We start from the raw sequence: 128,894 nt of genomic DNA, 5'->3' as shown, positions 1-128,894 counted from the left end.
AAAGATTTATTCGAAAGATTTAAATCTGGTTTGACAATAGTGTAATTCTGACTTGATAAAACCATAACATTTGCCAAGGTTTTAAAAAAGTTACTGAATTGCATTGTACATGCATCCTTCATATCTGCAAACAAACTTAAAATCCAATCACGACCGTAAGTATATATGGTTTTGATCTTCTATTTCCTTGTCAATCTGATAAACGTCGACTATTAGGAGGTTCTTGATTTTGAGTCCTAAATATGACGCCATAACATAAAAAAAGAAGAGCTAACCAAACTTTTTATATATATAAACTTTCCTAGACAATAACAATAATAGTTTGGTAGCTTCGGTAATGGTCAGACCCACAAGAGGATGCCATTTTTCAGGCAGAAAAGACACCAACTAAACACTAAGTCTAAACCCATACGGGTCTTTATCGAGTTAGACCAAGTAAGAAAGCATTTTTGTTCATACGATGAAAACTAATTAGCAAAATGTAGAAATCTGAAGAAGAGTTTATTTTTTAACATTATCCCATGAAGCCAGCTCCTGGCATGTTAGACTGCCCTCCACCACTACCACCACCTTGTTGTGATCTTACAGGACCTTGTGCAAAAGCTTGACCACCCATTACTCCTGACCCAACCATCTGTTGAGGCTGCTGCGCGGCATCTGATTCAGTGGCGAAGTCTGTTGCTGCATCTGATTCAGCGGCGAAGTCTGCTGCTGCATCTGATTCAGCGGCGAAGTCTGCTGCTGCATCTGATTCAGAGGCGAAGTCTGCTGCTGCTGATGATGTTGTTGAAGCTGAGACATCTGATGCTGCTGTTGCTGATGATGTTGGAGTTGTGACAATTGATGGTGCTGCTGCTGCTGGAGTTGTGGCAGTTGTTGCTGTTGGTGGTGTTGTTGTTGCTGGATCTGTTGCTGTTGTTGCTGCTGCTGCTGATGGATTTGTTGTTGCTGCTGCTGCTGGATCTGTTGTTGGTGCTGTTGTTTTGTAATTTGCGGCTTAAACACAACCATATCCTGATAGAACCATCACAAAGGAACAAACGATTCAGTAACTACTGACTGCATTTCTTCAAATCAAACCGATATGTAGAGAAAGCAGTGGGCGCATGATGGATTAGACAGGCTCCTTTAGCAATCAGTTTGGAAGTAAAAACTCAAGAGACACTAGCTAATGGATACATGTGAAGTGAAACCATCTACAGATATCTTACTTGGTGCTTACTTACCCCTGGAAAAAGCATTCCAATCAAGCGGCAAGCCTTGTCAGAGACAGAGAGAAGCAGCGTCTGTGACGGCAACTGGATCACTGCACACTGCACTTCAGAGGTAGACTTTGTTATCATAAAAAGCAAGGCACACGATTAGGCAATCAAAACAAGGCTACAAGTTTAGTAGCCGTAACGAGTACGGTGAAAAGATTGATAGATTTCCCGTACGACTTACGTACAGATATCGATTAAACCAGTAACCAGCCATCATATTGCTATCAAGTTCGAATAAACGGGACATATATAGGAAAAGGAAATAACTGGCATAGAATATCAACAAAACTTACAAGCTTCTTATCCTGAAGTTGTCCTAAAAACCCATGCTGACTCATGGCTCGAAACACAAGGAAGTCAGCTTTGCCAACATATTGCCTGGTACAAAGGCAGATGAAAGTTAGTGATAAGAAAACAAACATCTACCAATGAAAAGCTATAGCAAGAGGATAGTACTTGTTATTCATATGATCCTGGGATATGAGACGAACAATCTGCATGGTTGGTGGCCAGTTTGCTGCCAACCTGAGGAGACGCAGAAAAAGAGAAAGCAAAAACTGCTTTAGCAGCTAACAATCATTTCTCAATACGTAGGTCGACTGCTAATGAAACTTGTCTACTCTTGACAAGGGTAAGAAAGCAATTTTCATATTTCAGTTAGTTATGAACTTACGAATCAGAGGCAGAAGCGTTTCGGTAACCCTGTCAAATATAAACAAAGACATTACAATTTGCTAGGAGCAATCCAACAAATGTTTGGAAAAGAAAGATATGATCCTACAAATTACATAAAGTGGGAAAAAGGGCACATGGGGGTGGTAGTCAGTGCCCTAAACATACCTCAAGTCTGGTGATAAGAACAGGTTGCCCTTGTCTTTGCCCAGATAAATTTCCCTACATGAATTAGAAAATGTAAGTTAAAATTATCATCAGACCACCGCTGCTATTTCAGACAAGGTGAACCGATATTACCTCCCAGACTTTTACGTATTTGGATTGCGAAGGCTGCATAGCCCCCGATGACGCCTGTGACAGCTGCATATTAGGAGCTGAACTGTTACTGCCACCAAGTTGTTGTATTCCTGGTTGCGCTTGTTGGCCAACTCCTGGAGTAGGCATCATTCCACCTGTTGCAGATGAGACATTTCCTTGACCGAGACCAGTCATCATGTTTTGGTTCATGGAAATTCCACCTTGCATCATCTGTGAACCAGAATGGCTTCCTTGGTTCATCCCTGGCATTGGTTGAGGCATTGGTTGAGAGACACCAAGGTTCGAAGTAACGTTTGACGTTGTTTGAGGACTAAAGGAATTATTAGGGCCCGGGCTTTGCCCCGCTTGTGCATTTCCCATAAGTGCACCTGAACCAGCAATTGAAGTATTTCCCTGCTGTCCAGATGAAAACCCAGTTTGTGAAGGAGGCTGAGATGTAGCCATTCCTGTCGATATCATATTTGACATATGCATTGCGACTGCACTTTGCCCAGCCGACGAGGCTGCCCCCGCCAGAGCTGCAGAGCTCATGACTTGTCGAACTTGGGAAAGGTTATTCAACAGACTTACATTTCCAGGAGGACCAGAACGCAATGGTGGCGTCATTACACTAACCACAGGCTTAACATCTGGTGCATTCTCAGCATTAGTGATCATTTCTTGAGAAACTGACGATGCTGAAGATGTTTGAACTGAAGGGATTGCCGGTGCAGCAGGTCGAGCTACGGAGGAGGGGATATGAGGAAAATTTGGAACTGCTGCCATAGAAGATACAGTGCTAGGCTCCTGAAATTTAATTCCAAAAAATCCAATTAACAAGATTTATATATTTATGTTATGTTATCTAATTAGTTGATAAGATTTCATTTCATATATACGTATGGGATATTCAAAAGAACCTAACGTTAAATCAATTTAACTAAATGTCTTATCAAGCACCACAGAATAAATTTTTACAATCCATTTGCGATTTATAGTTTCTAACAAACAAACATGAATCTATTTGCCAATTAAGCTGTCACCTCCAACCGACTAAAAAGATCAAATAGACTTACAACTTTCACAGTAGCAGTTGGAACTGGTCCAACGGAGACTGGCTGCCGACTAAGAATAGGCCCATTGGCTGAAAATCACACAAAAAAAGAGATCTTCACATAAAAGGAAGCAGGATATAATCGGAAAGACACACAAAGAGAGCAAGATATTTCAACTAAAAATAGGGCCTGCTAAGCATAAGTACCTGATGGCACAAGAGCTGGAGGTTGTCCAGCGACTGGAAGAGATGGAGCAACAGTGGCCCTGTCCATTTTCACAGGGCTCTGAGTCTGTGGCAAATTGGTAGCAGTATGACTTAAAGCAGCACGTGCCTCCACAAAATTCTCTGAGATCAGGACAAGATAGAATGTGTTCTTAACCGTGTCAATTGACAAGTCCCCACTTTGAGGATTGAGCTTTCCCTGCAATTAAAATAGAAAAAAAAAAGTTACTCACAAAACAATCTTACTTCAGCCTGTAGCACTGACGATTAAGAGATGACTGGAAAAGGAAACACATATGTAAGCTGAATATCTAATGAAATATAAAAAGATACGCAGTCTCACCGCATTGTATAGTGCTCTAACTTTCGGAAGCTGCTTTGGGCACACAACAGACAAAGAAACAGAGCACTGCAGGCAGACCGATATTGCAGGTGAGGGATTCCCAAAGAAAAAAAAAGGTAATTGTAGCAAGTCGCAAATAAAAAAAGGTACCCTAGAAAAATATGATGCCACTGTCTCGGCATCTGATAAACGGCTTTCAGGTTGCGCATCGCCATTTTCATTTCGTTCCGCATTTTGCAGTTTAGGACGATATACAGGTGTTGGCAACGAGTAGGGGTTGCTAGCTGTGATTAAAATACAGTGCCTTTTAAGATCATTACTTGGTTGAGCTTGGCCTGAAGGAGGAGGAAACATCTGCGTCATGAAAGGCAGAAAAAAAAACGTGAGGTTTACGGATCTTAATATCTCTGACAGAAGCAGCACTATTTACAATCAGCCCATGGAAAAAAAGAAAAAATTAACTGAGAAACTAAACTTAGTCAAAATGGCCCAAACACATGCATTTCTAGTTACGTCATAGAATGATTAAAGATAAAGTTTACCCACCATCAATGCTTCGGCAAGACCTTCGGCTGTGGCGGCTTCATTGAAACCACCGCCGGCAAATTGTATGGATGAAAGCCAATGCAAGAAAATATCAACATTTCTTGTCCAGCCACTCCTTTGTACCAAGCAACCTAAGAAGTAATAAGAATAAAATGGAATAGCCATGAACATGCAAAAAAAAAAAAAACGCCCAATACAATGCTTGTATTTGGATATCACAGTAATGGAGCGCAATACATACCAGAATATGAACCATGGGAATTGAAAATGACCAGCGATAGCTCAACATTCGAAACAGGGTTCCTCTGCAAGTTTATAAGATACATAAAGAAGACTCATCAACCATCGATTTAGAGATAACAAATGCTCTCTCTTTCTGTGGCATTGATTTGACAGATTACGGTTCTTTAACAACTAAAATACAGAAAGTAACTGATAATGTAAAAAGAACAAAAAGTAAAAACAATGAACAAAAACTGTTGGCTCAAGAATGAAAACTAGAGTTTTCCTCAAAAACGAGGATGAGTCAGATACAGTACCTCTCCATTTAACTCACTGCCACAGAAAGACCTGCACAAAACACACAAAGAGAGTATTAACAGACGATTGAAGTAAAATTTTAAACATTTGCAGGATGCAGATCCAACTGATCATCTAGACAACCAATGGAGGTGATATATAAATCTAACACAATAAGAGGGTGAGAACTTTTAGAGAAAAAAAAAACATCAGAAACCTAACATAAATGCATCAAATTTCAATTCCAAAACATAATAGCACTAAAACATGCTAGGGAAAATATGCACACTTCAACCAAAAATACTTCTCCCTGGCTCTTAGGGACACAGTAATGGAGGAGTTAAAGAGCTATTAGACAGGGCCGGACCTCGACCATGCTAAGTGAAACTTTTGCAACAGCCCCCAAATATTTTTTTAAAAACTACATAGACAAAGGCAAGTTTTTTTTTACACCTCCAAATCTCAGAGCCGGCCTGGTCTTAGAGATACTTCTCATACCAATTTCAACGTAATTGAGCTAATTACATTACGTTTACATTTACAAAACCACAATTGAGTTTGAGGTAAATAGATTGCTCTATACGAATCGAAGAACATCATCAACAAACAGGACAGTAATACACTCAAGGTTGTCTCTCTCTACCGATGGAAATAAATAAATAAAGGGGCCATTCAGAAACCCTAACATGGAATGGAAAGAGGGGGGTGAGAATAAAACAACAACCTGATGATTTTGTGGAGGTAGTCGGAGACGATGGTATGCCAATAAGGACCCAAGGCTGCAGTGCCTTCCGCTACGACGATCAGCTGTTTCATCTCCGACAACTGGTTTGTTGACGACATGTTCGGTCGGGAAACTCGCCGCGAAGAAGCTGCGAACGCGAATCAACGGAAGATTGAAAGACCTCTCTCTCTCTCTCTCTCTCTCTCTCTCTCTCTCTGGCCTCTAATTACTGATCTTCTTCTTCTTATATTAAGAGCGTTACGATTTTTCACCCACGGTAACTTCTCTAGGAATTTTATCTTTTTGGTAAAGTTTTTTTCTTCTTCTTCTCCTCCGGTAAAAAGGAGGAACCAAATTGAATTACAACTTTTGTTTGTGGTAGATAGTATAGGAATAAATCAATATAATTCTAAATATCTTTGAATTCAAATTTGTTACTTAGAAAATATATTTAATCTGCGTTTTCCAATTTAAGGCTGATTTTAAATTTGACCAAGAGCCAGTAGTATTTTTCATTCAGAACTAGTTATCTTCACCAAACAAAATATTTCCATTTAGAAAATGCACAGAATATACATAATTTATTTAGTAGTGAAGGTCAGGTCGAACTTGTTTCGTAAAACATTTTTTAACGCTAATACTATACCTCAGTAGACTAAAGAGGTAGAGGCCATTTTAAAGTCCATTTTAAGATTGTCCCCAACACTTGTACATGGGCCACTTGGCTATCATGCATAACTAATCGAAAAATGATTGATTCATGGATATCATGCACATCATGAGACGATTATGAATTTCGTCAAAGTAGTAAAGGATCCTTAAGCGCATCAAAAGGGTTGTGGAGTCTTTTGGGCCGCAAGTAACTAATTGTTATTGTCCACAAAGTTTTATTTCCTTGTGTTTTAGAACATGTTTTTGTTTGACTTTTAAGACTATCTTTTTAATCCTAAAAGAGGTCTGGACAATTTTCATGTGTGGTGCAATAATTAGCTATGATCTGAGCCAGAACCAGCCTCCACATACATTATGTGTAGCCTTTAAGATCTTACTAGATTTTGACCCGCCCTAAGAGGGCGGGTATATGTTTTGTTTTGTATGTTTTATTGAAATTGCATTTTTAAGTGTATGCTTTTTTTGTTATTATATATATATATATATATTTTTGTATCAGATATGTGTGTTTTGGGCAAATCTTTATTTTTATTTCTAATTTTACTTGTGTATTTTTTTTCTCAAAATGATTAGTCTTCTTATTTTGAACATTGAAATGAAATTATTATTGGACGAAAGCTTACAAAGGAATAAAAAAATCCCTAAAAAAAAATAGTAATTAAAAAAAAAGAGCATTATAAGCATCTTCAAAAGTAGGATAAGAAGGTCGATTCTAAGAGAGAGAAACAGAGAGTAGAGAGAGAAACCGTCACCGGGATTATTCTGTTCCGGCCGACGGTGTGAGCTTTCACAGTCACCGACCGTCGGCCCGGATTTCCCTTTCTGTGTTTTTTAAAAGCTCCTTTTCCTTTGGGTTTTGTGTAGTTCTAAGGTTCCCGTCGTCGCACCTTCTCTTCGGTGGGCGGTCGGTTTTAGCTGCACCGCCGTGGCTCTTTATCTTCTTAAGAGAACGGGTGGTTTTAGAGTTTCTTTTGGTGCGGAGGCTTTCTATGCTCCGGCGGTGGTTCGTTTTTTGTGGTGGTTGTTATTTCAGATCCGGTGGAGATCTCGAATCTTCGATCGAGTTCCCCCGAGGAGGAAAGTGGTGATGTTGAAACAGCGGTCTGCGATGCCTCGGGTGAGATCTCGGGTACGTCCCGATGAAGCTCTCCGATTCTCTTATTATCCTCGAAGTTGATGGCGTCGCGGGCTCAGCTTGTTCACTTGAGGGTGGTAGCTAGAAAGCTGGTGTTTGGATCCGAGGATTGCGACGGCTGGGAGGTTTCGGTCGTGCCCGCGGAGGAAAGAAGCGACGGTGGAGTTTAAAGTTTGCGATTGGAGTCTATATCTAGCCTCGATGAGAGCGCGGTAAGGTGCCGGTGAAGCTCTCCGTGGAGGAATAGGCGACGATGAGGGGTGCATGTGCTTCAGGTCCGGCGAGTTCCGGCGTAAACGGCGGTTGCCTCGGCTTTCCGGCAATCATCGACGTTTGGACTCGTGATTTGATGTTTCGGATCTCGAGGTGAAGTCTAGCGCGTGCTAGTGCTTGACGCGTGGGCGTCGTGACGAGAATGGGCTGACGTGTGGGTGGACGCGCGGCGTCGTGGGTTTAGGGGAGTTTGGGCTTCTAGGCCCATTTTGTTTGTTGTTGTTTTGGTTTGCCCTTTTAGTTGGGCTTTTGGTTGTATGTGGATTCTGGGCTTTGTCCCATTAATATAACCCATTAGACGAAAAAAAAAAGCATCTTCAAAAGTTGGATACAAAACTCCATTAACAGTTAGTAAATCTGTGTAGTTGGTCAATTTTTTGTTATGATTTAAAAGAAAATGCATATAATGCATTTCTTTTTGTTTGGAGTTTGTAAACAGGTTACTCATTCTTTTATCTTTATTCTCTCTATTAATTTCCATCCAATCTTGATATTGTGAAGTTTGATTTGCCTTCTTTGTCTCGACATTACCAAAATGATGTTCTTGATGTGAAGCTTCTTTGTCACCTTCTTTATTTTTACCATATAATAAAAATAAATCTAAAACTCTGTCGTTAACCTATGAACCAACACCGATGGATCATGCAAAATTTTAGAAAAGTTTGATTTTTAAAAAAATTAAACTTCTCATATATTTACATAAAATTGAAGAAATTATTTTATTTTTATTATATGGTAAATTCATTTTATTTTTGTTATAAATTTTAGTTTATAGGTTTTATAATGATTTTTAAGGTTATATTTGTGAGTTTTGGAACTAACATTATTAATAAATAGAATATACTTGAGTTAACTATAAATGTAAAACATATTTCTACATAAATTTTGGTTTTATATGGAAGAATAGTTTGCAATAAAAATGGATGTTGATAATTATATTAAATACAAAATTTTAAGGAAATCTCTATTTAATGATCATATATTAAATATTTTAATAAAATTATATATATTATTATTATGCTTTTGTAAAAACTATCAACTGTATTCGGATTTGCGAATGAACCGGTAAATCCGGTGACCAAGATAAATCCAGTTTGAGTTTTGTGAAAAAATCTAGTAAAACCCGTTAAAAATCACTAAACCCTAGAACTCGGTTACCGGTTAAACCAATAAATAAATTTTACTTTTAAAAAGATAATTAATTATGTATTTAAAATCTGTTTTGTATAATTTTCAATAAATAAGCTAAAGTTTTCAGTTTTGTTATCGACAATTTATTAATAATGTTTTATTTTTGATTTACTTTGGATATTAAATTTAATTTAATTATTCATATTACACATATAAATATTTATGAATTTATAATTTCTGATATTTAAAACTCAATAAAATCCACAAAAAAACCACTAAAACTCGTAACCCGGTTACCGGTTGAACCACTGGTTGAGCCAATAGATAACTTTTACTCTTTTTATTTTAGTTTTTATTTACGTTTTTTAAATCTGTTTTGTATAATTTTTAATAAAGAAGTTACGTTTTTCAATTTTGTTATCGACAATTATTAATAATGTTTTACTTTTCGTTTACTTTTTGAAAGTTAATTTTATTATTCACATTACACATATAAATATTTATGAATTTTAAGTTTTTATATTTATAAATCTAACAAAACCCGCAAAAATCACTAAAACATGGAATCCGGTTACCGGGTTAAGCCACTGGTTAAACCAATAAATAAATTTTACCCTTTTTAGTTTTTAATTTTGTTTTTAAAATCTGTTTGTGATTTTTGATAAAGTAGTTAGGTTTTTCAGTTCTGTTATCGACAATTTATTAATAATATTTTACTTTTGTTTTACTTTGGATTTGAAGTTTAATTTTATTATTTACATTAAACAAATAAATATTTATAAATTTTTGATATTTTCAATTAAATGTCATAAATCTTAACTTGTTACAAAAAAATATTTAAATAATCAAGATTATTTTTATATTTTATATGTCAAATGAAAATAAAATATAAAAACTAAATTTGTGTATTTTCTAAATATTTTATATATTTGTATATATATATCTTTACTGAGACTTGAATCAAGATATTAGTTAACGATTTAGCTAAATCAAATACACTAATGTTATATATATACATATATGTACACATGTGTTTTGTTTTGTCAACATACGTATAATAATTCATTTTAGTTCTTGGACATAATATATGGAGCAGTTATATTTAGATGGTTATCATTTCTGTCAACATACGTACATCTACATTTTGTTGCCATATTCATATCCCTTTAAAATAGGATTTTTAGTGGTTAGCAAACGTGGAGCAGTTACACTTAAGATACAGTTATACTTAGTTGAATTTATAGTTTACTTTATGTAGTTATATTTTAGACAAAATTATATTTTAAAATGGACACAACTAATATCAATTGGACATGTTGAAGAATTAATAGAATAGATTAATATTTTTTTAAAACAACTATACTTCGGGTAACAAGCAAGATCCTCTTATTAAGATGCATGAATCTTAGACAAAAGACAAGTAATTGTCAGTCGTCGAGATATACTTCTATTAATTACAAGTATGTGGTTCTAAAATCGTAGTGTTGATTCCGTGAAGGTTATTAATGAATAATGATCTGTGGTCAGTGTTTTGAACAGATCTTACTCGAAAACAGTATTTAAGAAACGTACAGAATCTTTGAACAATCGTCATTGTTCTTCTCCCTTTAAGCATCTCAAACACATTAAAAGATCTTCGTATCCTACACACGTTTTATTATTGGACATGCTGACAGTAAACTATTCTATTTGATCCCATAAGATATTTTCTCCATTTATGTAAACAAGTACTAAATGCATAAATACTAGTTTGGCCAAATACTCAAAACAAATATCTCATGTTTCAACTGAAAACATTGCAATAAAGGGATTATAAAACCAATATAAATCGATATAATATTTTTGACCAGAAAAGAGATATAAGATAAGGTCCAAACACATATTTTTCTATCACATGATGAACACATCATATTCATTAACGGTGGGAAACAAACCCAAATTTTAGATGTGAGCAAAGAAAAAAAAACTATTTCCTAGTCATCATTTTCTTGTCTTATCCTAATTTACAACTTGCCAATTAGATTTTTTCTACAAAAGGGAAAATAAATTTTTAAAATAAGATGAAAATGAAATGGGTCACAAGGCGTTGATTATGGCCTGCTTCTTGGAACATCCTAACGCAAACAAATCAACTTCTCGAGATCTCTTCTCTCCACCGCACTCATCGTTTGTTTTAGCGTTGGTCGCCGCATTGAAAATGTTGACCCCGAAAAGCCTAACCACATTCTGAACCGGGTTAATTACCTCCGTACCGGACCGGACTTTCCAGTCAATATACAATTGCCGGTCCGGTCCGGTCGATCTCTCGAAGCAAACCGCATCACCGGCTCTGAGACCCTTCTCCTTAACGAACCGGCTCCACCCCTTGGTCAACACGTAACTTTGACTGCTGTTCCAGTACGAGTAACGGAACCGCCACACTTTCCCCGTCCTGTCTTCCAGATTAATCAAAACGCCTTTCGCCGCCGTCGTCGTCGCCGGTAACGGAAAATGCTTCTCCGCGTGCTGTTTCGGTATCACCAACCGGTTAAGCTTCCCGACGTCGCTCGGCGTAACGGCTTTCTCGAAAAGTAACTCTCTCGAAACGCCGTCGTTTTCGTTAACAGCCGTCGCCGTCTTTCGCCGTTTTCCGTTGTTACCGTCGCCGTCGAGGAACTTCCTCTCGCTCTGTCGAAGCTCGTCGGCGTAGGTGTGTTTCCTCAGCATGTCGACGATCTCGGCCTTGGAATGAGCCTCGAGGAAAGCAGACTCCGAATCGTCGGCCGGAGATTTGAAGTTCGTGACGGCGGCGTCGCGGCCGCGGAACTTCCGAACGGCGACGTCGTAGGAAGCGGCGGCCTCTTCCTCCTCGTTGAACGTGCCTAGCCAGACGCGCTGGTGCTTCTCGTAAATCTGAGCTCCCCATCTCCCGTTGGGCTGAGGGACGACGCCTTTGAACTTCGACGACGGGAGCTTCTTCCGCGACTCTGTCTCGACGCCGTTGTTCTCTAGATCGAGGACCACGCTGCTTCCGCCGCTTCCCATTCTGTAGAGACGCAACGCCGGAGGAGGAGGAGATGGTGTCTTCTTAGTAGACATGGAGAGAGTTTCTGAAGTGTTGTTGTTGTTGCTAGTGTTGTCGTCTAGACAGCTGTAATCCATTTTTTGTTTGAACGTAAATAGAGAAATGGGATGTGTTGGCTTTATGAGATGAGGTTTGAGTATGTGTATATATATAGAGAGAGAGGGGAGTGCATGTATGTTCCCTTTGATATTATTTGTTAAAACATGATAGGATGTGCAAAAGATAAATGTAAAATGTGGGTAACGTATGAAGGAAAAGTTGAAATTATAATAATAATGGGGGGGAGATGCAGAAGAGTGGGGTCAAGTCTTGCAAAAATAGCAAAATGAAATAGTTAAGAGGAAGTTTCATGGGAAGAGATAAAGAGGGCCAGTCCAAAAAATATGGGTACTAGTGGCCATATATCAAATGCATTGAGAGAACATGGACATTGAAAAGGAATCTGTTGTTTCTGAAAATCTGACTACGAGACAGAGAATAATACTCTACTTAGCAATGAGTTTCTTGATGCGTTTAGAACTTAACCATGTTGTTTTTTTTAACTGAGGCTTTGAGAATAACCATGTTAATATCTCTTCTTTTGCTTGCAGATTAAACAGAGAGTAATATGCATATCCAGTTAACTGAATGGTCCATATCGAAATGGAGAATTGCAAAAAATATATGTGAGTTACTGTTTAGAGTTGACTAGTTGAGAGATATGTAGAAGAAATAATGGGCAATGTGTAGCAGAGATGAGGATATAATAGGGAGCCAAGTGGGAAGGGGGCTCACATGACATTTGGACCTTCTCATCTTTTCTTTTATTTGTTGTAAAATTGTGCATCCCCCTTTGAAGCTTTTCTTGAAACTATTATTCGCCATTCCACGTTTGGTATGTAACGTTTCTCTTTACAGTTTATGCAATTTGTTTGCTTTAGTTTGACTATCATCGTTGGTTTCTTCTATGTTTCCTATAGCTACTTCAGTTTGGTTTTATCCTCTAAGCACTTACATTTGTACGTAGAATCTTTCACTGTCTGTTCTATGCTGCTAAGTCTATACATTGCACTAAGATCATGATTATTGCAAAGGTTCTTAGCAAAAGTCTTTAATATACATATATATACATATATATACTAAAAGTCCTTAATATACATATATGTATATATATGTATATGTATATATTATATATGCGTATGTAATTATTTGCTAAGGATTTTACGAAAACCGAAACTAAAAGTTTTTTAATTAAGGAAATTTCGGTTTCGATTTCTGTAAAGTCCTTAACAAATAATTACATACGCATATATAATATATACATATACATATATACATATATGTATATTAAGAACTTTTGCTAAGAACCTTTGCAATAATCATGCTCTAAGGTTTCCTTTTAACTCGGACACGAGATCCATCAAGCTACGTTTTTAAAAACATTTATAAAGAACCTCAAATCAAACCTTGGAAGAAAGGTAATATTTAAAGAACATGCGTTAATCTGTTCACTCTCTATTGGAGAGAAGATTCATACTCTAATTGCCAACTATATTTTGGGGTTTACAGAAATATGGGATGCAATGAGGCAGTGATCCAAAGGACCGAGGACTGACGCGTAGTCAATTGTGGGTCGCGATCGGTTGAAAGTTTCTTCTTCTAACCTTTGTGATAGAAAGATATGATATTATCAATGTTGAGGAGGAACAAGATCATAGCTTATGGCTGAGTATTACATGGGACACCTCCTAATCTTATAGAGTGACTGGTCCCTTCGAAACATTGTCTGAAGCTTTGATTAATAAGAAGAACGTCTAACTTAAACAATATCCAAATATAATAGGACATCCCTTTTTAGTAGAAGAATAATTTTGATAATCAAATAAAATTAGTTTCATTATTTTGTGTGTTACAACATCACTCAATCATATTTCTTATAATTGAATATCGACAACCCACGAGAAATGAATTTAATTATCCATAAGCATAAAATCGAACCCTCAGCTTGTTTATGGTATGCCTATACTAGTTAAAAAGTGGTGATTTAGTTGATGGTTGAAATAAACGAATCATATTTCTCCTAAACCATTGAACTTAACTTCCCAACTGTTTTTTTATTGTTTGTTTTCTCAAGTTTTCTTTAGACTTATATTCCACGGCATCAGAGATCAAAACTAAACAATTGGTGTGAATGCATAACATAAAACGTCAACTTTTGTAGTTCTGAACGTTTCATAATCTATAACCAATGGTTCTACACAATTATTGATCAATTATACGAATCTTAATTAAATATACAGGATAATAAGAATGGGGACAAAGATCAAGAGAGGATGATTGTATGTGAAGGGGAGATGAATCTATCGTGTTACCCATAGCTATATTCTTGTACGGATCAGAGTACCTTATGCCCTCCCTTTTCTTGGACCTACTTTCAAATGTTTACCCATTTTTTGTTTTCCAGCTGGAAAACCTTCCAGACGACTTATTTGTAAGTCGTCCAGCTGGAAAACCTTCCAGACGACTTATATATTTACAAATCTATACAAAGACCAGACGACTTAAAGATTTGATATTAACCTCTTTGGGCAGAGGAGAAGGCTGTTTCTTTTGTGGAGAAGGCTTTTTCGTTTGAGGAGCAGGCTGTTTCGTCTGAGGAGCAGGCTGTTTAGTTTGAGGAGCAGGCTGTTTCGTTTGAGGAGCAGGCTGTTTAGTTTGAGGAGCAGGCTGTTTAGTTTGAGGAGCAGGCTGTTTCGCCTTTTGAGGAGTAGGCTTTGCCTTTTGAGGAGCAGGCTGTCTGGTGGGAGGAGTAGGATGATTGGTTTGAAGTGGAGGCTGATCCTTTTGAGGAGTAGTCTGTTTGTTACTAGCCCCGGTTTCTGGGGCTTGTGGGGTAGGGTGTTTTTTACTAACCCCGGTTTCTGGGGCTTGAGGGGTAGCCTGATTGGTGACACCAACCTTCTTCTCCACAGCTTCCAATCTATCGGAGATCTTCCTAATCTCCCTGATGCACTTCTTAAACCCCTCTTTCATCATGTCACCTAAGTCCTTGAACATGTTTTCTAACTCCTCTCTGGTCACCCAACTAGCCTCTTCTCTAGCCTCTTCTGTAGCCTCTTCTGTAGCCTCTGTAGGAGCCTCTTCTCTAGCCTCTTTAGGAGCCTCTTTAGGAGCCTCTTTACGAGCTTTCTTCCGAGGTCTCTGATTGTCTTCCTCCACCTCCTCCACAACCATCTCTTTGGCTCTTTTCGATGGAGTCACAAACTTGGGTTTTGTACCAGTGACTTCCCAGCAATCCATGGTCCACTTCCACGGTCTCCGATCATACATCACTTTAATGATGTTCTCCGCGGGCACGTCATCAACCTCAGAGTCCCATTTTGGCCACATTTCACTAATGTCCTTCTCAACAAAGTTGATCACGCGGGTCTGCAGTAAATAGAAGAAGAATCGAGTTAGATATTTGAAACAAAATACTAAATAGACGACTTAATTATAAGTCGTCAACTAAGTCGTCCAGCTGGACGACCTTCCAGACGACTTATTATAAGTCGTCTACTAAGTCGTCCAGCTGGACGACCTTCCAGACGACTTATAATAAGTCGTCTACTAAGTCGTCCAGCTGGAAGACCTTCCAGACGACTTATAATAAGTCGTCTACTAAGTCGTCCAGCTGGAAGACCTTCCAGACGACTTATAATAAGTCGTCTACTAAGTCGTCCAGCTGGAAGACCTTCCAGACGACTTATAATAAGTCGTCTACTAAGTCGTCCAGCTGGAAGACCTTCCAGACGACTTATAATAAGTCGTCTACTAAGTCGTCCAGCTGGAAGACCTTCCGGACGACTTAATTAAGTGAAGATGGAAAGGTACCTGACTCAAGATAGCAGCTTTCATGAATCTGCGGCCTCTGCTGCCGTCGTAAGCCAGAATCGGTGGAGACGGACTGTTTGCTCTGGGTAGACCAATACTAGCACCCAATCCCGAATAGCTTCGTACGCCCAGACCTGAAGAACTTGTATAAAGCCATCCACGGTGTAACAGCCAGTAATATCTTTGTTCCACAAAGAGTCCATCAGCACCTTAAACGCGACTCTCCCCCATGGATAATTCTCAAACCTTTCTAAATCCATCACTAGCCTTGCGAGAGTAGCTCGTGTAGCGCTTGAGAACTTTTTCCCTTCAATGAATCCAGTGAAGATGGAAAGGTACGCGAGTCGCTTGCGATCTTCCCTGGACCAATCCCCGCATCTCTTCAGTGCTGCTATTATCTGATCAGTACTTGGCCCAGCTTCCCGATGAACTCCCATCATCTCCCAGAAAGAAACCATCTGTGGGGTAACTTCACATTCTGGTGTCTCAAGATCCTCGATGTAGTCGCAGTTTAGACCAGTGATGTTTTCAAACTCTAACAGTGAAAACCTCGCAGGTTCTGGACCAACGAGACACCACATCTCGTACTTCTTCTTAATGTCCAGCTTTAAACCGAGCAAGTGGTGAACCAGCCTTGAAGCCCAACCAAATCCCTGCTCCTTGAACTTGATGAAAACTCCCAATCTCGACTCCTTGAGCTCTTCAAATTCAGCATCAGTGAGAGCTTCCCTAAGAGCAGTATGCAACTTCGTGTTATCCGTATGATACGAAATGCTATTGTGGGGTTCTGGCTCTTCCCCTAATGTGTATAACCTACGGGGGAGTTCTGGAATATCCATCCTTTTTGTCTGCAAAATAATCAAAGACAACAATAGAAGTCAGAACACAAGCTAAATCAATCACGCCTTAATTGTTACTCCAGACGACTTAGTAGACGACTTAAATATAAGTCGTCTAGAAAGTCGTCCAACTGGACGACTTAGTTGACGACTTATATTTAAGTCGTCTGGAAAGTCTTCCAAATGGACGTACTAAGTCGTCCAGGTTGAAGACTTTCCAGACGACTTACTTACAAGTCTTCCAGTAGAAAAATTTCAAGCGGACCTGATTAGTCGCAGAAGGAGTTCGAGTACTCGTCATTGTGGTTATAGATCTGAAAAAATAAACGTGAAACGGTGAGAATGAGTAAATTGAAAGAGACAACGTTTTATGTTCATCTTTTCCACGAGTTTGATGACTTACCGGCGTTAGGGTTTACAGAGAAACGGCGCTACGGTTTACAGAGAAGAAGCGGCGGCGCTAGGGTTTAGAAGAAGCGGCGGCGCTAGGGTTTAGAAGAAACGGCGGTGCTAGCTAGTGTTTAGAGTAAGCGGCGGTGAGAACGTTGGTGAGCACGGTGGCGAGGGCGACGGTTTGTTCGGAAATAGTGGAAGCGGGGGCGCTAGGGTTTAGAGGAATCGGCGGCGCTAGGGTTAGAAGAAGCTGCGGCGACAACGGTGAGAATGAAGTGAGATAGATAGCCGACGTTGAGAACGATGGTTGTTCGGAAATAGTGGGAATTCGAATCGCCTTTGATATCGCCGGTGAGAGAGAACTGTTAGGGTTTCTGTTCGCGGAAAATGAAAAAAAAAAAAAAAAATCACCTATATATTGGGTAAATAATCCGGTTAGCTTTAAAAGTACATTGGTAAACTTTAAGGTTTGGTCCGGTTTAGACGACTTATTCTGGCTGATAATGTACATCAGACGACCTAATATTTAGTCGTCTGGGAACAGAAGACTAAATATTAAGTCGTCCAATACCCTAAAATGAACCCCTAAACTAAAATGACTAAATTAACTTACTAACCACGTTATAAAATCAAATTATACTTCAATAGTGTTTACTATACACAGAAACGAACACGCCTAGGTAATTTTAAAAATTTTCAAAAACGGTTTTAATGCTTTCCAAAATCTAACCCTAAGAACACATACAATACTACAACATATGTTGATGAAACATAAACTAAAGAATATCATGACTCACTACTTTCACTCATCTGGGCTGAAAACAATTGAAATTTGTTATATATTAATTTATATCTCTTAAGACATATGTTAATTACATAATTCCAATTTTTCACTTATCAAAATATTTTTTACAAAATTTTTAAATTATGTTTAAGAATAACTGTCCAGACGACTTAACTTAAAGTCGTCTGGACGACTTATTTTCAAGTCGTCTGTTTACAGACGACTTGCGAGGGGTAGAAACGTAAAAAAAAATCCGTTTTTTTGTTTGTTCACAAGGAGATAGTTGTAATTTCAATAGCCTTTTAAGTTACTTTTGCCTTTGACCCAAGTTGGGGTACTCTTTTGGGTTTGACTCCAAGTTTTGAGTCACAATTGGTAATTCTCCCTATATTTTTTTTTGGTAAAATGTTAAGATTAAAAAAGCCAGATATGGCAAGAAGATCCTTTATAACGACGCCTGTTCGTCAAGCTTCAACTTACAGTTTTTATTTTGTCAGTTATTTAAATATTGATTTTAGGCTGTCCTAAGATAGAATAGTAGGTATTAGTATTTTTTTTTTCCATTAAGTTTTTAAAATTGAAAAAGGCCCAAAGACCAAACACAATACAATCACATTACAAAGCCCGAACACATCTGGACCAGTTAATAAATCGAAATGGGCCTATAGCCCAAAACCCAAACATCCAAAACCCTAGCAGCTAGGGTATCCTCGTGTCTATGGCCGCCGCGCAGATCGGACGCACCATCACACCATCACCGCTTCTCGCTGACACCGGAGATAGCAGCCCTCGTTTCACCGGAACCAAACCGGATCTCCAAAGCTCACACACCAACATCACGAACCCCTTCAACCTAGGGTAACCATAGGTGGAGAGATTCAATCGCCATAGCGAGATCTCATCCGTCCTCATTTACCGCAAGCACCCAAGGGAAGGTTTCGCATGCAACACCATCCTTACCGCCGGAGAGACTCAAACTCCTTCGACTAGAACACAAACCACGGCCAAATAAACGCAGAAATAAAAGAGATAAAAGAAACTAAAACCTAAAAAGATCTAGGGACTAAACGCCGGCGACGCAAGACTGTGGAAGTCTTCACCCCCCGGAAGCTAGAGCCGAAGACGGCGGAACTAAAGAAGCTTCCCCGTCTCGGAAACAAAAGGCCGGCGGCGACGGAGCTGTGAGAGCCTCCGTCTCCCGGAAGAGGAACCCGATCTATAGACATCTTCACCGCCATCATTCCCGTCACCGCGTCGTTACTCCACGGAAGACCCATCACGATTGGAGACTAACCAGAGATCGGACAAGGCGGAGGTCGGAGGAGATGGAGAGAAGACAAGAGGCTGATGGTTATAACTGGAAGGAAACGGACACCGGCGGTGGCACAGACGCTCGCGCGCCGACCAACCGCCGGTATCAACACTCGATCTACTTTCTCTACTTTCTCTCTCTTCTATTCTCTATTTCTCTCTCTAGCCGTTGCTAATCCAACATCTCTCTGTCTCTCTCAATAGAGTCGAATATTGAATAGTAGGTATTAGTATTAATATTGTAGAATAATGGAGAGTAATTAACATTGTGTTAAAAAATGGTGAGTACACATGTGAGAAAGGAGACTGTTTTTGTTGACCAGCAAAGGAACCTTATCATAGAGAATCGTAATAAGTATTGGTTAGTTTATTTTGGATCCCTACTGGTATATCCGTTTTCTATATTGTTTTGCTGGTTTTTATTGTTCGGAATTCTTTGCCTTGAAGGCTTAATAATACAATTCAACGACAAAAAAAAACCATTGGTTACCTGACGTGGATTCCACGTGGATTTCGGAGCCTTTCGTCATTGGTTTAAGACTTCTATTGACAAATCTTGTTTTTTCCTTTCTGAGTGGAATTTTTGTTATGTACCCGATCAGTTTTGGTACGAATGCCTTTGATATATTATGATTCTTTTTTTTGAAAGACCACCATATTATTCCATCCAAATCTATAATACTTTTTTAACTAATGATATGGATATCAAATTTTCTGTTATCTGACTATTAGATAAACGAAACATAAACCCAAATTTGTCACATAGCTGTAATATCTATCTATATAAAGAAAAGCACTCTCTTCTTTGAGAGTGCCACATCACTTATTCATATCATGAGAACGCAACACGTGTCCTACTTCCCCTAAACGCAACGCATCATTTATTTGAAATTTGATGGGCTCTTACGTGACAATATGGGCTTGGTTCTAATTGGTCTGATACAAAAGGTTAGTCAATCTCCGGTTTTCCTAAACAGTTCATCCTCTTCGTCTTCCGCCGTGACGGTCAATTTTTTTTTCTTTCTAAAAACGATCAAACTTCAGAACACGCTTCTTACTGATTTGTTGCAAGAAGCACAAGTCCTATCACTTTATGGGATCTAAACTAAATCTCAGAGGTTCCTGACTTTTTCTGTGCGACACAAACATCAGCTTATTCTCTCGATAAGATGGTGCTCGAGGTGATTTTCGAATTTCGTCTGCTTCTGATTTTGAGTAGTTTAGATTAATTAGTGGATTTTGATTTGGTGTGTAGGCGACTATGATATGCATCGACAACTCCAGTGGATGAGAAATGGAGATTACTCTCCCCTTAGGTTATAGGCTCAAACCGAAGCTGTCAATTTTTTCTGCGGTGCCAAAATCCAGGTACACTCTATTCCATTAGAGCTTTTGAATTGTCCTTTTTCTTTGTGATTTAGGGGATCTTTTCGTGTTGTGCGATTGCAGTCGAATCCGGAGAACACTGTGGGAATCTTGACAATGGCAGATAAGGAGTTAGAGTCTTGACTATACCTCTCATCTTGGCAAACTAAAGAAACATTATGGGATTCTTGAGAATGACATGATTTATGGTAAATATGTAAGTTTGACAATCTACTGATTCCATGCGTATTGTGTTTAAAATCAGAGTTCATTTTTGTTTCAGAGAAGAGAAGAGCATATATGTTTAAAAAAATAAATCAACATGTGTTGCTCAAAGCTGATTGCTTTAGACAGTCTTCTATAGTGCTTTATCTCTGTTGGCTCTTGCAGCAGTTTCTTTGTAGTTTCATCTTTCATTTATGTAGTAGTTTCTCGGACGTTATTAGTCTTCAACTGCTATAACCGCCGAATGTTACACATATAACTAACTCTAAATCTGGTTGTTCTAATTTGTAATGCTACATTTCTGCCAGTGCATGATTTCAGATTCGTTATGCAATAGTGGTACGTTTATTGCAAATTTGTAATGTTCAAGAATTGTTAACTTATTGGTGTGTGCAATCAGAAGCGAAGAAGGCGGTTTCAAGAGATGATGACACGTTACTGAACAAAAAGTAACAGTAGCCTCCAGGGATCGCCTGGTCCAGCACACTCAAAAACATATTTCTAGGAGGGCTTGCATCATCAGTGACAGAGACTGATTTCAAGAAGTACTTTCCTCTGTTTGGGATTATCATTGATCTGGTGGTGATGTATGACCCACAAAACTCAGCGTCGAAGAGGCTTTGGGTTTGTTACATACAATGAAGAGGCTACAGACGTTCCATGGTAATATGGTTGAGTTCAAAGCGGCTGTCCCTAAGGAAACGCCTCCCAACCCAAACAACAACATTGGCAGCTTAAATAACTTTGAAAGTACCAGAATGAGTATGTTTCTCAACAATTAACACCATGTGTTTAACATGCGTCCAAACTCCGGCCATGGAGAAAAATTTGACGTTAAGTACAGTCCAGCAATGAGTTGCGGCGGCAGCTTCTCTCCATGTGGCAACGTTTCGAGATGAGCTGAATTATATCGAGGGAGTGTTTGGAAGGCTGTTTAACCCCTGAAATAATACAAGTCTTAGCAGGTACGGTTGCCTAGGGAATAGTTCTGTCAATTAAAATCAACTATAGGTGAATAATGGTGGTATGAGTTACTTATCAAAATCTGAAGTAAATGGAAAGTTCAATGTGAACTATGGAGGAGGAAGCATAGGATAGAAGTCGAGAACAGTTGGTGAAAGTATTAATTATAAATAGAAGGAATGGAATGGGTCTAGATGTACAAGAGGAGGAGTTGATCATAAGAGCTGCTCGGGTTGGGGAATGTCGAGTGGAGTAGGGAAAACGCCTGGCTACATGAGCAACACAGAGGTAAGAACTAAAGACAGCCTTTGCTCTTGATGATTGAAACAACGTGTTTGAATATATATTTATTGTTGCAGGAATTCCTTCTAGCTTCGAGATTAGACATATCTTACACACAGACATTTGAGCTTCTTTGATTTTTTTTGTTTAGTCTCCAGTTTGAATTTTGTTTTCAATCCTTTTGTCTTTGATGTAAAATGACAAAATACAGAATGAAACCAAATCAAGACAGAGTTTCGTGTCTTATTTTGATGTATGCATTTTGTATTTTCAATTTGGGTTGAGAAAATAGGAATAAGACATTTGAGGGAACATTGTAGTATTTGTTCCACTTAGATCATCTCTAATATCAATCTTATTTTTAAGATTTGCCCCAAATTGTATTCTCAAGAACATTAAACCTAAACTTTTGATTGGTAGCATATGTAATAGTAGTCTTGCGTTTAACAAAATTAGTAATTTACGGAAAAACGTATAAAAATGCATTTTTTTTGCTGACAAAAGGTTTAATTGAGTTTTCAGAGAAAATGAAATGTATAATTACCAATGAAACAACATGTTTTTAAATGATATTATATTTTAATTATTTTATATTATTTTTAAATGATTTAGTTTGGAGATAAACTAATTTATTATCATGAAAAAAATAATTTGTGTAAAAGTGTTTGAAAAATTAAATATTCTTGAAATACATTTAGTATTATTTATTTAAATTCAATATTTTTATTTTGTCAAATTGAAATATAAATAATACTAATATATATATATTACATTTTATAAATTATTTTTACTAATTTTTTATTCTCTACAAAATAGAAAATAATGAAGATTATTATCATTTTATTTCAAACAAAAAATATTTATTTAAAACAACAATATAATCTCAAAATGGTTTACAAAATTAATATAAATTCATATATAAAATAGTTTTTATTATAACTTCCCGCCCGTAGGGCGGGCCGATCCTAGTTTATATTAAATGAAACTGAACCCTAGAAAAAAGTATTTTAGCATATTACTGTGTTTGCCTATCTTTAATCACACTATGCATGCGAGTGGGGTTATATATGGCTGTTGTTATTGTTTGTTTGCTAAGTAAAAAATCATGTGAAAGCCTAACAAAATAGTTGAAAATAACAAACTGAAAAGAAATGGTAATCTTTTTATAATCACATTAATATATCTTTTCAGTTGTCTGATATTTTTAAACCAGTTAAAGATAAGTCTGAACGCTAAAATTATACAGTCTCGGCCAAATTAATATAGAGATTAATTGGGCAATCTTCAGCCGACAGACATGGCACGCACAAACCATTATTTATAAGTCAATCAATCTATATTTTAAATCAATTGGCTTGCTGTTTTTTTTTTAGAAAAAACAATTGACTTGCTAGTTGCTACTATTTTGAAAGCAACAAAATGCGTACTTATATATGTTTCTTCTAAATAAACAAATGATTTTATAGTTTTCTTGGTGATCTAGTTTGTAAAGAACATTGTTTTTTTTTTCATGCTAGTTGCCCACTTAATTTACTCTATTCAGATGTTTATTCACACATTTACATAAAATGCATACACTTACGTGTCCAATATATAAATGTGTGTTCATGGTGTATATGTATAGCTATGCCTATGTCTTATGACATTATGATATCACATGATAATATGAACCGCGAGTGCTGATCATTATATCCCAGACTTGAGTATGTATTTTCGTTATGCAGCATTATTCGAATACGTAACTTTCTTACATATAGGTTGATTTTGCTGTTGTCGGTTCCGTAATATGTTGCCTACGTGCCAATGATCAATGAGTGAACCCTAATTAAGTTAGTAATCGTAAACTTACGTCTCCGTTACTAATAAATGTTATTGTAATATATATTTACCCAAAAAAAAAGTTGTTATATAAACCAAGAGCGGCATATAGTTTAAGCTTAAAACAAGCCGGTCCATCTATATTATTAAAAGAAAAGTACACATATAGAATCCTTCTTAGTTTTCAGTGTTATTTACACTTCTATGTTACTGACATTAAATAATACTTCATATTTTAAGATTTAATCTTGGGTTCACTCTCTAGGGTGAACCTTTAGGTTCACCAACCAATATGATTCAAGTATTTCTTATTTAATATATTTTTAAAAAAGAAACAAAATCTTCTTAAATTATATTATGTTTTTAAAATAAATAGCTAAAAATAAACAAAAACAGTAATAATTGAAAAAAAAAGATTTTTTTAATTTTTAAAACTATGATTCATCCAACGGTTTAGTGTTTACCCAAGGGTTTAGGGTTTAGTATTTAGGGTTTAGTATTTAGGGTTTAGTATTTTGAGTTTAGAGTTTTTATTAAAAAAAAATTTTGCAACTACAACTATTTTTATTTTTTTAGCTATTTATTTGAAAACATAATATAATTTAACAATATTTTATTTACTTTTTTAAAAAATATTAAATATAAAATACTTGAATCCTATTGGTTGGTGAATTTAAAGGTTCACCCTAGAGGGTGAACCCAAGAATAACTCATATTTTAATGCTGTCTTTTTCACTTTGATTAATGCATTTTCTAAAATTAAATTTGAATTAAATACACAATTAAATAACACTTCTTATTTTAATGCTTTATCTTTTCCACTTACATTAATGTGTTTTCTAAAATTAAATTTGAATTAAATATACTTTATTAACTTTTCAATTAAATCAATGTCAAATTAAAAAAATACATTTTTGTTAGACAAACAATTCATGAAAATTATAATATCAACTCTTCGTTTAACAAATCTGAACGAAAATAATATTATCAAATTTGAACCGAAACTAGATACTATCCAAACGGATTTACCATTTTGGTATCTAGAGAACCATAACCAAACCTTATCTGAACGAAATATTTCAGATATTCGAATGTATTTAAATCATATTTATATACTACAATATGTTAGCTATTTTTCGAGTTAATATCCAAGATATAAGTTATTTTAAGTTGTTTAAAATATTTGAAATATAAAAAATAGTCGAAAGTAAACATCTAAAGTAGATAAACAATAATCAAAACACCAAAATACTTAAAATATATATTTATTCTTCATCCAAATATTCAACCTAAACCTATTTTAAATTTTTAATTTAGGTACTTTGGCTTACATTACTCAAATAATTTAAAGATATATAAATTTAAAAAAATTAAAGATAATTTAAACGGGTTATCAAATCCTTAACAATCCGAATAAAACCGGAACCGAAGTTTATAAATACCTGAATAGAGTTAGAATCTTTAAATTCAAAATCTCAAATCCGGATATATTTTAACCGAATTCGAGTGGATATGCAAATATCCACTCCTAACTTAGTCAATATAAAACGATCAAATATTACAAATATACTATTTAGTATAAATAAATAAAAACTGAAAATTAATATCTGTACGGTCGCACGGTTCAAGATCTAGTTAAGAGTTAAATAACACCACTATAAAATGTAACCCAAAAGACCCGTAGACAATTAACTTGCATGCATCGAGGTCAACGAAGTCGATAGATTTGCCAAATATCTTCTTTTTTTTTTTGAGAAAAATATATCTTCTTTTTTGACCAAAAATTTGCCAAATATCTATGAAGTCAATACAACTGCCAAATATATCTGTCCAGATATTCATCTGTAAAATAGTTAAATAAAATAAGACTAATGGACAAATCACTGCCGGATACAGTCTTGTAAAACGCTGTTCGCTAATAACAATATTTTATCAGTTGATAAATACTTACCACGTAGTTACCTAATTTTTGTCTTCTTAATTAGTTAAGATTAATATATCGTGTGGAGAAAGGTGATAATGAGGATTTGAACCCTGGATTGTGGGATGTCAATGAATACAGAACATCCACTTCTGTTACAGATTCTTTGAATAAGCATATACACTTTATACACTTAAATAAACATATACAATTTATTTATTCCACTTATTTGTATCTCATTCGGATACCAACGCAAGAATACAGTTTTTTTTTTCTGAAAGATGCAGTTTGTAGTTTAACATATAAAATTCGAATCACGTGAAAGATTTCAAATGGAAGACCATATCGAGTTAGTTTTGGTGATTAATATAACCCTTCTTATACGGTCGATCATTAGACCATCTCCAATGGAACACAAAAACTTACTCTATAATTCACTCTAAAATAGAGTAACTCTATTATAGAGTTGGATTTGCTCCAATGGTTCACTCTATAATAGAGTTACTCTATAAATAGAGTGAATTATAGAGTAACATTACTCTATAATTCACTCTATTTATAGAGTAACTCTATTATAGAGTGAACCATTGGATCAAATCCAACTCTATAATAGAGTTACTCTATTTTAGAGTGAATTATAGAGTAAGTTTTTGTGTTCCATTGAAAATGCCCTTATGACTTTATATAGAGAAATACTTTTTTAGAAAATAAATTCAATATATATTTTTTCATTTGTACAGAAGTTTGAATTATTCAAAGAGCGTTGAAGAAATGAATACACAATATATTTGAGCTCCTCAATAACAAATATTTGGAGCTCATATATCTCATAAGTTGACAATATAATACACGAAACGATTAATGTTATTTCATGTAATGTGAAAATAATAGTGTAATATCCAGAGTTGTGATATATGAAAAATGTTTTAAAAAAAACTGATTTGACTATTTATGTTATCAAAATTGATTTATCTTTTCTGTCATACATTCATTTAGAATTCTAAAGTTAAAAATGCTTGAGTTAGATTAGTGAAATGATGAATGATATATCAGAATGTAATTTATAATACCATGTGAATGAGGAAAAATACGTGGAAAATTAATATGGTGACTGTAGATTCTGTAAACAATGATTTTAGGGTTTCGTAAATATTAACGGACCGATTGTTAGAATGGGATGGGATCCAGAGACCGAAAAAGCGGACATGAATGGTTCATTAACCGTGGGCAGTCTGGACGATACAAATAGGTGGTCTCCTAACTTAATATTATGGAAATATCATGTATACGAAGATTGAGTTAACGTCAGTAAAGAGTAACCCATTCGTAAAAGGTAAAACTAAGAATCTTTAGTATTTTTATTTAATTAGATTTTGGCTTTGAATTTACGATACAAGTAAACCGCAACAAAACCAAATGTATTTGGACGGCTCAAACTTCAAATAACTTTTGTCTGCCTTCAGCTAGAGTTCTTCTATCTAATGAAATGGATTTGATTTGTGGGTTGAAACACCTTTTCAAAATGTTTTAGCTTATTCATTTACTTTTGGATTTGGAAAATGTAAAATAAAGTAATTCTAATCAAAACACGAGTTTGATTTTCTCGGTCGAAGTCTATAAGTCCATTATTGCAGCTTTGAAAAGACTAGGTTTTTCTTATATCAAAACGCAGCTAGATATATCATGTGACTCGCTCTAGGACTTTATTACGTTTCGAGAGGAAACAAGTTGCTTAGAAAAGAGTTATCATCGTGAAAACTGAGGAGAATTATATACAGTATAACGTGTATGTTCTATTAGAATATCAACAAAACCATTCAGATGAAGTGAGTTTACAGATCTCAAGTGCGAATTCCAATGAAAAGTAGACTAAGTTTATATGTTTTGGTCTCTCATCTCAGTAGTTCAATTATGAGCAACAACAAAAGAAAAACTTATTTTTTCAAAAACCTATATCTTAAAAATAATTGACGTTGAATAAAATTTCTAAAAGCTAGCTTACACATAAACTGAAGTAGAAGTAAATACAAGTATAAGAAATAATATATCTTAGTACTAAAACCATCATTTATACTTATTCTTTACATATAAACACTATACGGCATATCGCCCTTAACAGTTAACACGCGACCTGCCTGCAATTAGGCTCCAGTGTAAACTATTCAACATTTTCCAATAGGCCACCGACCCACCGTCAAATATTCAATTTCAAGTGGGAAAATTAAAGTTAAGAAAAGAAATTTATAGAAGAAATGTGAATGGTGCTTCAGGAAGTTGTATTCTAAAATAAAGATTTAGAGTGAATTTGGTCCAATGTACTGTAATATAATTCTTTTATTTGAAAAGAAAATATAGAAGAATATTACTTTTTGTTTCTATATTTAAAAGTGAAAATAGCATATTTCTATATTTTTCTTATAAATAAAAAAGAATTCTATTATATTGTATCAAATACACTTCTATAATAGAGATGTTTTATTTTATAAAAATTATATAAAGATGAAAACAAAAGTGGATTGGAAATAGTCTTAGCCACAAGAAAAAAAAAGGTCTTAACTACAAGAGCTTGCTGTCAAAGCTTTATAACTAAGGATTGTAATCAACCTTTATAAGTCATGAGAGCCAAGGCTGTAACTTATAGTAATATTATTAAAATCTGTTAACAATCATAAACAACATCTATTGAGCTGGAGAGATGATATCGAGATAAGTATGAAGTCTCACCGGTCGTGCTAGTATACAACAGTCAGAAAGCTAACTAAAATGCAAGAGATGCAAAGAAAAAATAAAAACAAAGATTGTCACTTATCATCACCTAACGTGGTCAATTACCAGACACTGCAGCTCATCTTTGTAAGGAAATGAATAATACTTTTCGTTACAAGTATTTTCAATAAGCATTTGTTCATAAATTATTTCATGCCATGAAAAAAAAAATTTGGAGGCTGATCTTTCTTTACAGCTCTTTTCTAAATTGATTTTTACATAATGATGATAGAATATTAGCATAAAAATTATGTTCTACATTTTCAATCAACATTTGTTAAAAAAATATTTACCAAATTCTAATGCTCTCGAAATGTTTTTTGGTCAATGTTCTCATATAAAGATTTTAGTATAGTTTTTTATTTATAATGATAAAATTAAGAAAAATATATAATTAATTTCTTTATTTTATTTAATACTATCATAAAAATATTTTATATCCAGAAATTAAAACTTATATTTTTAAATAAATTTTACAAAAATAAAATTTACAGTAAAAGTATTTTTAAAGTATTATTTTTCATTTAAAATATACTATTAGTTAATTATAAATTTAATTATTTTTAATGTGAAATATTCTAATATTTATTTTTTTAAAAAATATTTTTGATATAAACATAATTTGTATTATTATTAAAATAATAATTATATATCTTTCTTAATTTTATATATTAATATATAAATACATTCAATATAAATAAATATATTATATACTAAATTTATAATAATTTGAAATAGTATATCCATACTGTTTTACCAATCGTTCTATTAAATAGTTTAATAAAAATATACAATTTCTGTAGAGTTACTAATTATTTTTTTGCATACTTATATTGTTTTATCATCTGTTTTTCCAATCAAAGTTAGCCAAGTTACTAGGTTTAACAGCCAAGTTTCTTCTGCATGTTACTAGTTTGTTAAAGAAATAGGCTCAAAGACCTTATTATTGATACCCTCTCTATTAAAAATAAGGTTTTTCTATTGTTTTATTTTTTTGTCAACTAAGGTTTTTCTATTGTTTCATTGCCACAAAAGTAATTTTCAATAAATTTCACTGAGAGATGTTTGAAAAAATAACAACCATGGTCTATCAAAGATAAGAAATCTTAGTGTGCCCGTCTTTTGGGACAACAATACATCTGCAAAATATATTTTGGTAGGGAGCTGACAGAAAAAAAAATAGGTAGGGCAACTCAAATTTATTGTCTTTACAGATATGGGCTGATCGGTGGCCCATCTAAAATGCTGCTTAGATCAAAATTATTGCTTTAAAGATATGGGCTGATCTGTGGCCCATCTTAAAATGCTGCTTAGATCCATAAACAAATGCAGGCTGTGGGGTTCGAACCCACGCGCACTTATGTGCAGAAGAACTTAAGTCTTCCCCCTTAACCACTCGGGCAAACCTGCTGATCGTATGATCTACATACTCGGTATATTTAGTATCTTAAGTTATGTTAAAGTGGAACAAAAAAAACAAGAAAATCTAGAGAAACGTATTCAATTGTATATGATCGATTCAGTCATTTGATAATATAAACAATACTTGCAATTTTCTAAGAGAGAATCCTTGTCCAAATGCTGCTACATATGTAATCACTCATCCTGGATAGTGACTGTGTAATCTTCTGCGTAAGTGAGTCTCTCATGAACTTACAATCAGCTAGTTTAGAGAGAAACAAGGTTTTAGCAAGAAAGAGTTTCCTGGTGAAAATTCTGGACGAGATTAGAGTCCATACATGATATATATGGAGGAGGTGGTCTTTGGTATCTTAATATTCTCTAAAACACCATTTACGAAAAGGACATTGCAAGTGTGATAATTTACACGTTTCAAAGCAGTTGTACTACAATATACACCCCAAAACCAAGAACAACATTGTTTGAAATCAACCACTTGAGGACACATAGTGAGTATATATCAGTGTGGTACTGTTTGGCTAACCAAAAGATATTAGTTGAGTTCGTAGTCCCATCTCGTGGTAGTTCTGTTTTGTCAGCCAGTCTTTCCAGTGCCCCAAGCGAGAAAGCTTTTCACATATTAATCAGGCTTTTTCCCATCTCGTATCCAATGAGAATGGTGATGTTTTACTGTTTTAAGCCAATAATCTATCCTATTAAAAGTGAAGTACAAATGGGTATTAACCCTCACTTCTTCACAGTATTTACGGCAGAATGCCACTCCTTTTTATTAAATAGATTTCTTTAGTTATCTACCAATATTTTCGTAAAGTTCACTGCATATAACAGCCCATTCCGTTTTTGTTTTTTGACTTTAATGGGCCACGATTTTTTTAATTTCCATTCTTATATCTATAGTTTTATTCATCTAACCATATCTAATTATCTTTAACCAGCTGTAATCTATAACCATAAAATTGGGGTCTTATAAATATTTCATATGACCATCTATAACTATCAAATTGGACAAATAACAAAATTTCAAGTGACGACAAACTTATAACAACTGTTGACTTATATTGTAACAAATGTTTTTTAAAGATATAATACTGTACCTGACTTTTTTTATTGAATAATTTTTAAAGATATAATACTGTACCTGACTTTTTTTATTGAATAATATACCTGCATCAAAAAACAGTCCGTTTAATAATTGACAATAGAGATTAGAAATCATTTGGTTACCTTATTTATTAAATAAATTAACTATCGCCTATCAATTAAGATTACAAAGATATTTTCCTACAAAGATGATAACTAACTATTTCCAAACTTAAAATCTAGATTTTCGCCATCAATTCAAACTAAATTTCGAAAATTGTAAACAAATCAACTACATATTCTTTAGATCTTTAAATATCTTATATACTTACCATAAAAATCTCCTATATCTAAGGTCTCACATTTATCATATTTATGAAAATACTTCCCAATCACGGTAATATAGGTTTGATTGCGTGTAATCTACCCTAAATATCGATACAATTAAACATGTCTAATTAAAGAAATCAATATTGTTACCATAAAAATCTTTAAAAAATCTTCTAATATTAACTATATTCCTTACCTACCGGACGTGCTCATCAAGTTTTATAATAATTAGTTTAGATTTTATTCTCTTTGGTAGATCACCTATGTAGCTATATATAACCTTTGTTATATGTTGAATAACAACATTCGAGTTCCAAGCTAAAAAAATACAAAACATGTCTAACAACGCAAGTCTCACCCCCATCAAAGACTTGAAACCATTTAAGACTAAGTGGCGATGTCAAGTAAAATTGCTACATTCGTGGATGCAAAACACTGGTTTTGGTGGTGAGACTCTTCAAATGGTTCTGACCGATGACAGTGTAAGTTTCATAATGCAATTAATCATTACTTTATTGTTGAATGATATGCATTGCTTACATTATTTTGTGCTTATTTTGTAGGGTGAAAAGATAAGTGCTACGTGCAAAAGGAATAACGTTTTGAGCGTCCAGCGAAAGCTACCTCTAGGAAAATGGCGTGTTCTCACAACGTTTAGCGTCTCACAAGCGTCAGGCCAGTATCGGCCAACAACCCATCCATACAAGATGACAATCAGTGACGAAACTGTGATAACGAATTCTGACATCGTTCAGGATAGCATCTTCCTATCTCTTGCTAGATATGCGGACATCATCGATGGAACCTTAAAGACCCACTTGCTTATTGGTAATACCTATATGTCAATGTTTCATATAACTATATTTCAGTTTCTGGTATTTAATGTTGTTCTGTATATTAATTTTTATTTTCTTATAGATGTTATGGGGAAAATTGTAAGCCTTCAACCAGTTCAAATCGTCCAGGTGAAAGGACAGGACCGGAAGAAAGTTCAATTTCGTTTGGTTGATGAAAAGTAAGTTTTGTTATTGTGTTTTAGGTTTCAGTTCACATTTTTTCCTTTTTCTTGCGCTAATAGCTATTCCTTTTTAGTGGTAAGGACCTTGCATGTTGTTTATGGGGGAAATATGCAGAGCAATTGGAGGCTTATCTTGAACGTGAGGAACCACTGATCTGTTTGATCAGGTTTGCTAAAATCAGTTTTTACAGAGGTATTATTTTAAATGCGTTTTCATATTATTATATTCTATTTTTTCCAAAATCAGTTTTTACAGAAATTTTATTTTAATAGGTGAGGTGCAAATCACAAATGCTTTTGATGCATCCATTGTTTATTTTGATCCAACTATGGAGGAAGCATTACAGTTCAAAGAGAAGTAAGATTTAATAAACATATTTATTAAATCTTATATCTATAGTTGCTTATACATTGGTTGTTTTCTACATATATGTAGTGGATGAGCGAAGTTATTCTCGAGAAACATTGCAAGAGACTCTTGACAGAGATATTCCGAAAATGACAGATGAGCAAAAGGAAATTTATGATCAGATCCTTGCTGCTGTGGACGAAAGGAACGGTGGAATGTTTTTTCTTTATGGATTTGGTGGAACTGGGAAAACTTTTCTTTGGAAGTTACTTTCTGCGGCTATTAGATGTCGAGGAGATATTGTGATAAACTGCGCATCAAGTGGCATTGCTTCTTTATTACTACCTGGTGGTAGGACTGCTCATTCAAGATTTGGTATTCCATTAAATCCAGACGAGTTTTCATCGTGTACTATAGAGCCTGGAAGTGATCAAGCTAATTTGATCAGAGAATCATCACTCATTATATGGGACGAAGCGCCGATGATGGGGAAACATTGTTTTGAAGCGTTGGATAGGACCTTTTCTGATATAGTTGGGAAGCATGCGAGACAGCCTTTTGGTGGAAAGGTAATTGTCTTTGGGGGTGACTTTAGGCAGGTTCTTCCTGTTATAAATAGAGCTGGTAGGGCTGAGATCGTCTTAGCTTCTCTGAATAAGTCATATCTTTGGGAGCACTGCAAAGTTTTGAAGCTCACCAAGAACATGCGTTTGTTATCAGATGGTTTGTCACCAGAAGATGCTGCGGATCTTAGGAATTTTTCGGATTGGATATTAAAAATTGGGGATGGTAAACTTTCAGAGCCTAATGATGGTGAAGCGGAGATAGATATTCCATCAGAATTTCTTATTTCAGACTCCAAAGATCCGATAGAAGCAATCAGCACAGCCGTTTATGGCGATACTGCTTCTCTACATGAAAAGAAAGAGGCAAAGTTTTTTCAAGAGAGAGCTATCTTATGTCCGACTAATGAAGATGTCAATATTATTAATGACTACATGCTGGATCGGCTGGATGGTAAATATTTATTTTAAGTATTATTTTTGCATTTGTTTATGTAAAATAAATAAAGTAGTAATGATTGAGTTTCAATTTCAGGTGAGGAGAAGATTTACTACAGTGCTGATAGTATAGACCCAAGAGATAAGGGTTCAGTCAACAATGAAGCATTAGGAGCTGATTTTCTTAACACTATTAAGGTCTCTGGTTTACCGAATCATAGTCTTAGACTGAAGATTGGTTGTCCAGTCATGGTTCTGCGAAACATTCAGCCACATAATGGGTTAATGAACGGCACGAGACTACAGATAACTCAACTCATGGACTTTATGATTCAAGCTAGGATCATAACTGGAGAAAAGGTTGGAAAATTAGTCTACATTCCTAGATTGTTGATCGAACCATCAGATACTCGACTTCCTTTTAAGATGCGCAGAAGGCAGTTGCCGCTGGCAGTGGCTTTTGCTATTACAATAAACAAAAGCCAAGGACAATCCCTATCAGAGGTTGGTATTTATTTACCAAGACCTGTGTTTTCACACGGACAACTCTATGTGGCTGTGTCTAGGGTCACTTCTAAAAAAGGACTTAAAATTCTGGCTCTCGACAAAGATGGTAAACCTCAAAAGAAAACTACAAATGTTGTCTTCAAAGAGGTTTTCGATAACCTGGACAAATATCAGTGACTAGGTAAATTTATCTTTTCAGTTGTCATCTATCTATTTTATGATATAAATATACATAGATTAGTAATTTTGTTTACTTATTTGCGAATGCAGGATGCAGAGCTTTGCAAACAAGACATGCATATTGTATTTTTCTCGATTCACCATCAAAACTAAACTTGCTCTTCTACTTATTTTTGTGTTTTGCAGAACAATAAACAAACAGTTTCAATTGTTTTTTTATTATTTTAAACTTCTTTAACTATAATTTAGTAGGTGATAACACAATCATCCAAACGAAAGCTCGACTATTTATGAATCGGGATATCAAGTTAAAATAAAAGAAATAACTTTGTCTATCAACCTACCACAATAAGAAAATAAGCGTCATCATCAAATTACTAACCTTGAAACTGCCTTTCAAATGATATGTTCTCCACTTCATTGCCCAGTTCAAGAATCAAATAACTGATCTCACGATTACCTGCACATCATATATTCTGTTATAGTAAATAAAAAAAATTACACCTTCCATGTATTACGTACTAATATCAATTACCCTTTGACTTAATAGCATATGTACATAACAGGTTTTTTTGTGGTGCTAGAACAGTGACAACTATACATCAACCTAAATGAGATACATGCTTTTTAACAACTGCAATCTACTAAAGGTAACAAAACAAACTTCAACAAGTCTCTCTTTTTAAAATAACAGTGAGCAATCTAACTTGATGATCAATACAAGTTTCTATAATACTTATTTCAACCAATAATTTACTCAAATGAAATTTACAAATATGATGAAAAGATGACTTATCTTTTTTATGCTGACATCTGTTTCTTCGCCCTTTTGTAGCTGGATCTCCTCTTATCTCTCTCTCGAACACAAAAACCGAACCATTCGTAGTGATGAATCTGCACTGAGAGAATGTGTCTTTCTTCAATTGATGTATCCATGTCTACTTTTTCTTCTTCTATGTCTTCATTTAATGATTCATCAACCAAACTATTAACCTGTTGTAAACAAAAAACGTATTAGTAATATCAAAACAGAATATAGAACCAGATGTTTAAACAGAATATACAGAGTTATTGGTACCTTGATTGTGTTGATTAATCCGTGCGTTCCATCTTCTACATCCAAATGATATCTCCAGAAGTCGAGTGAACTTCTCCCTCTAACTCGCCAAATCGGTCTGTAACCCCTTCGCTGGTAAGGCTGAGATCTTCTTAGCTTCTTTTTCTTTTCACGTCTGTTTCCGAGCCCTTTTGTAGCTGGATCTGCTCTTATCTCTCTCTCTCGAACATAAAAACAGAACCATCGAAAATACACATCAACTGAGACTATTGAGTGTTTCTTCAATGGATGTTTCCATGTCTACTTTTTCTTCTTTTACGTCTTCATTTCACGATTCATCAACCGAACAATTAACCTGTTCTAAATAAAACACCAATTGTTAATATCAATACAGAGTAGAGAACGAGATGTTTAAACAGAGTTCAGAGAGTAATTGTTACCTTGATTGTCTTGATTAATCTGTGCGTTTCATCTTCTAAATCCAAATGATATCTACAGAACTCGAATCAACTTCTCAGTCCCCTTTGAACTCGCCAAATTGGGAACATCGAAACCTAGACTCTTCTTTCAATGATCGACTTTTTTTTTCCATCGTATAACAGTTTTTTTTCCTGCGTAAAGTGGTTATTAGATTTATTTGGGCCTTAGTCAATTTTTGAGTGTCATTTGGGCTACAAAATTAAGTGCTTACAGATTAATAATTTCACAAACATTGCCAAAGCCCATTTATAAATAATATAAATTGATGTCAGTATATAAATGTTTTTATCTATATTAGTAAAAATTAAAATATTATAAAACCCTATAAATTCGTATTTTATAATATACATAAAGTATGTCAACTTTATTTATTTATAAATAAATATTTATAATAGTTTAATATGAACATATGCATTTATAAATATGTTTACAAAATTATCCATGCAAAACATATCAAATCATTTTTTTTATTCAATACAAAATTAACTAAAAACCGTTGACAAAATATATGATTAACAAACATATATTCAACAATTTAAATATATATAACAAACTTATATCATCATTTAAACATTTAACATCACCTTATAATAGCAGAGTAGTATCTAATATCTCAAATACATAACCTATAAAAAATCTTATGTTAAATTTTAAACCGAAACAAACACCCGCGCGGGCGCGCGGGTCATGGTCTAGTTGAATTTAAAGTGGTTACGTAAAGAAAAAATACCAGCAATATAAACTTTTAGTGATATCTTTAATCTATTTAAATAAATAAAAAGTAAATATGTGTTATGGTGTAAGTCTATGATTTATTATCCGGGATCCGGATTCGATCCGAAATTCATTCTAGATCCGATCTAAAAATAGGATGTTCAGGGTGTCCGAATTCGAATAGTAAAATCTCGGATCCATCACAACTGAGTCCGGATTCGGATACTTTGATTTTTAATCCAGATATCTGGAACTAGATATGTATTTTAAAAATATATAAAATTTTCAAATGTTATTAATAATTATATTTCATATATTAATATTTATGCATAAAATTAGTTTTATAATGTTAGATTATAGTTTTATAAATTATATATATATTTATAAATCTTGTATAAATATTTAGTTTATGTAATATTTTTAGTATTTTAAAAATATCTTTTATTTTTAGTTATTTTTATGAATTCAGATTCAGATCCAAATACCAGCGAGTAATATCTTTTTTTTTTTGTCAAACATAAACTTCATTAAATATACCAATCCTACTTACATCCAGATTACAAAGCCAACCTAGCAAGGCTGGCCTTAGCCAAAGAGTCTGCCTGAATGTTTTCTAACCGAGGTACAAAAGAGAAAGATAATGGACAGAAGAGAGTGGCAAGGTTCCTAATGTCAGTAAGGACACCTGCAATCTCATTCAAATCCCGCCCTTCACGCAGGGTAGATATAAGGACCTGTGAGTCCGAGGAAATATGGAGACTTTGAAGCTGCAGATCATTTGCTTGCTTAAGGGCATCTCTCAAAGCTAGTGCTTCTGCAACAAGTGCTGATTCCACATGTGTCCTATTTGAGGAACCACGACAGAGGACTGCATCTTCTTCATTTTTAATGATCCAACCCATGCCTCCTGCTCTTGTAGATTCCTGCCAAGCCCCATCAATCCAACAAGAGAAAGGGTGAGGGGTTGATACTCTTACTGGGTTAAGCTTCTTCCGCGCCAGCTTTTTCCCTGCATTCGCGTTCTCCCAAGCTCTAGCTTCTGCAGATGCTTTTGAGATGATATCATCCACCTGAAAAATCTTTCCTTCAAAAACAAGCTTATTTCTTGCAATCCAAAGATTCCACAAGAGCCAAGGGACAAGTGGAGAGACAGTAACTCCTAGCGGGGGAAGCGCAGTCCTTAGAGCCTGAGTAGAGTACCATCTTGAGAAATCATCCACCGGTCCCTGAGCAACGATTTGAGAGGTAAGAGGGACTTTAGTCCAGAACTGAACTGCAAAAGGACATGAGGTGAAAAGGTGTGATATGGTTTCCAACTCTCCACATCTTTTGCAGTTAAGTGCTGACTGTATTCCCCGTATTGCAAGCAGAGAGCCCACTGGAATTGCATTATGTAGTACCCTCCATAAGAAGTGCTGGATCTTTGGTGGTACCTGTAGGTTCCACACCAATTTCTTCCATTCAAACTGGTCTTGTGCTGCCTCAAGCTCCTCTTCTCTGATCTTTTTATATCCTGATTTTGCTGTGTAAATTCCTGAAGGCTCAGGTAACCAAACTTGTCTATCCTCTTGCTTCGTGGAGCATGGGATAAGAAGTCGAATTTTTTCCTCATAATGAGGCATATGAAGACGGATTTTCTCCAGGTCCCAGTCATTTGAGTTTGGGATTAACAGGTCCGCCACCCGCATATTATGATTTGCAAAGGTCGCAGGGCCTATTGGTGCTTCTGGCGTGGAGTGTGAGAGCCAAGGATCCTCCCAGACCTTTATGCTCTCTCCATTACCAATAATGTAGCCCAGTCCCTTTTCCAGGACCCTTTTACCCGCCATTACACTTGACCAGCCATGAGAAGAACCTGATTTATCACAACTCTCCAAGAAGGAGCAATCAGGAAAATATTTTCCTTTTAGAACTTTAGAGAGCAGGGACTTTGAGTCATGTAAGATCCTCCAGCCTAACTTTGCCAAAAGCGAGTCATTGTACTCTTCAAAATTCTTGAATCCCAGTCCTCCCTTGCATTTTGGTTGAGCCATTGTACTCCAAGCTACCCAAGCAATCTTGTGTACATCCGGTGAGCTATCCCACCAAAAACGAGTTAAGATGGACTGGATTCTTTTACAGAGAGAACTTGGGATTTTGAAGCTTGACATAGAGTAGGTGGGTAGGGCTGTGAGCACCGATTGTAGCATTACATGCTTTCCTGCCCCTGAAAGAAACCGAGTAGTCCATGACTGTGATCTTTGTCTTATCTTATCAACCATACCAGTGAAGACATCTTTTTTACTTCTTCCAAAAGTTTCAGGCAGGCCCAAGTACTTTCCCATGCCCCCTTCCTTGGTTATGCCCAGCGAAGCACTAACTCTGTCTTTGATGACTTCTGGTGTTTTGGAAGAGAAAGTAATGGTGGACTTATCCTGATTGATGCACTGGCCCGAGCTTCCTTCGTATCTCTTCAAAATCTCCCTCAATGCTCGGCAGTTCTTTTCATTTGTTTTGCAGAAAATCATGGTATCGTCAGCGAAGAGGAGATGGTTGATGTGAGGGCTTCGCTGCGCCACTTGGAGACCAGGGAGTCTGCCATTTACTTGTGCTATTCTGCATAAGCCTGACAGAACCTCTGTACATAGGATGAAAAGATAGGGCGAGAGTGGGTCTCCTTGCCTAAGCCCCCTTGCTGGAACCGTTCTACCTTGAGGAGCGCCGTTTATGAGGAAGGAATAAGTAACCGTTGTAACACATTCCATGATCCATCCTATGCAGATATCTCGAAACCCCATTCTGCTCAGAACCTGCTCCAAAAAGCCCCACTCGATTCTGTCGTACGCCTTGCTCATGTCGGTTTTGATGACCATAGAGCATCTTTTAACTGCCCCCGATGTCTTCAGATAGTGTAGGGTCTCGTGAGTGATCAGGACGTTATCTGAGATGGCTCTTCCAGGTACGAATGCTGTTTGATGCTTCGAGATCAGGGCTGGTAAGAACTGTTGAATTCTGCGGGTGAGCAATTTTGCAATGATCTTGTAACGCACGGTGCAGAGAGCAATTGGCCTATATTCCGCCGCTGTCTTAGGTGCCTCTGTCTTCGGGATCAAACAAACATGAGTCTCGTTTATATGAGGGAGCATTCTTCCTGTGACAAAGAATGTCCGAATGTCTCGGTAGATATCTGACCCCAACAGATTCCAGAAAGTCTGGTAAAAGCTAGCAGAAAATCCATCAACTCCCGGTGCCTTGCCTCCATCAATAGAGAATAATGCAATTCGCACTTCCTCCATTTCAGGGATGCTGCAGAGGTCGTCATTCATTTCCTCCGTTACTCCTCTTGAGATTGTTTCCTCCACTGTACTGAAGTCTGTACCTCCCTTTGAGGAAAACAATTTTTGGTAGAACCGCTCAAAGACCTTGCCTACGTCCTCTTCTTCATACACCGGTGCTCCTTCTGCATTCTCGATTGTTGTTATGGTGTTTCTGGCTTTCCTCACTTTTGTAACAGCATGGAAGAAGGCACTGTTACGGTCTCCTCCTTGTAGCCAAAGTATCCTGCTTCGCTGTCTCCAGAATAACTCTTCATCCTTGTAAGCCTTGCTCAAAGCTTCCGTTAGTGCCTGGACTTTGCTCGGGTCCGGAGCATCTGCTGATAGTTCTCTCTCCAGTTCCTTTTGATTGAAGAGCATAGCCTTTGTACAGAGTTCCTTTTGGATTTTGGACCATTTTATAATCTCCTGTCGACACCGTGAGATCTTGGTCTCAACTGCTTCTTCTGATCCTTTCCTCCACGCTTCTTCTATGATCTTCCTGGCCTCTTCATTATCGTTGAGCCTCCGATCATATCGGAATGGTCTCTTCTTTTTTATCTTCTTTGCATCAAGGTAGGTTAGCAGTGGACGGTGGTCCGATCCCTCAAAGCGGAGGTAATTGCAGGAACTGGCTGGATACATTTCCGCCCAAGCCAGATTGGCTAGAGTCCTATCCAGTCTCGATTTGATGTCATGTGTGTGACGCTTTCCGCTCCAGGAGAGTTCATCTCCCGTGTGTTTCACATCCCATAATCCATTCGATGATACAAAGCTTCTGAATGGGATAAAGGATCCTTCACAGCGTTGCGGACCTCCCTCCTTTTCAGAGTTATCCAAGATGTCATTGAAGTCCCCCGTTAGGACCCAGGCCGAGTCCCTTCCCAGGCCTAGCTTCGATATCTCTTCCCAGAAGGCGGCTCTATGCTCCTGTTGCGGTATACCATAAATGAAAGTAAGGAAGAACTCCTTCGCCTTGTGGATCACTCTTGTATCAATGTAGTTTTTTGTGGAGGACAGGACTGTGAGGTTGACTTCATTTCTCCAAAATAGAGCAAGTCCTCCGCTAAGTCCGGAGGGTGAAATTAAGAAGTGGTGCTTGTACTCAATTGTTTCAATATTAGCAAGAACAAAAGCATCTGAGTTCTTAGTTTCCATAAAGTACATTATGTCCGGAGCATGAACAGACCTCATCTCACGGACTCTTGGAACTGTCAGGTCACCTCCCAAACCTTGACAGTTCCAACTCAATACAGCTAAGGAATCTGGTCTGGTGGATCGCGAAAATCCACCCTACTCTTGCTTGTACTACCAGCGAGTAATATCTATGTATAGAAAATCAATAAGTTTTTTTTAAGACATTTACAAAAGATTTTTTTGAGAGAGCGAACGTTCGACCTCACGAATATGACAAAAAAAAAAGAAAATAAATAAGTTCCGCTGTCAATTTAATCAAACTTACTTTTACCCATTTGTCTCCTTTTGTGAAAGAAAACCTTGATGTGTGTTTTTTTTTTTTTTGATAATCAGGGAATCATTCAAACCGAGTTGTTTATAAGGAGAATTAAATATCTCTATCACCTGACGACAATATATAGATGGATAAATTTGAATTGAAACATATTTGATTCATGTTCTTTGGTGACATTTGAGACGCTATGCCACACCAGATATGGTTCATGTGTGTATTGTTGAAGGTTAATTTTGAAAATATATTACATAGACTAAAATTTGAACATTTAAACGAAAGATAATCTAACAAAAGTTTGAGATACGTGGTTGCTTTACGCTTCCATTCTTCCAGGGTGTACGACTGGTCTTGAATTTACATAACCTCTGTACGACTGGTCTTGAATTTACACAACCTCTAAAACTTGACTTTTTGAATGAGGAGCAAAAATAGCTGATATAATAACATGAACACTACACGTTATTCGTTTTGGATTAATTAAATAATACAGACAACTAACTAATACATTGAAATAAACTAACGAATCAGAAATACCTGATATAAACTGCTGTCAAAGATAAAAAAATAAACAAAATAGTGCATGTGACTCGGTTTGGATTAACCAAATAATACAGACGACCAAAGTACAGCTCGTGGAAAACTGGTTCATAAAAAAATTATGGTGATTTCTTAACAAAGGGATAATAGTCACAATATGTCTTACTACTAATTAATGGTAACAATGATTTATTCACTCTCTCTATATTTATATCTGACTGCTACATCTCTTATATCTGTCTGCTACATCTCATCTAAAGAAAAAAGATAAAAAAAATTGCGAGTAAGAGAAAAAAATAAAGCTCAAATTCAGTTTTAAGTTTTAACGTAGTTCCCAATCTCAGTTTGGCGAGAAATGTCGATACCGGAGGAAGAAGTTGCACTTCTACAAGATTTAGTTCACGACTCCGTCGACCACCGTGGAAACCCCGCCGGGAGATCTTCCACCGGAGGATGGAGATCCGCCTCTCTCATAATAGGTGAAAACAGTAAACTATGATTAACTAGTGTTTTGTTTTTCTGGTTGCTAAATCTTGATCATGGATGTTTCATCAGGTGTGGAAGTTGCAGAGAGATTTGCTTACGTTGGAATCGCATGCAATATGATCACTTACCTGACCGAACAGCTCGGACAATCGACGGCGAACGCCGCCGTGAACGTGAACACGTGGGCCGGAACAGCCTCGACGCTTCCTATTATTGGAGCTTTCGTAGCAGACGCTTATCTCGGTCGTTACCGGACAATTCTTGGATCTTCCCTCATTTACATACTGGTTGGTACCTTCGTCTTCTCCTTTCTCCACTAGTAGGTACGGTTAGTTTATCACGAGATTCCACTTTAAAATCAATTGACAATAATTGAATTAGTACTAACTTTTTACATATTAGTTCATTATTTTTCTAAAAACTAATGTTAGATTTCATTCATTCATTAACAAATTACAAAAAAATAATAATAACTAAACCGGATGAAATTATTACAGGGGCTTGGACTACTGACCTTGTCGGCTATCCTAACCCTTGTGGGATCGTCTGAGAATCATAAACCTTCTTTCTTGATGAACGTACTTTTCTTTTGCTCTCTGTATCTTGTGGCCATAGCACAAGGAGGTCACAAGCCGTGTGTTCAAGCGTTTGGTGCGGACCAGTTTGACTCGGACCATCCTAAAGAGAGAATAGCTAGAGGATCGTTTTTCAACTGGTGGTTCTTGTGTTTATCCGGGGGAATAGTCATATCGATTCTTGTGGTGGTGTATATACAAAGCAACGTTAACTGGGCGCTTGGATTTGGGGTACCTTGTTTGTTCATGGTTATGGCTCTTGCTATCTTCTTTCTCGGGAGAAAAACTTACAGATATCCAAAGGGAAATCGTGACAAGAACAACAACGGTTTTGTAAGGATCGGTAGAGTTTTCGTCGTGGCATTCAAGAACCGTAAACTGGGGAGTTTGAAGCATTCTGGTCAGCTCGAGTAAGTTGCACATATCTCAAGTTTTCTTTATATCATTTGCAGAATCAGTTCTAATATTTGGAGACAATAAACATTTAATAAGGATTTTGACAAAAAAAATTAAATGAGGGTATAATATATATTATCTCCAAAAAATAGGTTCAAAACCAAAACCAATGTTTCATTAGATTGTGCCGGTTTTGATTATTTGTCTTTTTGCTTAGTGTTCGACTTTATTTAACTTTTTTTTTTTGTGTGTGACAAGATTCCTTGGAAAAGCGATGCTCTCAGGAGAAGGTGTAGAGCCATGTAGTAATATGGACGTGGAAGACGCTAAAGGTTTGATAATGCTTATTCCGATATGGATCACATCGATGATGAGCATGATTCCTTACGCTCAATACTCTACTCTCTTCACCAAGCAAGGTGTCACCGTGGACAGAAGAATCTTGCCGAGCTTGGAGATCCCTCCAGCTTCTTTTTTGTCACTAGTGTCTATATCAGTTCTCATCTCGGTTCCGATCTACGAGCATGTGTTCTTGCCTATAGCCAGAAAGATTACAAAAAAGCCTAATGGGATCACGATGCTCCAGAGAATAGGAACAGGAATGGTGCTAACGTGCTTCAACATGGTTCTCGCAGCATTGGTGGAAGCCAAACGGTTGAGGATCGCTGAGGAGCACGGGCTCATTGACAAACCGGACGTAACCATTCCAATGTCTATATGGTGGTTCGTCCCTCAGTATATGTTGGTCGGGATGATCGAAGTGTTTGGTCTGGTAGGTGCACAAGAGTTCTTCTACGACCAGGTCCCGACAGAGCTCAGAAGTATCGGTCTTGCTTTTTCTTTGAGTTCGTTGGGTCTTTCGAACTTCTTGAGCGGTCTTTTCATCATTGTTGTTGATTGGGCTACAGGGAGATATGGTGGACACAGCTGGTTCAACAACAACTTAAACCGAGCTCATATTGATTATTTTTACTGGTTACTAGCCGCATCCACGGCCATTGCTTTCTTTGCCTTCGTGTTCATTTCCAGGTCGTATGTTTATCGTCGGGTAGACCAAGTCCAATAATTATAAAGTCAACTTGTGTTGACTTTATTATCATATTGGTGTTTTCCAACCTTGTAAGTTAATGTTTTATAATTCTATATTTTTTTCCGTGTCAAAATCACTCTTCATTGTATTAAAAAAGATCATCTCATTAACCAATTGTAAGTTAAAGATATGACGTGGAAGTGCATACAAAAACGTATCTATCAATCTCGTTGCTGCTTTAATGCTTGAAACTACAAAGGGTCCGGTCCATTTTGTTGTAAATATGTATAAATATCATTTACTACCAATATCTCTAGTTACGTGTTTTGTGCGATTCATATGCTGCCAACACACCTTATCCAGCTATAAAGATTTGCTACAAGGAACTGAAAACGTGTTACAGGCAGGGTCATATATCAAATAATGTACAAAACATAAGCACATATAAGGAAAAATAAGAAAAACGGTAAAATCTTAAAGTTATAGATTCAGATTTGAGATATTTAGGAAAAATACACGATAACTAATGACCTATATAAGTATAATTTTAGAAAGAAAAAAAAACTAATGACCTATAAGTCTACTACATAAAATAAAAATAATAAATTGTAACGCCTCGATCCGTTCACGGCTACTGGGCCATCCACGTCTGCTCTCTCGGTCCGTGGGCCCATCATATCTGACGGTCTGTCCGTTAATTTTCCAAGACTAAATCATTGTTTACTGACTCTACAATCACCACCCGACCTTTTCCCGTGCTTTGGCCTCACTTATACGGTAACGCGAATCACTTTCTGATAGGTCAACCATCCTTTCACTACTCCAGCCTAAGCACGCTTAACTCTGGAATTCTAAACGGATGTATGACGGAAAAGGTAAGTCAACTTTGATGACATAAGTAGACAAATCAATTCTCTTAAGTCTTTTCACATATCACAATTCGGGATGTTACATAAAATCGTCGTGGACTATACAACCTAGAACACGAAGCCACAACAATATCTTATAATTATACATAAAATAGAAATGTCATGAAAACGTGAAAGTCGAATTGATGTCTAAAGCATGTGGCTTTTCAAATGGCACGTTCGTTGGAGCTGTTTCGTACCACTCGATCCACCAAAATATAGACGACAAGTAAATAAATGTTGACAGCGCCAGAACTATGAGAAAAGATACAAATACAACAACAAGTTACATTTGTTGTAATCCAAACATTTACAGTGTAGAACTCAGAGACGCCTAAAGGACATGGACTCTTAGTTAAGCGTTCTTTTCGAGTTGTTTTGCATCACATGATCAACCGACAATAACAAGCTATGAGAACATGAGAAAACTGTATATTAAATGCAATTGTTTGCCGAATAAGAAACTGTATACTGTTACCGTAATGAACAACATCAAATATATCGTACTTCCACAATGGAACGAAGTATCTAATTTCTAAGTGATTCAGCCACACACAACGTATATCACACCGTACTAGCTGGTACGTGATCATATCAAAGATAATATTTTAATAGAACTTTAGTGTGTATATATGGTTAGTATCAACTAAAGCAAAAACACAACAATAGCTTAAAATATAAACAAAATTTCACTAAAGTAAATCCATTAGGGATTTGTGAGATTCCGTAATTTTATAAAGTTATGTTTTCCACGAAGATTTAACATCTTCGATCATTGCAACGGAAAAAAAGGTCGATAGCCATTAGCCAAGCGGTGCGTATTTTTTAGCAAGATCTCAAATCTTAAAAACAAAAAGTAAAAATAGACTGTGTGTGGATCTTGGATTTAAACGAAGGCATCGATAAGACGATAACCTCCAAAGTCATGATTGAACACTGCACGTTAATCTGTAATGATTACTCAAATGATTGTCGACTAAACTATAGCTCGTGAAACACTCATCCATAAAAAAAATTGCGTAAACACAATCAAATGATCTCCATGTTAGCAGATTGGATCGTAGAATTTGATTTGGTCAACATCTTGGCATCAAGTGAAATCACGTTGACTCTTTTTATAGTTATATTGTTTTGTTATATATATTTTTATAGTAGCTGGTTGTGATCTTATAATAAGTACATAGATTTTTATATATTTGAGTATATAAATACGTACAAGTTTTATGTAAAAGAAAATCACTTTTGTTATACCCCTTCATATTTTGACACACAACATGTCATTATGAAAGACTTTTTTTTTTTTTCCATCTATTTAAATTTTATTAAAAGGGCAGTCTACAAGGAAGCCCAAAACAACTTACAAGAACCCAACACATAAAACGTAAAACAAAAGCGAAACTAAAACATATGGGCCCTAAGCCCAAGAGACCACAAACCCTAATCTAGGGGACTGCACACCACGTCTGGGAAATAAGCCGCTCCGCTACACGTGTTGAAAACCTCAACACCAAGGCAGGACACGTATTGGAGAAACCAGCCGCTTCCACCACCTTGAGTCTCACCGCCGGAGAAGAACTGTCGATCACTGGACCCCGAATCACCCTAGTCCATAAAAGGAGAACTCGCATCTCCACCATCTTTGACCAATGAAAACCCACCTCCGACGACTGTATCGAAGGTATAGGGAATTCATCGGTTGCATCTCACCGGAGACAACGCCGGAATAGCACGACGCTTCACCACCACACATCTTCCAACGGAGAGCATCAATCGATCTTGATAGATCGAGATCTCATCCTGGACACGAACCTTCCCACCTCCATAAACACACCTAAAGCCGGCCGCCTTCACCGGAGAAGAAGGTGACGACGCCGGAAACAAAGCCGGACGGCCACCGAAGGACAAGCACACCGCCGGAGTCAAAACAAAGACCACCCACACCGATACTGAACAAAAAAAAAGAAAGAAAAATCAAACCCAAACAGTACCGACGGTGGCTTAAGAACACAAGGACTTTTACTCAAAATACTTTATCAACTTTAACATTTACAGAGGATTAATAATGTTATACACACTGAAAGAACGATCAAGAACTTTACAGCTGGAAAGGTTAGTATTCATCTGTAGGATGAGAGAGGGTATCAAATCTGTTTAGCAGGGGCGTTGTCGTCACCACCTTTGTCTTCTCTTTTGCTCTGCTCTTACAATAACACTGAGTTGTTGTGCGGGTTGATGACCTGTCAACTGGGCCACTTGGGCTGTAAATAACATTGTCTTGGCCCATCTACTAATCAATTGTAAATTAGTATGCCTATAGTTTTTTTTGGCTAAATTGATATGCTTTACGACTTACGACAATTATACAGTTTCCATATTTCCATCACTTTCCATCATATTATATAGTTTTTTTTTTGGTTAATGTTTTTACTGGGATATTAACATATCCTAAACCAAAATTACGATATAATGTTTCCTTATTACGGTTACTAGCTTTCCTGGTGTTGATAGACTTATGATCTTATAGATTGTATATAAAAAGACCTTGAGGTCATGAATGAACAACATACGATAATTATAAAACCTCTAAGTTTTGATTCACAGTTTCCCCATCTCATTGGAAGTAACTTCTCTTACACAGGAATTTCCCTCAGGGATCAATTAGTGAGATGGTCAAAGATTCTTCTTGTGGCATCTCATATATTTGTAATCATATTGCTGAGTATGGTGGTGAACCAAACCGGTATTAATCCTGTGGCTAACTCTTGAACATGGACGCTCTCAAGTTTTAGATTTCTTATCTTTTTGTCATGTAGAATTTATTTGATGGGTCAGTCTGCTGGTGCACGCATTGGAATGCTTATTTTGGGTTTCGCAGATAAATGCTTATTTTGGTATTTACGGAGGGTTAAGCCTTTCTTCTGATCCCAGAACAGCAATACATTGGAATCAAGACGCGTCAAGAAGCTGTTAAAAACAAGTTTCTGTTCAAATGTTTTTTTTGTAAAATGCTGGTAGGTAAAATAGTAGATTAATGAGCAAGTAGAATCATGTCTTCTATCCAACTAAAGACTAAAAAGTTTTTAAAAGGTTTTTTTTTTTTTTTTTTTTTTTTTTTTTTTTTTTAGTTTTTAAAAGGTTTGAAAATAACTGTGATCCTAATCTACAGGTATAACCTTCTGAGCCTTGTGGATCACTTCCACAGCAGGTGACTATATGGATCCACTTTTTCTGAGGTACAGTATCAATTCTTGGTATAGCTTAAGATGAGCCGTAGAGCAGCCTGAAATCTTAAGGGTTGACGTGTGACTTTTGTTGTCCACCGCATCATGGAAGGAGAGGAATCATTAAGTCAGTTTTCTCCTGAACTAGTAGTGCAAAACCTTAAATCTCAAACACATCGTTGCTCGTCTCCCACCTATTATTCTATTCCATGGTACTGCTGACTACTCCATCCCTTTAGATGCAAGGTATGGTTAAACACACACGGATCAGTGATCATGATGATGGAATTGTATTCCTGTGTGCAATACACGTTAATTCTTTTTGTCATTCTCGGTTTGTGTTATTTGTAGAGCAACAAAGATCAGTGAAGAATTACTAGTCTCGTTACACTGTCTTGATCTTCTTCTTTCTTCTCTGCCCATATCATTGGTTGCAAGTTACAAAGTGCCAAACCATTTATCACTTAAATACTCCAAAGCCATTTCAATATACAAATAAGATTATTATTAACATCAAAGGAGATGTAAACAATGCCTTAAATCAAGCAATAGAAGAAACATAACAGGACCCATATCTTTTTTTTTAAACACCAACAGGACAAAGAAAGTTGTCTGTATTATATTTGATACGGGAAGATAAGTCCTTTCCAAGAAAAGCCAAAACCAAGAAAGCAACAGAAAATTAAAAAAAATGTCTAAGCATTATGCTTCATAAAGTCAAAGACTAAACAGTGGATATGTGAAAGTGTAGCTAAGCAGAAACGCAGTCGTTTAACTACGGAACTAATCACAGGTCACAATTTAAAAGTTACTAGATTCTGAGAGGGCGGGTATATTTTTTGTTTTTAATTTTTTATTTGTGTTTTATTTATAATCATATTTACTATATTTAAAAATTATTAGTTAAATGTTTTGATAATTATATTGAATTTGTGATGTTATATAACTATACACTTGTACACAATATTTTGAAACCGATCCGGATTCGCGATTAAACCGACAAACCCGTGGATCTGGTATGTAATTCAGTTTGAGTTTTAGGAAAAACATCATTGTTTAATAATCTGGTAAAACCCACGAAACTTGGTAAAACCCACGGAAACCTGGTAAAACCAATGGAAATCCGCTAAAACTCAAAACTCGGTTACCAATTGAACCACTGGTTAAACCAATACGTAATTTTTAATTATTAACTTTTTAGATTTTTAATTATATTATTAGAATATGTTTGTATTCTAATTAGGAAATTAGATTTTTGGTTTTTATATAAAATATATATATATATATATATGATCTTGTGGATTATGAATCTATTAACAAATCTAATTGTTGTGATTTGGTATTAGTTTATTTTTGTTATCAATTATCAATTATAATTTTATGTTTTACTTTTAGATTATTTTAGATTTTAAATTTAATTTTATTATTTACAATAGACATTTAAATACTTAAAAAGTTATTAATATTTTGTAAAATTTAGTTCAAGCACATGATCCTTTCATAGAAAACCTACCCGTATACATACATATCCACTTTCTATATTTTATAAAATAGGAGTAAGGAAAAAATACATAAATACAGTATATTAGTCCATATCGTATATGTAGAAGGCGGTTATATTTTGATTCCTGAATATTTTTGGTTGTTAAATAAATACTATGATTTTGGAATTAGATATAGGATAATTAATAGGTGAAGCAAAAGAGTAAGGAAAATGAAACAAAAATATATATATTCGTACATTTATGTTGCAATATTTGTAGCCCTTAAAAATAGGACTTAGTGGTTATGGAGGTTGACTATATATTAAGTTATGCAGTTTTCTTATTATTATTATACGGTTATTTTAGTTAGTTATATTTGGATGCCACTTTTTTAAATTGGACCTAACCCATATCAATTGGACATGTTGAAGAATTAATAGTATTGATATCATAAAACCCGCTTTAAAAAAAAAACGTGATAACTGATTTTGGTAGAGAAAATTATAATGTGGTCAGTGTTTTGATATAGTTATAGATGCAGTTATCTAGATTTTGACCCGCCCTTTCAAAAGGGCGGGTATATTTTTTACTTTAATTTTTTTTGAAAATTTTAATTTTTATATTTATGTTTTCTATAATCATATTTTTCTTTAATATTAATTTAATTTTGGTAACTATATTAAATGTATCAAGTTGCATAACTATACTTCGTGCCATATGCATTTTGTAAATTATTTTTAAAGTTTATTCATTAAATTTGCAATATATTATATTTTCTTAGTAGTTATATAATATAATTAGTTAAGAATAATCAAACCCAAAACATCTGACTCGGAACCAACGAAAATCAAAGTCTCGTACACTATTATACATGACCTATATACTCGAACCATGTTATTAATGTATTATATTCGAAAACTAAAATCAAACCCAACCCGAAAACCGAAATTTTTTTTTGAAAAGTGTTTGAAAAAAAATAAAATTTAATATATTTTGTTAAGTATTTATATATGTAAATGGGTTAATATGGTCACTAACTTTAAGTAAAATCAAATTAATAAATATTTTTAATTGAATAACCTATTAGAACCCGTTAAACTAAATGAGTTCATGTAAATATTTATTTCTATTAAAAGTTATCTTTAATCCTGTTAAACTCTATTTCAACCTAATTTGTTAACTTTAAACAATTTTATTATATGCTTTGAAAACGCATGATTATTTTTGATAATTTTATTTAATAAACATTATAAATATAAACATTTATATAGTTTATGTTTTATTTTTTTATTTATTACAAATTTTACAATCGAACTTGTGTACATGATTTACGTAAGATAAAATTTTTTAGTTTTATAAAAAAAGTTCTAACCCGTACTATAGGCAAATATTTTAATTTACATTAGATGTTGATCTGTGTTACAACAAAAGGATTTGCCGATTTGGTATATACACCAAAAGAAAACAATAATATTGATTTTTTGTAACTATCAACTTGAACGACATATGGGTTCTGAATCATATGGAAGTGGAAGTTACAACGTTATTTTATTAGTACAAAAGCAGTTATGGTTAATATAATTTTCTTATAAATGAATATTGGGTTGAAAATAATAGTTGGACACAACTAAATATTAATAGGATATGTTGAAGAATTAATAGAATAGATTCACAGGAACGGGGTTAAATCTGTAAATACGCGCTAAAACGTAAGCACATCACTGATGAATGACGGAGAGGCCCCTGCACTTAAAACACACGTGGCTTTCTCCAGTTAGTCCTTATATGAAAATCAGTCGAACTACAGGAGGGTATTATAGTAATAGACTTCTGAGGGGCCTTTTTATCGAAACGGATAATCAGAAGAAGAGGCTCGATCTCATCTCATCTCCCCCAAATCAAAGTAAACCCTAATTGTCTGTACCTTTATCTCTCTCGAAGGGGATCTTTGCTTTACTTACTTTCTCGTGAATCTCTCTCTCTCTGTATCTCTGTGGATTCGTCAAAGAGAGACGACAATAGATCCGGTATGGCGAGTGATAACACGGGCGCGAAATCGAGCTCATCCTCTGCGGATTCATACGTGGGGAGCTTGATTAGTTTGACTTCGAAGAGCGAGATCAGATACGAAGGCATCCTTTACAACATCAATACCGATGAATCCAGCATCGGTCTTCAAAACGGTAAGACTCCGTTTCAGGATTGTTAGATGCGTAGCGTATGATTCTGATTGTGTGTTCTTGAGCTTGGGTACTTGAGCTTGGATATTCATGAAGAAGTAGTACTCATGTCTAAGCTTATCAGATTGTAATCAAAGTCTTTGAAACTGTTGGTGAATAAGCTTAGTAGTATATCCTGCTGATGCCGTGTAATTTGAATGGTATGTATGTATTGTAGTCCGATCATTTGGAACTGAAGGAAGGAAAAAAGATGGTCCTCAAGTTCCTCCCAGTGACAAAGTTTATGAGTACATATTGTTCCGTGGTACTGATATCAAGGTATCCAATTGTGCTTATGCTTCTCCTTGTATCATCACCTTTGTAGACACTAACTCTTCTTGTTGTTGGCAGGATTTGCAAGTCAAAGCTTCTCCTCCAGCTCAGCCTCCAGCTCCACCTACTCTTAACAATGACCCTGCTATCATTCAGGTGATTATCGTGCTACTGTTTATAGAATAATCTTGCACAGATGTGTCTTCATTCTCCGGTTGTCTTTGTTTTTGCAGTCTCACTACCCTAGCCCCATCCCAACATCGAGTAGCCTGCCTCCTACTGTGAGCAATTCACTGTCTGACACTAGTTCTCATATCGGCCAACCTGGGCAGCCTGGGATGGGATTCCAAAACTCCATGCCTTTGTATCAGCCTGGTGGAAATCTTGCTCCTTGGGGAGCCTCACCTCAACAACCACCTATGTATTGGCCAGGATACTACAACCCACCTCCCAATGGCCTTCCCCAATTGCATCAACAGTCTTTGATTCGACCTCCTCATGGGCTCCCTATGCCCGGTTCCCTGCCGCAACCTATTCCATATCCTAACTTTAATACCCCTCCACCTACTGCTGGATCATCAAATTTGCAGGGTTCAAGCTTGCCGGAACCACCTTCCTCACTGTTTCCATATAGTAGCAGTTCCCAAACTCTAGCACCCAGTTCCTTGCCTTATGCTGGTCTACCTATGACACTGTCTTCAGGCCTGCAATCAACACTGCAGTCAGCACCATCTCCTTCCCTAGCTTCAGAGATGGCACCTCCTTTGTTTTCGAACAAAGCTCCTATTGCTGTACCTCCTACCCTACCTCAGGATACTAACTTGCTTCCCTTTTCTCTACCAACTACTAGAGCCACTGATTCAAGTGCTGCTGGCTTTCCACTGTCTAACAAGTCTGGTGTAGTTACTGATCCTATTTCTGTGCCACAGACAACACCATTAGCACCTGCTCCTGATTCTGGAGTTTCTAGTTCGATTAGCCAAGATAAGCCAAAACCTTTGCTGGTTACTCCTGGCCAACTACTGCAGTCTGGATCTGCTTCTGTCTCTTTGTCCCCACCCTCTAACAACGCTGATAAAGATGCTGAGGTGGTTCAAGTATCATCGTCAGCTGCGTTGGAACAATCTGTTCCAGTCACATCAGAAGCTCAACCTCCAATACTGCCATTGCCTTCCTCTGCAAGGCCAACTCAGAAGGTTTTGTAACTTACTTAAATTTCCAAATCTTTTTATTTGCTCTTCCATCCCTTTAAACGATAATTCTACTTCACTTGTTGATATGAGAACGAGCCTTGAATTCTAGATTAAAGAAATTGAGGAGTAATAAACCTGTAGCTGTTATATTTGAACTTGTGGTAATGCTAATCCTATACCTTTTTTTCTTTGTCAAAGAGGCATGAAAAGCTCTTGTCGTCTATATTAGATTTTGTAGCTGATCTTTGTTGTTTGATGATTAGTTGAACTCATATACTGATTTTTTTTCCTCAGCCAAACGGACACTCCTACCCAACCCATAATGGTTACAGGGGACGTGGGAGAGGAAGAGGAAGAGGAGCAGGGGTAAATATTCTTCTCTCGTATTTAGAATGCGCCAAGATCTACCACTTAAGTTATAGCTCATCAATCGTAACCATGCATTCTAATAAAGTAGTAATCCTCCTTGTTGGCAGCGATCACACCAGGTAATGAAGTTCACTGAAGATTTTGATTTCACAGCAATGAATGAAAAGTTCAATAAGGATGAAGTATGGGGTCATCTTGGGAAGAGCACCAATGGTGATGGTGACGATGATTATCCAGTCGTAGATGAACCAGAGCTGCCTAAAATCGAGGTCAAAGTAAGTGCAAGTAAACTCATAATCAAGTAAAACCCCCATATTCCCTCACCCTCTCTTGTCTCATTCACCTTTTATTGTTTAATTGATGTAGCCTGTTTACAACAAAGACGACTTTTTCGATAGCCTCTCGTCAAATTCCGGTGACAGAGATTCCCAAAATCCAAGGCCTAGGTTCTCAGAGCTACGTAAACTAGATACTGAGGTACACCCTTTTATATATTTCCACATTCAAAAAGCAGGCTGGACATAATTTCCAAAATCTGAAGAGAAACTCATTGACACTTTTGACAAACGGTATTGGTATATGATTCCAGACATTTGGTGAGTTCTCAAGATTCAGAGGAGGCCGAGGAGGGCGTGGTGGTTATGGTCGAAACGGTCATTCCCGTGGTGGTTATGGTGGTCGTGGCTATGGCGGCTATAGTGGGCGTGGCTATGGCGGCTATAGTGGGCGTGGCGGTGGTGGAGGCTACGGGTATGGTGGTCGTGGCCAAGGGAGAGGCGTGTGAAATAGTACTACCCTAAAAGTTGTGCTAAAAGGATTTCTAAAAGACTCGGGAATCCGATGGAGCTCATCATACTTTGAGTGCTTTTGGTATGTTGCAATAAAACAAAACACTTGAAGAGTCTTATGTAATGCATTTTGTTGTTAGAGAAACCCCACCTGTGTGGTTTTCGAGTGTATCAATTTGATTTGCGATCTTTTGTTATAAAGACTTGGTACGACCGTCTTTCAGTATTCAATGACATTTCCTTTTGTTTCTTTATAATTCGTATTAGCCTCTTCGCCTTGTGTGGAGTTTATTATGGTGACCATTGACTTAACAACTGAAGTTTTAGAGTAGTAGCAGCCTTAGATAAAAATGGGCCATACAAGGAGATAAATAGACAGAGGTCCATATACATAGATCCATAATGTCTTCTTGTATTTGAAGAATCACTTTGTCGGCATTTCTTTAAAGAGTGAGTGTACAGTCACACTGTAGACAACTTTGAAGAGAGAGAGAGAATAGAATGGGAAGTGCTTCACTTGTCTTGTTTGCGCGGCTCTCGGGTTTAGTAATAGCGGTTTTGGTTGTGTACTGGGCTCTCTTGCTCGTCCCTCATCAAGGCCTTACATACTCTGTAATTTCTCACGCTCCTTGTTGATTTCAACTGGACCTCTCTCTTATATTGTGGTCTGTAATCAAGTTTGGTCCTTTTGTAGACTCTGCATCCTCTGCTGATGGTGATTGGCTTCATTATCGTAAGTGGAGAAGGTACTAGTGATCCATCCCTCTCTCTCTCTCTCTTCATACCCTTTTGAAGATTTCATCTCCTTTCTTGAATAATACATTTGATTAATTGGATAATGCAGCGATTCTGATACACAGATGGTTGCCTGGTTCAAGAAAAACGAAGAAAGCAGTTCATTTATGGCTACAAGGAGTGGCATTGGTCTCTGGTATGTTTGGGATATGGACAAAGTTCCATTACCAATCTGGAGTTTTCTCAAACTTCTACAGTCTCCATTCTTGGATGGGTCTACTCTCTCTTTCTCTCTTCTCTGCTCAGGTCCGTCCCTTTTTTTCTTCTCACCAACATTATTAAATTTTAATTCAATTGTAATAATCATCTGACATTTTTAATGCATTATCAAATTCATCATCCAAAAGTGCGAAAGACTAGATACTTTCTTAATGAAAATATAATTCAAAAGTTGGATTACCCGTTGTTGTCATTATTATCTGAGTATTTGCACCCCATGCACACAAAATCTACCTTATTTGCACTCCATACTCTATTTCCCCCCAATTTTTTTTCCCCATCTTTATCATTTTCCCTCTATTCTATGGTATCCCACTTATTTGAGTTTTTTTTTTAAAAATATTTTTCAATCAATAATGTAAAGAATGACCAAGGAAGAAACTGAGTGACCCACTTGGGATTAGTTTCTAATTGTTACGGAAACTGACAAGATTCCCCGCCAAAAATATTTAATTACTAATTATTAAAACACGATAGATTAGAAGTTAGAACCATTCATTATTGTCACTTCAGTTCAGTCTATACGCTATGTCCTATTTATTTCAGTGCAGTAAGTATCCCACGACACGAGGCTCTTTAATAGGGTCAATAAGTTCGTTTTAATAGATGCGGGGTTTGATTGTAATTACTTCCTTTTTTTACTGATAGAATATTTATTAACGTTGTGTTGCAGTGGGTGACTGGATTCTTGAGCTTCTGGCATAGAGGAGAAGTCCGGACAACAAGAACCACGTTTCTTCCATGGCATGTCTTCCTCGGACTTTACACCTACGGTCTAGCCATTGCCACCGCCGAGACCGGACTACTTGAGAAGCTCACTTTCCTTCAGACAAAGCGAATCGTCCCAAGACGCTGTCATGAGTCAACGATCGTCAACGGTCTCGGGCTAGGCTTGGTTCTGCTCAGTGGTGTTGTTATAACAGCCGCTGTTTTGCCAAAGTATCAGAGCCATTCTGGTAATGAGAAACTCGTTTATTCATCTCAAGATCGTCCCAAATGTTTGACTTCTTAGAGTTATTTTTTTCTTTTCAAATTTTAGTTTTGTATTGATTTTTGGAGACAACTACACACGTCTCTCTGGTTGTACAAATGAATGTATTATTACCGCATTGTGATGATGAGACTTGTGTCAACAAACTTGGCTCCTCCAACTTTTCCTTGAATCTGAGACGGTAAAGGAATCACTCTTCTTTGGTCTCCAGCTTCTATCAATAGCTCAGAGCCTCCTCTGTACTGCAGTTTCATCAAAAGCAAAGATCGTTTTTTCAGTAACCAAAGAGGAGTTCAAATGGAGATGAGATGTTCTTTTGTTACCTGGTACAGCTTGATTTCTGATTTTTCAAACCCTGGCATGAACAGAGTCACTGATTTGTTAACTGTATCAAACGTCACTGGTGGTGTCAAGCTACTTCCTTGGCTTACTGTACCAGAAAGAATCTCCCTTACACTCAAGTTCGCTTGGTCCAGTAGAATCTTGTCCCAGTCCAGACCATTACTAGTAAATGGAACTGATGCAGAAGCAAAAGGCAGCGGCACAAACTCCTCTTTTGAGGCTTTGTAAGACTCATGAGTTGTCAGGTTCGAAGAAGAAGATATAGCAAAAGCAGCAGAAGCATGAGATCCTGCTTGTATTGTACAACCCCAATAACGTAATGCGGATTTAACAGACATGGGATTGTTTGGATCCATTACAAGAAAGCTCCTGAATCTCTCTGGATCTCTCAGCGTAGAAGCACCAGTCTGTAAGTTTGCATAAAATTCACAATCAGGGCTACATTAGTAACTGAGGTATGGAAGAGATAGAGAGATACCTCCAAGAAACGTTCCAAAGTATCCCACATGGCAGGACTTGTCTGGCCATCAAAAGGAGACTTATTGCCGCTTATGTTCATTGACTCATCAACAAATCTCATAATGGAAGGACTTGTTAGCCTCCCAAGATCTGTCTTCTCGGCCAGACTCCTCAGATATTTCACATACAATCTGCCGCACAAAACCATATAATAATACTTAAATAAGGGTTGCAAGAAAAGAAAAGAAACACAGAACATTTCAAACGAGAGACCTTGTTTTACTGCTTAAACCTATCATCCGAAGAGTCTCTTCAGTGCTGATACCATCGTAAACTATAACGTCGAAAGCCTTTCCCTGGTGGTTCTTTCGGGTTGCTTGCCTGAAGAAACCAACAAGCCTCTCGAGTTCAAGCATTGAGAAGATGGAGTCCATCCCTGGAAGCACTCCTAGCTCTTCTCCAACAACCTAACTTCACAAAAGGACTTAAATAAAATCCCAACAATTCTTTCTGAGACTAAAGCAGATAATAGAAGATGTGTTGTTGACATACCTACCCCTTCAAGAACACCTTGGGTCATATTAAGTCGAGCATCTGCTTGCTTCAGCTGTTTCAGAGGTTCTAGTAGCATCTGCATTGTTTATTTTCCATAGAAAGGTTTGTTAAGTAATAATGTTCAAACTTTTATTACCAGAACTAAAAGAGGGACACACACACACACTTACTTTTGTTGTTTCCAGCCTGATAACGGATAGGTTGTCGTTGAGTAAGGTAGGAGAAGTGCCAATCTTGGTTCCAAGGAGGAAATCAGGAGAAGGGTCTTGACTCTGTACCACAAGGCATGTACTGAGCCCAGCCAATGCGTAGTGCTATGAGCATCATAGTTATTAGTTAGTAACAAACATCAAGTATTCAACTTTATACAGATGACAAATACCAGATGCAACAAAACATGTTAAAGCTTTGATCTTTCAGGTACTGAACAGTCAATGCGACACCGAAGTCTAACATTATAGATTCATCATGGTCTTGTTTTTTACCTGAGCGGCGAAAACAGAGGCGGTGGTCTTGCCGGAGCCGCCTTTGCCGAGAAAGGTGACGAATTTGGTGGGTTTCTGAGAAGATTCAGATGTTGCCACTGCCACCACCACAGAAGCTGGTCGGTGGTGTTTCCAGGAGACTGACGTCACCACAAGGGATGAGAGGATATCCAGACCAGGGCTTGAGCATGATGTAAGAGAATAAGAAGAAGCTAGCAAAGTCACCATTTTTTTTTTTTGGTATGAATTCAAGATAATGAGTAATCTGGAGGCTTTGAGCGGCTTTGTAATAAAGGAGTAACGGATCTGACACAGCGACGCACAATTGACGCTTTGAATTCGACCCGTACCGACCGAACTCTTCACATGTTCGAACTACTTTTATCCACTCGTGAATGTTTGTTTTTCTATTTGGTCATTTAGTTGCAACTAATTATTTAATTAAACCTATTCTCATAATCCTTTTTATAATGCTTCTAGCGTAATAAAATTTGGTTTGAGTTGGATTGAACCGGGTTCAACAAAATTAAACCACATCCTGAACCGACACGGAGAAAAAAAGAATCTTAGCCGCTTTGTGTAAGCAAATTCCTATATACTAAAGCGCAAATCGTCTTGCCAATAAAATTCTGACACGTGGCGTTAGCATCTATTTTATAAAAAAATGTATAAATAAAAAACCTTTTGTCAAGCTTCTAAAATTTTTCAGATTATCATCCCTTGTTCAAAGTCAGTTGTCACGATTTCAAACTGTTTAGTTAATCGAATGACTGCATTAACTTCCCAAACCACAACCGTTCGATTCAGATTTCTCTTATTTAAAAGCACTATCTCTTTCCAGTTTAACTCAATCTTCCACACAATTTCTGTGTGCTTTCATAAACTCTATATTCTTTAGGGTTCTCAATCAGTTATTTTTCTTTCTCAATCAGGTGTTCTATAAGCAATAGCACTCCAACGGCGAAAAGAAAATTTGTCGATGTCAAAATCAGAAATCAATAGGTTCTCTCTCGTAAAGTGTATTTATTGCTAAAATGCTATAAATACGTTCTTCGGCTGTTTTTTTTCTTTGAATCCATTTCTTATATACAACGTACAAACTCCATCACTGGTTTCTCTCGCAATCAATATCTGATATATATATATATAATTGTTCCATAATCTTTGTAGCAATCGAAGATGGTTTTTCATAGTAAAGTTTTGTTATCTCCCATGTGTTTTAAACTTTTAATCCTTTCACAGTTGCCATTTTTAATACAATATATAATTTTATTGATTGAGTCAATTTCTTAAATATTATTCAGATTTAGCATAACTGTCAAAATGTCAACCGAGTAGCAGTTTCTGGTGATGCCGCAGTAGTATTGGAGCGGGGGAGGCGGCCAGAATATCACAGGAGATGATGACATGTCTTTACATCGGCGGACAACTGTTTGAAGCGTTTAGCCATGTATCTTTTGGATATGGCTACATATCTATGCTGCTCCTCAAGGTAGTTAAATATCTTAAAAGTTTTCATGATGGGTTCATAAGGGACAATGTTTTCCTATTGTGTTCTCTTCTATCGATTTTGTTTGATTTAATTCGTAGTGGTCAAAGTTTAAATTTAGGAAAATGTTATATAACTCTGAATCAAATCAGAGACAAGACTGATTATGCTCAATATCATTTTTAGTTATATAATAGAAGTTAGATTTTATTTGTAAGAAAGAATATTCCCATGCAAAGCATGGGCTTAATACTAGTATGTACTAAAACGGAAACGTGTAGCTGAAGAAAAGACTGCTTCAAGAAAGCTAGGTTTGGGGATATGCGCAGGGTCAGCGTCAAACTTATCGAGTGGAGGATTCAAACCTTCATCATTGTCTAAAACCCCATCATCAAGCAAGTAAAAGGAAGCTGTAGTTTATTATCAACTATGCTTGAATCGTTGAACAAAAACTAGTTACAACCTTTGAAAGAGCAATTGCAACTAAAAAAGTCTACTACAACAGTACAACATAAACCTACTTGCCTACTTGTTGCTGTGAGAGACGACTCACTGGAAGCTCTTTCTCCACGTCGGGCGTTCCCCTCTCTAGAAACACGTTGATTCTCCACAACACCATCCTACTCTCCATCCTCAGCCCTTTGATCTCACAGAGCTTCCAAAGCAAAGCCTTGAGGAAACTGTAATCATTACCACCATACCACTCCACCTGTTTCTTCACAATGCTTTCAACATCTCTCAAGGCTCTCCTCACAACCCCAACTTCCATCCCTCTCCCCACAAGCTCCCTCGCCGAGTCAACCATCGTATCAACAATCTCCTCAGCTGATCCAGCGTAGACCTCTAACAAGTGAACAGCAACACAGAACCCACCCACAAACGCCAGCACCCAGCAACCGTTATCCACCAACAACAACTCTCCTCCCTGTGGGGGGTTCAACCTTCTCATTATCTCCGGGAGAAGAGTATTAACCGCATGAACCACGTTCTCGTTATCATCAAGCACCATCGTCGTCAAACACTGGAAGATATAAACAGCTCTCTCGAACTGCGTGCTGCATTCCGATGCGATATAGTCCCATACCTCGAACCATTTGTCCTCTTGGTAGTAGTACAACTCGACCGCGACGTGATACACCACCTTGCCTAGAATCTTGAACGTGTTCTCCGGAACTCCTACTTCAGTGAGGCAAGAGATAAGCAGTTTCTTGAGATGTCCCATCTCCACAACATCGATCTCCACTCTCTTCGACGTGTGGTCACAAAGCATATGGTGGAGCCTTCCCACCGCTATCTCCCTAGACTTGTCATCCATCTTAGTTGACGCCACCATGCGCAAGATCTCCACTGCAGATACGGTCTTTAACTTGTTGTACAAGTCTAGGTCAAACCCTTGAGACTGGTCGAGTTTGAAGGCTTGGTCATCAGAGACAATTTGATAGATCTTCCTCGCAGACTCTTTGGTGTGTGTTCCTCCGACACCTGAGATCTTGAACGCAAGCTCTGACAAAAAACCGCATTGGTTCCTACTGTATCTACACGTGTTGGAGTCTTGCGCAAGGAACTTGGCGAGATGTGCAAGCCCTCGTCGCAGAAACTCTTCCTTACCTTTCCTCACGAGCTGATTAGCTGACTTGAGAACAGTGCCAAGAATCTTCCTCGCCAAGTCGAAACCTATTTCTGAATTCGAAATCTGAATCCCAAGCTTAACGGCAGTTTCAAGAGCCAGAGTCCAGCGCTCTTCGTCTGTTTCTTGCTGATCAAGCAACACGTCATCGATCTCTTCGACAAAGTGTTTCAAGAACCGGTTGATGAATCCAATATCATCGAGTAAAGGCAAGTCTAGGAAGACGTTGAAAGCTCTAACGGGATCAGTGTTCACGAGCGTAACCATACAATCTCCAAGCTCGTCCCATCCGTGACGATCAAGCTTCACGACATTGCTTGCCACGCAAGAAACGATTCTTCTTAGGATCTTTGTATCAGGTTTCTTGGCTTCAGGCATCGTCAGGCAAGAAACAAGAAGAGGCTTTATAACACGGAGCGCGACGAGAGAGAGATCGAAGCCGCGGTTTCTCAGACCGGTGAGAGCTTCGGAGAGGAGACAGATGGATCGGAACCTGAAGAGGTCGTCGGAAGAGTGTAGGTACACCTTGAGGAGCTTTAGGGTTAAGCAGTTGGGGAAGTTGGCGACGCAGAACTTGTGCAGAGCTTGCGCGTTTTGATGCGCGTTGGTTTCTTGACGGTTGAAGAGGTGTTCGACGACGTACGCTAAGCCTTCGAGTCTTGGAGTCGCGAGAATGTCCCTGGCTGCTAACATGAGCAGTGAAGATTCCGCCATTAATGTGTCCAATGCAAACGTGTGTTCTCATGCAAGTGATGATACATATATGACTTTACTTAGGAGTAGATAGTATATATAAGGTTAATAATCTGGTTTTCGTTTTTTTTTCTTCCGGTATACAGCTTCTTTACAACTTAATACCTCATCAAATGTACGTAATTATATTTGGTTTAACAAAAAAAAAATACTTGTTTGGTTCGATTTTTTCTATTTCGTTTGATTTAGTTTGGTTTTGATAAAAAATAGCTTAAAAATGTAATAAATTTGTTTAGTTTATACTCTGATCATTTGTTTGGCTAATAGAACATTTATTTTTGTTTCCAAATTTTAAATAATTAATATGTATATATATGTATTATATTTTATAGATCATAAAAATGAATTTTTATAAATTTTACTTTGATATGTTTGTAGTCTACACACTACACTTTATGGCCGGTCCTGCCAACTATATATTATAAACACTTTGGAGTTTGTAAACGGGAAAATCGCATAAAAAACCCTCAAGGTGGCAGCCACTTACACTTTAAACCCTCAGAGTATTTCACAAGCACTTTAAACACTCAAGTTGGCAAATTTAGCATATTAAACCTCCAATCCGGCTTACTTGTACATCAAGTCAAAATCATAACCGGTACTGTTTAAAACTGATGACGTGTCGGTTTTTTTTTTTTTTTAAATATATTTTAATAATAAATAAATAGAAAATACAGAAAACAGAAAAATCATAAAAAATTCATAAAAATTCAAAATAAAATTCAAAAAATCTTAAAAAAATTACAAAAAAATCACAACAATAATTATTTTATTTTATTAATAAAATAAATAAAAAAATAAAATATATAATAATAATAAAAACTTGAAAAAATCATAAAAATCATAAAAATCCCAAAAATAAAAAAAATTCATAAAAATCAAAATAAAATAAAAAATAAATTTAAATAAAATAAATATAAATTCATGATAATGATTTTTATTTTATTAGAATCTACGAGAATCAGTAGAATCAACTACAAAAAAATCACAAAATAATTATTTTATTTTATTAATGAAATAAATATAAATAAATATATAAAAAATAATAAAAACTTGAAAGAAATCGTAAAAATCCACAAAAATCAGAAAATTCATAAAAATCAAAATAAAATAAAAAACTTAAATTTAAATAAAATAAATATAATAATAATAGATAAAATAAATATAAATTCAAGAATAAACTATATTTTGATGTTTATGGTTCGAGGTTTTCTGAATCAGAAAAAAATCATTATCTTCAAATTGATTCTCGTAAACCAAATCAAAGCAAACAAATTAAATGATACACGAGTTTTACGAGTTCATCATACTAAGTCGATATTCTAAACCGTAAACCATGAGCTAACCACCTTGCTGAACCAGATTAACCATCCTCTTCAATCTTGACTTCTCCATTGATATAACCAGTCGTGGTTTAAGTTAACCAGAATTGATTCTCATCACCAAAGCACTACACGAACAAATTAAAGTCCAAGTGTTTGCTTTTGAATAGCTTCTAAAAGATTTGGACCCTTTAATTTGTCTGCTTTGATTTGGTTCAAGAGAATCATTTGAAGATCATGATTTTTTATGATTCAGAAAATACACGACCCATAAACACCAAAATACACTGTTTTCTCAAATTTTTGTAGAAAAATATAAATTTTCATTATCTTGAATTTATATTTATTTTATTTAAATTTAACTTTTTATTTTATTTTGAATTTTATGAATTTTTTGATTTTTTTGAGATTTTTATGATTTTTTCAAGTTTTTTTGTATTATTATATTTTTATTTATTTTATTAATAAAATAATTATTGTTGTGATTTTTTGTAATTTTTTGTGATTTTTTGAATTTTTTATGAATTTTTATGAATTTTTTATGAATTTTTTATATTTTTCTGTATTTTTATATTTATTTATTATTAAAATATTTTTAAAAAAAAACCGACACGTCATCAGTTTTGAACAGTACCGGTTACGATTTTGACTTGATGTACAAGTAAGCCAGATTGAAGGTTTAATATGCTAAATTTGCCAACTTGAATGTTTAAAGTGCTTGTGAAATACTCTCAGGGTTTAAAGTGCAAGTGGCTGCCACTTTGAGGGTTTTTTATGCGATTTTTCCGTTTGTAAACCCTATCCAAGCGCATGTGATGATGTTGACAAATAAGTTTTTCTTAGGTTCATTCCTGTGATGAATCCTAGGTTCACTTATAAAATGATAACCAACGAAAATTTGCCAGAGTCATATTTGTTTATTAAAAATAGAAAATAAAAAGATTGTGGAAAGAGGAATTAAAGTTGGGCATGTGAGGAGAGCTTTAAAGAGATCTTGAAAGCATTGTGAAGAAACGGTTGGAATGGTATGATGCTAATGAGTACAGATGAATCAAAGCTCTGTGAGATCAAAGGTCTGAGAATGGAAAGTAAGATGGTGTTGTTGAGAACAAATGTGGATAAAGAGCTTCCAGTGAGTCTCACATAGCAACCTCGCTGAATAACATGAACGAACTTTTTCAGCATCACCACCTGCATTGCTCTTACAGCAACCAAGTCCAAGAGTTCAACAGTTTCTGTAGCTACAGTTACTCTTTTAAGGTTGTTGTAGCTTTACTCTTTTAGTTAATACGATGTAAGCAGATTGGTTTGAGATCCAAAATCATAGTATTTTTCTTTTCAACTCATTTTAATAATCTTTCTCAACTTATTACAATATAGTTAACAAGACCACACGTATAAAGATCATCACTGACAATAAGTTGACCTTACACTGATTTAACTTTCTCAACGATTCAAGCACAGTTGATAAACTACAGCTTCCTTACAGAAACTGTTGAGCTCTTGAACTTGCTTGATGATGATGGGGTTTTAGACAATGATGAAGGTTTGAATCCTCCACTCAATAAGCTCGACGCTGACCCTGCGCATATCTTCCTTCTCTTTGCCTCTAGCTCCAATCTTTTCTTGCTCGATGACGACATAGAGTAAGATGACTCCGGAAAGATGGAAGATGCATGGATCAGCGCTCGTTTATCCTTTCGGTTCTTATCAAACTTGGTCTTGAACTTGACGTTTGACGCAGCTGCAATATCTTCTTCGCTTTTTGGAAGAAGTCTTATCCCCAAGCCTAGCTTCCTTGAAGCAGCCTCTTCTTCAGCTACGCGTTTCCTTTGTCCCTGGAGAGCGAGCAAAAGTTAGAAAGGAGGAATCAACAAAAAAAAAAAACAGAGTGCAAGCAGAAACTTGTGACTTTACCCTAATCTGTGCACGTAGAGCTTTGTTCAGGGAGTAGTCATCTGCATGTCTTGCATCTGAGACTCGCTGGAGACGGACCAAAAGCGGTTCTGCTGCTTTCTTCTTCTGCAAATCAACTTCTTGGTGCTCTAAACGATAAAATGGGTCTGCAAGCTTTCCCTTCTCTGCCATACATATTGTTATAAAATCATAATCGAGAATGAACGAATAAGTAGTATGAAAAGCCAAAACAACTATTAGATTCTAAAAGCAAACTTGTGGAAGAAGAAGGTAGAAACCAAACCAACCTTCCTCAGCAGTGAGTTCCATGGTTTCAGCGTCTTCAACGTCATATTCCTCAACCTTCTTCTGGGCACCGCTAGTAATCACATACTCGCAGTTCTGAGGATCAGTCTGAATGACTATCTCCTGTTTGCAGCACGGTGCTTTCATCGCAAAGCTCCATATCTGACCCCACAATATAAAATATAAACCTCAGCACATCGTTCCAAAGCAATAAAGAAAAAAGCGAAAATAAAATGCAGACAGTGCACATTGCTTTTTTGTGCAGATCATAATCGTACCTTTGTAGAATAATAGTTGCCAACTTGCTTCTTTTCAGCATTGAAACGAACACCCTTGGCAATCATCGAATTGCAGCCACCACACCATATATTATATGGCATCTCGAACCTGACCAAAAAAAAGAAGAAAGTATGAAAATTTCAACCAAAGTGACAGAAGAGCCTCTGATCAGGGAGATAAGGACACATTTGCCAACAACTCAAAGGCTAATTAATACACACACTTTCTCCTACACTGTTTGATGCTGCTACATTCATCAACTGTGTAAGAAAGAATTAACTACCAAAAAAGTAGAGCATATCTCCTAAGTGATTATATATACTATTTTATTTATACCTTATGATGAGAATCCCTTCGCCTAGCTTCCTAGCCCTCTCTCTGAGAGGATGTTGTCCTTGGAACTTGTTCAAGGAACCTTGGTCGGGTGTCCATTCTGGGGGATAGTAAAAGTTGTCTGCCCTCGCAGCTGAAAGAGTCGACTGCAAATATAAAAATAAAAGGACCATATGTTAACAACATGGAAAACTAAAATCAATGGAAACACCAAGCTAAATCATAGAGGAATGATTAACACATGAAACTAAACCAATCAAAAGTCAGATTATTTCGCTGAAACATATACAAAGCAAAAAAAAAACTGATAACAAAGCTAAAAAAACATGTAAAAGCTGATATCAATACAAAAACCTCTAATTATATATAGACCATAAACGCTAAAAATCTATTGAAATAATCACGTTAGATCTACAACGAAACCTAAACCTAAATCTCCAAATAAATCCAAATTCATTGCGAAAAAAAAATCGATCTTAGGGCTTCGGGGGATCAATTTGAATCGAGAAAACAAAGAGATCAATTATTTGAAAGCTGGATTGAAGGAAAACAAACAGCAAGTACGTACCATCTTCTTCAATCGAGATTGATCGAATCCTTCTTCCTAAAATCTCTTTTGGTCTCTCTCGCCCTATGAGTTGTAAATTTGGGAAGTTTTGTTCTACTATAGAACGTTGCCGTTTTGGTGTTGCTGACAGACGCGGCTTATATGCTTTTTTTGTCAATGTCGGTTCAGGATGTGGTTTAATTTGGTTGACTCGGTGCAATCCAACTCAAACCATACTTACTATCAATCAATTTGCAATTCAGACCGAAATTTGTTAATTATAAATTAATCTCCATAAAATAATGTATATTTTTTTCTGTTTTATCTTTTAAGATTATAAAATTTTATAGGATAAGTTCTGCAATTACATGACCAAACAACAATTAGCCTGAGATTATGGACACACAAATGGAACATGATCCATATGGATGAAGTATTGTAAAAATATGAAGAGAGTTCGGTAGTATCAAATTCAAGCGTCAATTGTGTTTCAGATCCTGTCCCGAGCTCCAGCCAATCTTGAAGTCAGTCAGTCACTCACAAAAAAAGAAAAAAAAATGGTGTCTTTACTAGTTTCTTCTCTTACATCATGCTCAAGCCCTGGTCTGGATATCCTCTCATCCCTTGTGTGGACGGCATCGGCTTCAGCTTCCGGGAAACACCGATACCGATCAGCTTCTGTGGTGGTGGCAGTGGCAACATCTGAATCATCTCAGAAACCCACCAAATTCGTCACCTTTCTCGGCAAAGGCGGCTCCGGCAAGACCACCGCCTCTGTTTTCGCTGCTCAGGTAAACCCAAAAAAAAAAAAAAACTAAATCTCTTTCTTGTTGCCTTCATGGGGGAACTCTAGTAGCAATTGCATGAATCATTGAATAGTTTGTACTGAAAGACCGAAGCTTTAGCATGTTTTGTTGCATCTGAAACTAAATTGAATGCTTTGATGTTTGTTTGTTACTAACTAATTCAAAATGGCTATGATGCTCATATAGCATTACGCATTGGCTGGGCTCAGCACATGCCTTGTGGTACAGAGTCAAGACCCTTCTCCTGATTTCCTCCTTGGAACCAAGATTGGCACTTCTCCTACTTTACTCAACGACTATCTCTCTGTTATCAGGCTGGAAACAACAAAAGTAAGTGTGTCCCTCTTTTAGTTCTAGTAATAAAAGTTTGAACATTATTACTTAACAAACCTTTCTATGGAAAATAAATGCAGATGCTACTAGAACCTCTCAAACAGCTGAAGCAAGCAGATGCCCGACTTAATATGACCCAAGGTGTTCTTGAAGGGGTAGGTATGTGAACCACCACATCTTCTATTATCTGCTATAGTGTCAGAAAGAATTTTTGGGATTTTAAAGTCCTTTTGTGAAGTAGGTTGTTGGAGAAGAGCTAGGAGTGCTTCCAGGGATGGACTCCATCTTCTCAATGCTTGAACTCGAGAGGCTTGTTGGTTTCTTCAGGCAAGCAACCCGAAAGAACCACAAGGGAAAGGCTTTTGACGTTATAGTTTACGATGGTGTCAGCTCTGAAGAGACTCTTCGGATGATAGGTTTAAGCAGTAAAACAAGGTCTCCTTCGAAAGTGTTCTGTGTTTCTGTTCTTTCTTGCAACCCTTAGTTTTTAAGTATTATTATTATATGGTTTTGTGTGGCAGATTGTATGTGAAGTATCTGAGGAGTCTGGCAGAGAAGACAGATCTTGGGAGGCTAACAAGTCCTTCCATTATGAGATTTGTTGATGAGTCAATGAACATAAGCGGCAACAAGTCTCCTTTTGATGGCCAGACAAGTCCTGCCATGTGGGATACTTTGGAACGTTTCTTGGAGGTATCTCTCTATCTGTTCCATACCTCAGTTACTAATGAAGCCCTGATTGTGAATTTTATGCAAACTTACAGACTGGTGCTTCTACGTTGAGAGATGCAGACAGATTCAAGGGCTTTCTTGTAATGGATCCAAACAATCCCATGTCTGTTAAATCCGCATTACGTTATTGGGGTTGTACAATACAAGCAGGATCTCATGCTTCTGCTGCTTTTGCTATATCTTCTTCGAACCTGACAACTGAGTCTAACAAAAGCACAAAAGAAGAGTTTGTTTCGCTGCCTTTTGCCTCCGCATCAGTTCCATTTACTAGGAACGGTCTGGATTGGGACAAGATTCTACTGGACCAAGCGAATTTGAGTGTAAGGGAGCTTCTTTCTGGTACAGTAAGCCAAGGAAGTAGTAGCTTGACACCACCAGTGACGTTTGATACAGCTAACAAATCAGTGACTCTGTTCATGCCAGGGTTTGAAAAATCAGAAATCAAACTGTACCAGGTAAGAAAAGAACACCTCATCTCATCTCCATTTGAACTCTATTTGGTTACTGAAACGATCTTTGCTTTTGATGAAAGTGCAGTACAGAGGAGGCTCTGAGCTATTGATAGAAGCTGGAGACCAGAGAAGAGTGATTCCTTTACCGTCTCAGATTCAAGGAAAAGTTGGAGGAGCCAAATTTGTAGACAGAAGTCTCATCATCACAATGCGGTAAATACATTAATTTGTACAACCAGAGACGTGTGTAGTTGTTGTCACCAAAATCAATACAAAACTACCATTTGAAAAGAAAAAAAAAGAACTCAAGAAGTCAAACATTTGGGACGATCTTGAGATGAATAAACTAGTTTCTCATTACCAGAATGGCTATTCTGATACTTTGGCAAAACAGCAGCTGTTATAACAACGCCACAGAGCAGAACCAAGCCGAGACCAAGACCGTTGACGATCGTTGATTCGTGACAGCGTCTTGGGACGTTTCTCTTTGTCTGAAGGAAAGTGAGCTTCTCAAGAAGTCCGGTCTCGGCGGTGGCAATGGCTAGACCGTAGGTGTAGAGTCCGAGGAAGACATGCCATGGAAGAAACGTGGTTCTTGTTGTCCGTACTTCTCCTCTATGCCAGAAGCTCAAGAATCCAGTCACCCACTGCAACCCAACGTTTAATAAAATATTCATTCAGTAAAAGAAAAGATGTGTTTACAATCAGACCCCGCATCTATTAAAACGAACTATTGACCCTATTAAAGAGCCTCGTGTCGTGGGTTTACTGCACTGAAATAAATAGGACATAGCGTATAGACTGAAGTGACATTAGTGAATGGTTCTAATCTATCTGTTTAAATAATTGATTAAATATTTTTAGAGGGAATCTTGTCAGTTTCCGTAACAATTAGGAACTAATCCCAAGTGGGTGGGGTCACTCAGTTTCTTCCTTGGTCATTCTTTACATTATTGATTGAACATATATTTGTATAAAAAAAAGAAAAACAATAATGACAGCAACGGGTAATCCAACCTTTTTGAGTATTTTTTATTATTAAGAAAGCATCTAGTATTTCACACTTTTGTATGATGAATTTGATAATGCATTAAAAATGTCAGATGACTAGTATAATAATAATTGAATTAAAATTAATAATGTTGGTGAGAAGGAAAAAGTGACGGACCTGAGCAGCGAAGAGAGAAAGAGAGAGTAGACCCATCCAAGAATGGAGACTGTAGAAGTTTGAGAAAACTCCAGACTGGTAATGAAACTTTGTCCATATCCCAAACACACCAGAGACCAATGCTATTCCTTGCAGCCATAGATGAACTGCTTTCTTCGTTTTTCTTGAACCAGGCAACCATCTGTGTATCAGAATCGCTGCATTATCCAAATTAATCAAATGTATTATCCAAGAAAAGAGATGAAATCTTCAAAAAGGTATGAAGAGAGAGAGAGAGAGAGGGATGGATCACTAATACCTTCTCCACTTACAAGAATGAAGCCAATCACCATCAGCAGAGGATGCAGAGTCTACAAAAGGACCAAACTTGATTACAGACCACAATATAAGAGAGAGGTCCAGTTGAAATCAACAAGGAGCGTGAGAAATTACAGAGTATGTGAGGCCTTGATGAGGGACGAGCAAGAGAGCCCAGTACACAACCAAAACCGCTATTACTAAACCCGAGAGCCGCGCAAACAAGACAAGTGAAGCACTTCCCATTCTATTCTCTCTCTCTTCAAAGTTGTGACTGTACACTCACTCTTTAAAGAAGTGCCGACATTTTTATGTATAATGGACCTCTGTCTCTTTATCTCCTTGTATGGCCCATTTTTATGTAAGGCTGCTACTACTCTAAAAAATCAATTTTTAAGTCAATGGTCACCATAATAAATTTCACACAAGGCAAAGAGGCTAATACGAATTATAAAGAAACAAAAGGAAATGTCACTGAATACTGAAAGAGGGTATTACCAAGTCTTATAACAAAAGATCGCAAATCAAATTGATACACTCGAAAACCACACAGGTGGGGTTTCTCTAACAACAAAAGTAATACATAAAGACTCTTTTTAAGTGTTTGTTTTATTGCAACATACCAAAAGCACTCAAAAGTATGATGAGCTCCATCGGATTCCCGAGTCTTTTAGAAATCCTTTTAGCACAACTTTTAGGGTAGTACTATTTCACACGCCTCTCCCTTGGCCACGACCACCATACCCGTAGCCTCCACCACCGCCACGCCCATTATAGCCGCCATAGCCACGACCACCATAACCACCACGGGAATGACCGTTTCGACCATAACCACCACGCCCTCCTCGGCCTCCTCTGAATCTTGAGAACTCACCAAATGTCTGGAATCATATACCAATACCGTTTGTCAAAAGTGTCAATGAGTTTCTCTTCAGATTTTGGAAATTATGTCCACTCTGCTTTTTGAATGTGGAAATATATAAAAGAGTGTACCTCAGTATCTAGTTTACGTAGCTCTGAGAACCTAGGCCTTGCATTTTGGGAATCTCGGTCACCGGAATTTGACGAGAGGCTATCGAAAAAGTCGTCTTTGTTGTAAACAGGCTACATCAATACAACAATAAAAGGTGAATGAGACAAGAGAGGGTGAGGGAATATGGGGGTTTTACTTGATTATGAGTTTACTTCACTTACTTTGACCTCGATTTTAGGCACCTCAGGTTCATCTACGACTGGATAATCATCGTCACCATCACCATTGGTGCTCTTCCCAAGATGACCCCATACTTCATCCTTATTGAACTTTTCATTCATTGCTGTGAAATCAAAATCTTCAGTGAACTTCATTACCTGGTGTGATCGCTGCCAACAAGGAGGATTACTACTTTATTAGAATGCATGGTTACGATTGATGAGCTATAACTTAAGTGGTAGATCTTGGCGCATTCTAAATACGAGAGAAGAATATTTACCCCTGCTCCTCTTCCTCTTCCTCTCCCACGTCCCCTGTAACCATTATGGGTTGGGTAGGAGTGTCCGTTTGGCTGAGGAAAAAATCAGTAAATGAGTTCAACTAATCATCAAACAACGAAGATCAGCTACAAAATCTAATATAGACTACAAGAGCTTTTCATGCCTCTTTGACAAAGAAAAAGAGGCATAGAATTGGCATTACCACAATCAACAAGTGAAGTAGAATTATCGTTTAAAAGGATGGCAAGCAAATAAAAAGATTTGGAAATTTAAGTAAGTTACAAAACCTTCTGAGTTGGCCTTGCAGAGGAAGGCAATGGCAGTATTGGAGGTTGAGCTTCAGATGGGACTGGAACAGATTGTTCCAAGGCAGCTGATGATGATACTTGAACCACCTCAGCATCTTTATCTGCGTTGTTCGAGGGTGGGGACAAAGAGACAGAAGCAGATCCGGACTGCAGTAGTTGGCCAGGAGTAACCAGCAAAGGTTTTGGCTTATCTTGGCTAATCGAACTAGAAACTCCAGAATCAGAAGCAGATGCTAATGGTGTTGTCTGTGGCACAGAAATAGGATCAGTAACTACACCAGACTTGTTAGACAGTGGAAAGCCAGCAGCACTTGTATCAGTGGCTCTAGTACTTGGTAGAGAAAAGGGAAGCAAGTTAGTATCCTGAGGTAGGGTAGGAGGTACAGTAATAGGAGCTTTGTTCGAAAACAAAGGAGGTGCCATCTCTGAAGCTAGGGAGGGAGATGGTGCTGACTGCAGTGTTGATTGCAGGCCTGAAGACAGTGTCATAGGTAGACCAGTAAAAGGCAAGGAACTGGGTGCTAGAGTTTGAGAACTGCTACTATAAGGAAACAGTGAGGAGGGTGGTTCCGGCAAGCTTGAACCCTGCATATTTGATGAGCCAGCAGTAGGTGGAGGGGCATTAAAGTTAGGATATGGAATAGGTTGCGGCAGGGAACCGGGCATAGGGAGCCCATGAGGAGGGCGAATCAAAGACTGTTGATGCAATTGGGGAAGGCCATTGGGAGGTGGGTTGTAGTATCCTGGCCAATACATAGGTGGTTGTTGAGGTGAGGCTCCCCAAGGAGCAAGATTTCCACCAGGCTGATACAAAGGCATCGAGTTTTGGAATCCCATCCCAGGCTGCCCAGGTTGGACGTTATGAGAACTAATGTCAGACAGTGAACTGCTCACGGTAGGAGGCAGGCTACTCGATGTTGGGATGGGGCTAGGGTAGTGAGACTGCAAAACAAAGACAATCGGAGCATGAAGACACATCTGTGCAAGATTATTCTATAACAGTTGCACGATAATCACCTGAATGATAGCAGGGTCATTGTTAAGAGTAGGTGGGGCTGGAGGCTGAGCTGGAGGCGAAGCTTTGACTTGCAAATCCTGCCAACAATAAAGAATAATTAGTTTGTACAAAGGTGATGATACAAGGAGAAGCATAAGCACAATTGGATACCTTGATATCAGTACCACGGAACAATATGTACTCATAAACTTTGTCACTGGGAGGAACCTGAGGACCATCTTTTTTCCTTCCCTCAGTTCCAAACGATCGGACTACAATACATACATACGATTCAAATTACACGGATCAGCAGGATATACTAAAGCTTATTCAAGGCTCCACCAACAGTTTCAAAGACTTTGATTACAATCTGATAAGCCTAGATAGTAGACATGAGCACTACTTTTTCAAGCTCAAAAACACACAGGCTTACAAAATCAGAATCATACACTACGCATCTAACAATCGTGCGACGGAAGTGAAACGGAGTCGTACCGTTTTGAAGACCGATACTGGATTCATCGGTATTGATGTTGTAAAGGATGCCTTCGTATCTGATCTCGCTCTTCGAAGTCAAACTAATCAAGCTCCCTACGTATGAATCCGCAGAGGATGAGCTCGATTTCGCGCCCGTGTTATCACTCGCCATACCGGATCTATGTCGTCTCTCTTCCACGAATCCACAGAGATACAGAGAGAGAGAGAGAGATTCACGAGAAAGTAAGTAAAGCAAAGATCCCCTTCAAGAGAGAGAGAGAGAGAGAGAGAGAGAAAGGTACAGACAATTAGGGTTTACTCTGATTTGGGTGGGGAGATGAGATCGAGCCTCTCCTTCTGTTTATCCGTTTCGATAAAAAGCCCCCGAGAAAATACCTATATTACTGTAATAGCCTCGTGTAGTTACAGTGACTTTCATCTTCTAACAAATTGGAGAAAGCCACGTGTTTTAAGTTCGGGGGCCTCACCGTCATTCACCAACGATGTTCTCATACGAGCCACTCCAATTGCTCGGCTCGTGTTCGTAATGATTAGTCGTGTCTTTACAAATGTAACCCTGTGCCTGTCGACAATTTGCGCTCGTGACCTGTGTTATTTGGATTCCGTAATTAAACGTCTGCGTTTAAGCTTGGTGAAACCTCACAAAACGACGAAGACGCAGAGCAAAGTCACTGATTAGCCTTTTGCTTACGAAACATTTGCTTAACATTTTATAATGTTCACATAACCTTTTGTTTTCTTCTATTGTCTTTTCTTGTAAAGAGCTTATTACTGGCAACTCTTAGAAGAAAGGAGAAGATCAATACAGTTTAATGAGACTTCAGTAAATATAAACTTTTTACTTCACTGATCTTTCCTGTTCTACAATTACACAAACCGAAGAATGACACAAGAATCAACGTGTACTGCAAACTGGAAAACAATTTCATCATCATGATCAGAGTTCAAAAATCATCTGTATCTTTGAAGTACAATGGATCTGTCTCCTTGTTAAGTACTTTATACACAGATGCATTAACTTCCTCTGCTCTCTTTGGGAAATATAAAGAGAGTGAGAGTTAGAACGGACTGACCCAGTGAGCCAACTTCAACATGAACTCAGGCACAAGACGCCTTCTGTCTACGCGTTTACCAATCACTTCCGGGTCGTCTCCCAGGACCACCGATACTATATCTTCAAACATCTCGTCTGTTCCACCTCTCATTGGATCCTAACATATATAACCAACTTTCTAGATCAATATTCAGGTTCTTGTACAAGTAGACATTCAAGACCTGCCATTTTATACCTGTAGAAACAAATCCGTGTGTGTTTTCCCCTCGTAAAGTATCACTTCTGCTTTCCCTCCAAGTCTCTGGAGAGTTTCCGCAAAAGTTTTACTACAAAAAAAATAACGTACCACAAGTTCAATCACCATATCAACCACCTGAACTACACGAGACAAGACATGTACACGCTAGGCTATGGAAGTTTAACCATACCTTGCATCTGAAGGGATGGAGTAGTCAGCAGTACCATGGAATAGAATAATAGGTGGGAGACGAGCAACAATGTGTTTGAGATTTGGGTTTTGCACTACTAGTTCAGGAGAAAACTGACTTAATGATTCCTCTCCTTCCATGATGCTGAGGAAAACAAAAGTCACAAGTCACACGTTAAACCTTAGGTTGCTCTACATGTCAGGTGAGCATCGTAAGCTATACCAAGATTAGATACTGTACCTCAGAAAGATGGAACGATATAGTCCCCTGCTATGGAAGTGGTCTACAAGGCTCAAAAGGTTGTACCTGTGGATTAGGATCACAGAGATTTTTAAGGAAAGTAGAGTAGATTATTGTGAAGTCTTGAAAAGAAACTTGGTTTAACAGCTTTCTTGAGTCTTGACACATCTCAATTCAAATGTATTGTTGTTGTGGGATCAGATGAAAGACTTACCCTCCAGAGAGACCAAAATAAGCATTTATCTGTGAGCTACTCCAAGAAACACTGTCCCCTTCCCCTGACTCTTTAACAACCTGATCTACAAGGGTACAAGCAGCGATGTGTGCACCAGCAGACTGACCCATCAGATAAATTCTACACGGCAAAAAAAAAAAGATCAGAAATCAGTGAGCCAGAAATCTAAAACTTGAGAGCGTCCATGTTCAAGAATTGTGACAGGATTAATTACCGGTTTGGATCACCACCATACTCAGCAATATGATTACAAATATATGAGATGCCACAAGAAGCATCTTTGACCATGTCACTAATAGATCCCTGAGGAAAATTCCTGTGTAAAAAAAGTTGCCACCAATGAGATGGAGAAACAGTGAATCAAAACATTAACCAAAAAAAAAAAAAAAAACAAACTACATCGTGGAAAGTGATGGAATATGAGAGGAAACCATCAAAATTCAGCGTGCCAGAAAATAAACATTAAGCACACATATATCATGTACCTGTAGTCGATGCATGCCACAATAATATCTCTCTCTGATAACTGCTGTCCTAGAAGAGAACCCCACGCCTTATAACTGCATCAAAACACAACACAAAACATTCTCTAAGATGATTGCAGTTTCTTCCTCAACGAAACAATAGCATGAAAATAATGTCAATAACTCACCCAATAATCCAGGCTCCACCTGTCACAAACGCCACAACTGGTCTTGGACCATCAGAGTTCCTAGGTAGGTACAAGTCAAGCCTGATGAAGAAACCAAACCAAACCAAAACAAACAAAACATAAAGCATCTATCTACATAGTAGAAGTGATAAGCAGTAAAAGAGTATGACCTGTTTCTTGGTTGATCACCGTAAACTATACTTCTACGGACGTGAGGAGAGAAGAAGTAGTAATATCCGACTGCAAAGTAAAGTCTTTTAGCAATGAAAAGTTATATATTTATCATCTTAGTGACAGTAACAAGATCCAAACTACAACAAGAACCTTGAACAAAGCCTGGCATCAGTAAGAAAGCATAGCAACCAAGTGCCAGAAACCTTGTGATCCATCTATAGCCTACCCTGAACAACAGTTTACGATCAGCGATCAATGATCTTAAACCCAATAACAGAAAGATCATTTTTTCCGTCAAATAGATACCCAAGATAGCTCAAAAGCTTCAAGCAGAGACGAGTCAACAAAAAGGTCTCGGCGGCGGCGTGCGTAACCTCCTGAGCGATGGTTTGCTGGCCGCTATCACCGCCGCCGTCGGTTCCGTTAGCGTGATCGGGAAACGCGGAGAGACAGTTATTATCGCTGCTGGAACGTCGCCGTTTGTTGTGAAACCAAGCAGTTAAACTGCCACCGTCGTTGGCGGTGGCGACGAGAGAACCGTTGAAGCTGGAGGCCCGGGAGAGGAGAGGCTTGACGGAAGGATCGTAGATCAAAGGCTTGAACATGGTTTGCTTAGCGGGTGGTGGTGATTTGGGAGGGAGGTATGAGAATGGGAGAATCTGCGACCGCATATTCTCACTCTTTCGCCGTTTTTGGCTAATTTTAGGGTTACAGAGAAGAAGTCGGAGACAGTTTGTTGTGGAATCAAGTGGAGTGAGCGAGATGTCTGGGAAGTACTAGGAAGTTAAACCGTGATGAACCAGATGGGCTCTAAGACAAATGTATATACTTTACTTGTGCACAGATTCAATAATGCTTCCCACGTGACTTGAGTCGTTTTTTTTTTCTATTCACACTGATTGTAGAGCTGGACGACATGACTCGGTCATATACATTTGTCACAGAGCCCACACGAGTGAGGTAATGTAAGTGAAGTTCTGCTTTGAGAGCTTTGAAGCTATGCTCTCTAGTGACAAATGATACATGACTACCTCCAAGTGGAAGACTGCAAATGAGTTGAGAAAAATCTACAAAAGTACAACTTAGTCTTAGCTACCTATCTCTTCTTCTCCGTCTTTTGAGAAAGAGAATTGAGGTCTCTCTCCTTGAGCTTCTTTTATTCGTGATCAATGATAACACAAACAAGAATTTAAAGCAAACAAGATGTGTAAGAATCTCTGATTTTTTCTTTTTCACTATTTGACATCTAGGATGACAGAAGAATCTTCATGGCGCCAGAAGCTTCCAAACACCAACTCTTCATTCATAGACAGCTCTTGCAACATTCCCTCAATGTCTTCAATGCAATTAAATCTTGACGAGCCTTCTTCAAAACCAAACTCATTTCCACACCAGTGCTCATCCTCTTTGACGACGACATCCTCCTCCATCCTTGGCTGCAAGGTCTTTCCACGTCTTCTCTTCACAAACTTCTTCACCTTCTTCACAAGTTTCAGAGGGATCTTGAACAAGACAAAGCCAGTGACTTGTAACACAAGGCACTGGCAGCAGCATGACAGAACAACACAGTCCGCTACAAATGCACCACAATCTTCTTCCATCACTCTTGTGTAAATGCACAAAACTTCCAAGTGATTTACAAAAGATAATAAAATATATAGAATGTAAGTGTTATTACATTACATACACCACGTGAGGATTGAGACATATCTACCGGCATATTTAGGAATCTTGACGTCAAAAGAACTGTAGCTGTTTGAATCCTTGTTCCCTCTGAACACTATTCAACAACATGAGTGAGGTTCATCAAAAGGGCAAATAGGTCTATTTTCGTCTTATATTCTGGCAAATTTAGTCAGTTGACCAGATGTCATTATAAAGTTTGGTGACATAAAAGAAGATTGCTGACTTATTATTAGCTTAACATTGAGAGGACATGATAACAAGCAGTTACATCACCGAAGTAAATATAGATTGGCAGAAGTGACTTCTCATGTACGAAAATGAAAACTCTTTCTACGCCCCCCGACAGAGTATGTTACTACGCGTCGTCCTATCGTATTCCCATCTGTTCTTTCATAGTTTCGGACTAATACCAAACCAGATGATTGCAATTTGAGGTTCTAACCACTCTCTAATGAGTTTTGTTTCTCTGATACATCATGAGTGAAAAAAAAATATCTTAAAAGGGTTTTGATAAAAACAAACTCTGATCCACTTTCTCTCAGCAACAAGAATGTCTTAAAAGTTTGGTTACTACTTAACCAGCAACTGAAAGTGAAGTTAAAAAGAACCAGGTGTTTGTGATCGTTGCACAACAAAATTGAAAATTCCAACAGAAAGCTTGCACGTTTTGGTTTCAAGAGGCATCTGCTTTAGTTCTGGAGTTGAAGATTTCTAGTGTTGATAGATGTGGGAGATGGAATCTACTATTGCAACTGGATTACTATCTCTGTCTGTTTGTCAATTGGGATCTTCTCCTGGCGTTGATCTCAGCAGCCCAGCTCTTTCCAATTTCGGTTTGAAACTTGCCTGCATTTGAAGTAGGAGGAGCAAAGGTATTTCGATGAAGTCAGATGATTTTGACTTTACTCTAAATCTGTAAAGAGAAAGAGAGGGAATGAGATGGGTTGTCTACCTGCTGTTGATATGAAAAACTCGTCGAGCACTTTCCCGTGTTCTGCCACAATGTCAAACGTCGACTCAGATTTCTTGGGATGTATTGTAAGAGAGGGTAACAAGCACGAAAGACTAGAGAAAATAAAAGATTGAGACTTACCTGATTCATATTCTAGAGCCTGGAGAATCATCTCAACCTTTAGAGCGCCCCACGCAAAATAAGAACAAGAGTCAGTGTAAATCATGTGCTGTTAAAGTTTATACTAACTATTAACGGTTGCAAAACCATGATTTTAATTTACCTTATCAAAGTCTTTAACGAGATTTGCCTCTAGAGAAGCATTGTTCTCATACTCCAACCAAAGTTCAGTGATCTCCTCAGCTGCACGTTAAAAATATTTGACTTATTAATTACTGTTTTTGAGAACCAAAACATTATTAGTAGATGACAAAGAGCAAAGGCGTATGTATATACACACACCTCTCAGGCCTCCACCCAGAACTTTGCACATCTCCTTTAAAGCTGCTTTCTCTCTCCTACTCTTTTCTTCCTTAGGCACACCATCAGATGGGGTAATATCTCCAACAATAGCTGTTCAGAAGCCAGAGAAAAAAAAGATGAGGCTTTTTTCAATTTTGTATAGTTTTAAGTTCCGGAAGAAGATCATATAAAATGTGTATATTTACCTTCAGCAATGTCATGCACAATTGCCATTTTGATACACCTGTTGAAGACACACCAAGAAAAAAAAAAGGAACATGGAGAAAGAGACCAATAAGCTTCAGAACACTAGCTGCTTCACTTTAACTCTCAAAACCATAAGTATAGTAACAATCTAAACAGTAGCCTTCCTATGTCATCTCAAAAATAAAAGAAGGGAGGCAAAGCACGAACCTTTCTCTGTCAACACCACCAGTAAGATCAGCAGCAATGAGGGCCATAAGAGACATACGGTACATATGATCAGCAATCGATTCAGCTCCGTTGATCCCCTGATTGATCCATCCTTTTCTCTTTGTTGTCTACACATCCAACCAAATATAAAAGATTGTAACTTTGGGATTTTCGGGAATCTAATATGTTTTTTCCTTCACACAAACATTACCTTGAGCCGATGGCAAAGGGTTAGGAAATCGATGGAAGACGAAACGGAAGAGGCTTGGTTCGTGGGTTCCGTCGAGCTGTCGGAGAAAGGTTTCTGGCACCGGACGGCGACGATCGGGGGACTGGGAGCGGGGTTTCTGAGGAAGAGGAGATTCTTGGAGGCGGAAGCGAGTGTAGAGCGGTGGTTAAAAGGCCGGTGAAGCGGCGGGGCGATACGTGTAGCTGGACTGATCACCGCCATAGATGATTTGGGGAGAATCTAATGAGAAAAAGAGGAAGAATGGTTTTTTTCCAGTCTCTCTTTGCTTCACCTTTTGGTCTGTGAGCCGGTTAAGACATCCAAATAGAACAGTTGGGTGTTGTGTCGGATTTTGGTTATTGATTTTCAAATTTTTTTGGTTTTCGGTTCTTCTATTTCTTAAAATGGGTTTGGTTGACCAAAAAAAAATTGGGTTTTGTTGTTATTTTCGGTTTTACGGTTTGGTTTAGATAACAAATTTTAAATTTTAGTTTAAAACATTAAAATAATCGATTGTGTTGTATAGTCAAAGCTATGAATAATGTTTTGAGAATATTTAGTTATTTTAAAATTAAATATTACCAATAGTTAATTATTTTTAAATGTATAAACAGTATTCATATATTTGTTTTTTAGATTTAATTTCGGTTTAATTTTGGGCTTTCTGATATAAATCTGAATCGGTTTAAATTTCGGTTTTGTGGTTTGGTTTTAATTTCGGTTAAAATGCCCAATGCTACAAACAGTTTTATTATCTTCAAATAGACGGAGAAGAAGAGAGTCTTCGTGTGGAAAAATATTCTCATTCTCTCTCTTCTTCCTCCATGAATCTCCTCAAAACGATTCATCACCAGTCCACCACTACTCAATTTTACCGTTTCGCCACTACACACTCCTTTGCTTCCTCTTCCTCTTCCTCTTCTTCTCTGCTGTCACTCTCTCCACAAAGACCCAGAATCTCTCTCCTTTCCACCTCCAACCGAACCTCCTTCGCACTCTCGAGCATCTCCAGCACCAGAGCTTCGTTCTCAGGTAATCAAGAGGATGATGGGAAGAGAGAAGAATCTGGAGATGAATTGGTTTACCAGAAGACGCTGAGGCTGGTGGAGTGCGCCATGTTCGCTGCCGTCACGGGACTCGTTTACTTCCTCAGCAACTCTCTCGCCATCGAGGTTTAATTTTACCCGTTTCGTGTTTTGTTCGTTTGATCAAGAAAGGAGGCCTCTTTCAGCTTTCTAGCTCTATAAAAATGATAACTTTTGATGTTTTGGAGTTACGTTTTCTGAAACGAGCAGAACTACTTTGGGTGTTTCTTCGCATTGCCAATAGTGATCTCTTCGTTAAGATGGAACATCGCAGGCGGCAGGAAGACAATGGTAATGTAAAAGGACATTCCTTTTTTTTTGTTGGTTGGCACATGTGCTTCAAGTCTTTGTGGTGTTTGGTTTTGTTTTAATCAGGTTGCTACTGTCATGCTCTTGTTCATATTATCAGGTCCGGTCAAAGCTTTAACTTACTTTGTAAGCCCTCCCCTCCTCTTTGCTAGCTTAACAAGCAGAGTTTGTATCTTCTAATGCCTTCGCGATTGCATGACTTTGGTTTTAACTTTGGGGGGGTACCTCTTGTAGCTTATGCATGGTCTTCTGGGGCTTGCAATTGGTTCATTGTGGAGGTATGTTAACTCATATATACTCGTGTCTCTATCCTGCACTGCTTTTAGTTCTCAACCACTACAAAATGACTGAAGTTTTGGACTTAGATTACTTCAGATTAACACTATCTCAGTTACTTATGTTTCACAATGTTATTCTGTTCTCAGGATGAAGGCAAGCTGGCGTCTCTCCATTTTCTTGTGCACAATGGTGAAATTTGTGCTTCCAGCAATTGACAGATTAGTTATATAATTTTAGTCTCTACCTTGTTTACTTGTATTTACGTGTTTCTTCTCGTGCAGGTCCGAGCATTGGGTCTCATAGGATATGTTCTGACATCATCCTTCCTAATAAGAGAAAACATTCTTGCTGTGGTAAGCCTCTTTCCCTTTAAACCCATCACTCTTTTCACCCAAAGAAACAATCTTGCATAAACAAAACTCCTACTGCACTGTTCTTGCAGATCACAATCAACATCCACGCCTCTCTCTCCTATGTTTTCACTGCCATGGGCCTGAACCTAATGCCTTCCATGAGCCTCATCTATATGATATTCGGAACAGTGGTACGCAATCTAATCTCTTTATCACTCTTCTCCCCATATACACTGGAAGATAGAAGAAGCTGAGAAACTTACCTTTGATATTTGTCAACAGCTATTGCTAAACAGTGGATTCTTTGTGCTGTTGCTGCATATCCTCTACTCAATCTTCCTCACAAGACTTGGGATGAAATCTTCGTTGAGGTTACCTGCCTGGTTAGACAAAGCAATATGATGGTATTCACAGGATCCACACAGAAACAGAAAGCAGAGTTGGTGGTAGATTTTGTGTAGAGCATCTTTGGTGGAGCATATTTTTGTAAAACTTGTAGTGCTCACAAGCAAATCCAAACCCCAAACAAAAATTTGTTTATAATCTGATCAGTACTCTAATTTTCATATCACACTCAGAAACCGAACAGATCAAAGGAACACTCTGTGTGGTCCTCATCAGCCTAGGTAGATTGTCTCATTTCAACGACTCTAGCCTTTTCTTTTATGTAAACAAAGTTGCTCTTGGCATTTGATGTCAATAGCATTAGCATCCAGGTCTCGTCTTTGAGTAAGAACGAACATAAAGAAGAGTAATCTTATTAAATATAGAGCTACTCAAGAATGTATTCCAAATGTCTAACTTAGGTGAAGCGAATCAGTCTCATCGTCTACGTAGAGAAACCAAACCACGGAAGCTCTCACAAAACGCCTCCAGTGAGAAAAATAACCAAAAAAAAAAAAGAAGAGAGAAGATCCATCATGGTTATTTGATGTAATTGCCGCTAGTTAATAATGTAGCTCTTGATCACTACAACTCCTACGCTGCAAAGAGCCAAGGTTAACACGAGAGGGAGGCTACTAGATTCCACGTTGGATAAGAAGAAGCTTTTGCTTGATCTGCTGCTGCTATTGCTGCTTCCTGTTCTTGCTAGGCGTGCCAGTTCGGCCGATTGTCCTCTGACCAAACTGCTCAGATTATCCATCTGATGCATCATCTGACGCTGTCCACGTGAGAGAGTCGATATCTGCTTTGCACCAGCAAACAGCAACTCAAGTAAAATGTTAATACAAATCCAATTTTTTACAAAGCAAGAAAAATAATGTAAAGATGACTTGCCTCTTCAATTATTGGCATTAATGGCGAATCCTTGGCTAACTGGGAAGATGAAGATGAATGAGGCATTATGGAACTTGTCAAACAGCCATTGTCCAGACCAGAAATGAAATACGAAGTTGGTGCTGAGCCATTGCATACTTCTGCTTGGAGTGACATGCTCTGCTGTATTGGAGGGGTTTTATTGCAGTTCAGCTTTGAGTTTAGCTCTTCCATCAGGTTTGTGAACTCATCCATCCTCTCATTGAGAGTTGATATTTGTTCTGAAAGCTGAGTCATAAACCCCTAAAAAATACACAATTGCACTGTTAACTTCAATAACGACACTCCAAAGTTGCCAAGAGAGGAATGAAGGAAAACAAAATTTGAACCTCGTTCGCTAGTGAGTCGTGGACTCTTTCTTCGTACCTCCTATCGCTTGAAGAAAAACCAGCAAGCTTGGAGATATTCTTATCTCTTTGAGTCGAATACGACTGTGACATACCTCTGTGTATCATAAACGGCATAACTACTTAAAAGGACACATGGATTTGGAAGCAACAAAGCTTTACTCAAAACACTCTTTCAAAAGAAGTGTGTGTGTACCTTTGGAGGTTCTTATTTCTCAAGGCTACTCTATCTGCAGACGCTCGTAAGAGTGCTTCCTTGGGGCTTGAACTAGACACCAAATCCTTATCTAAACTAAGCTTGTTCTTCAGATCATCTGGCAGGGCCTGTAATAAGATGGGACTTCTAATCAGGTACCAATTGAGATGTAAAAAATCCAAAAAAAAAATGATCATAGCCTGAAACAGCAAATCATACCATCACTTCATTTATAAGCTTTTCTAGTTGGATCTGTTCAATATAGGTGCGTGGAATGAACGACCCTTCCAGTCCTAGCTGCTCTGCAGTGCTCTGTACAATTTGCCGTTCTTTACCTTGCACCTGATTACAACAAATTTACATTTCTATTTATTAGTCATATTGATAAACAAATGTTATACTTACTGGGAACAAGCATGCCATCATAAAGCCATTATATATAAATTTCTTCTACAGTTACTATGCCAAGATGCTACCAATTTTCAAGGAAATTGTGATGAATGAGTTAAGATAGACACAAACCTGCATGTAGTGACGATTCAGTTGCTCAAGCCAATCGATTTTCACAATCACTCTATCAGTAGCAAATACATGGCTGTTCCTTTTAAGTATGGTTGCTATTGTGTATCCCAGTGCCATGAGACCACCAAGTAAACGAACGCTCACTTCAAAAATAATCCTTGGGGATATGACAAAAGGAGCATCCGTAACCCATTCCTGGATATCAAAAACCATTACCATAAGTACTCACCACATCATTTTAAGCTTGTCAGAAAACATGAAAAGAAAACTCTGAAAAGGAACAAAACCTCGAACATGAGGCTGTACTTTCCATCTTTATTCCTCATCCTCAAATACGACTGGCACGACTCTGGATCTTCACCCGGAGGAAGAAGATATATATCATAAGTCTCCTCCTTAGACTCTGTATGTCCTTCAGAAAGGACCGCCTTGATCTGATCAACGGATACATCCTTTTTTGACTACCAACAAAACAAAAAAGCAAAAGAACTTCAGATTAACCAAACGCAGACAAGATTACAGGACCAAATCAAACTCATTTTCCAAACCTTCAAGATGTACGTTGGGCTCTGAAAACCAGTGAAGGGGTTGAACTTATTAATGATCTTAATTTGAGCAGTCTGAAGATCTGGCTCTATAAAAGCCTTGTACATCGGATACACCTACATGAACAGTGGATCTTGTTACTCTACTTCACCAATAACAGCCAAGAAGCAAATATATAAAAAGAAATAAAGAACAAACAGTTTCAGATATCTGATGGATGATCTCCTCCGGCTGCTGCCCTGCACGTTGTATATCACGAAGAACCCGTTTAACGAGATCAAAGTGAACTCCACCAGTAACAGACACACGAAGGTCCAACAAAGGTCTCAGTTTTTCACTCAACGCATAGATTCCTTCAATGATCACAATCCTAGAAGCTGGAACATCAAGTGTCCTAACAAAATTTTTTTAAAAATGTCTTCAGTAGAATAAACCACAAAGAACACAATGGTTGACCATGCTGGTTGTCTGTCTACCTGTATCCAACACGAGAACTGGACTTAAAATCATATATAGGAACCTCGACTTGTTTCCCTTGCTTCAAATCTTCAAGATTCTTGAGCAATGTGTCATAGTCCGTTAACCGGGGATCTACATTTCCAATTAAAAAAAAAAAGAATTTGTAATAGCTTATTCATGGGGCCAATATCAAAGATGAGACTTTTTAAGTTACCGTCAAAGTTGCCATCAACAATTCTACTAGCGTCATTATAGTTATCCATCGATATGACAGCAACACTAGGCAGGAAGTTGAGTATCTTCTCGGTGAAGACGGTCTTGCCAGCACCAGACGGACCAGCGACACCAACCAGCACAATCCCATCGTTCTTCTGAGAAAGCAGCTGGCACGCACGGATAACCGCAAGGAAGCCCTTCTCGAATGACAAGCGGTCTTGAATAGGAACTATCTCGTACCGTACCGAGTCTCCTCTTCTCTTAACCAACTGGACTTGCTCCTTCACAAGTCCGTGTCTCTGCAGATGAAACTCGATCCCATTGACGTCTTGACCCGTCATGAAACAAACTGCAAAACAAAACAAAACAAAAAAAGAGCATACTTGAAATTGAAAAAGACAGAACCTTTTGGAACACAAGGTTACACAAAAAGACAAGATTTTTACAACAGAACAGTTCACATTTTACAGTTAAAACTCATAGGAACAGTAACAATTAGGCCAAAAGCTACAAACGAATCCTTTAAACCCATTAAGAAGAAACGATCAAACAGTGAGAAACACACAAACAGAGAAACTAGATTGGGTGAAAAGGGGGTCGAACGGGAAGGACCCATTAACGGAAAAAAATGAAAACTTGGAAGGCGATTTGTGTGGAGGCACTCACAGAGAGAGAAATGGTGGATAGGCTCCTGGTTGTGTCTCACTTTCGCGGAGCAGTTTCAATTCGATTTTGACACAAAAATTTGGGGATTTGGATTTGTTGTGGAGAGCTTTTTATCGGGAGGCGAGAGATTTCTAGAGAATCTCTGGCGAAAAGATCTGGCCGACCCACGAGGTAACGTTACTCTTAGAGAGAATGAATGAGAGAGAGCCAATTTATTAAGAAACTCATTTATTATTAATACCTTTTCACTGCCTCTCTCTCTCTCTCTCCATATTTAAATATTTCAAAAATATTTAACGGACTAAATATTTTTTTTACGTTAAAAACGATTCTATTAATCAGATTAAAGTTGAAAATGCGTTTAGTTTATATATACTACTTTCTATAATTTTCACAACATGTACTATTTGACTTTTTGTTTGATATTTGTTTTTGTTGTATAAAATTATAAATTTCTTAGTTGATATATTTTCTATTTTTTACTTTTATATATTTCCCATAGCAGCTATAAACAAAATTATAAATTTAGTACGACGAGTGAATGTTTCTACCAGTTAAAGGTTATGTATATATTTGATATAAATTTATAAGTCGGATAATATATGTATATATATATATATGCAAAATATTTCACTATCACCAAAATAGAAAAATATAGATATTTGATATTTCTATCAATACAAATATTTTTGATTTAAGTGGTGGATATATTAGAGAACTTAGAATGTACGTCCAGCAAAAATTAGATATGCTTACTATAAGTGCACAAAAATAAAGTGGTGGATATATTAGAGAACTTTACTTCTTTAGGTAGTTTTGGGCACAGAAGGAACAAATACAATATTTGAATTTGTAGTTGCTTTTTACAGTAGTTTTGTTAGGTTTTTTTACTATTTTTACTAGGTGTTTTTCTGCACCATGTGCAGAAATAAAAGTTTAAAATATAATTTATTTTAAAATAAAAATTTTATTAATTTTTTATTTTGTTAATTTTTGATTTTATTATTTGCTTACAATATATAATCTTAATTTAATCATATGTAAAACTTTAAGATTAAAAAAAATATTTTTATTCAATGTATATTTAGTAATATACTCCCTCTGTTTCATTATAAGTGTCGTTTTTAGACTTGTGCACACGGATTAAGAAAGCATTTAATTTTACATATTTTCAATATAAAAACATCATTACCGATACAATTCAACCAATAGAAAAATAGAATGGAGAATAAAGTTAATAAATTTTGCATTGAAACTCTAAAACGACACTTATTTTGCAACGAAAAAAATTCTCTAAAACGACACTTAATATGAAACGGAGGGAGTATATGTATATCTTTTTCTAAAATATATTCAATCAAATTTTGTAAATGTAAGAGAAATTTTGTTAAGTGTATAATTATCAAAACATAAAACTAAATAATTTTCTAAAATTTATGGATATTAAAAATAAACTAATAGTATTGGATTAGAAAATTACATTTAAAAACTGTATAATTTTGAAGAATTGTTTTACTAATAATAATTATAAAAGATAATTAACTTTTGAAAAATCCAAAATAATATTATATTTTTATTTATAACATTATATTATTTATTGCTAAATTAATGATGATCTATGAGTTATTACCATATTTTCAAAATTTACTAAAAATACAAATCAATAATAAATGTAAATGTCTATGTCACTATTTAAAGAAAATTATATATTTTTTAAAAATATGCATAGTATTTTGAAGAATTTTTTTTAGTAATAAAAATTATATACTTATAAAATATAGCTAAATAATATTTCGAAATTTTAATTATTATTATATTTCTATTTAATTTATTATTTATTGTTATATTAATTATGATATATAAATTATTGCCATATTTTAAAAACTTACCTTAAATATAAATCAATATTAAATGTAAATATGTCATAATTATCTTTAAGTTATTACCATATTTTTAAAAAATTATCTTAAATATAGATCAACACTAAATGTAAATATCCATGTCATAATTTATTTCAAGCTATGTCATTAATGTTGGTGTGCCATGTCATAATTTTTCTTTCAAAATTAATATGGTGATGACATATGTCAAAATCACTTCTCAAATATAGACTAGGAGATTTGCTCAAAATAGAAGCCTATTTTCTATGAAAATTTTATTTTAAAGTGTTCAATAGTCATCACTTTGGTCACGCACTTATTTTTCCAACATTTATTATTCATATCGGCTCATACGGCTAAGGATCCTCCCGAGTTAGTAAGTAGACAACAAATCAAACAAAAAATAATTTGTTTTTATTTTATTTTTGTAAACTAAGTTAATTTGTTTTGTGAATCATAAATATAACCATTATTAAATTTAGTTGTATATATCTATCATTTTATATATATGCATCCTACAAAAAACATTGGTAGCATTTTGTAGTTTAGCATAATAAAAAGAGTTTTACAGATTTGAAGAGATGATCACGGTAATTCTGGTTGGAGTTTTGTACTGGTATTAATATGTATAGTAAGCATATCTAATTTTTGCTGGACGTACATTCTAAGTTCTAACATAGACAATTAAGAATATATTGTTGTATGACCTTACATGTTTTATACTATTTTGTATTTATAAACAGGGCCGTGCCTGAGCACAAACAAGTAAAGCATGTGCTTCAGGGCCAAACATGATATATAAATTTATAGGGCCAATTATTATGTAAGTTTTATATAGTTTTACTGGCAAAGACGCAAGGTTATGCAGTTATGGTCGTGAGTTCAAAGTCTGAAGCTGCATTTATAGTCTATTTTTTTTTCAACGGTAAAGGGCCAAAATAACTTTTTTGCTTCTGGATCAAAATTTCTCAGGCCCGGCTCTATTTATAAATCTGGAGAAAATTGCATGTTAATATGTACTAGTCAATCTAACTTCTGGTAATATCCCATGTATTTTGTTCTACAAAAATATCTCTTATATCTACTCTATTAAAATAGAGTCCTATTTGAAATTACCATGACATATTTTTTTTTTGCACCTATTAAACATGTTGTGACTAAAATTTACGGACCCTTACTAAATACTTCCATTAATGTGACTTATTATTATATACACTGCTTAGTATTGCACTAACCGACAAAAATATTTAAATCATACCGCTTACTAATGCATTAACTGATATCTATTCTATTAATTCTGCAATTTGCCCTATTAATAAAAGTTGTGTCCACTTTTTTATAACCCACATTACTTAATTAAAAATAAAATAAATATTTTATAACTGCATCTAAATAAATCAAAATAACCACGTTCTCTATTTATCTAACAACAACAGTTACCTCTCTTTTTCATCACAACAAATATTGATTCATTGATTTAACAGAACAAAAACCCAGAATACTCCTCGGACAATTCATGAATTTCAAGTTCAACAACCTCTATCTTCCTGACTAACAGAACAAAACCCAGATTTTGAAAAACAAATTCTACCTTATCTGAAAATTCCTAGAACTGAACAACTACTTGATTATCATGAATACTCTTCAAACTATTCATGATTATCAGTAACCCAGATTGTGAGAAACCAACTCAAACTTTTTTTTTGTAACTTAAAACCAACTCAAACTTAACTGTCAAATTACTAAAACCGAACAACCACTGGATTATCATGAATATCCTTAGACCATTAGTGAATTTCGAGTTCAACATCCTCGATTTTTTTTTGGTCAAACATCCTCTAAAAATTATTAACAGGCCATAAACCCAAATTACGAGAAACAAACTATACCTTACCTGAAAAATTCCTAAAACTAAACGATTACTTGATTTTTATGGATACTCCTCAAACCATTACTATCACGCAACTTCTAAGTTGTCCTAAAGGACTTACATGATTTTGTTTTGGGACACAGAGTCGCTCAAACTTAGATTTTGTTTTCTAGGTTTTTGTTTAAAGATTGGGCCATAAGTCACGATTTTAAAAATAAAATACAACTGGGTTTTTCACAACTAAATTGGATCTTTTTATTTTTATTGCGTCAAAATTTACAAAACCCATTTTTTAATTGTATGAAATTTTTTTATGTGTAATCTATTCTATTAATTTAGCAATATGACTAATTGATAATAGTTGAGTCTAATTTAAAAAATACATGAAACCTATAAATATAACTTTAACAATCTATATATACATGTTTATATGCCGAGATATAACTGCAACAACAACAAAGAAGTTCCATAATGATAAATTCCTATTTTCTAGGAATGTCATATTTTTTTGTATCGAACTCATTATCATGGAACTTAAATTCATATTTTAAAGGCCTATCTATATCGAACTTCTTATCATACCAATCTCAATTTTGAATTTTGTATATTTTTTGGAGCTATATTTATAGGTTGAGAGATGTGACAGATAAATCAAATATATCCTAGAAAAAAAAATATTCAGAGATATAATTGGTTACAACCTGGATTTTATAAAAAATATTTCCTAAAAAATATAAAACAAAAATATACCCATCCTTTTAAGGGCAGGTCATAAATTTGGTTCAACTATTTGAAATCAAATGTGGATGCGGGTTATGAGTATTTCATTTGGGGTGGGTGCGACTTAGTAGATTTTGGATTGCGGGTACCAGCCGACCCGAAAATTATTTAATAAACAAAAATAAAAAGTGAAGTAAACACTTTTTTAAAAATATGGTAATTAAAAAAACAATTTAAATTTAAAAATATATTTTTTATGATTAATATATTTTTATAGTAACTAAATTAAATAGTTATTTAAAAATTTATAACCCGCAGATAACCGCAAAATTAAATGAGACAGATGTCGGTACAAATTATTTGTTTGCGGATTGTGCGGGTCATATTTTTTTACCAAAACAAAATTGAAACCCCCGAGTTGGCGGGTTTGACTGGTAATCCAGCCCTAACCGAGCGTATACCGGATCCGTTTTTTAATTGTTATTATTTAATAAAATATATTTTGATTAAAATTTACACAAATATAACTAAAAAAAAATACAAATATAATCACAAAAATATATCCGACCTTTAAAGGGCGGGTCAGAATCTAGTATGTATTGAACAAAGTGACAAGAACAAAATATATGTATTGAACTATTTACAATATTGTAGAAAAAGACAAGAGATAAGAAGTCGTAAGCTTGTGATTTATGCGCGAACTGATGCCAAAATGACTAGTCCACATGTGGTGTGCAATTTAGATTCTCTGACTAACATTCACATCCACTCTTCACGACCCTCTTTAATTAGTTTACACACATTAACACCAAAAGCATATATATAAGAAACCTTGAACAAAAAGCATATTTCATTGTTTCTTTCTCAAAATTTTAAAACGATAAAATAATAATAACCTTAATTGATAAATTGAAGATAATTATCCCAATATCCCTCTCCATAAAAAGTGGGATTAAAATTGTGTATTTCTTGCTCAAAATTTTTTTTTGTGTATTTCAATCATTTTGTTTTTGTAACTGATGTATTTCAATCATTGGGTCATGATTGTTTGGTGGATAATGATTCAGTGTCAATATTGTTTTGGGGTTTCTTTTTAATCAAGTAGGGTTTAGCTTTTCAGTTTACACTTGTTTGATTTATTCTCCTTTGTCTGTTTATGTTTCAAGTTCAGGCTGATCTAGTTATGATAGGGGTGTACGTCCCAAAGCTTTGTTATTTCTCATCATTGCTTTGTTCACGCATCCTCAAAACCACTGAACTAAATACAGATATATATATATGGTTACGGGTATTCGCAAAAACTATTGTTTTTATTCGGCAAATGTATCTAACAAGTCGACATCACTGATGTTGATTGGACAAGAGTCCAGACAATTAATCTTGGTGTTCATCATCTTCACCTTCTGAGTCTGCAAAGAATATATTGAAGTGGTTAAGAAAATGCTGAATATATTATTTTGAATATCAAAAGAACATATATAAAACATTTGTTGGTTTAGATATGTATGCATTTATAAAAATCTAACCAGAACGAACGTCTCTATCGATTTTGCCTTTGGAACGGAGGCCGATGATGAGCACACGACATATCAAGACCCACCAGTAGATGTGAAGAATCTGTAAGCACCAGAGAAGTGTGTTGAAAACGTAGTACACTGTAAATGGCAGTCCAGTTTCCATCGTATGCTTCTTGTCCCACTCCAGTTTCACGTTTATAGATTCATAGCTGCGTAGGTCAAATATCATACATGGAGAGCAACCAAAAGACATAAAACATCAGTGTCTAAGGTTTAATATAGTATAAACCTGGTACTCCATAGGATCCATAAAGGGTAATACACGAGTCGCAGAAGCGTCCACGACAGGAAAAACAGGATGAACGAGACACTAGTCATGGATTCTAAGCCGCTGTATTTGGACATCTTGCCTATCTCTAGAAACACGTCGCTGATTTCGTGAAGAGCCAATATTACAGAACCTATACGAGCAAATCTTGTATAGAAAATATAACAAGAGGAAGTGAAATTTAAAAGTCTCTTTAAAAGTTAAAAAAAAATGTTAAACGTTAATATCTTTTAACTATTATAGGAGTACCTGAAAACGTAAGACAAAATGATGAGGAATAAAGTTACAATGTGATGAACTATCATGACTTTGAAATCAGATCGTCTTGTTTCCCAAAAGAACAAAGCAAAGAAAGAATATACATTCAACCCGCCTACAAACATGTACAATCCCTTCATTTTCATCCTGTAAAATTAATGTATTATTACTCAAAGAGGAAATTAGGGTTTGAGGGATACTTGACCGGTTTCTTGCGTCTAACGTAACACATTAAGTCAAGCTCGTTCGTGAATCTTACTTTATCTTTTGTTCAGGCCATATCTGGTCTCCTGGTCCTAACCAGAAGCATCTCGTGTCTTTAAACCATGGCTCCTTATAAGTGACGTGGAGAGCAAGTGCTTCGATAGAGATGGAGCAGAGACATTTACAAGCTGATTCTTTGAACTTCACTATCCTCTTTCTTCTACCGTTTGAATCAACACAGTTTCCTCTAGGAAACACCATACTGTTAGCGACTCTCTGTAAATGTGATGGTTACTCATGAGAGATTACTTGCTTCTCAAGTCATGGTGAATACTAAGAGATAGAACTCAAGCAGATAGCGGTGGATCACTTACCTCGAATACGGATCCGTCGAGTATGATTCGGAGAAAAAGGAAGAAGGGAGCGAAGAAGATGAGGACCCAGAAATCAGAAGAAGCTGGGTAAGATTCTTGATCCCAGTCCCAATTCAAGATTTTGAGATCCATTTTAGTCAAGATCCTACAAGAACGGAAGTGTTTGGCTTAACATTATTCTGTTTGTGTTCACTTCTTGTTCTTAGTCTTTGTCTAAAAGTCAACCCCAGAGGAGAAAGAGAAGAGGAAAGTATCCCACTTGACTTTACTTTTGCAAAAAGAATACATCAGAAAAGAAGAACTAACCGTTCAAGCCATCACGAACCAAAAGCAAACTGTTGGACCGACATCGGTTTAAACATCAGTACAATGATATTTGACTACCGATGTCTCGGAAAGTTTATTATTATTCTATATAAAAGTTTGTAGATAAAAAGATTGGTTGATAATAATATAAAGTTGGTGAAATTTGTTTTGTATATTGGATAATGGAAGTAAGTAGAAATAAACCACATTTTAAAAAGAAGAAAAGAAAGATTGAGTTGGTTGGTGAAAATGGGTACAGCTGTGAGAAGGAGTACAAATACGTAAACAATGAATGTCGGCTTGTGATTATTACCACTAAACAAATTTACATACATGATTTCGTCAGGAGGGAGCCGACAACTTCTATTTTTATCAAATATTGATTTACGTGAAACCAGCATCGAGGTTGTAACTTATGGACATCAAATTAGAGAGCCAATCTAACCAAGCTTTCATATTGGGTTAACAAATAACAACCAGTATAAGTTAACTCAAACTCATTTGTAATTTACAAATTCTATTTCACCACTCAAGAAAATAGCCGTCTGCGATGATTCCATGTTTTAGACTTGTTTCACAAACTGATAATAAGTTTGCTATTGATATGGATGAAGATAAATGTCATATTAGTCAGAATCTTAAGAAACCAAGCGAGCATTTTTTTTGGCTCAAACAACAGCTTTATTATTACTTTTTTTGCTAAACTTTATTATTACTCAAACTCGGTTTCCTACATTTGTGGTTAATTTCTTGTGTAGAAGCGAGCATTTTTTTTTAATTTCTCTATTCAAGTATTAACAAGGACATAAAAGAAAAAAAAAACTTTTTTCCAATTTTTGTGTAAAAATGTTATTACAAAACGTAAATGCGAACATTAAACACATTTAAATAGCGTTGACAAAAACACACATTTAAATAGCGTTGACAAATAAACACATTTAAATAGCGTTGACAAATAAACACATTTAAATAGAAAATATTATATTGGATCATTGGATGTTTACGTTTTAACATTTTTAAGATGGTAAAATATTGTGGACCATTTGTCAAAAAAAAAAAAAATACACTTCACTTATAAAAGCCAAAGTAAAGAAGCAAACAACAACCAAGTTATGAGTGAGAGGGGCATGCATCGAAAGTAAAAACAGTGAATTTGTTAGAGACGTGCGTTAATGATGTGGCTGACGATAAATAATATGTTAAAGATTCATAAAAACAATCACGAGAAAGTTTAAGTTCTACCTTCTTAATCAAGTATTACACTTCTAAAAACCATATATAAATGGTTAGGAACAAGTTGGACAAAGAAATCTAGTGGAGTTGACCAATCGGTGTGGTTATGCTATATGTAACTATCCAAAACCATAAGTGCATGGATATATATCAAAGGTATAGTAAACAAACAACCAAAGTATAGGAAAACAATAGATGAGGCAAACAACACAAAGTCCCGTCCCTTTTCTCACTGACTTGCCAACCAAAGTTATCAATTACTTCAAGCCAGTGAATCTCTGATGATGATGCTTTCAATATCTGTGACTTTTCCATATTTAAACCTACAAATAAATGAATCAGTGACAATAATAAATGACGTACAATGACATTACACAGTCTCACATGAAAAGAAAAAAAATCCAATGAGTCCAACTCCATTGTCTCCAGACATTAACGATGTGTACAAACTCGAATAAATCTTCACACACACATCTCTCCAAGTTCACGAGGCCCACTGTAGTACCACCCCCTTTCAGAATTGTTTTTTTTTTAACTACAATGAAATGAAAATGTCTTTAGTTTAAACCCCAAAGCTAAATATGTTTTAACTCAAATATGAGTTAAACAAAGTCAAAACAAAATATAAACTTTTGTAATATGGACTCTCACACACACTTGAATGTGCTAGCTGTCACCAAGAAGGACTCCATTGAAGAACATGGTAAGGTGACGCCAGAGAAACAGGAAACATTGAAGACAAGTATTATGGACTTGATTAGTTTTTTTATTGTGACAGTTGTTATACTCCTTTTTTCTTGTCTTTCTCTTTAAGAAAAACAAAATAATACAGCGAAGGGGGAAAGAAAAGGCTGCAACAGTTTTAAAGACACTGAGAGGATTGGAGGAGGAAGAAGAGAGTATTAAAGGAATGAGGAAGAGGAACAGCTCTTAACCTAATTAAGTAAATGCTTCTTTTATTCCTTCTTGTTTGTTGAGGTGGGTCTCTTCTGGTTTCCACCTCAAAAAAGCTGATCTTTAATATTTAAGATACATAAAGAGAGAGAGAGTGCAGAGAGAAGTTAAAACTTGCAGTAACATTTGGTTGTCACCAATCAAAAGAGCACAGAAAGGACAAGTAAAACTTATGAACTTTGCTTACACATCACTAATTGTTTTGTGTATTGATGTGTTCTGACTGTAGATAAGATTACAGTTTGTTAGGAACCAAAAAAAAATTTAAAGGAAAGTTTAGATTTATATATGTTTAGTTATGTTTGACAAAAAAAATATATATGTTTAGTTATATTATAGAAAAAGAAGAAGAGCATAGGCTTACAATTTTCATAGAGTAATTTTATAATGAAGATGCACTAACCTTCCTTGAAATATATATATCTGCAGTTGGCTTTGTCTGGTAGTGCTTCAAGGGAGTGAAAACAATGGTGCTAAGGGTTGCCATGTGGTGAAACTTACTCCTTCTCTTCAATTATATGAGGCTTCTTATAGGCTCCTGCTTTTCCTGATATTTGACAAACAAATAAAAAAGAAACTTAATATTTATTGATGTTGGAAGAGCAGAGCCAAAGAGAGAAAGAGACACAGAGCCTATATCAGGGAGTAAATTGCTGAAGTGGATTCAAACAAGCAAGGTAGGTAACTTATTTAAAAAGCAAGTGTATCTTTTTTGCATATGTGCTAAACTCAAAACCTTGCTTTTGTGTTCTTCTTTGCGTTGCTCAAAGCCATGGAGTCTCCAAGGAACCATGGAGTCTCTGAGGAGGAGGAGGAATACAACAGTTGTGAGTCAGGGTGGACTATGTACATAGAAGACGCCTTCCATGGAAATGACCATTCCTATATTGTTGCTGATGATGAAGACGATGATGATGGTGTTGACATTGATGATGATTCAAAGGTAAAAGAGGCTGATGATGGTGGTGGTGATGAGGAGAGTGATGATTCAATGGCTTCTGATGCATCCTCAGGGCCTAGCAATCAGCTCCCAAAGAACATCAACAAAAATGCAGCGAGGAAGAATGTTTCTAAACAAGTCTGCATTCAAAAAAGCCAACACGCAGAGAAAACATTAAGCAACGAAGGAGAAAAGTCAGAGCTCAAAGCTAGAACAAGAACAAGTGCAGCTAGTCGTGTCCAGAGTAAAGGCAAGGTGAGCAAAACCAAATAAATACTCATGAAGAAAAAGAGAAGAAGATATGATGATGGTTCACTTAGAATCCAAATCATGTAATGCAAAGAGAGGTTTCAATATCTCTCACCCAAGCCCTGTTGTTTGCCCTTAATAAGCCATGTGTGTAGGTAGTTGCATTGTTTTTCTTTTTTTTTTTTCCAGCATATGTTCTTTTGTTTTTTGGTAGATGCTGTCACGAATAAGTTATCTGCACGGTTCTCCGTTAGAACATCTTGTTATATCATATGAACCCTGTTCTTCGTATACTTCTTTCTTAACACACAAAAAACAAAGCATATCTTGATCTGCATGTTCAACACAAGAGCCACCAAGAAGATGATTCTTGGAAGAAAAAATCCTGATTAATTTACGGTAGTAATCAATTGATAACTACTCTTTAGCATTGAAAAGAACACATCATTCAAGAAATACTAATCATCTTTTTTTTCCAAGAAAAAGAAACGCTCATTCATGGTAGAGGACAAAGCGGTTAATGACAAAAACAGGAGTTTTCTTAGGTTACCAATATTGTTTCTACGATGTGTGGCCCAAGTAGCTAACAGCAGATCTTTGATTGTTTAACAAAATGTCAAGCTACTTTCAAGAGCTTCACATGATTTGTTTACAACACAACAAACTGTAATCATTCACAACCTGTCATTTCCAATTACTATAAACACTTCTTAAGAAACTATTTGCATATCAGGAAATGAGTTATTAGAAAAGATAAAAAAAACTGGTAGATATAGCAACTTAGCTCTAGATAATCATTGCACAGTAATAAGCTTTAGTGAGGCAACAATTAATGGGAACAGAAGAGAACAAAGAGACTTTATAGCTGGCAACTTTCCAGAAGAGGAAGACCCTCACGTTGATGTTATTCTTAGGTCGCTTTCGACTTTGTATAGCCCTCTAAATCCCATCATAATGCTTGTAGGAGCAGTAAACAGAAGGATGAAAACGAAAGATGGGCCGTCACAACCTAATTACGTGACCCACAAAACGTGAAGATACATGAGAGAATATTGCTTGGTGAAAGCATAGATTAAAGATTGAAGGACCAGACTAGTTCAACGATTAAAGGCCAAGAACTAAGCATTTGTGTCAACAATAGCATGTGCATGTTCCATTCCTAGTTGACAATGACTGCCGAGAAAGATTAGTAAAAGCATTTAGACAACCTAAGAAAGCACAACAGTGTCTTGGTACACCAAACAACCACCAATCATTATTGATTTTCGAAACAGTACCTAGGCCTAACAGTACTAATACAAAACAAAACTAGGTTTAAAATCTTTCTTGTCAAAAAAGTCATGTCTTCAAGAAACTATATGAAATCCAATCAGCACATCGAACTAAGAGAATGTCACGTTTGAATTTCCAGATTTGATTTTGATTGTAGTGGGCTAGTGCCAAGATCAAGTCCTTAGAAAATGATAAGACAAGATCAAGTCCTTGGAAATGTCAAGAAAGTTTTGAGAAAGCATGAGACCTGGAAGGACAAGAAAATGATAAGACTTTATTAACCGCTCATTTGCTCCCTCTCATTGTGCCTACCACCTTCAACCTACCGTATCTCTCTTAACACTTAAGGATGATATAGTCTGCGCATTTTTCCTGGGGGTCTACCAACAGCCTTAGTGAATACAGAGAAGGTGCAGGTCTTTCATGTACACTGTTGGATTAATCAAAAGCAGAACATAAACATTAAACATTACCAGCGGGTTTACAAGCTGTAGAGCTGGAAAGAAACAATAGTAACAATGGTACTGAAGATATGCACGATCGGGTTGCAGTGCATCAGCGTCTGATACTCCAATATATACTCCAAAAACAGATAGTTATTTTAGAATTTTCACAAATATTAAGAAAACTTATTAAATTTTGATTGTAAGTGCATTGTGAAAACAATTTTTCATAACTTTTAGTCGATATAAATTCAATAAACACTATTATTTTTTTTGAAACTTACAATTTTTCACTAAACCAAATATTGAAAATGTAAAAAAACTATCTTTTTGAAACAATTTTTTTCTAGAACATCCATCATTTAAAAACGGATGGAGTATTTAACAATGGTACTGAAGATATGCACGATCGAGTTGCAATGCATCAGCGTCTGACTAGCGAATACTCCAATATATATTTCTAGTTTTGGTTACTGTATAAACGAGGACAAGAGCATAAGAATATGCAAAATATCTTAGTATAGTTTCAAACAAGAAGCAACCCCGCCATGGAAGCAAAACCATTGTCCAAACTACCATATAAAAACAATCTTTTGAATAGGCCAGATAGATACGAGAAATGTGAGCTTCTATATTATAAGAATATCCTCATCAACTCCAGGACATATACTTGGAGAAGGAATCTAGAAGTCTTTGATGAGCAAAGAAAGAAGACGTGCCAGAGATCTTAAAACTTTCTTACACACAAAACAGGCACAGAACAATCAAATCACTAACAGCTACTTGTTTGCATTAGACAATGAGGCTGTGATAAGAATCTACAGATTTAACCATAAGAATGATACAAACTAACAAGGAGGGATCACTGAAGCAAAACTCAAAGTATTGTTATATATACATTTGTTCTCTTCTTTCCAAGTAACTAACAACTCATTTGACTCTCCAGTCTTGACTACCAAACGACAACGGTCTCTCACAACCACGAGTTTCTTTAGTCATCCACAGCCACACACAGAGTTTATCCACTCTTTATCCCCAATTCAGTGAAAGAAACAAAACAAAAAAAAAGTTTCAATCTTTCAACATTTCGTTTGCCAAAGTTCTAAACTTTAACAAGAAACAGAGTACTACCGCCATGCTTCTCAGAGGCCCAATCTCCACTCCTCCTCAACCTTCTCTCCGGTTAAGAGCCACCTCAAACGCAGCACAGCCATCATCACAAGCTGTGTTTCCGTCGGCGAGCTACTCGATTACCGACGAGGATCTCCACTCCAAAGGCTTCCTCCTCCGCCGCACCGCCGAAGGCCTGAACCTAGACCATCTCAACTCCGTCTTCGTCGCCGTGGGGTTCCCGCGGCGAGACCCCGCGAAGATCGAGGTCGCCCTGCGGCACACCGACGCGATGCTGTGGGTGGAGAGCGAGAAGACGCGGCGGCCGGTGGCGTTCGCGAGGGCGACGGGGGACGGAGTGTTCAACGCGATCATATGGGACGTGGTGGTGGATCCTTCGTACCAGGGCTCGGGGCTCGGGAAGGCGGTGATGGAGCGGCTAGTGGAGGATCTGCGGAGGAAAGGGATCTGCAACATCGCTCTGTATTCGGAGCCCCGGGTTCTCGGGTTTTACCGCCCGCTCGGGTTCGTTTCCGACCCGGATGGGATCCGAGGGATGGTGTATGTACGCAAACAGAGAAAATGAATAAACTTTTTTCTTCGATTTAACATTACAATGTGTCTCTGTAGTCACTACACTCTGTTTTTGGAAACAGAGAGCTAAGATAAAGTTTGAATCTTTGCGATACAATTGTGATAAAAGTTTGAATCTTTGTGTGATACAATTGTTTTAAGAAGTGGATTTGGCGTGGTGGAAGAAGGCGACGGAGCAGAGGATGGTGGTGATGAGAGCGAAGAAACCTAATCCGATCGTTAGTGAGATTCCGGCGACGATTAGATCCATTGCTGTCTGCACGCTTATTCCGATCATTCTCTTGCAGAATGTTTCTCTTGATTTTCTCTGCTACGGTTAAGATGTGGTCGAAGAAAGAAGAAGAAAAGCCTTTTGTTTGGACACGTATCACAACACGACCAGAGCTTATAGCGCAGTTTCAGACAGAACCCCTCGTGTGAATATACAACACGGACAATACTTTTTCTAGTCATATAGATAAATAGATAATACACGTGTACTATAGTTTTGAGATTACTAAACGAGACGTTCGTGTTATCTGGTCGTTTATTTTTATTGAAGTAGACTATGGTTGATTCCTACTTCGTTGGAAAGTTGCTTCGAGTTATAGGCATGATTTGAGGAAATTTTGGCAAGTTTCCGTCAGGGAAACGTAAGAGGATGTAACTACAGAAGTAGGCAATGGTGAAGTAATGATTAGTTTCTGTTTGATTTATTTTATCTCAATAACAACAACTGGTGCAGTGTGATACAATGAGAAGCTGAAAAAATACACCGAAAGAGGGAGTTTTATTGCTGGCTGACGCCTTGAGGTTACCCTTTTGTTATTTTCTTATCGACAAGAGCAGCATCTACGACAAAAAACGGAGGCAGATATACTCATTAGACATGGAATCTGTTGGAAATCATCGTCAAACTGCTGCAACATCAACTCATGATCCTCAAATCTGCAAACATGTGCTTCACTATTTGATCTATAAAAGACTGACTAACTAACTAACTAACTCTTTTTTCATGAATACTTTTGAATTCTTTCAAATCTCTAGACATTTGAGAGGAGCTCTAAAACAAGAGCTTATGCAGTTTCTTCAGTACCACGAACGAAATGGATTAGATTTGTTCCGGCAGAAACCACAATCAGAAAAGACATGTGAAATGGGTTCATAAGCACAAGCACATGTAATCAAGTATTTATCCAATTGTCGCACCATGTAATTTTTGTACTCGATAGATGTAGTAGAAACAACACCGACAAGGTCATTAGTCTTAGCACCAGACTGACTCACAAGTTTTCATCTTTTGTTAACTACTCTTGCGTCTCAATTGATTTTATGCATTTCAATTTCCCAAAGGCTAACCAATTCAAATAGATTCATATGAGAAAACAAAAACACGATTCTTTGTTCCTAAAAGATAATTAAGATAAAAGAAAATGTTCTTTTAAAGCCAAGCCATGTCAACATTAAATAATCAACATGGCAATGAACAAAAACTCATTGAAGAAATTTCATATAGCACCATGCTCGTGTAGTCTGAAGCATTAAACCAGCTTAAACAGACTATGATTTTCTTAGGTGCGATGCCAAAGGTACTTCACAGCACAAACTAGTTATAATTGACCCAAATTAAAAAACAAATCTCAGACTCTCCTCCAATGAACTCAAAAAGCTACAATAGTAGAGAAAAAAACTGATTTCAAAGAGAGAGAAAGCAGAGCAACTCAGAGAACTTTGAAGGTATGTAAATATAAGATCCACATGAAATTAAATTCAGAGGCTATTTTATATTCTCATCATCATGCCCTGCTTTACTTCTAACACAAGTTAAGCAAACCCATAAAACCTAACCCCACGAACCAGAAGACCAATATCTGAATAACTATTGGCCAATACGCATATTCTGGGAAGTTCCAAAGCTATTGAACATCCCAGATATAAGAAAGAGAAGCAAGTGCCAATATATAGCACCAAAAGAGTACCCTTTTCTCGATTTTGTTCCTTGGCATCTATATACTCAAAGATGCAAGGGGCTATAGGGTGCTGATACTATCTATCACAAGTAAACATACAAAGAAAAATCCAAACTTTCTGAGCACAAAACCAATAAATCAACAAACTTTGCTATATGATCCTAATGATATGACCACAATTCAATAAATGATAAATGACGAATCAGAAAATTTGTCGAGAATTTTGTTTGGTTGATGCTAGTCGCGGCTGTTTGGTTTAGGGATTTCATGGACAAGCATTTTATAACAAGACAACAACCATGTAGGTTAACAAGAACTGGGTTGGTTGGGCTTTTCTTTTTTTTTTTTTGGTAAAAACGATTGGGCTTTTCTATCGGCCCAAAGTGATTTTTGTTTTACTAACCACTCCCAAAGTAACACTTTATGCTATACTATGAAATATAAGACCACTAGGGTCGGCCCGCCCTACGGGCGGGAAGTTATAATAAAAACTATTTTTTATGATTTTTTATTGATTTATGAAGCATTTAAATCATTATAGAAAATGATATTATAAACAAACAAATAATGTAAAGAATTTTGAGATCATATTGTTATTTCTAATAGATATTTTCGGTTTGAACTAAAATGACAGTAACATTCATTAATTATTTTTTATTTTTAGAGAATACAAAATTAGCTCCATTAATATAAGGTTTCTTTGATTCTTTTACTTTGAGGCTGCGTTTAAAGCGTTATAAGTTATTCTATTCATTGGGTTTTAAATATACGACCAGAAAAGTTGTTGGTATAACAAAAGCCTTCCTTTAGTAACATTTGAACGATAAGGGAAACTGAAGTTTATAAATAAATAACTTGTATTTGGTGAAAAAAGTGACTTGTAAAAATTGAACGATGTTGGGAGTAAATAATTAAAAATTACATGTATACAAACGCATTGAGCCACTCTAAATATCATATAAATAATAGACAAATAGGCATGAAAGGATAACTTTCTCAGTTTAATCGAAGTACAACTGAAAAGACAATGAATTGTAGTGTTATACAGGAACTAAGAGATTAAACTATGACAATGGGTAAATAAACTAATCATAAATATGATCATAACCTTTTATATATTTCCACTGTAAACTCAGTACAGAAACTAATGAGCTGTTTCATTCAGACTTAGAAGTTGAACTGCTTGGCTTCTTCAACATTGTCTATTTGTTAGTCACAAAAAGGCTACAAAGTTTCCGAATCAAAATGATAATCAGTTAAAGAAACGATACTGAGTTTTCGTTATGGTTCCATATAGAATCTAAATCCCCTCTAACGAATTGGTCTGGCGACAAAAATTATGATAAAAGATTATCACTTCATACGATAAAAATAATAGGGAGATTAGAAACTCCTAGCTCAGACGACTAACTCCAATAATAGATTTGTTTGGAATATGATCTTACTGTACAAAGTGCACTAAAGATGAGAATATCAACTTGGCCTTTGGCTTCTACGCTAGGCTGGCAATTAATACAAAAAATATTTTTTTTTATTGAAACTTAACCAATTACAATATAAAGTTGCTGAGATAAAGACAGCCAAGATGACATAATTCATCTGAGACTCATACATCCGTTTCAAAAAGAAAAGGGAAACGCCTATATTACCCAGTAAAAGTAATTAGGCAAAGGGCCTGAGAAAGTGAGATATTTCTTGGAGAAAACTTGGCCGCAGCAGAGTTTAGCAGGGGAGGACATCGTAAGGGTTTCAGCTTTCCAGCTCATAGCTAAAGGAAAAAACAGAAAAGATAATTAATTTAACAATCCATGAGAGATGACAATAACAATTGAAAAGATTAGCCAGACACTAAAACAGAGAGTAGAGAAGCAGTAACCTTGAGGACCTGAGATGTCGTTAAAATGTAGGGCTTACTGGAACTAAAACTTGCAAGAGATTTGATCAGATTTCAGTGCCATGAGGTTGTCGAAAATGGATCGAGGTGAGATTAGAGGAGGAGGTTTATATAACATGAGGAGCAAAGGGAGGTGAAAGGATCTAGGTTCTCTCATTAAGATTGAATTAAAGGATGGAAGTAAATGAGGAGTAATGGGTGGGATTTGTCGAAAACGCAGAGGAGAGAAAGCGTCGTCAGATTATATTAGTGTTAGAGCATAGCAGAGTTTCTGGGCCGAAAACACAATCTGAACTTAAGCCCAATAACACTTAACAGACACAGACACGTGTCGTCTCCTTAGACTTCGAATTAGTGATGTGTCGTCCTACGTGTCAGCAGGAGAGAAAGAACCTTACTTTGTATATATAGATTTTGAAAACCTGCTGAAATTTTTAAATAATAATCAATATTTTACCCAAGAAATCAAGGGAAGCGGGGGTACATTCGTACAACATATCCCCTTCTTATTATTTGAGGAGCACTATTAGTAATGAACCTTGGCTTGATGTATGATTAACAAAAATGCCATTACTTATGTGGCAGTTCCATAGCCCTTCTCAGCCCACTTATTAAAATAGACATAATTTACTAGAGTATTTACAATAGAATGCCATTGGACATATTTGTTACATCATGGACTGTTACATATAAACAAAAAAATATTAATACGTTAATTTAGACGGACCAAACATAATTTAAATATAAACTGGACCGTTACATTATTTGTTTGGCTGTCATATATCGCTTAAATACTCTTTAAATATGATTAAAAATATCATTATGTTATATATTTTCTTTTCATTATGTTATATATGACTTTTATTTGATTCATAACTTCTAATATATATAACTTCTAATGTATATGACGTTAAATACCAACATAATATAATCCACTTCTATATATCTAAATTAATCATATAATATACTAACATATTATATATGAAAGTGAAGTTGTCATTTATAGATTTACATGTAGATAATACCAAGTCAAAATATATGCCTTATTAACTTGACCAGTAAAACCAGCCGTGTTAATATAATTGGTACTCGGTTAGGGGGAATCAGATTATTTACTGTAAACTAATTTGATTTTTAAAAAAATATATTTTCAATTGTTTTGATGAATCACTGTTGAAACAAATATATATTTTTCGTACTATAACCTTAATTTCTGAATCACTATTGAAACAAATAAATTTTCTTTAGTTTTATTATATTTTCATGATCAAAAAATATTTTTAAAACTATATTCCAAATTATCTTCTATACATATATCATTTACTTGACGATGATTTGAATATATATTTAGAACTTGAATAAACAGATATAATTGGTTTTATTTCTTAATTGATTGTACAATATTAAATTTAGTCTTTGCAATCCCTTAATTTAAGCCCCAAGATTTTTTTTTTAACTAAACAATCAACATAAATGGTGACAGATAAATAATTTTGACCATATGCATTAAATTATTGGATTCCTTAATATTGTCAAATCTCATAGAGTCATAGTTAATATTGTTACCTAGAGTCAAATCTCATAGTTGATATTTTTTCTTATTTGTTGATTTCTTAGTTATAATACTTTTCAATAAATTTGAATTATAAACTAAAAGTTAGGGATTATTAGGATTAAAATTTTGGGGATAGAATATTCGTTTTATTTCAAATCGAGATGGAACTAACCCTATCAGTTATCACTATATATACATGACTTGAACTAATATCTACGGTACCTTTTAGTGAATTTGCTAAACGTAAGTTTAGGTTTCTTACTGTTTAAAGTGAGCTCTAATGAGCTATAAGTTAAAACTATATTCCAAATTATCGTCTATACATATGTTATTTAGTTGACGATGATTTGAATATGTATTTATTGCTTGAATAAACAGATATGATTGGTTTAATCTCTTAACTGATTGTACAATATTAAATTTAGTCTTTACAATCCTTTAATTTAAGTTCCAATACTTTTTTTAACTAAGCAATCAACATAAATGGTGATAGACAAATAATTTTGATCATATAAATTATTGGATTCCTTAATATTATCAAATCTCATAGTTAATATTGTTTTCTAGAGTCAAAACTCATAGTTAATATTTTTTTCTATTTGTTGATTTCTTAGTTATAGTTATTTCAAAATTTTAAATTATAAACTAAAATTTTGGGATTATTAGGATTAAAATTTTGAGGATAGAATATTCGTTTTCCTTCAAATCGAGGTGGAATTAGCCCTATCAGTTATCACTATATATACATAACTTAAATTAATATCTACGGTACCACAACTTTCCTATCAGTTATCACTATATATACATGACTAGGGTAGTCAATTTCTCCTTGACACCTTCTTACAGTTTATACCAGACAACCAACCATCATTATAAGATTGACTTTATCTTTTTAGTATCTATTAACTAAAATTTATAATTTCTTTTAGTTTATTCATCCTGCGCAAGGCGCAGGTTACCACCTAGTTGGAATTAGTATTAGGTGTGGAAATATTGTGTATAGGTTTATCACCAACATGTAATTAACAAACACTAGAAACCAAGCGACGACTATTGGTCGTAAATCAGAGTATAAATCCAGTTGGTGTTTACTAATATACGAAGCTTGTTGGTATAATTGCATAAATAATCTTCCTTTTTTTTATACAAATGAAAAATTTTCACTACGTGAAAATGAAAATGTAGACAGGTGATTTGTATCCCAGGCATAAAAGACATTCTGAACCAGAAAAACCTAAGACATCCAACTTAAGTCCAAACTAGTCCAACAATGGACAAAGCGCCTAGAACTAACCAAAAATTTAAGATACAAATAACAACAATTGATCAAGAAAATATACATTTTAGTCTGTCGGCTAACTTGCAAGATAAATTGATTAGCTAAGGAAAACACCCACGGTTTCGATTAGATTAACCGGGGAATCCCACCAAAATTCAGATCAAGCAAAAAAGGAAACAAATTCCAGGAGATTAATTGGATAAAACAAGATGGAAAACAAATTAGGTTACTGAAAACGATGATGAATATTTCAAAATAACTTTTTTGAGAGAAAATAAGAGAGGATGTAATATAATATATCAGAAATTATAGTATCGCATAAATAATCCCAAAGACAATATTTTTCTTTCAATAAATGTAATCAGTTTTCTAGTCCTTCTATGTTTCATTATTTTTTCAAAAAAAAATAGACAAGAAGGAGCCCTCGTGTTTTGATCTCAAAACCCCACAAATCATGGTTAGGAGCCTAATGTCTGTCTTTTTGTAGTGCCCATTATAAGATTTTTTTTTAACCCATCCATTAGGAGATATCTCTGCGGTGTAGCGAGATTTTACTATACATGCATAACGGTTCACACCTTTACCTTCTCCAGTATTCTCACAACCTTGAAGTCGATATTATCAAATCGAAAAAGTAAGTGACACTCTGAACACGAGCACATTTACGTGACTAGTGATATGTTCATAATAAACATTGTACATGATGTATTACACCAAAAAAAACTGTACCATGCAATAATTAATACTACAATAATCTCTAAAAAATGTATTGCATATATATTGGTTCAGCTCGGTGCACCGACAATATGATAGAAAACACAAAATCAATAAACAAACATAATTATAGAAAGATTCTTCCAAAAATGACATGAAGCTTACACATTGACAACTTCAAAGTTTAAACCAAAACGTTTCGTTTGTCATGTTCTTGCCAGTTTTTTCCAATTGTTTACACTAGGAGATATATACTTTTTGTGATAAAAAATAATTGTTTGTGATCCATAACTGTCTTTTTGAATTTGCAAGTGCAATTCTCATGGGGCCGATCGGATTAGTCGATAGGGTTTATCAAAAAAAAAAAAAAAATTGCAAGCAATTTATTCCAGTTTGAAGTCTGAAGATATTATTTTAAGAGAAACGAAATTAGCTTAGAAGAGCAAGTGAAACGTTGTTTTCGAACCTATAGCGAAAGTTTTGCAAGGTCATTTATATGTTATGCCCGTCCTGTCACGCGTACATGTGATGAATGTTAAATCATAATTGTATAAGTTACCTCAACTTGAAATGTTCTTTTTTCCAAACTTAACTATAAGAACATGGAAAAGTTCTTTTGCTTATTCTCCTTAGCCATATAACGCTACACTACTAAATGACGTTAGGTTTAAATTGACAAGTTCAAAGTCTAACCATCCCATTTGAAATTTAGTAGAAGGTAGCTACCAAAGAATTATTCCTGATATTTATCTTAAACAAACTCCTAAAGTTAATTTGACTTATTAAACAATTTAACCCTGTTGCAATTAGAAACATTCATAACCTTCAATAAACAATCATACCAATTGCAGTCATGACTGCTATATAAACTGCTTGGTTGTTATTACAACATATTCAACAATAATTTGTTTAGCAAGGCTTAGAGAGTATAACAACTTTGTCAACATGGCCAATCCTAAATGGCCATCTCTACTTATGTTGGTCTTGGCTTTCTATACCATTGTTGCTCCTTCAAGTGCACAATATTATCCACCATCACCACCTCCTTATGGTTATAGTTCTCCATCGCCTCCACCATATGTCTATAATTTCCCTCCACTCCCACCATATGTTTACAAATCTCCTCCACCACCTCCATATGTCTATAGCTCTCCACCACCACCACCATATGTCTATAGTTCTCCACCGCCTCCTCCATATGTTTACAGCTCGCCACCACCACCTCCTTACGTTTACAGCTCTCCGCCGCCGCCTCCATATGTATACAAGTCTCCTCCACCACCTCCATACGTCTATAGCTCTCCGCCGCCGCCTCCATATGTATACAAGTCTCCTCCACCACCTCCATATGTCTATAGCTCTCCGCCACCACCCCTACAAGTCCCTCCACCACCCCCATACGTCTATAGCTCTCCGCCACCACCTCCATATGTCTACAAATCTCCTCCACCACCTCCATACGTCTACAGCTCTCCGCCACCACCTCCATATGTCTACAAGTCTCCTCCACCACCTCCATACGTCTATAGCTCTCCACCACCACCACCATATGTCTACAAGTCTCCTCCACCACCTCCTTATGTGTATAGCTCTCCACCACCGCCACCATATGTCTACAAGTCTCCTCCACCGCCTCCTTACGTCTATAGCTCTCCACCACCGCCACCATATGTCTATAGCTCTCCACCACCGCCACCATATGTCTATAAGTCTCCTCCACCACCTCCATACGTCTATAGCTCTCCACCACCGCCACCATATGTCTACAAGTCTCCTCCACCACCTCCATACGTCTATAGCTCTCCACCACCGCCTCCATATGTTTACAAGTCTCCTCCACCACCTCCATACGTCTATAGCTCTCCACCACCTCCACCATATGTCTACAAGTCTCCTCCACCACCTCCATACGTATATAGCTCTCCACCACCTCCTCCTTATGTCTACAAGTCTCCTCCACCACCTCCTTATGTTTATAGCTCTCCACCACCACCACCGTATGTCTATAAGTCTCCTCCACCACCTCCTTATGTCTACAGCTCCCCACCACCACCTCCATATGTTTACAAGTCTCCTCCACCACCTCCTTATGTCTACAGCTCCCCACCGCCTCCTCCATATGTTTACAAATCTCCTCCACCACCTCCCTACGTCTATAGCTCTCCACCACCTCCAAGCTATAGTTATAGCTATAGCTCACCCCCTCCACCGATATACTAACCATATATATCATATTGAAGTGAGTTTCAAAAGAAGCTTTTACGTAATAAGTTACGACCATGGTATCCACGGTTTTAAAATATATCACTTTCGAGACTTCAATATAAGACGAAATGTTATTTCGTTTGTACTTCTACTTTGTGCATTTTGAATTTGGGTTGTTGCTTCTGATGTTTGTTACTTATGCCTACTAAAAGGCCAGTGTATTGTCTTAATTTATAGCTATTGAATAAACTCAATTACCTTTTAATGAATGCGGTAAATATATTGGTTCATGTTTTTCAAGTTGTACGATAGAGCACATATATGAAATGATAGCTCAATTAATCGGCAGATCCAAAGAGGTTTGAAGTCAAAGTTGGCCAGATCATGGATTTTTTTTTTAACTTAAACATCAACTATAGAGCAAAATCGATTTAACCGATTATGGCCGCGCGAGTAAGACCAAAAATATATAGGAAACTAAAACGTGTAAAATTATTTGTATATCTTTGCTTCTAAACGAAAAGCTGGTAGAGAATTTGTTATCGTTTGTGTACATGCGTTATAGAGGTCATTACGAGGATTGATTGATTCACATTAACAAGATTATTATTATTCAACAAACGTCACTAGACTTTTAAGTTGTATATTTTAATGGACGTGTATGTATATAATTTCATCATTGTTATTCAAAGCCTGAGGAGGAAGCAGATCTTGATCTTTGTAATGTTGTTCATATGCTGAGAAAGTGTCAAGAGTAAGAAGCAACAACGTTGTGTAATGGAGAGAAACATATGTTGTTAGGGTCATTGCCACGAGACAACTGTTGTCTTCCTTTCCTCCCCTCTAATGCTTTTTTTGGAATAAACTATGTCTCTACACAAACCATTTCAAACATCACAAGACTCTTCGCCTCTCCTTTAGCAAAATGAAAGGCATGCCTCTCTAGTAACATCAGAACTCGCCTCCTAATTCAGACAAAGGAACTAGCTCTACTTGGCAACCGAATCTTTTCAATTCAGACAAAGGAACTAGCTCTACTTGGCAACCGAATTTTTTCAACACCATTCAAGATTCTAATGACGAGAATCTCAGTTTTGATGGACGGTCGAAACAGGAAGCCAGATGTGCTGTGCTATGCTTGCTTACATAAAAACATGAGCATTGAACAAAAAAAAAACATGAGCGCATGAATAGAAGCAAACATTGACGTTTAATGATTTGAGTCGAGTAGTGTTGACAAGAGCAATAAGGAACATGTGCAAAATAAAGATGATCAACTTCATCATTTACGAACAAGTGAAAGTTCATTGAAAAAAAAGAGAGTAGACGATGATATGAGACAAAGCTCTCTCTGTTATCCCATTTATTTCTCTAATATACAAGTGACTTATAAAACATAACAAGCTATACATGGATTTAAAACGAGACAGCAGAGGAACTAACAAGATCCTAGACCTAGAGGGTTTAAGAAGTTAAAAAAAATGCAAAGAAAATTAAAAGACACGTGACTGAACTCTCTTCATCTCCTCCACACTAAAAAAGCTGAAACCAAACGAATATTTACACTAAATCCATACCACTCAATCCCATTCTTGACCATCCTTTTCCACCAAAGTCCAGTCTCGAGCAGAAGCCATTAGAAACCAGACCTCTACACGATCCTTTTATTCTTCTTCTCCAGTCTATGGCATCTCAAAACTGGCACGAAGTTCCCAGCCTCTGCCTCAGATTCTGTGGCCTTACGCTTAGCAAATGCAGGATAAAGCAGCTCTTGATACTTCTCCAGGAACATAGTCCACTCCTCTTCACTCATATCCGAGAGCTTCACAAAGCTAGTGCTTGCTGGGATCTGTTCTTCTGCACTCCTGTGTCCAGACGATGCATACGTGCTCTCTGCTCTCCCTCCTTTATGCTTCTGATACTTCTGCCTCTTCTCACCAAGAAGAGTGCTTTTCAGAGACATTGAAAGCTTGGTAATCGCCTGCATTTTCTCTCTCTCATTCCCTTCCTTCTCGTCCTTGCCTTCTTCTTCCTCTGTTGTTTCTTCAACCCTAGGCAGATCACTATGATCTATAACTGTCTTTTTAAATCTGCTAGCAAGTTGTTCGAGTTGTAGCAGATAATTTTTTTATAAAAACGAAACTAACTTAGAAGAGCAAGTGAAAACCTATAGCAAAAGTTTTGCAAGGTCATTTATATGCTATGCCTGTCCTATCATGCGTACATGTGATGAATGTTAATTCATAATTGTATAAGTTACCTAAACTTGAAATGTTCTGTTTCAAACTTAACTATAAGAACATGGAAAAGTTCTTTTGCTTATGCTCCTTAGCCATATAACGCTACACTACTAAATGACGTTAGGTTTAAATTGACAAGTTCAAAGTCTAACCATCCCATTTGAAATTTAGTAGAAGGTAGCTACCAAAGAATTATTCCTGATTTTTATCTTAAACAAACTCCTAAAGTTAATTTGACTTATTAAACAATTTAACCCTGTTGCAATTAGAAACATTCATAACCTTCAATAAACAATCATACCAATTGCAGTGATGACTGCTATATAAACTGCTTGGTTGTTATTACAACATATTCAACAATAATTTGGTTAGCAAGGCTTAGAGAGTATAACAATTTTGTCAACATGGCCAATTCTAAATGGCCATCTCTACTTATGTTGGTCTTGGCTTTCTATACCATTGTTGCTCCTTCAAGTGCACAATATTCTCCACCATCACCACCTCCATATGTTTATAGTTCTCCATCGCTTCCACCATATGTCTATAATTTCCCTCCACTCCCACCATATGTTTACAAATATCTTCCACCATCTCCATATGTCTATAGCTCTCCACCACCACCACCACCACCACCACCATATGTCTATAGCTCTCCACCGCCTCCTCCATATGTTTACAGCTCGCCACCACCACCTCCTTACGTTTACAGCTCTCCACCACCACCTCCATATGTATACAAGTCTCCTCCACCACCTCCATACGTCTACAGCTCTCCACCACCACCTCCATATGTCTACAAGTCTTCTCCTCCACCTCCATACGTCTATAGCTCTCCCCCACCTCCACCATATGTCTACAAGTCTCCTCCACCACCTCCATACGTCTATAGCTCTCCGCCACCTCCACCATATGTCTACAAGTCTCCTCCACCACCTCCATACGTCTATAGCTCTCCGCCACCTCCACCATATGTCTACAAGTCTCCTCCACCACCTCCTTACGTCTATAGCTCTCCGCCACCACCACCATATGTCTACAAGTCTCCTCCACCACCTCCATACGTCTATAGCTCTCCGCCACCACCACCATATGTCTACAAGTCTCCTCCACCACCTCCATACGTCTATAGCTCTCCGTCACCACCACCTACCTCCTCCACCACCTCCATACGTCTATAGCTCTCCGCCACCACCACCATATCTACAAGTCTCCTCCACCACCTCCATACGTCTATAGCTCTCCGCCACCACCACCATATGTCTACAAGTCTCCTCCACCACCTCCTTACGTCTATAGCTCTCCACCCCCTCCACCATATGTCTACAAGTCTCCTCCACCACCTCCTTACGTCTATAGCTCTCCACCGCCTCCTCCATATGTTTACAAGTCTCCTCCACCACCTCCTTACATCTATAGCTCTCCACCACCTCCACCATATGTTTACAAGTCTCCTCCCCCACCACCTTACGTGTACAGTTCTCCTCCACCACCATCTTACATCTACAACTCTCCCCCACCTCCAAGCTATAGTTATAGCTATAGCTCACCCCCTCCACCGATATACTAACCATATATACATGATGAAGTGAGTTTCAACAGCAGCTTTTACATAATAAGTTACGACCATGGTATCCACGGTTTTAAAATATTTCACTTTCGAGTCCTCAATGTAGACGAAATTAATTTCGTTTGTACTTATACTTGGTGCATTTCGACTTTGGGTTGTTGCTTTTGATGTTTGTTACGCCTACTAAAAGGCCAGTGTATTGTCTTAATTTATTATTGAATAAACCCAATTACCTTTTAATGAATCCGGTCAGGTTCATATTTTTCAAGTTGTACGAGCACATATATGAAATTATAGCTCAATTAATCGGCAGACCCAAGATTTGAAGTCAAAGTTGGCCAGATCGTGGATTTTTTTTTAACTTAAACATCAACTAAGAGAAAAATTGATCTAACCTATTATGGCTGCGCGAGTAGACCAATAATATATATGAAACTTTTTATTTGCTAAAATGTAAATATCATATAGTGAAAAAAAGATTTTAAGTTTCAGCCATCTTGACAAAAAATAAATAAATAAACAAAATGGGCCATTGAAATTAGGGTGATTTTGCTGTATATTCATAAGGGAGGGAAAAAATAAGAATATAGCCATGCTACAGAAGCAAGCGATGGATGGAACAATTTGTACCAAAATCTGACTAAAATCTCCTTCTAAGCGCGTGCGCTTGATTTTGGCGCTCCACAGCAAAAAATTTAATACTATACTATGTACCATGTAGTATAGTCCAGACAAAGAAATCAACTAATTACGAGGTTATATTTCATCCATAAGATGACTATACTCTACATATTATAACATAGTATAGAATACTCGAAACAAATGCATAAACCATAACATTGTGCAATAATTTATTCTATACAATTTACAAATATCATATAATATAGGTAAATACAAACAAACAAACACAAATCTATATACTCTAAACTTAAATCTTAAACCCTAAACCTAAATTCTAAACCCTAAACCCAAACCATATCATAAACCCAAACTTCAAACCCAAATCCATATACCCTAAACCCAAATCCATATACCATAAACCCAAATTCTAAACCCAAATTCTAAACCCTAAATTCAAACCCTAAACCCTAACCACAAACCATATACCCTAAACCCAAACTCTAAACCCAAAATCTAAACTCTAAACCTATACCATAATTTGTTCTATACTATTTACAAATATCATATAGTATAGGCAAAAACAAAAAAACAAACACAAACCCATATACCCTAAATTCAAATCCTAAACCCTAAACCCAAATCCTAAACCCTAAACCCAAATCCTAAACCCTAAACCCAAACCAGAAACCCAAACCATATACCCTAAACTCAAATCCTAAACTCAAATCCTAAACCTTAAACCCAAATCCATATACCCTAAACCCAAATCCTCAATCCTGAACCAAAATTCTAAACCCTAAAATCAAACCCTAAACCCTAAACCCAAACCATATACCCTAAACACAAACTATAAATCCAAAACCTAAACTCTAAACCTATACCATAATTTGTTCTATACTATTTACAAATATCATATACTATAGCCAAAGACAAACAAATAAACACAAATCCATATATCATAAACCCAAATCCTAAATCTTAAACCAAAATTCAAAACCCTAAACTCAAACCCTAAACCCTAAACCCAAACCATATACCCTAAACCCAAATTATAAACCCAAAACCTAAACTTTAAATCCATACCATAATTTGCTCTATACTATTTACAAATATTATATAGTATAGGCAAAGACAAACAAACACAAATCCATATACCCTAAACTCAAATCCTAATCCCTAAACCCAAACCCTAAATCCTAAACCCAAACCCTAAACCCTAAACCCAAACCATATACCCTAAACCCAAACTCTAAATCCAAACCCTAGAGCGTAAACTCTAACCCATTATGTGGTTGACGAGTGTGTTATCTGCTGGTAGAAGAACCATATGAAACTACTTCGAACAATAAGAGAATCCCAATTGGCACACTCGTATATAATCAAACAGAGTTGTAGTCAGTTGACAGTTATGCATAACTAACATACTATACTGTACTATATAGAGTAAATAAATAGTATAGACAACTTAATACATAAAAACACCACAATGTAAATCAGTTATAGATTAAGAAAAAATGACACTGATGTCCTGCCTCGGCAAAGGAGAAGAAGGGGGTTTGGGAGGGGTGCCACGAAGGAGGGGAGGGGGAAAGGGGCCGTGAAGGAGGGGAAGGAGAGGGGAAAGAGGAGGAAACACTAAGAAATTATTTCTATTCTATGTTTATCAAATAGAATAGTACAATACAACGTGTACTGTTTATCTTCTCCAATGGTTCTGTGTATTCTCTGTTTCTTAATTTTCACGGTGGGATGGCTTCAAAAATGATGAGATAGACTCTGCAATCTAACATGACTTACTTTGATTCCTTCGTTTCAATCTATGCAAACTTCGTCACGAAACTAAACGTTTCATGATTTGTGATGAAAAAAAAAAAAAAAAAAAAAGAAGAAGCGCGTGTGTGACTTGAGAATATGTGAGGATATTTCTGTATATATTGTAGAAAATATATGATATATCTAGCATATGCCTTGTAATGGTTATAGGGTTAATTTTTTTCCAATAATGGTTATGTCTCCAAATTTCCCTTGAAATTACTACCTACAAGGATGAATATTATCTCAGCCACAGCACCGTGAGCTTATGAAAATGCTTACTAAACTTCCTAGCTGAATGATATGATGTTTCTCATCTCTTTATCAATACCATAAAAGATAGATGCAGGCGAGATCGATATCTGATTATGCATTAAGTTATTAATTATTTGTATATGATTATGCAATACCATATATAGAAAACTAAAACGTGTAAAATTATTTGTATATCTTTGCTTCTAAACGATAAGTTGGTAGATAATTTGTTATTGTTTTGTAAAGCGTCACAAGGCTTTCCAGTCGTATATTTAATGGACACTAGATTTTGATCCGTGCTTTGAAAACGTGGAACTATTCTTTGTTTACAAATTTATTAATCAGTATGTTTGTTCTCTAATGTATTTAGGTATGGTTGATCGATTTTGGTTCAATTCCAGTTTTTCTTTTTGGTTTTGCTTCGGTTATCGTTCACTTGTTGTTGGTTGAACCGTTAGGTTATTTATTATTATGAATTAAGATTTTGTTCCAGTTTGATTTTTTTTATTTTTTATTTGATTCAGATAATAATGTTGAAAACTCGTCTGTTGTACGTCGGTATAAAAAGTAATAAGATAATCTATGTTTTTAGATAGTTCAGTTTATAAATATTATTTTTTTGCTTTTTTATTTTTGATTTGGTTCAGATAATAATGTTGAAAACTCGTCTGTTGTACGTCGGTATAAAAAGTAATAAGATAATCCATGTTTTTAGATAGTTCGGTTTATAAATAGTATTTTAGAACATTTGATATTTATAAAACTAAATATAATTAATATTTTTAGGTACATATATTATATTTTGGATAGTTTGATTTTCGGTTTAACTCTGATTTGGTTTCAGCATATCTTTTACAAAGATCAAATATTTAAGAATGTTGATTTGGTTTTGGTTTCGTTTTTTTGTTTGGATTCATAGAAAATCTTTGTGAAAATGAAACCACAACGAATGGACATTTAAAACCTTTATCATAATCTTAATTTTAAAAAGTAATTTTTAATTTATTATGTGTTTTAATTTTTGATAGTCTAATATAGAGTTGGAGAGTAATATCGTACCCAAAAAACTGATCCAGAACTGGTCCAAAATTAGGGTATCGAACCTGATTGCACAAGACCTAATCCGAACAGGTCTATTTTAAAAACCCCAAAAATCAATATCAAACTCGAGTGCACCAAAAACCAATGAATTAGTTATAATTATATTTATAGTAATATTTCAAAATTAAAAATAAATGTGTTATTTTATGTATTTATGGATAAAACGGATGCTTTGGATACAAAATATCCATATCAGATTGTATCCATGGTTACCTTTGGATAAAATATTAGAGTTGAATCATATCTACTTAGAATTTTGGGTAAATTTGTGCAGTTTAGATATAAATATTAGAGTCAGAAATATTGTTAGTCAAAAAAATTGAGTTCTCCATGACCATACAGCTACTGGCCTGAGACAAGTCTACTGAAGCTTCACTATCTAAATGAAAATACCGTAATAAGTTTACCAAAGTGTGTACTAAATTTAGTACTCCAATTCTCCAAACCTCAACCATAGAACCAGTGAACACAAGTAGGAACTGAGCACGAGCTCCTCAAAACCAAATTTATAACACAGAAATGTAGTTGCAAGGCGTGATTTGGTAATACGCCAATTTGTCCACTATTATTAGATAAAAAGTGGCGGAATCCTTTCGAAACCACTGAACTTGAATGAGACCAATCACAGAAAAAAAATTCATTATATCCTTTTTTTACAGCATGAAGAAAAGAGTGGTCGTCAAAACCAAACTGTAAATCAAACTCGTTATTCCAATATCCTCTAGATACGATATTTCAATGTTGAAATCGTATAAGGGTTAAGGGGAGTCAAATGAGATCTCTCAGGGACTTTAGGCGAGATCCCATAACCCCTTGTGTTTTGAGCAATGAACCCAAATTTGAAAAAACAATCAATTCCATTATTCCTATCTACCAGATCAATAAAAAATACAAAATCATTGTATGTTTAACATATGCGCAAATTCAGCTTTGATTCTATTTCTCAAAACCATTGTGATAACCTGAAACAATCCTCAAAACTAACTTCTTAATATTTTCCAAAAATTAGAAGAATCATATCTGGATGATTTGATGAAAAAATCTAAAAATGTGAATGGGATCCCTTTTATCGCAAATGATTCTCAGATCTTTGAGTGTTCCACGATTATTGAGCTCAAAACTCCATGATTTAGCTCATCTACTTCTGAAACCTCTTTGATTAATTGTATTGATCTCGTGAATTTGTCGTTTCTTTATTTCTTCTTGAAAGTAGCTCTCGTTGTCGCCGTTTAGAGTTTACCATCAAATAAGACAATATGTGATTGGTTAGTCTACTTTGATTTAGCTAAATATTATCAGTAAATACATTTTTTAAAAATAATTAAAATTGGTAACCATAAATGTAGGAGTGCTCGTTTAGGAAAAAAATATATTGAATTGGTTGTTACAAATAATTTTCATAATTTATTAATCTAAATTTAAATACAATGGCATTCATATGTAAATATTTGCAAAATCCAAGGGAATGTCAAAAATCAGCATACTGTTTTAATTGTATTGATGTGTATGTATATAATTTCATCATTATTATTCAAATCCTGAGGAGGAAGCAGATCTTGATCTTTGTAATGTTGTTCATATGCTGAGAAAGAGTCAAGAGTAAGAAGCCACAACATTGTGCAATGGAGAGAAACATATGTGTTGTTAGGCTCACTGCCACGAGACAACTGTTGTCTTCTTTCCTTCTCCTATAATGCTTTTTTATTGGAATAATCTATGTCTGTCTTCATTATAAAAATGAAACTAGAACTCATCATCATGATCAAAGCCTGACCTTTGTAGACTAATTGATTATAGCCTCTCCCCTATCAAACTCCTAGCCTCTACACAAACCCTTTCAACATCACTAGACTCTTCGCCTCTCCTTAAGCAAAATGAGTAAAAACATCAGCATTGAACAAAAAAAAAAGAGCATAAATAGAAGCAAACATTGACCTTTAAAGATTTGAGTGAGTAGTGTTGACAAGAGCAATAAGGAACATGTGCAAAATGAAGATGATCAACTTCACCATTTACGAACAAGTGAAAGTTCATTGAAAAAAAAAAAGAGTAGACGATGATATGAAACAAAGCTCTCTCTATTAACCCATTTACTTCTCTAATCTACAAGTGAATTATAAAACATAAGAGGCGCTATACATGGATTTAAAACGAGACAGCAGAGAAACTAACAAGATCCTAGACCTAGAGGGTTTAAGAAGTTAAAAAAAATATGCAAAGAAAATTAAAAGACACGTGACTGAAGAACTCTCTTCATCTCCGCCACACTAAAAGTTGAAACCAACGAATATTTACACTAAATCCATACCACTCAATTCCTTCTTGACCATCTTTTTCCACCGAGACTAGTCTCAAGCAAGAGCCCTTAGCAACAAGACTTTACACGATCCTTATTCTTCTTCTTCTTCAGTCTCCAACATCTCAAAACTGACACGAAGTTCCTAGCCTCTGCCTCAGATTCTGTCCTAGAGTTATGGCCTTACGCTTAGCAAATGCAGGATAAAGCAGCTCCTGATACTTCTCCAGGAACACAGTCCACTCCTCTTCACTCATATCCGAGAGCTTCACAAAGCTTGTGCTTGCTGAGTTCTGTTCTTCTGCACTCCTGTGTCCAGACGACGCATATGCGCTCTCTGCTCTCCCTCCTGGATGCTTCTGATACTTCTGGCTCTTCTCACCAAGAAGAGTGCTTTTGAGAGACATTGAAAGCTTGGTAATCGCCTGCATTTTCTCTCTCTCATTGCCTTCCTTCTCCTCCTTTCCTTCTTCTTCCTCTGTTGTTTCTTCCACCTTTGGCAGATGACTATGATCTATAACTGTCTTTTTAAATTTGCTAGCAAGTTGTTCGAGTTTGTAGCAGATATTATTTACGAAACTAACTTATAAAAGCAAGTGAAAACCTATAGCAAAAGTTTTGCAAGGTCATTTATACGTTATGTCTGTCCTATCATGCGTACATGTGATGAATGTTAATTCATAATTGTATAAGTTACCTAAACTTGAAATGTTCTGTTTCAAACTTAACTATAAGAACATGGAAATTTCTTTTGCTTATGCTCCTTTGCCATCTAACGCTACACTACTAAATGACGTTAGGTTTAAATTGACAAGTTCAAAGTCTAACCATCCCATTTGAAATTTAGTAAAAGGTAGCTACTAAAGAATTCTTCCTGCTTTTTTATCTTAAACAAACTCTGAAGTTATTTTGACTTATTAAACAATTTAACCCTGTTGCAATTAGAAACATTCATATCCTTCAATAAACAATCATACCAATTGCAGTGATGACTACTATATAAAGTGCTTGGTTGTTATTACAACATATTCAACAATAATTTGGTTAGAAAGGCTTAGAGAGCATAACAGTTTTGTCAACATGGCCAATCCTAATTGGCCATCTCTACTTATGTTGGTCTTGGCTTTGTATACCATCGTTGCTACTTCAAGTGCACAATATTCTCCACCATCACCACCACCATATGTCTATAATTCTCCTCCGTTTCCACCATATGTTTACAAATCTCCTCCACCACCTCCATATGTCTATAGCACTCCACCACCACCTCCTTACGTGTATAGTTCTCCACCACCCCCACCATATGTATACAAGTCTCCTCCACCACCTCCTTACGTCTACAGTTCTCCACCACCACCACCATATGTATACAAGTCTCCTCCACCACCTCCATATGTCTCTCCACCACCACCACCACCATATATATACAAGTCTCCTCCACCACCTCCATACGTCTATAGCTCTCCACCACCACCACCATATGTTTACAGCTCTCCACCACCACCTCCTTATGTGTATAGCTCTCCACCACCACCACCATATGTCTACAAGTCTCCTCCACCACCTCCTTACGTCTATAGCTCTCCACCACCACCACCATATGTCTACAAGTCTCCTCCACCACCTCCATACGTCTATAGCTCTCCACCACCACCACCATATGTATACAAGTCTCCTCCACCACCTCCATATGTCTATACCTCTCCGCCACCTCCACCTTATGTTTACAAGTCTCCTCCACCTCCTCCATATGTCTATAGCTCTCCACCACCGCCACCATATGTCTACAAGTCTCCTCCACCACCTCCTTACGTCTATAGCTCTCCACCACCCCCACCATATGTCTACAAGTCTCCTCCACCACCTCCATACGTCTATAGCTCTCCACCACCACCACCACCACCACCACCGTATGTGTACAAGTCTCCTCCACCACCTCCATATTTATATAGCTCTCCACCACCTCCTCCATATGTTTACAAGTCTCCTCCACCACCTCCTTACGTCTACAGCTCCCCACCGCCTCCTCCATATATTTACAAGTCTCCTCCACCACCACCTTACGTATACAGTTCTCCTCCACCACCATCTTACATCTACAACTCTCCCCCACCTCCAAGCTATAGTTATAGCTATAGCTCACCCCCTCCACCGATATACTAACCATATATACATGATGAAGTGAGTTTCAACAGAAGCTTTTACATAATAAGTTACGACCATGGTATCCACGCTTTTAAAATATTTCACTTTCGAGTCCTCAATGTAGACGAAATTAATTTCGTTTGTACTTATACTTTGTGCATTTCGACTTTGGGTTGTTGCTTTTGATGTTTGTTATGCATGCCTACTAAAAGGCCAGTGTATTGTCTTAATTTATAACTATTGAATAAACTAATTAATTACCTTTTAATGAATTGAGTAAATATATTGGTTCATATTATTCAAGTAGTACAAGTTGAAATTAAAGCTCAATTAACCGGCAGACCTAAAGAGATTTGAAGTCAAAAGTTGGCTAGATCCTGGACTTAAACATCAACTGTATATGTTGTCCAAAAAAAACAAAAAAAAAACATCAGCTATATATAGGGAAAAGATCGATTAACATATTATGGCCGTGCGAGTAGACCAATAAGATTATTTGTATATCTTTGCTTCTAAACGAAAAGTTGGTACAAAATTTGTTATCGTTAGTGTACATACGTTGTAAAGGTCAATATAAAGATTTGATTGATTCACATTACCAACCAAGAAGATTATTATTAGTATTCAATCGACGTCACAAGACAATTTCAAGTTATATATAATTTTCATTATTATTCAAAGCCTGAGGAAGGAAGCAGATCTTGATCTTTGTAATATGTACAGATGCGGAGAAAGAGTCGAGAGTAAGAAGCAACAACGACATTGTGTCATGGAGAGAAACATATGTTGTTAGGGTCACTGCTACGAGTCCACGACACTAATATTGTCATCTTCTTCATTCACTCTCATCATGCTCAATGTTTTTTTTTTTTTTTGGGAAAACAACTGTGTATATCTTCATGATTAAAATGGAACTGGAACTTTTCATCATGATCAAAATGAACCTCGTCGGAGATAATTAACTTCACTGTCCACAAACATATGAAACGTAGACGATGATATGAAACAAAGCTTTTTATCCCATTTTATTTTTCTAATCTACGAGTGACTTATAAAACATAAGAGGGGGCTATACATGGCTCTAAACGAGACAGCAGAAACCAACAAGAACCTAGAGAGGGCTTAAGAAAATTTTTAAAAATGCAAAGAAAATTAAAAGAGACGTGACTTAACTACTCTCGAGTCTCCTCCACACTAAAAGCTGAAATCAACGGATATTTACACTAAATCCATTACCACTCCCTGACCATATTTTTTCCACCAAGTCTAGTCTCAAGCAAGAGCCCTTGGTAACAAGACTCTACAAGATCCTTTATTCTTCTTCTTCCTCAAAACTGACACGAAGTTCCCATCCTCTGCCTCAGATTCTGTCCTAAAGTTATGGCCTTACGCTTAGCAAATGCTGGATAAAGCAGCTCCTGATACTTCTCAAGGAACACAGTCCACTCCTCTTCACTCATAACCGAGAGCTTCACAAAGCTAGTGCTTGCTGGGATCTGTTCTTCTGCACTCCTGTGTCCAGACGACGCATACGCGCTCTCTGCTCTCCCTCCTGGATGCTTCTGATACTTCTGGCTCTTCTCACCTAGAAGAGTGCTTTTCAAAGACATTGAAAGCTTGGTAATCGCCTGCATTTTCTCTACCTTCTCCTTGCCTTCTTCTTCTTCTTCTTCCTCCTCTTCATCATCTTCTTCCTCTTCTTCCACCTTTGGCAGATGACTACGAGCGTTTCCAAGAGCGAACAACGCTTCCTCACAGTCTAAATCAAACTGGAACTCAACATCACCACCACCACCACCCAAGTCTGATCTCGGAGACTCAGCGTCCTTCTCTCCTATCAAACTCATAGCCTCAAGACAAACCACTTCAATCTCACTAGGCTCCTCGTCTCCAGGACGAACCTCTCTCGTCATCATCTCCCCAATCTCAGCCAAACACAACCCATACGCAGCAGCTTCCTTCAGCAAAACAGTGCACAGAACCAGAACACGCAGACTCCCTTCACGCACCATAGGAAGCTCCCTCCTCAGCATCTCACAATCCTCAAAAGGATCAAGACTCGCTATGTACTTCACCTCCTCTTCAGAGAACGGTATCGACGCCTGAGGCCAGTGTATCCACTCGAAGTAAGGGTCCTCCATCGTCTCCGGCAAGGAAAGACCGTGATCAATCGGAATCAACTCCACTTGTCCAAACATCCCAAGCTTCCTAACCAGAAGATTCCCCGAGTGCCTATCCGTATTCAAGATCCTAACATCAAGAATCCCAACACGGTGCACAGCAGAAACAGGGAAGCTAGACGTCCCATGCTCGCTAGCATCGTAATCATGAGATACAAACTGCTGCAAGGAAGCGATCTTGCTCACAAGCATCTTCTCCATACGCTTGCTGCTCCCCCCTTTCACACCACCGTTGACATTGAATACAGAATGAGAGATCTTGACAAGAGCAGTGGGAGGAACTCTGGCGAATCCATCCTTATCAAGGAGATAAGCCGCCACTTCTCTGTACCCCGTTTCCCCTACACGCACCGAGCGTTTCAAACCAGGCTGTCCAAGCGCCTTACCAACAAAGCCTTTAGGATTGTTAGGAGCAAAAGGCTCCTCATCGGTCGGTTTCACAATCGCAACGCTCTCCCCACGGACGTTCTTGAAGAAGTAAACACCTCCAAGGCCGCTGTGTACAGCAACCGGCTCAACACCTCTCTTCAACGCCTTTGTGATATCTTTAGCCATCTGCCTCAAACAAACCGAGTTCCCGAGAATCTCAACGGAACCGCTCTCGTCTCTACCACCCTGCTGATGAAGCTCACCACCCCTCATCGGTGAAAGACAAGGAGTCGATGAGCTCCTGTGAAAACTGTTCCTAGTCAGAAGCAGAGGAGAGTCGTTCCTCACAGCCGTTAGATCGTTCTTAAGCACCAGATCACCAAAGGTCAACGAGCTTTCATCCGTGGGGAAATGAAGAGCGACCTGGAGCTTCCTTTTCACCGTGTGCGCGTTGTCGCTACGGTCAAGCTCCAACCCTAGAACACAACCAGTCTCCGTCTGAACAAAAACACGCCTGCGACTGCGACCAACCACGGGAGAGGACTTCATTCCTAATCCTCCTACCTTGTTAAACTCCCCGGACAAGGAGGGACTCTTTAAAACCGAAACAGCCATTTGTGTTTGGATAGGACTGTCGAGCTTGCGTGACATGAGCCTTGGCTACAAAAAAAAAAAAGATTGATCCTTTCTTCCTCGGCTAGATCCCCAAAACAGCACCAAATCAAATCAAAGAATGAATTAGACTTCACGAAGTGATTCCATAGTTACAACAACAAATCTGCAGAGTAACACACGATAAAGATCAGAACTTTAAGCTTAATCTCAGCATAGATCTCCAAATAGTAACAGCATACATGAACATAGCTATCTCTAACTAACTTCTCAGATTCATTGCTTAAAAATGTAACCTTTATAAGAGAAAGACTCTACGCGCCGGCGAGGGGGGGAATGAATGTCGAGATAATGAGCTAACCGAGGAGGAAGAGATCAAAAATACAGTAGAGGAGCAAAAAACAAAATCAACTCGGTCCGAGTCGACTCAGGGAGGTCTCTCTCTCTCTCGCTTGAAGCTGTTTTTTTTTTGTTTCTATCTCTCTCTCTCGTTCTTGTCACTTGCACAGACATTTAACCTCTTCCCACAGCTTAACCCGAGGGTTAAAAACTAACCATGGTTAAATGGCCTTAAAGGCCCCAGGAGACTATATAAGAAAATTAAAATTTAAGATAAGATCGCAGCCGTTGATCTTCTGGGAATAATGTTGGCGAAATGAGGAACGTACGATGGGGAGCACCGGCCTTGGAAAGGACTAAGAAACAACGGAAGATGATGACGTGGGAATAAGGATTAGAGCTTTGACGTGGCTTGGTCAAACTTGATTTTTACCCCCTCTCAGGACCAGTTTTTTTTTAGTTTCCTAAATTTGGAGTTTTTTTTTCTTTTTGTCATAAAGACAACAAGTGTGTGATCGATACCGACATCTCTAAATTACGTTTTGACGTATTCTCCAAGTGATTTTGACGTATCTCTTTAATGCAGTATCATCGGGATAGTTTAGAACAAGATCATAATCTTGAAGTAAGCCTTCACTCAAAAAAAAAAGGATCATAATCTTGAAGTAAGCCTTCACTCTCTAGCTAAAGCTGCTCTTGCTTCTTTTGTATCTGGTCTTATAGACCAAGACTTGGTTCCCGTTTAGTAAGAAATATAAGCTTGTTGTCCAAAAAAAAAAAAAATCTTGTCGCTTTAAAAGTTAGAAACACAATGATCTAATACTTCATGATTAGAGATTAGACAACTGTATTATTCTAATTATAAATCACTAAAAGCAAATTTGTCTTTGATTTTCGCATTTTTGTAACCATGTTTGATTTGCAATTCCAAAATGTGTGTGTCTTCGACTTCGTTACTGCACTTTGATTAAAACACACCCTTCCCTTATGCTGTTGGATTTAAAATAACATGCTTGCATTGAATATTTAGGTCACGAGTTGAATCTTGGGTGAGGAAAGGTTGTTGTATATGTGAAGTGAACATGTCATTTGAATAAACATGCAATGGGTGATGTATGTATCCACACATCTTTTTAGATGCATACCACCATGCATGTTTTGTACTTTTTTGTCAACTAGAAATGAAAATTTGGTAGATGAGTAAAGCTTCTCCATTGTGATTTTCACATAATATGCTGGTTAAATAAAATGACTTACTGTAACTAGTGGAATAGGAGTAAACGTGGCACAAAAAACAAAATTATTTTTTTTTTATTGAAAAGAAAAACAAAATTATTGTGTTTTAGCAGTTGAAAAGATTCATTTTACGGTTGAAAAACTATGGCTAGAGTCTCTATTGTGATTTAAATCGTGATTGACCACTATATGTGTTTTAAATGACAAGAATTGTCGGTGCTACAAAAGTTCTAGGGATTAAGTCTTGACTATGAGTCGAGATTTCTAAGACTGAGTGAATTGACCTGCAAGAAAATTGATTTGCAAAAAGATTCAAATACCCCATTTGCGATTACATTGAAGGTTGTGTATAAACACCGTATTGTTTATTGTACATGTATTAAAAAATTGAAATTGAAATTTTGATCATTGTATTAGGTACTAGAATAAAATGTCGTTCTCTATCACTCATTCAAACCCCTTTTACACAACATTCAAAATTCTTAAGATATGAATTTCAAAGATATCTGTAAACATATATTACACATCAGAATAAAGGAGTCGCTGCCACAAATTATCCCAATATTAATTAAATACCCAACCATAAATATGAACACCAAATATTTTAAACCACCAATGTTATTTTTAGCATCATGTTTAGGCACGATGTGGTAGAGGTGCAGAGCGGCAACGGCTGGGATAGATATTTTCCGAAATCCACTACAATGTTTGTTTATGCGTCTGCAGGCGTATTATATACTCCCTCTATTTTTTAAAGATACATATTTTAGACTTTTCACATATATTAAGATAATCACATCAAAAATGCATTGATTTTTGTGAATAACAATTTTCCATAACCTTTAACCAATAAAAATCCAATAAACACAATTAATTTTTTTGAAGTTAACAGATTTTCATTAAATAATACATTGAAAAAGTAAAAAATATATCTTTTTAAAACAAATTTTTTTCCTAGAACATGGATCTTTAAAAAACAGAGAGAGTGTATTATTTCTAAAAGCTGAATCTTCACTTGTTTTAATCTCAATGAATATGACGATTACTAAAACTGTTATACACATGAAGAAAATAAATAAAAATCAATCTCCACCATTATCTACAACCATTAAAAGTTATAATTGATGTTAGTGTATATATGGGACAAGTACCCAATCGATATTAGTTTTT

The 128,894-nt window shown here is 36.5% G+C and overlaps 21 protein-coding genes, 4 long non-coding RNA genes, 2 other non-coding genes and 3 pseudogenes across 31 annotated transcripts; 11 read left to right on the top strand and 19 right to left on the bottom strand.

Annotated features, from left to right (window-relative positions):
- Nucleotides 1-265: 265 nt before the first annotated feature.
- On the bottom strand, nt 266-5,864 carry LOC130499201 (mediator of RNA polymerase II transcription subunit 25-like; annotated as a pseudogene).
- A 4,857-nt stretch (nt 5,865-10,721) lies between these two features.
- LOC108819330 (AP2/ERF and B3 domain-containing transcription repressor TEM1) lies at nt 10,722-12,072 on the bottom strand. The gene has a single exon (XM_018592342.2). The coding sequence runs from the start codon at nt 11,995-11,997 to the stop codon at nt 10,933-10,935; it is 1,065 nt and encodes a 354-aa protein (XP_018447844.1). The 5' UTR covers nt 11,998-12,072; the 3' UTR covers nt 10,722-10,932.
- A 4,420-nt stretch (nt 12,073-16,492) lies between these two features.
- Nucleotides 16,493-17,152, bottom strand: LOC130498404 (uncharacterized). The gene is made up of 3 exons (XR_008937302.1): nt 17,015-17,152; nt 16,877-16,925; nt 16,493-16,620 (listed from the first exon to the last, which is right to left on the bottom strand). It is a non-coding gene; the product is annotated as an uncharacterized LOC130498404 (long non-coding RNA).
- Nucleotides 17,153-21,000: 3,848 nt separating this feature from the next.
- On the top strand, nt 21,001-22,147 carry LOC108819765 (uncharacterized; annotated as a pseudogene).
- A 7,619-nt stretch (nt 22,148-29,766) lies between these two features.
- On the bottom strand, nt 29,767-29,849 carry TRNAL-UAA (transfer RNA leucine (anticodon UAA)). Its single transcript has one exon. It is a non-coding gene; the product is annotated as a tRNA-Leu (tRNA).
- A 4,842-nt stretch (nt 29,850-34,691) lies between these two features.
- On the bottom strand, nt 34,692-35,989 carry LOC130498718 (uncharacterized). Its single transcript, XR_008937644.1, has 3 exons — nt 35,824-35,989; nt 35,405-35,738; nt 34,692-35,319 (listed from the first exon to the last, which is right to left on the bottom strand). It is a non-coding gene; the product is annotated as an uncharacterized LOC130498718 (long non-coding RNA).
- A 6,101-nt stretch (nt 35,990-42,090) lies between these two features.
- Nucleotides 42,091-44,531, top strand: LOC108819236 (protein NRT1/ PTR FAMILY 5.15). 2 transcript variants are annotated; one of them, XM_018592237.2, is made up of 4 exons: nt 42,091-42,357; nt 42,434-42,651; nt 42,862-43,349; nt 43,594-44,531. In XM_018592237.2, the coding sequence occupies exons 1-4, from the start codon at nt 42,234-42,236 to the stop codon at nt 44,399-44,401; spliced, it is 1,638 nt and encodes a 545-aa protein (XP_018447739.1). In that variant the 5' UTR covers nt 42,091-42,233; the 3' UTR covers nt 44,402-44,531. The 2 variants fall into 2 exon arrangements, with proteins under 2 accessions (XP_018447739.1, XP_018447740.1); XM_018592238.2 differs by having other exon boundaries at nt 42,178-42,357; nt 42,980-43,349.
- Nucleotides 44,532-51,858: 7,327 nt separating this feature from the next.
- LOC108822352 (protein decapping 5) lies at nt 51,859-55,077 on the top strand. The gene is made up of 8 exons (XM_018595404.2): nt 51,859-52,161; nt 52,376-52,476; nt 52,549-52,626; nt 52,704-53,666; nt 53,958-54,029; nt 54,140-54,307; nt 54,399-54,509; nt 54,622-55,077. Exons 1-8 carry the CDS (start codon nt 52,008-52,010, stop codon nt 54,814-54,816), a joined length of 1,842 nt encoding a protein of 613 aa, XP_018450906.1. The 5' UTR covers nt 51,859-52,007; the 3' UTR covers nt 54,817-55,077.
- Nucleotides 55,078-55,242: 165 nt separating this feature from the next.
- Nucleotides 55,243-57,031, top strand: LOC108822354 (probable transmembrane ascorbate ferrireductase 4). The gene is made up of 4 exons (XM_018595406.2): nt 55,243-55,432; nt 55,515-55,566; nt 55,665-55,861; nt 56,508-57,031. Exons 1-4 carry the CDS (start codon nt 55,322-55,324, stop codon nt 56,844-56,846), a joined length of 699 nt encoding a protein of 232 aa, XP_018450908.1. The 5' UTR covers nt 55,243-55,321; the 3' UTR covers nt 56,847-57,031.
- On the bottom strand, nt 56,792-59,071 carry LOC108822353 (uncharacterized protein At1g26090, chloroplastic). The gene is made up of 7 exons (XM_018595405.2): nt 58,667-59,071; nt 58,352-58,495; nt 58,183-58,257; nt 57,900-58,093; nt 57,646-57,817; nt 57,149-57,574; nt 56,792-57,067 (listed from the first exon to the last, which is right to left on the bottom strand). Exons 1-7 carry the CDS (start codon nt 58,892-58,894, stop codon nt 56,936-56,938), a joined length of 1,371 nt encoding a protein of 456 aa, XP_018450907.1. The 5' UTR covers nt 58,895-59,071; the 3' UTR covers nt 56,792-56,935.
- A 1,486-nt stretch (nt 59,072-60,557) lies between these two features.
- Nucleotides 60,558-62,638, bottom strand: LOC108821402 (uncharacterized). The gene has a single exon (XM_018594441.2). The coding sequence runs from the start codon at nt 62,494-62,496 to the stop codon at nt 60,673-60,675; it is 1,824 nt and encodes a 607-aa protein (XP_018449943.2). The 5' UTR covers nt 62,497-62,638; the 3' UTR covers nt 60,558-60,672.
- Nucleotides 62,639-65,178: 2,540 nt separating this feature from the next.
- LOC108819271 (uncharacterized) lies at nt 65,179-67,387 on the bottom strand. The gene is made up of 6 exons (XM_018592273.2): nt 67,240-67,387; nt 66,675-66,817; nt 66,338-66,446; nt 66,062-66,221; nt 65,775-65,938; nt 65,179-65,695 (listed from the first exon to the last, which is right to left on the bottom strand). Exons 1-6 carry the CDS (start codon nt 67,240-67,242, stop codon nt 65,330-65,332), a joined length of 945 nt encoding a protein of 314 aa, XP_018447775.1. The 5' UTR covers nt 67,243-67,387; the 3' UTR covers nt 65,179-65,329.
- A 191-nt stretch (nt 67,388-67,578) lies between these two features.
- LOC108822386 (uncharacterized protein At1g26090, chloroplastic) lies at nt 67,579-69,901 on the top strand. The gene is made up of 7 exons (XM_018595440.2): nt 67,579-68,009; nt 68,211-68,354; nt 68,438-68,512; nt 68,599-68,792; nt 68,879-69,050; nt 69,122-69,544; nt 69,627-69,901. The coding sequence occupies exons 1-7, from the start codon at nt 67,776-67,778 to the stop codon at nt 69,756-69,758; spliced, it is 1,374 nt and encodes a 457-aa protein (XP_018450942.1). The 5' UTR covers nt 67,579-67,775; the 3' UTR covers nt 69,759-69,901.
- LOC108822387 (probable transmembrane ascorbate ferrireductase 4) lies at nt 69,742-71,360 on the bottom strand. The gene is made up of 4 exons (XM_018595443.2): nt 71,142-71,360; nt 71,008-71,059; nt 70,710-70,906; nt 69,742-70,188 (listed from the first exon to the last, which is right to left on the bottom strand). Exons 1-4 carry the CDS (start codon nt 71,250-71,252, stop codon nt 69,847-69,849), a joined length of 702 nt encoding a protein of 233 aa, XP_018450945.1. The 5' UTR covers nt 71,253-71,360; the 3' UTR covers nt 69,742-69,846.
- Nucleotides 71,361-71,461: 101 nt separating this feature from the next.
- Nucleotides 71,462-74,606, bottom strand: LOC108822385 (protein decapping 5). The gene is made up of 8 exons (XM_018595439.2): nt 74,280-74,606; nt 73,956-74,056; nt 73,805-73,882; nt 72,767-73,729; nt 72,479-72,550; nt 72,201-72,368; nt 72,000-72,110; nt 71,462-71,887 (listed from the first exon to the last, which is right to left on the bottom strand). The coding sequence occupies exons 1-8, from the start codon at nt 74,431-74,433 to the stop codon at nt 71,717-71,719; spliced, it is 1,818 nt and encodes a 605-aa protein (XP_018450941.1). The 5' UTR covers nt 74,434-74,606; the 3' UTR covers nt 71,462-71,716.
- A 500-nt stretch (nt 74,607-75,106) lies between these two features.
- On the bottom strand, nt 75,107-77,830 carry LOC130498443 (probable isoprenylcysteine alpha-carbonyl methylesterase ICMEL1). The gene is made up of 11 exons (XM_056991810.1): nt 77,372-77,830; nt 77,216-77,292; nt 77,062-77,131; nt 76,892-76,972; nt 76,725-76,799; nt 76,454-76,555; nt 76,219-76,359; nt 76,005-76,070; nt 75,765-75,908; nt 75,572-75,662; nt 75,107-75,493 (listed from the first exon to the last, which is right to left on the bottom strand). The coding sequence occupies exons 1-11, from the start codon at nt 77,734-77,736 to the stop codon at nt 75,341-75,343; spliced, it is 1,365 nt and encodes a 454-aa protein (XP_056847790.1). The 5' UTR covers nt 77,737-77,830; the 3' UTR covers nt 75,107-75,340.
- A 365-nt stretch (nt 77,831-78,195) lies between these two features.
- On the bottom strand, nt 78,196-79,084 carry LOC130498565 (uncharacterized). The gene has a single exon (XM_056992032.1). The coding sequence runs from the start codon at nt 78,664-78,666 to the stop codon at nt 78,301-78,303; it is 366 nt and encodes a 121-aa protein (XP_056848012.1). The 5' UTR covers nt 78,667-79,084; the 3' UTR covers nt 78,196-78,300.
- A 146-nt stretch (nt 79,085-79,230) lies between these two features.
- LOC130498564 (uncharacterized) lies at nt 79,231-81,112 on the bottom strand. 2 transcript variants are annotated; one of them, XM_056992031.1, is made up of 8 exons: nt 80,791-81,112; nt 80,580-80,707; nt 80,372-80,409; nt 80,166-80,276; nt 79,987-80,066; nt 79,845-79,881; nt 79,704-79,745; nt 79,231-79,592 (listed from the first exon to the last, which is right to left on the bottom strand). In XM_056992031.1, exons 1-8 carry the CDS (start codon nt 81,028-81,030, stop codon nt 79,558-79,560), a joined length of 711 nt encoding a protein of 236 aa, XP_056848011.1. In that variant the 5' UTR covers nt 81,031-81,112; the 3' UTR covers nt 79,231-79,557. The 2 variants fall into 2 exon arrangements, with proteins under 2 accessions (XP_056848011.1, XP_056848010.1); XM_056992030.1 differs by having other exon boundaries at nt 79,231-79,597; nt 80,791-81,109.
- A 468-nt stretch (nt 81,113-81,580) lies between these two features.
- On the top strand, nt 81,581-83,739 carry LOC130499133 (uncharacterized). The gene is made up of 8 exons (XM_056993053.1): nt 81,581-81,980; nt 82,104-82,184; nt 82,269-82,328; nt 82,437-82,480; nt 82,628-82,670; nt 82,763-82,834; nt 82,924-83,025; nt 83,117-83,739. The coding sequence occupies exons 1-8, from the start codon at nt 81,633-81,635 to the stop codon at nt 83,234-83,236; spliced, it is 870 nt and encodes a 289-aa protein (XP_056849033.1). The 5' UTR covers nt 81,581-81,632; the 3' UTR covers nt 83,237-83,739.
- Nucleotides 83,577-87,314, bottom strand: LOC130499132 (inorganic pyrophosphatase TTM2). Of its 2 annotated transcripts, XM_056993051.1 has the most exons (12): nt 87,104-87,312; nt 86,436-86,786; nt 86,239-86,353; nt 85,961-86,156; nt 85,765-85,878; nt 85,504-85,677; nt 85,217-85,411; nt 84,914-85,036; nt 84,695-84,822; nt 84,481-84,595; nt 84,113-84,394; nt 83,577-84,020 (listed from the first exon to the last, which is right to left on the bottom strand). In XM_056993051.1, exons 2-12 carry the CDS (start codon nt 86,776-86,778, stop codon nt 83,778-83,780), a joined length of 2,028 nt encoding a protein of 675 aa, XP_056849031.1. In that variant the 5' UTR covers nt 86,779-86,786; nt 87,104-87,312; the 3' UTR covers nt 83,577-83,777. The 2 variants fall into 2 exon arrangements, with proteins under 2 accessions (XP_056849031.1, XP_056849032.1); XM_056993052.1 differs by lacking the exon at nt 83,577-84,020 and having other exon boundaries at nt 84,251-84,394; nt 84,518-84,595; nt 87,104-87,314.
- A 5,437-nt stretch (nt 87,315-92,751) lies between these two features.
- On the bottom strand, nt 92,752-94,527 carry LOC130498300 (ceramide synthase 1 LOH3-like). The gene is made up of 6 exons (XM_056991534.1): nt 94,255-94,527; nt 93,936-94,156; nt 93,668-93,823; nt 93,380-93,565; nt 93,100-93,299; nt 92,752-92,982 (listed from the first exon to the last, which is right to left on the bottom strand). The coding sequence occupies exons 1-6, from the start codon at nt 94,384-94,386 to the stop codon at nt 92,948-92,950; spliced, it is 930 nt and encodes a 309-aa protein (XP_056847514.1). The 5' UTR covers nt 94,387-94,527; the 3' UTR covers nt 92,752-92,947.
- A 1,202-nt stretch (nt 94,528-95,729) lies between these two features.
- On the bottom strand, nt 95,730-97,624 carry LOC130498731 (uncharacterized). The gene is made up of 3 exons (XR_008937671.1): nt 97,484-97,624; nt 97,151-97,294; nt 95,730-96,328 (listed from the first exon to the last, which is right to left on the bottom strand). It is a non-coding gene; the product is annotated as an uncharacterized LOC130498731 (long non-coding RNA).
- LOC108821070 (protein SOB FIVE-LIKE 1) lies at nt 96,360-98,245 on the top strand. 2 transcript variants are annotated; one of them, XM_018594116.2, is made up of 4 exons: nt 96,360-96,736; nt 97,177-97,237; nt 97,354-97,424; nt 97,518-98,245. In XM_018594116.2, exon 4 carries the CDS (start codon nt 97,520-97,522, stop codon nt 97,958-97,960), a length of 441 nt encoding a protein of 146 aa, XP_018449618.1. In that variant the 5' UTR covers nt 96,360-96,736; nt 97,177-97,237; nt 97,354-97,424; nt 97,518-97,519; the 3' UTR covers nt 97,961-98,245. The 2 variants fall into 2 exon arrangements, with proteins under 2 accessions (XP_018449618.1, XP_056848276.1); XM_056992296.1 differs by having other exon boundaries at nt 96,360-96,771.
- Nucleotides 98,246-100,647: 2,402 nt separating this feature from the next.
- On the top strand, nt 100,648-101,372 carry LOC108819205 (GCN5-related N-acetyltransferase 1, chloroplastic). The gene has a single exon (XM_018592200.2). It carries the CDS (start codon nt 100,787-100,789, stop codon nt 101,345-101,347), a length of 561 nt encoding a protein of 186 aa, XP_018447702.1. The 5' UTR covers nt 100,648-100,786; the 3' UTR covers nt 101,348-101,372.
- A 1,677-nt stretch (nt 101,373-103,049) lies between these two features.
- Nucleotides 103,050-103,137, bottom strand: LOC130499278 (small nucleolar RNA R160). Its single transcript, XR_008938158.1, has one exon. It is a non-coding gene; the product is annotated as a small nucleolar RNA R160 (small nucleolar RNA).
- A 1,676-nt stretch (nt 103,138-104,813) lies between these two features.
- Nucleotides 104,814-105,540, bottom strand: LOC108821062 (uncharacterized). Its single transcript, XR_001944463.2, has 2 exons — nt 105,181-105,540; nt 104,814-105,072 (listed from the first exon to the last, which is right to left on the bottom strand). It is a non-coding gene; the product is annotated as an uncharacterized LOC108821062 (long non-coding RNA).
- Nucleotides 105,541-109,648: 4,108 nt separating this feature from the next.
- LOC130498520 (extensin-2-like) lies at nt 109,649-111,220 on the top strand. The gene has a single exon (XM_056991948.1). It carries the CDS (start codon nt 109,692-109,694, stop codon nt 110,964-110,966), a length of 1,275 nt encoding a protein of 424 aa, XP_056847928.1. The 5' UTR covers nt 109,649-109,691; the 3' UTR covers nt 110,967-111,220.
- A 2,340-nt stretch (nt 111,221-113,560) lies between these two features.
- LOC130498521 (extensin-2-like) lies at nt 113,561-115,002 on the top strand (annotated as a pseudogene).
- Nucleotides 115,003-121,894: 6,892 nt separating this feature from the next.
- Nucleotides 121,895-123,236, top strand: LOC130498522 (extensin-2-like). The gene has a single exon (XM_056991949.1). The coding sequence runs from the start codon at nt 121,924-121,926 to the stop codon at nt 123,004-123,006; it is 1,083 nt and encodes a 360-aa protein (XP_056847929.1). The 5' UTR covers nt 121,895-121,923; the 3' UTR covers nt 123,007-123,236.
- Nucleotides 123,237-123,989: 753 nt separating this feature from the next.
- LOC108833756 (phosphatidylinositol 4-kinase gamma 5) lies at nt 123,990-126,646 on the bottom strand. Its single transcript, XM_056991947.1, has 2 exons — nt 126,446-126,646; nt 123,990-126,315 (listed from the first exon to the last, which is right to left on the bottom strand). Exon 2 carries the CDS (start codon nt 126,186-126,188, stop codon nt 124,317-124,319), a length of 1,872 nt encoding a protein of 623 aa, XP_056847927.1. The 5' UTR covers nt 126,189-126,315; nt 126,446-126,646; the 3' UTR covers nt 123,990-124,316.
- Nucleotides 126,647-128,894: the final 2,248 nt, after the last annotated feature.

The sequence above is a fragment of the Raphanus sativus genome, chromosome 8, assembly GCF_000801105.2.
Source record: "Raphanus sativus cultivar WK10039 chromosome 8, ASM80110v3, whole genome shotgun sequence".
Classification (NCBI taxonomy): domain Eukaryota; kingdom Viridiplantae; phylum Streptophyta; class Magnoliopsida; order Brassicales; family Brassicaceae; genus Raphanus; species Raphanus sativus.
The sequence above is the reverse complement of the archived record's forward strand: the minus strand, read 5'-3'. Positions and strand labels throughout refer to the sequence as shown.

Coding starts and splice junctions, on each gene's coding strand:
- LOC108819330 (XM_018592342.2), bottom strand. CDS start 11,997: ATGGATTACAGCTGTCTAGACGACAACACTAGCAACAACAACAACACT.
- LOC108819236 (XM_018592237.2), top strand. CDS start 42,234: ATGTCGATACCGGAGGAAGAAGTTGCACTTCTACAAGATTTAGTTCAC. Junction 42,358..42,433: donor ATCCGCCTCTCTCATAATAG/GTGAAAACAGTA, acceptor ATGTTTCATCAG/GTGTGGAAGTTGCAGAGAGA. Junction 42,652..42,861: donor CTTCCCTCATTTACATACTG/GTTGGTACCTTC, acceptor AAATTATTACAG/GGGCTTGGACTACTGACCTT.
- LOC108822352 (XM_018595404.2), top strand. CDS start 52,008: ATGGCGAGTGATAACACGGGCGCGAAATCGAGCTCATCCTCTGCGGAT. Junction 53,667..53,957: donor CTGCAAGGCCAACTCAGAAG/GTTTTGTAACTT, acceptor TTTTTTCCTCAG/CCAAACGGACACTCCTACCC. Junction 54,510..54,621: donor TACGTAAACTAGATACTGAG/GTACACCCTTTT, acceptor ATATGATTCCAG/ACATTTGGTGAGTTCTCAAG.
- LOC108822354 (XM_018595406.2), top strand. CDS start 55,322: ATGGGAAGTGCTTCACTTGTCTTGTTTGCGCGGCTCTCGGGTTTAGTA. Junction 55,433..55,514: donor ATCAAGGCCTTACATACTCT/GTAATTTCTCAC, acceptor GTCCTTTTGTAG/ACTCTGCATCCTCTGCTGAT. Junction 55,567..55,664: donor CATTATCGTAAGTGGAGAAG/GTACTAGTGATC, acceptor TGGATAATGCAG/CGATTCTGATACACAGATGG.
- LOC108822353 (XM_018595405.2), bottom strand. CDS start 58,894: ATGGTGACTTTGCTAGCTTCTTCTTATTCTCTTACATCATGCTCAAGC. Junction 58,496..58,666: donor CCTCTGTTTTCGCCGCTCAG/GTAAAAAACAAG, acceptor TGATGCTCATAG/CACTACGCATTGGCTGGGCT. Junction 58,258..58,351: donor TCAGGCTGGAAACAACAAAA/GTAAGTGTGTGT, acceptor TAAACAATGCAG/ATGCTACTAGAACCTCTGAA.
- LOC108821402 (XM_018594441.2), bottom strand. CDS start 62,496: ATGGCGGAATCTTCACTGCTCATGTTAGCAGCCAGGGACATTCTCGCG.
- LOC108819271 (XM_018592273.2), bottom strand. Junction 66,222..66,337: donor GCAACTATTATTCTACAAAG/GTACGATTATGA, acceptor TTGTGGGGTCAG/ATATGGAGCTTTGCGATGAA. Junction 65,696..65,774: donor CTCTACGTGCACAGATTAGG/GTAAAGTCACAA, acceptor CTCGCTCTCCAG/GGACAAAGGAAACGCGTAGC.
- LOC108822386 (XM_018595440.2), top strand. CDS start 67,776: ATGGTGTCTTTACTAGTTTCTTCTCTTACATCATGCTCAAGCCCTGGT. Junction 68,355..68,437: donor TCAGGCTGGAAACAACAAAA/GTAAGTGTGTCC, acceptor AAATAAATGCAG/ATGCTACTAGAACCTCTCAA. Junction 68,513..68,598: donor CCCAAGGTGTTCTTGAAGGG/GTAGGTATGTGA, acceptor TTTGTGAAGTAG/GTTGTTGGAGAAGAGCTAGG.
- LOC108822387 (XM_018595443.2), bottom strand. CDS start 71,252: ATGGGAAGTGCTTCACTTGTCTTGTTTGCGCGGCTCTCGGGTTTAGTA. Junction 70,907..71,007: donor CATTCTTGTAAGTGGAGAAG/GTATTAGTGATC, acceptor TGGATAATGCAG/CGATTCTGATACACAGATGG. Junction 70,189..70,709: donor TTTCTCTCTTCGCTGCTCAG/GTCCGTCACTTT, acceptor GTTGGGTTGCAG/TGGGTGACTGGATTCTTGAG.
- LOC108822385 (XM_018595439.2), bottom strand. CDS start 74,433: ATGGCGAGTGATAACACGGGCGCGAAATCGAGCTCATCCTCTGCGGAT. Junction 74,057..74,279: donor CAGTATCGGTCTTCAAAACG/GTACGACTCCGT, acceptor TATGTATTGTAG/TCCGATCGTTTGGAACTGAG. Junction 73,883..73,955: donor TCCGTGGTACTGATATCAAG/GTATCCAATTGT, acceptor TATTGTTGGCAG/GATTTGCAAGTCAAAGCTTC.
- LOC130498443 (XM_056991810.1), bottom strand. CDS start 77,736: ATGCGGTCGCAGATTCTCCCATTCTCATACCTCCCTCCCAAATCACCA. Junction 76,360..76,453: donor TATGGTGGTGATCCAAACCG/GTAATTAATCCT, acceptor TTTGCCGTGTAG/AATTTATCTGATGGGTCAGT. Junction 75,494..75,571: donor ACACGGATTTGTTTCTACAG/GTATAAAATGGC, acceptor TATATATGTTAG/GATCCAATGAGAGGTGGAAC.
- LOC130498565 (XM_056992032.1), bottom strand. CDS start 78,666: ATGGAAGAAGATTGTGGTGCATTTGTAGCGGACTGTGTTGTTCTGTCA.
- LOC130498564 (XM_056992030.1), bottom strand. CDS start 81,030: ATGGCGGTGATCAGTCCAGCTACACGTATCGCCCCGCCGCTTCACCGG. Junction 80,410..80,579: donor GGTGGTGTTGACAGAGAAAG/GTTCGTGCTTTG, acceptor TGTCTTCAACAG/GTGTATCAAAATGGCAATTG. Junction 79,882..79,986: donor TCGTTAAAGACTTTGATAAG/GTAAATTAAAAT, acceptor GGCGCTCTAAAG/GTTGAGATGATTCTCCAGGC.
- LOC130499133 (XM_056993053.1), top strand. CDS start 81,633: ATGAATCTCCTCAAAACGATTCATCACCAGTCCACCACTACTCAATTT. Junction 81,981..82,103: donor GCAACTCTCTCGCCATCGAG/GTTTAATTTTAC, acceptor TGAAACGAGCAG/AACTACTTTGGGTGTTTCTT. Junction 82,481..82,627: donor GCAATTGGTTCATTGTGGAG/GTATGTTAACTC, acceptor TTCTGTTCTCAG/GATGAAGGCAAGCTGGCGTC.
- LOC130499132 (XM_056993051.1), bottom strand. CDS start 86,778: ATGACGGGTCAAGACGTCAATGGGATCGAGTTTCATCTGCAGAGACAC. Junction 86,354..86,435: donor TGTTGATGGCAACTTTGACG/GTAACTTAAAAA, acceptor TTGGAAATGTAG/ATCCCCGGTTAACGGACTAT. Junction 85,037..85,216: donor TGAATCGTCACTACATGCAG/GTTTGTGTCTAT, acceptor TGTTGTAATCAG/GTGCAAGGTAAAGAACGGCA.
- LOC130498300 (XM_056991534.1), bottom strand. CDS start 94,386: ATGGATCTCAAAATCTTGAATTGGGACTGGGATCAAGAATCTTACCCA. Junction 94,157..94,254: donor TCGACGGATCCGTATTCGAG/GTAAGTGATCCA, acceptor TCACATTTACAG/AGAGTCGCTAACAGTATGGT. Junction 93,566..93,667: donor ATTTTGTCTTACGTTTTCAG/GTACTCCTATAA, acceptor TTTCTATACAAG/ATTTGCTCGTATAGGTTCTG.
- LOC108821070 (XM_018594116.2), top strand. CDS start 97,520: ATGGAGTCTCCAAGGAACCATGGAGTCTCTGAGGAGGAGGAGGAATAC.
- LOC108819205 (XM_018592200.2), top strand. CDS start 100,787: ATGCTTCTCAGAGGCCCAATCTCCACTCCTCCTCAACCTTCTCTCCGG.
- LOC130498520 (XM_056991948.1), top strand. CDS start 109,692: ATGGCCAATCCTAAATGGCCATCTCTACTTATGTTGGTCTTGGCTTTC.
- LOC130498522 (XM_056991949.1), top strand. CDS start 121,924: ATGGCCAATCCTAATTGGCCATCTCTACTTATGTTGGTCTTGGCTTTG.
- LOC108833756 (XM_056991947.1), bottom strand. CDS start 126,188: ATGTCACGCAAGCTCGACAGTCCTATCCAAACACAAATGGCTGTTTCG.